This window comes from Erithacus rubecula, assembly GCF_903797595.1.
Source record: "Erithacus rubecula genome assembly, chromosome: 16".
In the NCBI taxonomy this organism is placed as follows: domain Eukaryota; kingdom Metazoa; phylum Chordata; class Aves; order Passeriformes; family Muscicapidae; genus Erithacus; species Erithacus rubecula.
The window spans coordinates 11,540,066-11,661,961 of NC_136668.1; the positions used below are offsets into that span (position 1 = coordinate 11,540,066).

At 55.0% G+C, this 121,896-nt stretch overlaps 10 protein-coding genes across 19 annotated transcripts in view; 5 read left to right on the forward strand and 5 right to left on the reverse strand.

The window, feature by feature from the left end:
- Nucleotides 1-82, reverse strand: part of CD74 (CD74 molecule) — a 4,157-nt gene extending 4,075 nt beyond the window's left edge. For both annotated transcript variants that reach the window (XM_079320085.1, XM_079320084.1), the window contains exon 1: nt 1-82. This exon is cut by the window's left edge and continues 64 nt beyond it. In XM_079320085.1, coding sequence (XP_079176211.1) covers nt 1-7 — 7 coding nt within the window. In that variant the 5' untranslated portion in view covers nt 8-82.
- Nucleotides 83-4,932: 4,850 nt separating this feature from the next.
- On the reverse strand, nt 4,933-6,560 carry RPS14 (ribosomal protein S14). Its single transcript, XM_079320141.1, has 4 exons — nt 6,382-6,560; nt 5,936-6,097; nt 5,677-5,753; nt 4,933-5,041 (listed from the first exon to the last, which is right to left on the reverse strand). Exons 1-4 carry the CDS (start codon nt 6,528-6,530, stop codon nt 4,974-4,976), a joined length of 456 nt encoding a protein of 151 aa, XP_079176267.1. The 5' UTR covers nt 6,531-6,560; the 3' UTR covers nt 4,933-4,973.
- A 6,257-nt stretch (nt 6,561-12,817) lies between these two features.
- On the forward strand, nt 12,818-32,832 carry NDST1 (N-deacetylase and N-sulfotransferase 1). The gene is made up of 15 exons (XM_079319640.1): nt 12,818-12,932; nt 23,909-24,809; nt 25,344-25,826; nt 26,010-26,097; nt 26,309-26,463; nt 27,470-27,655; nt 28,018-28,146; nt 28,305-28,487; nt 28,819-28,915; nt 29,068-29,191; nt 29,350-29,524; nt 29,719-29,889; nt 30,718-30,827; nt 31,565-31,667; nt 31,772-32,832. The coding sequence occupies exons 2-15, from the start codon at nt 24,300-24,302 to the stop codon at nt 31,889-31,891; spliced, it is 2,634 nt and encodes an 877-aa protein (XP_079175766.1). The 5' UTR covers nt 12,818-12,932; nt 23,909-24,299; the 3' UTR covers nt 31,892-32,832.
- Nucleotides 32,833-45,252: 12,420 nt separating this feature from the next.
- On the forward strand, nt 45,253-66,960 carry SYNPO (synaptopodin). Of its 2 annotated transcripts, XM_079319798.1 has the most exons (4): nt 45,253-45,357; nt 52,572-53,317; nt 61,718-63,645; nt 64,892-66,960. In XM_079319798.1, the coding sequence occupies exons 2-4, from the start codon at nt 52,843-52,845 to the stop codon at nt 65,657-65,659; spliced, it is 3,171 nt and encodes a 1,056-aa protein (XP_079175924.1). In that variant the 5' UTR covers nt 45,253-45,357; nt 52,572-52,842; the 3' UTR covers nt 65,660-66,960. The 2 variants fall into 2 exon arrangements, with proteins under 2 accessions (XP_079175924.1, XP_079175925.1); XM_079319799.1 differs by lacking the exons at nt 45,253-45,357; nt 52,572-53,317 and adding an exon at nt 54,903-55,620 and having other exon boundaries at nt 64,892-66,959.
- A 252-nt stretch (nt 66,961-67,212) lies between these two features.
- MYOZ3 (myozenin 3) lies at nt 67,213-74,088 on the forward strand. 3 transcript variants are annotated; one of them, XM_079319584.1, is made up of 7 exons: nt 67,213-67,552; nt 68,437-68,523; nt 68,809-68,972; nt 69,218-69,292; nt 69,394-69,541; nt 69,815-69,986; nt 72,466-74,088. In XM_079319584.1, the coding sequence occupies exons 1-7, from the start codon at nt 67,228-67,230 to the stop codon at nt 72,626-72,628; spliced, it is 1,134 nt and encodes a 377-aa protein (XP_079175710.1). In that variant the 5' UTR covers nt 67,213-67,227; the 3' UTR covers nt 72,629-74,088. The 3 variants fall into 3 exon arrangements, with proteins under 3 accessions (XP_079175710.1, XP_079175711.1, XP_079175712.1); XM_079319585.1 differs by having other exon boundaries at nt 67,213-67,543; XM_079319586.1 differs by having other exon boundaries at nt 67,404-67,543; nt 68,441-68,523.
- A 1,424-nt stretch (nt 74,089-75,512) lies between these two features.
- RBM22 (RNA binding motif protein 22) lies at nt 75,513-82,818 on the reverse strand. The gene is made up of 11 exons (XM_079320117.1): nt 82,685-82,818; nt 81,677-81,730; nt 80,715-80,744; nt 79,571-79,703; nt 79,210-79,310; nt 78,877-79,049; nt 78,145-78,345; nt 77,509-77,673; nt 77,013-77,101; nt 76,368-76,499; nt 75,513-75,690 (listed from the first exon to the last, which is right to left on the reverse strand). The coding sequence occupies exons 1-11, from the start codon at nt 82,736-82,738 to the stop codon at nt 75,560-75,562; spliced, it is 1,263 nt and encodes a 420-aa protein (XP_079176243.1). The 5' UTR covers nt 82,739-82,818; the 3' UTR covers nt 75,513-75,559.
- A 1,183-nt stretch (nt 82,819-84,001) lies between these two features.
- On the reverse strand, nt 84,002-95,154 carry DCTN4 (dynactin subunit 4). The gene is made up of 13 exons (XM_079320116.1): nt 94,944-95,154; nt 93,624-93,694; nt 93,034-93,212; nt 92,038-92,081; nt 91,178-91,285; nt 89,672-89,745; nt 89,238-89,350; nt 87,838-87,947; nt 86,804-86,877; nt 86,400-86,454; nt 85,823-85,930; nt 85,316-85,413; nt 84,002-85,144 (listed from the first exon to the last, which is right to left on the reverse strand). Exons 1-13 carry the CDS (start codon nt 95,076-95,078, stop codon nt 84,931-84,933), a joined length of 1,383 nt encoding a protein of 460 aa, XP_079176242.1. The 5' UTR covers nt 95,079-95,154; the 3' UTR covers nt 84,002-84,930.
- A 2,442-nt stretch (nt 95,155-97,596) lies between these two features.
- Nucleotides 97,597-99,087, forward strand: SMIM3 (small integral membrane protein 3). The gene is given in 2 exon segments (XM_079320142.1): nt 97,597-98,092; nt 98,095-99,087. Coding segments are annotated over 2 exon segments (219 nt in total). The 5' UTR covers nt 97,597-98,061; the 3' UTR covers nt 98,283-99,087.
- Nucleotides 99,088-103,661: 4,574 nt separating this feature from the next.
- Nucleotides 103,662-106,411, forward strand: GPX3 (glutathione peroxidase 3). The gene is made up of 5 exons (XM_079320237.1): nt 103,662-103,847; nt 104,844-104,997; nt 105,208-105,325; nt 105,490-105,589; nt 105,680-106,411. The coding sequence occupies exons 1-5, from the start codon at nt 103,761-103,763 to the stop codon at nt 105,905-105,907; spliced, it is 687 nt and encodes a 228-aa protein (XP_079176363.1). The 5' UTR covers nt 103,662-103,760; the 3' UTR covers nt 105,908-106,411.
- Nucleotides 106,412-107,059: 648 nt separating this feature from the next.
- TNIP1 (TNFAIP3 interacting protein 1) lies at nt 107,060-121,366 on the reverse strand. Of its 6 annotated transcripts, none has more exons than XM_079320234.1 (17): nt 120,658-121,065; nt 114,898-115,068; nt 113,802-113,924; nt 113,412-113,494; nt 111,250-111,441; nt 111,001-111,095; nt 110,837-110,918; nt 110,526-110,618; nt 110,215-110,280; nt 109,932-110,067; nt 109,722-109,846; nt 109,301-109,417; nt 108,883-109,008; nt 108,485-108,565; nt 108,183-108,377; nt 107,858-107,948; nt 107,060-107,543 (listed from the first exon to the last, which is right to left on the reverse strand). In XM_079320234.1, exons 2-17 carry the CDS (start codon nt 115,028-115,030, stop codon nt 107,518-107,520), a joined length of 1,764 nt encoding a protein of 587 aa, XP_079176360.1. In that variant the 5' UTR covers nt 115,031-115,068; nt 120,658-121,065; the 3' UTR covers nt 107,060-107,517. The 6 variants fall into 6 exon arrangements, with proteins under 6 accessions (XP_079176360.1, XP_079176361.1, XP_079176357.1 ...); XM_079320235.1 differs by having other exon boundaries at nt 110,526-110,615; nt 120,658-120,786; XM_079320231.1 differs by lacking the exon at nt 114,898-115,068 and having other exon boundaries at nt 120,658-121,364.
- Between the last annotated feature and the right edge of the window lie 530 nt (nt 121,367-121,896).

Below are 121,896 nucleotides of genomic sequence, written 5' to 3' on the forward strand. Positions count from 1 at the left end.
CAGCCATGGCTCCGCTGGGCTCTCAGAAGGTAATGAGCACCTCGAGTGAAGCTTCTGGAAATACCCTCGGGTCCCCACCCTGCCCTGACCCCCCGGGGGGGGAAGCCAAAAAAAAGTCCCATTGGCTGCTGGCACTTGCATCACTTGTTGTCAGGCAGACCTCTGCTCCAGAGGTCTCCAGTTCAGAAATTATGCTGAACACCGGCATGAGCTCCGTGGCTCAGTGGGGCTTCACTGCCCACTGCCCACCTGCCACGGGCAGGTCACGGTGCCCAGCCTGGTGACACCAGTGCCGTGGGCCCAGAGGCTCCGAGAACACTGGGGGACAGGTGGTGAGAAAAGGGAGGTGGCAATGGGATGGGGGAGCTGAGAGGAAGGAAATGGGGTGCAGAGCTGGGACATGGGGGCTAGACACCATGGGGAGGACCCCCCACACCAAAAGCTGAGCAGGACCTGCTGTGGGGGCACAGTTCCAGGGTAGACCCCTCCTCACTGGCCTCCTCCCCTGCTGTTGGGGAAAAGCTGTCCTTGGGCTCAAGGCCCTCCTCAAAGGTCACTATGGACCCTCCCCATGTGGGGGTTCTCAGCCAACACTTCTCAGGCTGAGGAGGCAATGACTAAAGGATCAAGGGCTTTCAAGCCCTCCTTCCTTGTAGCAGTACTCTCTTTGCTTTACCTGCAGCAGCTTCCAGGGGCTGAACCCCCAAGGCCAAGAGAGGAGAAACAGTCCCTTAAGGTGAGTGACCCCAAAGCACCAGTGGGAGTGGGGCATTGAGCCCCCACACAGCCCTGCAAGTGCTACATGGGCAGGAGCAGCCATCCACCCCACAATGCTGGTTTTTGGTGGTTTTACACTATGTCCCAGAGCAGCCCAGGGGTAACACACCCCAATGCCCACCCTGGGCCAAGGGTCACACTGAGCCCAGCACCACACTGGCTCCAGCTTCAGGACTCGACCATGGCCAGAGTTCAGCCAAAAGTGAAACTGCAAATGTGGAATTAAAAGTCCTACCTAACCCTACCTAACCAGGCACCACTGGTTACTGGCAAGCAGGGACATGTTGTTTCAGTGACTCCATTTCTTTTCCTGATTCAGTCCTGAGCCTCCCAGCTGGCAGGACAGGCCTGGAAAGCAGACAAAGGGCTCATTTCAGAGCACTTACAGGGAGTAGGGCAGGGTCTCCTGGCAGATGCTGTTCCTGGAGGAAATGTGGTGGGATGAAGCTCTTGCTTTCCAGGTGGGAAACTGCAGACCCACACAGGGAAGGGTTTTGGTGCCTGCAGCATGGTCCCAACCCTGTAACCCAGCTGGGAAAGGCCAGGGTGCCCAGGGGCTCACACAGCACTGGCCCAGGAGTGTCCATCAGCCTGACCCCAGGCCTGTAACAAAGCAGCATTTAGAAACCATCAGAAGATTTGAAAAGAAAATAAAAAGGGAGAGGAAATTGAGAGAAAAGGAAAGAAAGAGAAGATTAAACACAGAGAAGAAAAAAAGTGGGGGAAGAGGGGAAGGAAAGAACACAAAAGCCTTCCATACATTTTTTTGTCTCTCCCCTCATGGGCACTGGGACTTTTGGAGGACACATAGGTTATCCTCACAGCCCCAGCCCCCACTCAGCTCCTCATTTTGGGAGGATCCCAAACTCCCTGCCTCTTGGCCATGCTCCTGATGCATTCTGTGACTACCCTCAGCCATAAGGGGAACCAGAGAAAGTCTGAACAGGAACTTCACAGATGAAACCCCAGCGATTCCATGGAGTTGGGCTGACTCTGCAAACCACAAACGTGGGTGATAACCTGGGGGTGGGGAACAGCCCCCTTCCCAGGCAAGCTGAGCCCCTGGAGCCTCCTGGAGGAGCACTGTCAGCTCTAAGTCAGGCCCTGCTCCACACACAGACATTCCCAATCAGCTCTTCAGTGCTTCACACACAGCTTTCTGCTCAGGCCCAGTGTGTTCTTAGTCTGTGAATTGATTTTACAGGGAAGACACAGACACTTTCAGAAATCAGCTTCCATCCTGTCTGACCCTCCTCACTCTCCCATCCCCTGAGGCTGGCAATAAATTGTCACCACCCTGTTCCCCCAAGGATTTGTATTTGGTGCTGCCTATCAAAAACCTTCACAAGTCTTTTTTGAGGAAAAAAAGCCATCTGGAGCAAGGAGTAACTTCAGAACTCTGATAAGGACCAGGCCAGCAGAGCAATTATTTCAGGCAGTGAGGTGGAATAACCCAGCAGGCATACAGGGGAAGCCATTCATCACCAGCTGGGCCTTGTCTCACACCTCTCAGCCCCCAGACCCTGCACAAAGGTTTGGGGAACAGACCCACATTTCCCACTGACCCTGAGATGACACCCTCAACAGCACAGAATCAGCCCTGGGCAAACCTGAGGGGAAAGGCTGAGCCACAGGGCTCACCAGTGACCACTGACTGAGAGATAGAGCACAGCCCTGAACAGCCCTGCCAGGGTGACACAGGGTGGGCAGGCACTGTGTCCCCCGCCCATACAGCCCCAAAGCCATCACCTGGCTACAGCTACAGGGGCTGCAGGTGATTCAGTTCCTCCCTGACTAACTCAAGACAATTGGGTCAGGCCAGGGACTGTCAGGAGCCAGGAGACTGATCCAAGTGACTCTGACAGGAGGGCCTTTCCCTCCAGAAAGCCCCAGGACATGGGCCAGGAAGCTGCCCTGCGCTGGGGCTTTGGTTTCTCTTCCTCAGTCATCATTTCCTCCTTGGAGTTATGCATAAACACAGGAAACTGCTTCAAAGATGTCAGGTCAGCTGAGAAATCAAAGCAATTTCTGCCTTTAATTGTGCAGTGAGCCCAGGCACCAGCGTGCCCATGGCACAGCACTGCCAGGGCAACACGTGGCACAGGCTGGGTGTACAGTGAGTTGACTCAGCCAGCCCTGTGTGCACCTGCATGGCTCCAGCTTCCAAGGATAAAGGGTTAAGAGAGTAAATCCACCTTCCCATGGAGCAGATACCTTCCCCTTTCTACATCTGCTCTATAAACCAGCAGGGCAGAACGTGCCTGGCCCAGGGTGGACAGCAGAGGGAGCGACTGGAAACATCTCCCCCTGCACCGAGACAAGCCGAGGCTGCTGAGCTTTTGCCACAGCAAAGGCCCGGTGTTGATTTTTGCTATAGAGCTCTCCCCAGATGTGCCCCGTGAAGCAGCCAAGGTGATGTCCCCTGGGACAGAGTAACTCACACAGAACACACACAATCAGTGGGTTGGAAGAGATCTTTAACATTCTGCTCCCTGACACCATCTACCAACCCAGGAGGACAGTTGTTTCCGAGGACAAGCTGTCTTCCCACTAAACAAAGAGGTAAAGAAGGCGTTAAGCACTTTCACTTTCTCCTCATCGGCAGTTATTAAGTCCCCGCCCACATCCAGTAGAGAACAAAGGTTGGTCTTGCCCTTCCTTTTGCCGTTAATATATTTGTAAAAACATTTTTTATTGTCCTTCACAAAAGTTGCCAAATTAAGTTTTGGCCTCTGTAATTTTTTTCCTATATGCCCTAGCAACCCCCTCAAGTACTCCCTAAAAAGCCTGACACCAGGCAGCAAACCTCCCTATGGGATGGGTCTGGTCAAGATATGGGGCCTCTGTTCCCCTCAGGAGTCACACACTACTACTCCCCGTCTTTTCTAAATCCAGGGTCTCATACCTATTCTGAACTGGCACCTGGGTAGGTGATGAGGATTGGGAGGAATTGTTATTACCTTCCCAAGCAGGAACCCATTTCCACTCTCCTTCATCTACCAGGTGTCCTCCTATTACCTGACAGTGGGAGGGATGGGAGTCCTCTGACTCCTGGTGGGCATCCCTCAAGGATGGAAGGGAAGAACTCCACCAATCTATTTCCCATTCACTTTCCCTAATACTCTTTAGTCTTTCAACCTAGGCTTGGCACCAGTGGAGATCATTCAGTTGTTCACACCACAGGCAGGCTGCTTCTGCAATGCCCCCTGATACCACAGATAAGCTCAAACACTCCGCTCAGGAAAGGGTCTGGACAGATGCACCCCTTTTTGGAGAGTTCTATTTGGCTACATACACCTTCACTAACTGCAGCTCTTGATCACATAAAAACCATTACTAACAAAAAAAAACCCCAAACCAACCAACAAAGTCGCAACAAACTAAAATCCCACTAGCAGGAGGAAACCTGCAACCCTGTCTGCTTACCCTGCCTCCACAAGCTGCCGTGCCATGCCCTCAGAGACCTGCACACTCCTAATCTCGCTGCTGATGGCAGGAGGAAAACCCCGCCCTGCGCCTGTGTGGCTAACGAGACCAGCAAGAGATTTCACTGTATCCAAAGTGTGTAAAAATCCAGATTGGAGCTGTTGATAACACTGTAACTCTCTGCTCTCCTCTGTCCTCCTTCAGCTCCATGATGGCTGAGCTGCTTCTGGCTCCATGTTTTCAACACCTCCACAGTGCTCAACGAACACTTTAAGTACAGGAAAATAGTGATCCAAACAGTAAATGGTGCACGTTTAAGACAGTAAGGGAAGTTTATTCTAACATTTTCCATGGCCACATATAAAATAACAAAACATACGGCTGTGCCAAGGGAAATGCTGGCTTAGGAACAGAGATGTTCAGGCAGAGAAAGGACTTTTTCCACAAAAAAGGGAAGTGATGCATTAAGCAACATTTTGCAGAAAACCCAGCAGCAGTTGCTCGCTCCCAGCCCAGCTTTCTTTTCCAGGAGATGCAACAAGTCATGACTAATTCTGAAAGCAGCTTTTGCTACATGAAGCCCAAGACCCCTGTGGCTTTGGATCAGCCAGCCTACTTCCCCTCCAAGCCAGAGGCGCCACTCCAGAGCACAAGCCATCTGTGGATGGAATTAAACTGAAGCCCCTTGGCTTCTGAGCACACCCCAGTAAGAAAACACAGAGCTAAACAGAGGTTTAAGAGAGCTTTAATAACAGAAGGTGCTGCACTGGTTACAGACGACGTCCACGGCGACCACCCTTCCTGCGAGTGCTGTCGGAGGGGATGGGGGTGACATCCTCTGCCGGGAGAAAATCCACAACAGTTACCTTCCAGAGGTACCCCCACCTGGGCACAGCCATCACCCTGCACCTCGGCACTCGGGCACCACAGGAGCCACACATGTGCAGAAGGAACTCCCCATGGAGTGAAAGTATGTGAGAACTTGCCACAGGCTGGGTACCCAGGGCTTTTAACGTTTAACAAGCAAAAATTCCCATCTCCCATCCCACTCAAACCAAGCACCCACAGCATTTCAAAAGAAATACAGGATGCTTGAAGGATTTTCAGCACAACCACCACCACTGCATCTTGTAACTTCCCCACAAAGTTCAGGAGTCTCCCTACAACAGCTGGAGAACTCCACTATTACTGAATCACCAAGACCAGCAAGGTAATTTTAAGTGACTGATCATCCACGAGACATCAGAGGAGCAGCAGCATCCTGCTCCAAGCTGGGGTTTGCTCTGCACACAGAAACCTGGGTTCTGAGTACTGCTCTCACCACCTACTGGTCCATTTGTCAATTTAAAAATTTGTTTACATGAAATCCTTTCATTGTTGCCATCTAAGCAGCCATAAATAACATCCCAAAGTTAAAATCAAGATGCCTACAAAGCTCATTTCACTAAATAATCCCTATTTTCCCTCACTCACCAATGCGGCCGATCTTCATTCCAGAGCGGGCCAGAGCTCTCAGGGCTGACTGGGCACCAGGTCCAGGAGTCTTGGTCCTGGAAGAGAGTCAGAACCAACAGCCCCTTTAATGACTCAGAAGCTGAACACAATTTACAAACAGCCAGCAATATGAAAGTCACACTCTCCCCATGCCAAACCACTCTCCTCGTGTTCCACACCCACTCACCACCAGCCCCCACAGCCACGTCCCCATCATGTTCCAGCCCTCCTGCTGTACCTGTTGCCCCCAGTTGCACGCAGCTTGATGTGCAGGGCAGTGATGCCCAGCTCCTTGCACCTCTGGGCAACGTCCTGGGCCGCCAGCATGGCTGCATAGGGAGAGGATTCATCTCTGTCTGCCTTCACCTTCATCCCACCGGTCACACGGCAGATGGTTTCCCTACAGAAGGAAAAGGTGATGTTCAAAAGAAAGCCATTCCTTGTTCTTCCCCCAAACCAGAATCTGGGTACAGTCAGAACCCATTATTTTCAATGTTGCCAGATCACCTGAACACCATCTTGACCAGAAGAGCTCATCAAGCCACACAGTTCATGCATATGCACCATGCATGAAGCTCAGCAGAAACTCAAGGACTTCGGTGGAACCTCTTGCCAAACCCAGTTTCTACTTTCACCCCAAAGGAGCTGGGTACAGCAGCAAGGTGATGCCTGTCCCATACTCACTTGCCAGACAGATCGGTCACATGGACAAAAGTGTCATTGAAGGAGGCAAAGATGTGGCAGACACCAAACACATTCTCTCCTTCAGCAACCTGTGGTCCCAAGCTGATGACCTGCTCTTCCTTCTTCTCCTTGCCCTTACGAGGTGCCATTTCTGAGCAACAAAATAAATGTATGAGTGTGGGTAATTTCTCAGCATTGTTAAAGAATTTTATGAAATTCCTGCTATTTCAACCTTTTACCAAGCAAGAAAAATGAGTTACCAATGGCAAAACACAGTTTCTTACAACCCACAGGATTCCCAGCTTTGCTGTATGCTGGCACACAGGTCATCACCTACACCTGTTTAGTGGAGTCTCTCTTGCTGCACTTCATGGCAGCTGATGTTGTCAGGCCCCACTACAGCAGTGCACAAGGGAGATCCTTTCCTTGATAACCAGCAATGCTGAGCATTTCCCCTCGTTTATGTGGGTTTATGGAAAGAAAACACCAAACCAAACAATTACCCAGCAGTCAGTAAGCCCCGAGTCTGCAGACCTTTTAAATATCTGCCTGGGTTCTTCCATGTAATTGGAAGGGATTAGCCCGGCTAAGTCTCCTGCCCCTGAAGCCCATCCCCAGCGACGGGAGACAGCAGGGGCAGCACTGGGCTGTGCTCGGTATGACGGCCAGGGATCCTGTGCATCCGCTCCCAAGCACAGAAAAATGGTTCCCTATTGCCCTCTCCTGCCAGCCTCCTGCTACAGCCGCTGCCCCGCACAAGGCAGAGGTCCGGCCGCTGCACCGAGGTAACCAACCCCAACACAACCCACCTTCACCCTCAGCGGTGCCCTCCCCACCAACAGCCCAGAGCACTGTAAAACCGATTTACATCAGTGTCTGCGCAGCCACTCCGATAGCACCACATCCCCTTCTGGACACATCCATGGCGCACGGGCTCCACGGACAGCGCCGTCCCCAGCCCAGCGAGGCCGACACGGCACACGCTGTACAGCCGGCATCGAGCTCCGAGCGACGAACGCGCCGCGTTTCACCGCGGCCCCGACCGCTCAGGGTCCGGGAGAGGGCCGGCCCGGGGCCCAGCACCCCCAGCCGGGCGCTCCGCTACTCCAGCCCGCGGCTCTCCCGCGGCCCATGGCCCCGCTCCGCCGAGCGCTGCCTCCCCCGCGCCGAGCGCGCTGCCCGCGCAGCCCCGGCCCCGCCAGGGCGGGCGGCGGGCGCGGAGGCCGCGGTGAGGCGCGGGCGGGCGGATGGCGGCGGATGCGGCGCGGCCCGTACTCACCTGCCCGTCCTCTGCTCCGGCGGCTGCCGCGGAAAGGAAGCGCCGGGGTCAGGGGGCGTGGGTCACCGCCTCACCCGGAAGGGATGGCGGGGGGCGGCGTGTCCGCTGCCGCAGGCGCAGGGCTGTGTCCCGATCCCAATCCCGATCCCTGCGGGCCGGACCAAACCGCGACCTTCCCGAGGCCAAGCGGGGTCGATCTCCCCAGGATAGCGCGGCCGCCTCTCCCCTCACACAACTCTCCTGCCGGCCCGACCTCCCCAAGATGGCGGCGCCCCCCTCCCCTCACACAACTCTCCCGCCGGCCCGACCTCCCCAAGATGGCGGCGCCGCCCTCCCCTCACACAACTCTCCCGCCGGCCCGACCTCCCCAAGATGGCGGCGCCGCCTCTCCCCTCACACAACTCTCCCGCCGGCCCGACCTCTCCAACATGCCGGCGCTCTCCCCCTGCGTCCCTCCCCAAGATGGCGGCGGGCTCCGGTGGGTGTTTGCGCTCCGGACGGAGCTGGCGCCGGAGAGCTTTGGAAACGAAAGGGTTTAAAAAGCAACGGGAGGGAAATGGGCGTAATTCCAGCAAGCATCCTGCTTCCCGCTGCTGCAGTCAGCTCTGCCCCGGCTCAGCTAGAGCCAGGTTGGGGCGCAGGCCTTTCCCCCTCGCGCTGCTGTCAGGGCTGATCGCCGTGAGGGGCCCTGGCGGACTCCGGGCATCCGCTTGTCCCTGCCCCGAGCTCAGGCGGGAGCCCTGACTGCGAGGAGGTGTTTGGGATCCACCTACAATAGAATGTATGTGGTGGTTTGATATGTGCAAGTGACATGTTTTTGTCAAGGAGCTGGTGGCAGAGGTTTCAGTCGTGGTGAATCTCTGAGGAGCTCTGGCAGTTGATGGGAGAAGCAGAGAAGCAACTGTGAGCTGTGAGTGATGGCACAGGAACACCTCCCCGAGCTGCGATCAGGGAGGTTTGTTCCACCTCAACAAGGAGAATGTCAATTTGTAAATTTTTGCATAAAGGTGGTCCAGCAAAGCAATATTTTCTGTTTCCAAGTGATTAAAAAAGTGCTCAGGAAAATAAGAAGAGCACCAAGACCCTTCAGAACAGAGGTGCAATGAAATTGAGTTCATAGCACTGATGAGATGCTTCCCAGGCGTGATCCTGCCCTGCTTCCAGCTGCTCCACCTGGTGCTGAGCTGCCTCTGGGAAACAGAGCTCTGAGCCACACGGGGCTGGGGTGTGAGTGACAGAGCAGGAGCACCCGTGGGTCCCTCCACGGGGACACCGGACAGACCTTCAGATCTGCGCCCAGAACTGTGCTCAGAGCTGGGCAATGGAGGAGAAGCAGCTGGACGAGGGAGGCTCCTTCTAACAGCACAGCTGCGCTGTCCAAAGGCCTGGAAACATCTGCAGGGAGGGTCCAGCACCTCTGCTTGACTGATAGTATTTAGTGCTGGTCAGAAACTTGTGCATCCCATCCCATGTCTATCACCTCTGCAACTGTGGGGTGCTATCTGTTTTTAGGGTAGTGTCCACTCACCCATATTGCCCATCCAGATTTCCCATACCTTTTCCTTTCTCTGGCCAAGCATTCCAGGATGCAAACCTCTGGGCTGCCACCATGGAAAAGAGGTTTGGTCCTTAAGGCTCCCTGTCCCTCTGCACCACCCCCACCAGTGCTGGGATTTTTCTCTGGGGAAGCTTTCTGTGCTCAGGGATGCCACTGTAACCCCCATCTTGACCCTATGGAACACCTTCACTTGGTCCTGTGTTTGATACAGTTTTGCCATTGCATCAAGGATCTTCCTGTTTGAATGTTGAAGGGAGGCTTTTAAAATATACACTGGCAGAGCTGCTGTAATTCCAGCCGGGAGCTCCAGTGACAGCGACTGTGGCCTGATTTGGAGGAAAGGGGAAGGAAAAAGTCAGCAGCAGGGAGTGCTGCAGAGGTCAGCCTGTGTCAGGACATGTGGTGCAGGTGCCCTGTGTGAGGAGAAGCCTGGGGACAGTGAGGGGTGCACAGGCAGCCAGGCAGGATGGGCTTGTCCTCACAGAGCCACACATGCAGCACTGCCTGTGACAATCCTCCAAGAGGACTGAACTAGCCTATGGATACTCCCCTGGAACAGATGCAAGCCAGAGACAAGGAAATGGACAGGCCTCCTTATGGGCAACAGGCTGAAAAAAAACCCATATGAGCTGCTAAAGGAATTAACCCACTGGTTCAAAATCCTGTGCTGCCCTCAGCCCCAAAGTTGTTGGGAGACAGACTACTCCTGATCCCTCCAGCCTCTGAGCAGAATGGAGCTTTCTCCACTCCCTGAGACATATTCTTCCCTTTCACCATGCCTTGCACTAGTTCTGGTCTGCAAGGGAGCTGCCTGCCCTGCAAAATGTTCCTGGGGCTCAAATGCCAGCTCCAGCCAGGCTGTCCTACTGCTGAGGATGGTGCTGAGAGCCTTCCTTGGCTGGAATGAAAAGGGAGACACCCAGCAGGGGCCACAAGGATTGCGTCCTCCAGCCTGGCTGGGAAAGATGCTCAGGCCACTGTGGGGTCAGTGCCAGAGATGATGTGTATTTGCTTTGAGAAATCCCCCAGATTTAGTTCCTTAATGGGTAATTAACATTCCAGCTGCTCCTTGGTAATAGCCTCTCCAGCCCATGGGAAACCCACAGACACGGTGACGCTGCAGGCAGATTTCATAACTCAGCCAATGACTAAACAAAAAAGCCAGGCAAATGGGAATTCTGCTCCTAACATCATCTCCTGCCGGGCTTTGGCCTTGAAGTAAACTGGTTCAGGCTGGGAGGGGTCAGTGGCAAGTGACTGGCCTGACCTGTGAAGGCCCCAGCTCTGGGCTTCCCACAAGAAGGAATTTTTGGTGCTCAAATATCACTGTTTCCATGGCTGTGACTTGTTCCCACAAGCCTTGGACCAGTGGCCTTACTGGTGGCCTTGAAACAGAAACTGGAACTGGAAGAGGCCAAAGTTCCCCCTGCAGCAGGCTGAACCCCAGCTGTCTGCCTGGTATGTATCGGGGTCTGCAGTTGGGGCTGTCTAACAGACCCCTCAAGATGGCATCTCTCCTCTAACAGCCATGGAAAAGAGGCATTCAGGGACCCAAATGCACCATTTACAGGTTCAAAAAAACCAAAAAAACAAAAACCACTAAGTTTTCCATTTGCTTTTAAGGGCATTTTTAGTTTTAAGAAGGGCAGTTGGTGCATGCACACATGCAAAACGATGTGTCAGGAACAGGCGTAAGAAGATTAAAACAGAAATCTCCAACACTGAAGTTAAAGCACTTAAGGAATTGGCAGGGACTTCAAGAGCAAGTTTCTGGTCCTAATGAAGTTGGTGGAAGTGCTGCCATGGACTTCAAGGGGACCATAATGTGGCTGTAACTCAGTAGGGAGCTGGAAGTGTTGATTAATAAATTGGAAACAATGCGGAGGAAAGCTGCTGAACTGCTTTCTGACAGATGTGCTGAAGAAGAGCCTGTAGCTTAAAGCACGCAGGAAAGGAATTGGTTTCCTTTGTGTTTGCAAACAGAAGACAGGGAAGAAAAAAAGCTACCTGATACTCATGTAAAATGGCAGAGCCGGTATTAATAAATCCCAGTGCCTTTCTGAGCAGCTTTCTGTTTCCAGTAAGTAATTTTTTCTTAAAAAAAAAAAAAAAAAAAAAGTATTCATAAATGCCAGACCTAGAATTCAACAAATTCCTTTTTCTCAGAAGAAATTATTCAATGGAAAACTTTACCGGCTGAGATTGTGGATTCTGCAGATTGTTCTTGGAGTTTGGTGCGTGCCTTTGATTACTCATTGCTGGCTTTTTGCTCAATGATTTGTGCATGAATCTCCTCTGGCGGAGGTTAGTATGGCCTCAGAATGCTGTTCTCAGGGGAGATACTTTTTTCAGGCTGAGTTTGCAAATCATTTAAGGCTGGAAAAAAAATAATCCTTTTAATACCCTTTACAGCAGTTCGCAGTTGAAAAAATTGCTGTTTGTCCTTTTTTGTTTTCTGAGCTTTCAAGTAACTTTGGCATTTGCAAAATATTCAGGCATCTTCAGAGAAAAAGCTTGTGAGGGAAGTGAAATGTTTAGGGATAAGAAGTCTTTGACTTCAATGAGCACTTAGAAAATTTGCAGCCATAATAGTCTGCCATTCTTTGTGTCTCTTTCCCTACAATTTCCTTTCTTGTTTTCCTTTTGTTTGTTTATCTGTTTGTTCCATTTGATTGAAATTGCTTCCTCAAATCTTGTTCAGTCGGAAGCTCTCCCAGAGTATAGTGCCTAAACCAAACCCACCAGACCTTCTGCCACATCTGATGCCCGCAGGGTGGACATGAAACTTGTCCCCATGGGCTGGACACGAAACCTGACCGGGTTGTCTTAATACAGCACATCCCTTCTAACACGGGCAGTGAGACAGACCTGGGCGGCTCGGGTGGGTGATTAACTCTGCACCGGAGCTTGTCTCCACATGCCGGCACGGTCTCCAAAAGCCTCCGAGGGCAGGGCAGGAGTGGAGCAGCTCATTTTCCCCCTCTCTGAGGAATGAAGGGAATTTTGTGTGTATGCATGCAGGTTGGGGGCAGCCAGCCAGTAACTTGGATGTGGCCCTTGAGCTTATCTTGAAGTCAGGGAGGAAAAGCTGATTTCAGCACCCTGAAATGACGTTTGGGTTCTGCAGATGGGGAGGAGGCTGGGGATGACCTCAGGTTTGACTGGCTTTAAAAATCTGACACAAAAGGGTGTGTGCACACCGGGGGAAGGATGAAAAGGCTCTGAGTAGGAGCATGACACCCCAGTTACACCAAACACACAGCCTGGGCCGTTCCCTTTGGACACCCCATCGCGCTCATCCCGGGAAACAGTGGGAATGTGGGGGCCGGGTGGAAGCACCGCCGAGCATCATCACAGGCACCCCGGGCGCGGGGATCTGAGCCCTCCCGCCGGGGGATTATCCCCGGCTCACGGTCACGCCGGGGGCCGGACGGAGCGAGGAGCGGGGGGCTGCACTGGGCAGGGCAGTGGGGCAGGGGCAGGGCAGCGGGGCAGGGCAGCCCCGAGCCCCGAGCTGCCCCGGCCCGGCCCCGGCTCCGGCCGAGCCGCGGAGCCCCGCGCGGCCCCGGGGCGGTGCTGGCGGGGGGCGGCGGGGCGGTGCCTGCCCGGGCGGCGGGCGGGACGCGCCGAGCGGGGCCGGGCCGGCGGAGCGGGCGGCGGCGGCGGCCTGGCAGAGCGGAGAGGAGCGGAGCGGAGCGGGCTCGGCGGCGGCAGGTACGGCCCGAGCGGGGCGGCGGCGCAGACAAAGGGCGGGCGGGGGAGCGGCGGGCGGCAGCGCGGGCCGGCGCCGCCGGGCCTCGCACCGCCCCGGATCGGGGGATCGGGCCCGCCGGCTCCTCCCGTCCCCCGGGAGCGGCGGCACCCCTCGCCCGTCCCGGCGCCCTCGGGAGGAGCCCGCCCGGATGGGGAGGGGGTCCGGCGGGCAGCCCCCGCCCCGAGCCGTGCCGCGGCCCCGCCAGGCCCAGGGGGTCTCGGGGCTCGGGGGAGGCGGCGAGGCCGCGCCGTGCCCGGGGCTGCCCTGGCCCCGCCGCTCCGGCCCCGCCGAGGAGCAGCCCAGGCCGAGCGGCAGCGCTGCGACCGGCGCGGGCCTGGGGCTGCCCCGCTCCCCGGGAGTGCGAGGGGGAAACTAACATCGTGCAGGACCGGGGCACCTGGGGGAGCGCACCTTGCGCATGGCACGGCTAGCCCAGCCTGGCTGGCGTTCCTGTTCCACCCCCTCTGGAAGAGGTCCTGGCATTTTCTCCCTCACTGGTGATCTCCTGGGCCTCTCACGCATAGCTGTGTATATTATCTCCCCAAGTCTTTTGGGTTTGCCTCCACCACCGCACAGGCAGGCTTTCTCCCGCAGATAGGGGCAGCCCCTGATGCCTGGCGGCACAGAAGCCACACCAGCTTGGGCGACCTTTGGCATCACCTGGAAGATTTTGCTTCCCATCGAGGCCGGTGCTCCCTCGCAGCACTGCAGTCATATCCCAGCACCCCGACTCTCCCATCTCATGATCCCAGCTAGCTGCTGCCACAGCACACCATGGCGATGGTTGTCTTCCACTAACGGTGCTTGCAGGGCTGGGAAACCGGCGCCTTGCAGTGCCCCTTTGTCACTGGCAGCCTTGGAACAGCAGCTCTTCCTGCAGAAAAGCACCATCTTTGTTACTCACATCTCAAAAGTGGTTTTTACTGGGGCTAGGCTGGTGAAGATGGGGAGGTGAGCAGCCCTGTGGCTGCTCCTCTTGGCTGCACATGAGGACCACAGCTGAGGAAGCTGTCCTTTTCCAAATAAAACAACCAGGACAAATTCAATAGGAAATAAGTTCCTCTCTTCTGAGTGAACTTGCCGTGGGTGGAGAAGAAGGAAATTAAACAATAGAAAAAAGCGTGCGGGGCTTGATATGGCAGGAAAATTAAACCCCAATGCTATTGGCCTCTGGCAGAATGGCCGAGCATCTTCCCTTTGCTTCTGTCAGTGCTCCTTTTGGGCAAGGACAGTGAAGGCAAAGCTCGAGTTTCCCAGTGCCCCTCTGTGTCTGGGGCATCCATGTGTGGGTATGGGGAAGCCAGGACCTCCCTGTGCCACCCATCAAGGTCACCTTGCCCAGCCCTGGTACATGCCATGACACCCCATCAGCTGCAGCCCCCAAATTTGCCCCTTCCAACCTGGAGCTGCTGGCACAGGACACAAATGCTGGTGGGGAAGCTCACACACACAAAGCCCTTCCCGCTTCCTGTGCCTTTGGAAAGCTGGTGGGTCTGGTATGATTTTGTTTGGATGGGGTTGGAAAATCCATCCCACCAATATACAGACTTTTCCTGACAGGTTGTTTCGGATGTTTCCCCCCTTCCTGTGTGTCTCTGTCAGCACTGTAGAACAGAACATATTTAATACGCAGTTGGTGGTAATTTAAACTGAAGGAAGAAGACGTCTCATAAGTCAAACCCCAGGCTGGAATGAAGAGGGAATAATTAATATTTTCTTCAGTAGCATGTCATGGTGAAGTATGGCACAGCCTAGTGTGTCCCTGCTGCAGAGTGTCACCATCAGCACCTGCCCATCTCCTTCCACAGGCTTTTATAAGCAGGTTTGATTTTGGGATCTCTCTGGGTGTCAGGCTGAGGATGGAAGGCTGTGGTCCCAGGTATCCCATCTTGGCCAGCTTCTGACTGCATGCTGGATGTGGAGCTGCTCTCTTGACTCTTTGTACTCCGGGGCAGGGCCATGGAGGATTTTACTCAAAAGGTATTTTTTGTGTTATTTTGCCTTCTAGATGTATCTGTTGAGGTAAAGCTTGCCAGAATAAGATCAGGACTTAAGAGAATCAAGATACTAAGTTCTTTTGTTTTGTGTTTGCTTCATGGCCTCAGAGGACAGGGGCTTTCAGTCTGTCTCACTGATGTTTCCAACCCTCCCAACTTCAGGACCTCATGACAACCCTTGTCTTCCCTGTGTGTTTTGGCTGAGGTGGTGGCATTGCTTTGTGCCATTGTCATGTGTGTGTTGGTGGTATTGGAACTTGACACAGGGGCAGGAGAACCTGGGTGGAGAGAAAATGGGATGCTGCTTTCTTGGAGACCATCCTACAAACCTTGGGGCCTGCAGCCAGTCTGCAGGGTGCCAGTGGGAGATGATGCTGTCTGTGCCCACTCTATGCCTGTCCCCAGGTGTGGAGGAGTGGGACGTCTGGGAGAGCTGGATGAATCACACCCTTTGGACACAGAGAGTTGATGGCCCATAGCTTATGATTCATGTTGTTTTCCTGCAAAAGCCACCAACTGTGATGGCACAGCTTGCAGAAGACTGATCAATATCGAGCTGTAAATCCCACGTGTGACTGCAGCCAGCAGCCAGGGGGCTGGAATTGGGAGCACCTTGGTCCCCATGTCTTCCCCAAAACCAGCAGGACCTTGCCTGCAGCCTTTTGCTCTGGGAAGGGGACAGGATCCTGTGCACTACCTTGGGTGGCACAAGTATTCCTAAAGGGGTTTAGAAGGGTCAAGAGATCCCTAAATGGGAGGGATCCCAAGAGGAGCTGCCCTGGTATTTGTGGTGGGCATGTCTTGAATTCAGCCCTGCCACTGATCTGACCAAAGCTGTGGAAATGGAGATTATCTTGGAGAGATCAAGACTCTCTTCTAGGACCCCTGCCCTGTTGTCCTGCTTCTGCCAGGGAGCCCAAAGTATCTTGGAATTTACATTCACTGATTAAAGCAGGGAAGAAGTGTTTCCTGTCTCTGAGCTTGGGCACACTGAGGTTTGGATGTACAGTGAGGGATAACCAGCTCAGCTCTCTCTGCCACATGGGGAGATGTGTACTCAAAGCTCTGGGTATGCTTAGGAAGGATAACAGCCCTTAGGATGTTGCTGCTCCTCAGGGTAGCCTGCTGCTCTCCTGGCTCTGCTTCCCATGTCTTGGCAAAACCCAGATACCCTCTGGCTACTTGTCAGTGCCCCACCAAGTATTTCCCTTCCTTCCCTACACTGTCTGTATCTTCACAGCCTTGTACAGCCCTGCAGCCCCAAGGCTTGGAGCTTTTAAGGAAAGGAGATGCACTAAATCCTGAAATATAGCTGTGAGTGCTGTCAATGCCTGGACACGTAGCTCAGGCCGTTTTCAGTCTCCTCCATTGGCCTTGATCCATCCCTTGCTGTGCTGGTACACTGCTGGTCCCATGGATTTATGTTGGAGAGTGGGATTGAGGCCAGGAGGGAAGGAGTTGGTGCAGGTGGGGTGTGACAGGTTGGTTCCTTGAGCATTTGCTTGCCTTGGAGCCACTGCTGAGAAGGAGAGGACAGGGCTGCTGCTGGAGCAGGCAAACCAAAGCAGCATACTTCCCCTGGACATGCCATTAGGTTCCTGCAGCCTCAGACCTGGATCTGGGGATAGGGGAGGCGAGAGGCAGCTCAGGTGCCAGCTGTGTTTGTTGGGTGCATGTGTGGCCTTTGCCAGCGCTGTTCTGTGGGGTGAAAACAAAACAAATCTTGCAAGTGTGCTCCGTGCCTGTTCCTGCTGCCTGTGTTTTCCCTGGGCTGCTGAGCCTTGCAGCCTCTGGTACATTTTAAGGGTGACAAAGTTTACATGCAGAGGTAATGTCTTTTATTAGCCTAACTAATTCCTTTAGGAAAAAACAGATGTGCTCTTGGGCCTGAGAAATGCCTGCACGGCCAAAATGTGTCGCTTTTTCCAAGTGTATCCATTGGTCTAATAAAAGATCTGACCTCCAGCCTGTCCCAGCCCTGACCTTGGAGCATGCTGGCCCTGGAAGCATCCTGCCTGTGTGTCAGTGTGTGCTGCCCAGCCCTTCCCAAAGGACCTGCCACCCCGGAGCCATCGCAGGAACACACCCACGGCACGGCAGGGACTGCTCTGACTTTTAACTCAAAGCTGGCTGCCAGCACCTGGCCTGAGGGTGCTCTGGGCCCCTGGCAGTGTCTGTCCTGGCAAGTGGAGGTCAGAGGCAGCTCAGCATAGCACTGGGGCATCAGGCAGGATGGATGTGGTCTGACAGGAGCATCCCGGGGAGCTCCTGGGAGGAGGGAGCAGCTCCATCCTCACGGGGATTTCTCTGCAATGTGGGCACTGGCAGGGGGGTCAGTTGCTCTGTGTGAGCTGGTTCATGATGTGATTTTATGGTTTCTGTTTTGCAAAAGTGGTTTGGGGCTGGGTTAGTGCTCACAGGGCAGCCTGTGCTCCCCAGAACAGCTGGCAGTTCTGTGGCAGGATGGCTCTGCTTTCCTACCAACTTGGGAAGCTGTCAAGAAAAGGAAGCAGCTGGCCCATCCTGTGGGGCTCACAGTGCTGCTGTGGGAGCACAGGGAATCGCTGCTGCCTCGAGGCTCTCTGACATCCAGTGTCACCCTCACACTCCTGGCAGGAGCAGCATCTCTGCAGGGAAAGTCTGGCCAAGCCAAATGTCAGAGGCAACAAAAGGTGGCATCGAGGGGCTTTCAGTGTTTTTTTTGGGTAGGAGTCCTCGTGCCACCTGCTTGTGAGAGGGCTGGCTGCCACGCCAGTGAAATATAAAAATGCATGAGAGATTATTTCCCCCACATCCTTTTTCTTTTTAAAGTGCTCAGAATTCAGACCCTGATTATCCAGAAAGGCTCTTGGGTGCTTGGAAAGCCACAGGAACCGACACGGCACATTTCGAAGCAGGAGAACCCAATTCATTGAGTGGATTTTTTCCCCCGGTGAACCCACTTAAAATTCATGGAGAGTTTTGTCGGTAAGAACCTGTTTCAATTAACAGACAAAAGAAACTCTCCTCGTTAAGCGCCTCTTTCAATTAAGGTTTGGGAGAATTCCCCAAGCTCTGCTCCGAGGCTGTTCCCAAGGATTCAAGGACAAAAAATACCCCTGAGGAGGAGTCACCTGTGAAGGGCTTCAGCTTTTTTGGGGGGCTGCAGTGGCACAACCCAAACCATAATCTGGCTGTGGGGTGTTGGGGTGTTTTGTTGGGATGGTGTTGGGGTTTATCGGTGCTGAGGGATCAGCTGCCCAACCCCATTGTCCCTGGGGCACAGAAAAACTAATGATTGCTACTAATTGCTGCCCTAGTTTGTGGAGGAGAGTGATTTCATGTGGTTATTGGGAGATGGTGAGGTGCTCTTCTAGATCAGGATGCTGAAGACAAGGAGGGTGGGAGCCACTGGTGCCCCAGGATCAGAAATGGGGTGACCTCTGCAGGGAGTTCCTCTGTACAGCCTCACTGATGGGGCTGGGGAACACGGTGGGAGATGGAGATTAGGAGAGACAGAACCTTGGGATGTGGGGTTTGCTAGAATTAGTCTTGGAAACCCACCAGTTGGGCTTGCTAGCTGCTCTGCCATGAAAAGTTTTAATCATGGGCTTCCAGAAACCTCACCCAGTTTTTAGGGATTTAGATGATTTTTTTAGATGTATTCAGGTTTTTTCTCCCCTAGAAATTCAGCATATACATGCCACACACTGAACCTTGCTTTTTCATCCCTCTGCAGGCTGAAGGAGCTGATCTCATGATTGTGTTTTTTAAGAAAACCTGAGAAAAACATTTCTTTTATATTTTGCAGGGAAACTGAAGTGCTAGCAGGGCTTTCTGTGTGAAAAAATGCCTCTTCCAGAGCTGGATACTTTGACTAAAAATAACTTTTTAAAAGTGAAAATTCTTAACCACTTTTAATGGGTTCATTTCTCATACTGGTTTATTTCCCCCAGGAGCAGGGAGGTGGTGGGCAGGCAGAGCCAGAGGTTTATTTCCAGAGGGGAATGGGGTGTCAAGGGAAAACTTGGTTCAGCAATCCAGGTGAATGCTCCAACTGCTCATTTCTGGCCAGGCTCTATAAATCAGATCTTAACAAAAAAGACCTGAGAGAAAGGGAGGATTTTCCTGCTGAAGTCCTCCTGGGGTGGAAATTCTCCAGACCTTATAAATCATGGATGACTTTTCCTGATACTGCCTTGTGTTTGGTCATATCCAGCCTGTGCATGAAGGGTAGAAGCCGAGCCAGGTGGGTTTGCAGTGGGGGCAGCCACCAGTGGCTGCCAGTCACTGCCTGTCTCAAGGTCAGCTGCTGGGGCTGCCAGTGTCCATTTTTAACTTGGCACCTCTTGGGCTCTGGCAGAAGGCTGGTGTCCTCAGGAAAGGAGCATGGGGATTGCCCTTCTCCCAGAGCAGGGTGTTTTTCTCCCTGGTAGGTTATAACTGCTATTTGCAAAGCACTTAAGCAGCCTGTGTAATCTACAACTAAGATGCTCCTTATCTGGCATTACAAAACCTCTGGCAAGTGGGTGACTGGGACAAGCTCCTTTCTGCTCCTCTGTGTCCTTCTCTGTTTTCCCCTCTCTGTCTGTTCTACATCTCTCTCCCCTGCCCAGGCACCCAGGCTTTGCAATTTGGCAAGAGGCAGATGGATGTCTCTACAGCTCATCTCTCTGTCCAGGTCTCTTGGGCCCATCCTAAAGGCTCACCCAGGCTGTCAGGACATGGGGATCACCAGGAGAAATTCTTGGTTTTGCAGTGGCTGAAGTTTTTGTGCTGGGTTTCTCTTCTGGGCTGCTATGGCTTCTTCTCCTGTGGCACAGGGCTCGTGCCCCAGCTCCAGGAGCATCCTGATGGGATCATCACACCACCATGCACCACAGTAAAGGAGATTGTGCCTTCTCTTGGTCAGTGGGTCCAGCTGTGGCTGGGGAGGGAGGAAATGGGGACAGGGACAGGCAGTGGTCCTTCACACCCTGAGATAGCTCTTTTCCCTTGCCAGTGCTTCCAACTGTCTGCAGATATTTCCAGTCATAGCTGGGATCACTGTCATTTTGAGCTGATAAAGGCAGTGGTGCAGAGGTGGGTGTTTAAAGGCCATTTTTTCATGCCAGTTACTTTTTTATTTTCAAAGCAACCTCCCCTGTCTTGAGCTTGCAGTTGTCTTTTGAATAATGTGATGGCATTAATCTCCTCTCTAAGGACGTGCTTAGCTCAGTGGTTTTAGATCTGTAGCCCTCTAAATATTACCAGTGAGTGAAGGGGATTCCCTCTAGGGGGAACTTAAACCTATTAATAATAATTTAGCTGCCTTTTGTGCATCTTTTACAGGTAGTGATTCCCAGGGCTGCAGGGGCACCTCTTGGTGATCACTGGGGATGCTGGTGAGGGTGGGAGAGACAGAAGGTGGGGTTGGATGAGCACTGCCTGCCAGCTGGGGGCCTGAGTCCCAGCCTGGCCAAATTTAAACCTTCCAGTAGCCTTTTTCTTTCAAGTGGGAGATGCAGCAGATGTGTAGGTGGAGCTGATCCAACCACATTCCCTGCAGTGGTCGGAGAGGGGAAGGGAAGTGTTGGAGCGAGCAGGAGTGATTGCAAATTGCTGAGCTGTGCAATGCAATTTAGCATCCTGCCTCTAAATCCTCCTCCATCCATGCTTAACCCTCAGGGCTGGCTTACATGGAGAAGTGAGGCTGGCATGGTGGTGGTGAGGTGATTGCCCAGCAGTGGTGGGTCTCTCCCTGCAGTGATGAGGAGTGAGAAGCAGGAGTGCCCACCCAAAGGGCACCAGCAGGAGAGGAGCAGGGTGACCCGTCTGGCTATGATGTTTAGGATGTGGCTTCATCTCTGTGAGTTGGATGTTGGAGGTTTGGGAGCTACTGGAATTGGGGACTAAGGTTCTTGCACAAAATCTTGGAGTGTCTTCTGCATGACAGTGGATGCCTGCTCCTCCCCTTCCACACTTTCCAAAGTGGTGCAAGGGAAATGTGTGAGCATTTTCTTGCTCTGTCACACCCGTGGTTTTGAGCTCACCTGTCATCTCTGGGCCATGGGCTTGGGACAGTTGATTTATCCAACAGATGTGACTTTTGACTGCCTGATCCTAACTGCTTGCACCTGCAGCCAGATATATTCCACCCCCCAATAAATCAAACCCTGCTGTGGTTGTCTTCTGGGATCACTGACCCTTCCCTCTCCTCTGGATCTGTTTGTACTTCCTTGCATATATTTTATCCTTCCATTGCATCCCTGCAAAATCTCACTGGTATTTAAAGGAAGAGTGCTGTAAGCCACTAATGGAGATGGTTTCATTCCCTCTCATCTCATCCTGTGCCTTTCTGGGGTGTAGTGGTTCCCCAGGCAGTATTAAGTAACTCTGGGCAGGGGGAAACCAAGATCCCCAAACTGTACCGGGGGTGGGTTTTGAAAAGCTTTTTAAACATTTTTCCCTTCCTCCTGCAGCTCTCTTAGATTTGAAGCACTGATAGTGAAGGGCTTCCCTGTCCCCTGGTTGCACTCCCTGCCCATCCTGGGGTCGGATCTGGCTCTGCAGGGTGCTCTGGGCTCCCAGCCACGCTGGGAAGCTGCTTGGATGCTGATTGTGTTTGTCAGGGCAGCCAGATTAAGAGCACAGTGGCTAAGCCTCCTCACTGAGCCTCCTCTCCAGTGGAGTCTGTGCCAGGGCATTGCTCAGAAACCCATGAGAAACGAGCATTTTCCAGGGCTCTTTCTCCCAAGGTCCTTGAGTGTGTGGCTGAGCACCCACCTGATGATGGGAGCCTGCCAGCGCTGATTTTGGGAGCCTGAGGTCTGTGTATGGGACTCAGGCTGACATTTTCACTGGTGCCTTTTAAATAACCACTGTGGTTTTAAAAGGCACCTAAGCAGCATCTAAAAATCAGGTTAAAAGGAAGTTTGACCCCAGCTGTCACCTTGCCAGGTCCTGTGGTTTTTAAATTTTACCATCTTGTTTCCGTTTTTGTTGTAGAAAAGCTGTTGGTCTCAAGGACTTGTTTTGTGCTTTTGGGTATAAACCTGCTTCCTTCTCTGGCAATGAGCTGTCAGTTCTTCCACCACTACCAGAGCTGTGCAGGGGTTTGCTGGGCAGGATGCAGCCAGCACCCACTTGCACGGGGAAAGCCGTGGGCAGGAGCATCCCCACCCTGCAGCATCGCCCCAAAGCCCTTGGCATCCTCCCCATGCAGGGTTTGCTCTGGCAGTGAACTGGCAGAGCAGGATTCCTGCCTGCTTCCTGCCACACTGGCAGGTGTTTGGGGCAGGATGCTGCCAGTCCCTGTCCCAGCTCACACCTGGCTGCTCTGGGGGTTCCCTGATGGGCAGGCTTTGGCATGGCAGCCTGGGGAGACTCAGCCGGCGTCTGGCCAAAGATGTTGTCTCCAAAGCCTGGTCATTAAGTACCAGTAATTAAAAGCTCTTGGGAGGGAATGGACTAATGAAGTGCCCTTGGAAATGGCAGGTGATGTAGGTGCAGAGCCCTCTTCCCTGTTTCATGGAGGGTGGTGGAGGGACACACAGTCCTGTCCATCAGCTGCTGGCTCCAGCAATTGACGCTGCTGCCATTTGCCTGCCTGTCACTGTAGGAATGCAGCTGCCAGCACCCACTGTTCCTGGCAGATAAAGGACATGGAGAGGGAGTGGGGTGGCACAGCCAGGGTTCTGGATAATGCATCCCCAGCTCCCTGCATCCCTAGACAGGGAGATGCAGGGAAACCTGCCTCTGCACAAGCACGTCCCTAAAATCAACAGACCTGGAGAAGTGCCCTGTCCCAAATCCCCAGTGGGGCTGTTGTCTCAGGAATGCTGGAGAGGCAGGAGTGAGGTGGAACAGGCAGGACACACCTCAGGGGAGAAAGTGCATCTCTCTTGGTTATCCCTGGAGATAATTCATGTACACAAAGATAAATTACAAATCAATAAACCCAGGTGTTCCCCTGTGCCCAGCACAGCCAGCAAGGGGAGGTTGCTGGTTTGTCGTGGAGATGGTGAAGGAGGAGACAGTGATGGAGGCTGGAGGGAGACTGGCTGCCAGCAGCACCTATGGGGGCCTGGCTGAAGCAGTGCCATGTTGGCAGGGTTGGGAAGTACTGCCTGGAGCAGGAGTTGCTCCTGGGAAGGGCAGGGATGACAGGATTACCCTGCCAAGCCCCAGCCTGTAATCCACAGTGCCGCTCACCCAGCCACGTTTAATCCTGTTAGCAGGATGGCTGGTGTCAGCAGGGAGGGTGCTCAGCCACGGTGCTGGCAGGGCACAGGGAGCTCTCCCTGGAAGGAGCAGGGACTCCTGTCCTTGTCCCCAACACTGGTACTGCGTTTGGAAACTGTGCTGTGAGTCACTTTTGTTCCTTAAACACATTGGCCTCATCAGTCTGTCCCCCAGTTGGCTTCACCTTCTGGCAAGCAGTGCTCATTGTTTTCCTTTTCTTTTTTCAAATGAGCCTTTCACAGGGAAGACAAAAATATTCCCAAGGTCCCTTTGGCTCCACATGGACATTCCCACATGCCCATCTCAGTGACCTTGGCTGGCAGCTCCTGGCTTGGCCTTGAGCCCCAGCTGGTGGGCTGGGCTCCCCATGTCCCCTCCCGTGTCCCTCCCTGCCAGCCGAGCTGGGCCATGGGGGGCTCACACCACCCCCATTCTCTGCAGCTCCTGCTGGGCACAGGGAGGAACCAGGCTGCTTCTCCAGCTGCTTGAGGTACCAGCGATGCACAGGGGGGTGGGGGCTCCCATCCATAGCACCTGGTGATGCACCTGCACTCCAGGTGCACCACAGCCAGGATCCCATGGCACGGCTGCATCCCTGGCACTGTCAGGAGCTCATGGCATTCTTGTGGCAAGCCCTGGCACGCCAGTGAGCTCGTGAGGACTCTGCTGGGGCAGTCACACTGGCAGAGGAAACAGCAGCATTGTCCTTGGCCTCTTATCCCACCTCTCTGTCTCAGGGTGCCGTGTGGAGCCGGGGAAGCAGGGATCCACCATGCCCACATTGCCACCACGACCCGTGCCAAGGCCACCAGCCACCCCCTCGCCCTGCTGAGGCCATGGAGCTGCTGCAGATGCTGCTGCCATCACCACAGGAATTTTGGCTCGGCAAGGGGACTCTTGGTGCCTCTGCCATGGTGACATGAAGCAGACAGCGAGGGACGCCCGACTGCTGGAGGGGAGAGAGCCTGCACAGGCGGCCTGCTAGTATTTTAATTTATTAGTAGTTTTCAATTTGATTTTAACCTAATTTTTTGTTGGTTGCTTGCTTGCTTCTTCCCCTCCCCGGGGCTCGTGAGGGGAGGGGGCGGGCAGGGGAGAGGGACCCCACCTCGCCCAGCGGATGCAAGGATGACTGTGCTGGCCAGGGCCCGGCGGGGTATCTGGCAGCTCTCTCCACAGGTGGTGCTGCTCCTGCTCTTTGCCTTCTGCCTGCTCAGTGTTTTCGTCTCTGCTTATTATTTATATGGGTGGAAAAGGGGCTTGGAGCCCTCTGGGGACGTGGCGGGGCCGGACTGCGACGAGCCCAAGGTCGCCCCTTCCCGCTTGCTGCCACTGAAGACCCTCAAGGTGGCTGACTCCTCCCGCACAGACCCCTTGGTGCTGGTCTTCGTGGAGAGCCTCTACTCCCAGCTGGGCCAGGAGATTGTGGCCATTTTGGAGTCGAGTCGCTTCAAATACAGGACAGAGATTGCCCCAGGGAAAGGGGACATGCCCACGCTGACCGACAAGGACCGGGGTCGCTTTGCACTCATCATCTACGAGAACATCCTCAAGTATGTCAACCTGGATGCTTGGAACCGGGAGCTGCTGGACAAGTACTGTGTGGAGTATGGCGTGGGCATCATCGGCTTCTTCAAGGTAAGGGGGGCAAAACAAGATCCCAAGGCCAGGACAGATGTGAGCCCTGGTGTCCTGCTGCCCCATAGGGACTTTGCTCTCACCATACTTCTGCAAGCAGCATGAGTTGGTGTGGGGCACAGACTTCTCGCATAGGTCACCATCTTAGCTCTCTCCCTTTGGAAGGGCTGTGTGGCCTTTGGAAATTTTGAGGGGAAAAAACACTTCTGGGATCAGTTCAGTTGCTTTTAGCACTTGTTTTCCAGCAGTCATCCTTGCTGGTGTTTGCTAAAAGCATGAACAGGAATATTTTGCTTAGCAGCCCTTCTGCCCAGGACTCCGAGCCTTGGGGCACTTTGCACATAAGACATGAGCAGGACTGAGTGTGTGAGGGGGATGAGGGCACCCTATGCTCCAGAGAGGAAGGGGGTAACCTAGATCTCTGTCTTGATCTCTAGGGGTAATGAGCTGCTGCCTCTGTTGCCCTGGCTGTTGGTGTTCCTTGTGAGCCCCTGCCAGTGTCCCATCTCCTGCAGCTCCCATTTTCCCATGCAGGCCAACGAGAACAGCCTGCTGAGTGCCCAGCTGAAGGGCTTCCCACTCTTCCTGCACTCCAACCTGGCACTGAAGGACTGCAGCATCAACCCCAAGTCACCCCTGCTGTACATCACACGCCCCAGCGAGGTGGAGAAGGGTGTGCTCCCCGGGGAGGACTGGACTGTCTTCCAGTCCAACCACTCCACCTACGAGCCCGTTCTCCTGGCCAAGACCAAGTCAGCCGAGTCCATCCCGCACATGAGCGTGGACGCTGCTCTGCACACCACTGTGATGCAGGACCTGGGCCTCCACGATGGCATTCAGAGGGTGCTTTTCGGCAACAACCTCAACTTCTGGCTGCACAAGTTGGTCTTTGTGGACTCTGTCTCCTTCCTGACGGGCAAGAGGTTGTCACTGCCCCTTGACCGCTACATCCTGGTGGACATTGATGACATCTTTGTGGGCAAGGAGGGCACACGCATGAAGGTGGAAGATGTCAAGGTGTGTCTGTGCTCTCCTGGCTGGGTGGGCAGGGCTGGACGCTTGTGCTTGCTCAGGGATGCTCCAGAGACAAACTTTCCTGCCCCTCTGAGAGCCTCTCTGTGAAGCACTCAGGGACGTTGGTGCTGGCCCTGATGTGGCAGCTATCCATGAGGACACCTTCTTTCTCTCCCCTTCTCCCAGGCACTGTTTGACACACAGAACGAGCTGCGCACCCACATCCCGAACTTCACCTTCAACCTGGGATACTCAGGGAAATTCTTCCACACAGGTGAGGAGTACAAGGGCACTGCTTCTCCTGTGGGTGCTGTTCAGCTTGTACTGGGGCACCAGTTGGTGCTCAAAGAGGTGGCAGGAGAGTCCTCAGGCATCCCACCCTATTCTTCCATCACCTAGCCACCAAGAGGGGCTGCCCCTCCCTCTGCCCCAGCTGCTCACACAGCTCTCCATGCTCAGTGGTGACAGCAAGTGTCATGCCACAGGTACTGATGCTGAGGACGAAGGCGATGACCTGCTGCTGTCCTACGTGAAGGAGTTCTGGTGGTTCCCCCACATGTGGAGCCACATGCAGCCTCACCTCTTCCACAACCAGTCAGTTCTTGCAGAACAGATGACCTTAAACAAGAAATTCGCTATTGTGAGTAGGATGCTGCTATTGGGGTTGCTTGTGGTGAGGGGAGGATGGTAGAAGAGGAACAAAGGAGATTCCCCAGGGAATGGCCCCTGCATGCTGGAGCAGAGGCACCTGGTGACGCTAAGTCATGTCCCCCATGTTGCAGCTCTGTGGGTAAATCCATTTATACTCTAGTACCTAGAGCTAAAGAATTTATCTGCAACGGCCAACTTGTTGCTGTGGCAGTGAGCTGCCCCAGTGGCCATTCAAGGGGAGACACTGTCTGTGCCCAGCAGCCGTGCCCACCTGGTCTGGCACCATGGGGATGCAGAGGTGCAGCCCAGGGGGATGCTGAGCCTGGCACTGTGTGAATCTCTGCTGGGTGATGGTGTGGGATCCTGGAGCCATGGCTGTGCCTGGAGGCCCTGGCTGATGGAAACTCCCTCTACAGGCTGAAATGTCAGGGACATGTTTGGCTGTAAAGGCAGGCTTTGACCTTCAGCTTGGTCCAGTTCATGCTGTCTTGAATCCAAACTGGTAAAGCCACACCTATTAATAATTGGATCCTATGGCCTAAGAGGGGATCTTCAACCTAACTTTTATTATCTGATAATTGCAGGTGCTTAATTAGAGAGAGACCATACCTTTCACACTTAGGATGGGCAGTATCCAGCTCAAAATCTCTAGGCTGTTTTGTATCTACTGATATAAACCAATCTACAATCCTATATATGTGTATCTCCTCATTCTTCACACAACAGCTTGGCTGTGGCTGTTCTGTGGGTGACAGCAGGAGACAGGGATGAGAATTGTCTGAATGAAGCAGAGGAGTTGATGTCCACCCAGCATGGCTGCTCCTGGGCTCCCTTTTGTGGAGACAGCCAGGCTTAGGAGGGGATGCAGAGGCACAGCCTTGGCCTGCTTGCTCTCCAGAGGCACAACTAGACAGTTTGTAGCTGGGAGTGGAGAGGGATTGGTTTGTGATTTTGGGGTCTCCACAGTCACCCATTCCACACTCTCTTCTCTGCAGGAGCATGGCATCCCCACTGACATGGGCTACGCTGTGGCCCCCCACCACTCGGGCGTGTACCCTGTCCACGTGCAGCTGTACGAGGCGTGGAAGCAGGTTTGGTCCATCAGGGTGACGAGCACCGAGGAGTATCCGCACCTCAAACCCGCGCGCTACCGCCGCGGCTTCATCCACAACGGCATCATGGTGTGTGCTGGCCTCTGTGTCTGCTGCTTCTCTTCTCCTGCCTCCCCACCAAAACCAGAGCCTGGGGAGCTCCAGTTTGAGGGGCTTGTTCCCCCTTGCTCGTCCTACATGGGTGTAGCTTGTGTGAGGACAGTTTTTGGCTTTTCCATCTGTCCACATCCTTCCCTTCTGTGTGTGGATTCAAGTCAAGGGTGGTGAACACAGTGGAATTGGCCGTTGCCTCTGAGGGGTTGAGGTCAGGTTCTTCCTTTTTGTTGGGAAAGGAAGGAGACCCAGCTCTCAAAGCCTGGAGGAGGCCATGTGGCCATTTCACTGTCCTGGCTCTTCCACCTGTTCCATCCGTATCTTTTTTCCTGCCCCAGGTACTCCCCCGACAAACCTGTGGCCTGTTCACACACACCATTTTCTACAATGAATACCCTGGTGGCTCCAATGAGCTGGACAAAATCATCAATGGGGGTGAACTGTTCCTGACTGTCCTCCTGAACCCTGTAAGTGCTGCCCAGGGACACACAGACAGGTGTCTTGCAAACCTATCCTGGCACTGCTGTGGGAGATGTCCCCAGTGTCCTCAGCTGGAGTGGGGCCATTTGTGGGATGGCAGCTGGGTGAGGCTCCACTAACCCCTGCTCTGTCCTCTTGGCTTCAGATCAGCATCTTCATGACCCATCTGTCCAACTACGGCAACGACCGCCTGGGCTTGTACACCTTCAAGCACCTGGTCCGCTTCCTCAACTCCTGGACCAACTTGAAGCTGCAGACATTGCCCCCTGTGCAGCTGGCACAGAAATACTTCCAGATCTTCTCTGAGGAGAAGGACCCACTGTGGCAGGTATTCCTGTGCCTATAATAGGGAGAGTGAGCCTGTTTATTGTGCTGAGAGAGGGTAGTGGGGTATAGCTGGCCCTGCTTTGAGCCTCAGGTAGCTTCCAGCCTGGATTCCCTTTGATTCCCTGGGTAAGCAATGGCCTTTCACCTCTCACTGGTTCTGCAGGCAGTGCCAGAAAGGAGTTTGTCCTGTAGACCTGGAGATAAGCCTGGTCTTTGTCCTGGCTGCTGAGCAGGGTGGCCTCCCTGTGTGTCTGCTCAGGCTGGAGGGGCTGAGCAGTGGTGTGGGTCCCATCCAGGCTGTTCTGTCTCTGATCCTCCACTCTGTGTTTCAGGATCCCTGTGAAGACAAACGTCACAAGGACATTTGGTCCAAAGAAAAGACCTGTGATCGATTCCCAAAGCTTCTCATCATCGGTCCTCAAAAAACAGGTGCTTCCCTTCACATTCAGTGCTGTGAGCATGCTGGGAGGCTTGACAGGACCCCCACACTCCCAAAGAGCCTCTGTCAGCCCTCCTGACCTGAAGCAGAGCTTGGAGGGAAGTTTGGCCTGTGTCAACTCCCTCTTTCTGTCTGTTCAAAGGAACGACTGCCCTTTATCTCTTTCTGGGGATGCACCCGGACCTGAGTAGCAACTACCCCAGCTCAGAGACCTTTGAGGAGATACAGTTCTTCAATGGACACAACTATCACAAGGGCATCGACTGGTGAGTCTGTGCATTGTGGGGACTGTCCCCAGAACTTTGGGAAGGGGAGCAGTGGTGCTGTGGGGTTTCCCTTCTGAGTATCTGAGATGTCACTTGGAGGGCAGTTCTGGGGCCATCTTGTGGTGCCTGTCTGCCATTTCACACTGTGCCTTCCCCAGGTACATGGAATTCTTCCCCATCCCCTCCAACACCACCTCTGACTTCTACTTTGAGAAAAGTGCCAACTACTTTGACTCTGAAGTGGCTCCCCGGCGAGCTGCAGCCCTGCTGTCCAAGGCCAAAATCATCACCATCCTCATCAACCCTGCAGATCGAGCCTACTCCTGGTATCAGGTGAGCCTCTCCCTGGATTGGGCAGTCCTGTGGGACGGTGGGCAAGAGCCTTGGTTTGGGATGTGGGGCTGCAGATGCTATGCATGTTGGCTGAACTTGGTGCACGAGGACACATCGTGGTGGCCTGGGAGCCGCTGCACCTCGTGGTCAGCCCAGGATTTGGGGGACAAACCTGCCTTGCTCCTGTCTGCCAGCACCAGCGAGCTCACGATGACCTGGTTGCCCTGAAGTACACCTTCCACGAGGTGATCACGGCCGGGCCCGAGGCCGCCCCGAAGCTGCGCGCGCTGCAGAGCCGCTGCCTGGTGCCCGGCTGGTACGCCACCCACATCGAGCGCTGGCTCAGCAGCTACCACGCCAACCAGGTAGGGAGGCAGCACCCCTGTCCTGCAGTGAGACACCTGGGGAGAGCTCTCACCCGAGCAGGGACGTGGGGGAAAGAGATCTTGGATCCAAGGTCTGCTGTGGAGATGTTCCTGTGGGAGCTGTTTTTCTTACACCCTACGAACCACGGGGAGAGGAGTAAAAGTACTTGGAGAAGGGGTAGAGGGGAGTTGCTATGCAAGAAGGAAACCCACACAAAGATGTCCTTTCGTGGGTTGTCACAGCAGGTTTGAAAGGGAGTGGGTGCAGAAGGACGTGGGTGGCTGTGTAGGGTCACCCAGCACCACCCTCACTCTTGGCCACCGAGCCCTGGGGCTGCCCTGTCTGGTGTCACCACAGCATCGAACAGGACAAAAATAGCAGGTGAAGCTGCCCATAGTTCAAGCTGTCTGCAGGGAAAATGGGAACTGGATGCCAGCCCTGCTTTGACCACACAGTGCAGCACTGCTGGAGAGTATGGGATCAATCCCTGAATGATTTTTCCACTGTTGATTAACCTTATAAAGTCTTAGGAGTTGCCTGCTGCTAGTGTAATTGCTGTGTTGCAATCCCAGCTGCCTATGAGTTGGGTAGCCCTGTGCAGAATCTCTGATGTTGTCCTGGGTGGGTCCTGGCCCTAGCTTTAGTTGCATTTCATTTTCCAGGTAAGGGAGCACCAGGGCACACTGGTGTTTAGCAGGTTCCTTTGTGCAGGCTGGTGGCAGATTTGGCTCCGAGATGACCAAAGGTGTGGTAAAGGTGTCCTCTTGCCTCAGGAGAGCAGGGCTGGGAGGCAATGGCACCTCACCACTCTGCCTTGCTCCCTGCAGATCCTGGTGCTGGATGGCAAGCTGCTCCGAACAGAACCCGCCAAAGTGATGGAGACAGTCCAGAAATTCCTCGGCGTGACCAACTTCATCGATTATCACAAGACCCTGGCGTGAGTCCTTCCCCCAGCTTCTCCTTCCTTCACCCTGCTGTTGCTCCCATGCAGTGTGTTGCCCTGGGGACACCCAGCAGTGTCCCAGAGCAGCCCCCAGGCCTGGGCCTCTCCACAGAGCTGCTGTTGATTTTGATAAGGCTGAGCTTTTTGCCTGAGACTTATCCGTACACTACAGTGAAGTCACTCCAGGCAACCCAAGAGCAGCCCTGGTTTCCTGGAACAGAATTCAGAAGTGCATTTGTGGCACAGATGATGGTATTGAGCCCTGGCTCTCCATCTCCTCATAAATGCTTGAGAGCAGCTGCTGGCTATGTGGCACCTCTGCAGGTGTCACATTGCTCTTAGCCTTCCATTAAACTCCACTGTGGGAAGCTTCCAGAGTTCCTAGAGAAATAATCTATCTCTGCCAGGACTTGCCTATGTATGTGTCCACCCAGGTGCTGTGGGGCACTTGAGGGCATCCAGGGAAAAAAGTGCCTCAGAAAATGGTAATTAAACCCAGATAGACTCCATGCTCCCTCAACAGGGCAATGAATGAGGCTTGGTGGACTGCTTATTGCACAGCTGCAGGGGGAATCTGTTGTACCAGGGGGTTGATGACAAGATGTTAGCTGGGTTTCAGAGATGGAGAAGTGCCCTGTGCCAGGCTGGACAGCAGTGGGACTTGCTGGACAGGATGTCCATGGAAGGTGTGAGGGAGGTAAGAGGGCTGAGGCAGAGCTCTGACTTCACAGGTTTGATCCAAAGAAAGGATTCTGGTGTCAGCTTTTGGATGGAGGGAAAACAAAATGCTTGGGAAAGAGCAAAGGAAGGAAGTACCCTGAGATGGATTCAGATGTGAGTATGCAGAAATTCTCCTGGGCTGGTCCTGAGCAGGGCTGTGCTGGGGTGGTGGGCTCCAGGCTGGTCCCCTGATGCTCCTCTTTGCTCTCCCATTGCAGTCACGCTCCTTCCTGCGGGACTATTACAGGGACCATAACATAGAGCTCTCCAAGCTCCTGTACAAAATGGGGCAGACCTTGCCCACCTGGCTGCGGGAGGAGCTGCAGAGCACCAGGTAGCTGCTGCTGCCACCCCCAGCAATACCTGAGCGGGGCTGCCCCTGTGCCAGCAGGACCTTCTCAGCAATACCTGGCCTTGGAGGGGACCCCAGGAACGCACAGCATCACTGGAGGCTTGGAGGGGACCCTCAGGAGCGTATGGCTGCACAAGAGGCTTAGAGAGGACCCCCAGGAGCACAGGGCTCCACTGGAGGCTGTCTGAGCAGTGATCCAACTCTGCAATGCCTGTGCTCCCAACTCTCTACCTGCCCCACACCTGTATCTCTTTCATTTTATTTTTTCTTTTTAATTCCTCATCCCTTCCCACCCTGCTCTGGCATGGGGAAGTGGCACAAATTCCCCCTTTCTCTGCTCAAAATGGGTTCCAACTGCCTTGGGCCCGAGGGCAACACCCGAGCTGTCCCTCACTTCCTGGTTTGAGGGCACAGGAGCTGTTCTGGATGCACTGGTGGTGGCTTTGCTGAGCTAGAGCAAAGGGATGGAGCTAGTGGAGACCCAAAGCACAGAGGAACCCAGACCCACTCCTGCTGTCAGCCCCATGGCAGGAAACAGGAGAATTTGCTGGATTCCTCCAGCACCTACCTGGAAAAGCTGAGAACAAGATGGTTCTTTCTTTCAGAGACTGGGGCACAATTTCTTTTGTCATCTCTGTCATCATTTTCAAGCTCCTCAACCTCTGGCTCTCCCTCCATGGGAAGTGTGGTGGGAATGTGGCCTGGCAGGAGAAGGGGCTGGCATGCTGGTCTGGGCATACTGGTCCCCCAAGCCCATCCTGCAATCTTGTACACATGTGGTGTTTCCTGTGGTAAAGCCAAGTGGTGCCCAGCACACCCTGGCATGGAGGAGAGCTCGGGGACTGAGCAGACATTGGGATAATGGCAATCAGAAGAATGCTGAGAACTTCAAACCTCTTGAATATTAAAAACGAAAGTATTTTAATAGTGCTGGGTTTTACGGGGGTGGGGGGGAGGTGTTCATTTGGTTCCCATTTTGCAGGGAGGTGTTTTTTCTTCAGTGCCAGAATTTGTACCTACACCCAGAGGGTTTTATGTGGTCTCTGGTTGTTCGATGTGACATGGACAAAGGTCAGTGGGGAAGTAGGACAGTTTCCCAGTGGGAGACACATCTTTATACTGGTGCTGCAGTAGGAGCTGCAGCCCCTCCCACGCCCTGGGGTTTGTTGGCAGAGCAGACTGAGCCATCATGGGTTTACCAGGATAAGGGCCCACATTTCCCCTTGGATGGAGCAGCATGTGTGATGGCAGTGGTTCTGTGGGGGGGTGCAATGCCCAGGATGCTGCCAGAGTGGGGCAGGGCAGTGGGGTGAGCGTGTTTCACTCCCTACATGCCCACCTGGATGTTTCACAGGAGCCCCTGCAGCCACACGAGGGCCGTGGGGGCTGTGCTGGGAGAGGCTCCCAAGCACTGCTATAAGGTCCTGGTGAACCAACTGCTAAATAAATGGGGGGCTCTGGTTTTACTTGCTGGTTGTTGCCTGTGTCTCTCCTCGCTGGCATGATCCAGTCCTTCCCCTGAGGGTCCTGGCTGCCTTTGGGCCCATCTTTGGGGGAATGTAGGAATTGGGTGTGTAGGAGCAGCTCTCCGTGCACGAGATGGCAGCAGCTCCCTAGTGCTGGATCCATCCACGCTGCACAGCGCCCGCAGCCTCTTCTTCCTGGGACAGCATCCAGCACTGCCTGCATTAGCACCGGGGAGGGATTGGGGGGGCTGGGGGCTCCCTGCTTCCCTTCTCCCCCTGCCCCATTTTCCAGAGCCTGCCTGCCCCAGCCTGCCTGCCCGTCTGCTGCCTCCCCACCGCCTTCCGCTGCAGGAAACCAAGACGGAGCCTAATTAATCCCAGACGGGTTTGTTTGAACCTGTCGGAGTGACAAACGATGTGTGGTGCTGCAGGAGCCGCTGGATGGAGAGAGGGGCTGCAGGGGGAGATCTGGGGGGAATGATGGAGCTGCTTGGCCAGAAGAGGAGGCTGCTAACTCCCAGCTGTGCTGAAGCATGTCCAGGCCATGCACCCAACATGGACCCTTTGTGTCCCCAAGCCCAGGAAGAAGCAGTGTGGGGCTGGCCTCCAGCCCCAGGTGATGTGCAAGGAAACCTCAATCTTAGCCCTGGGCTGCCCCAGGTGGGCCCAGCTGGTGTGCAGCTTAGTTCTGAATTAATTGCTTGTTAGTTAACAGGGTCATAAGCACAGCTCAGCCCCATGCCATGGCCGTGGGGTGCCCAGGAGGATAAGAAGGTCTCTGCCCTCCCACAGCCTCCCTTTGTGAGGGAGGATCTGTTCTCCTTGCTTGTTACTCACCTTGGCACCAGTGCTGTTTTCTGGCTTCTGCCAAAAATGTGCAAAGTTGGCAAAATCCTTTCTGGGCTGGGCAAGGGCCAGGAGCTGGGCAGCTGCAGCCAGCAGGGCCCCAGGAGCAGCAGGACCCCAAAGCATCCCTTCTTGGGGCTCAAACCCTCGCTGCCCCTGGACTGCAGGGGTTGTTGGGGCTGTCCTTGCTGCAGCCTTGTCCTGCAGCCTCCTGCCAGAGACCCCAAGGCAGCCCCTGCCTAACTCTGAGCTCCCATGAGCTGCATGGGGCAGTGGGTAGGAGTCAGCTGCTCCCTGAAGTTCCCAGAGAGGCAGCAGAGGATGCTCCAAGTCCTTGGCACCCCAGGCTGCAGGCAGGACCACAGTGGCCATGGTGAGGGCTGGATTTCCAGCCCACAAACCACTGTGGGGTTGGGTCCATCCCTGATGGCTGCTTTCTGCACCTTGGTTCATCCTGTAGCATGCCCTGACATGTCCTGTATCCTCATCCTGACACATCCCTCCTCCATGCCACAACGTGTCCTGTATCCTTCTGGCTGTTGGGGATGTGCCAGTGAATCCCTGCTGGGAATATCTGCAAGAGGGGTATGGAGGTCAGCTGTGCCTGGGCTGCTCTTCACATGGAGTCAGGCAGTGCTGGTTATGCCACAGCCCATGCAGCTGCCAGGAGGGATGTAGGGAAGGAATGATGCTGGCAGGAGGGTGCAGGGCTCACCTGGCTGGGCACAGGGCTGGAGGCTGCTGGCTGCAGGCAGTGGGGTAACTCAGGGAAGTGCCACGGAATGCAGGCACTGAATAGAGGGGGCTGTGCTCCCCTAACCCTTCCCTTGTCCCCAGCACAGCTGTACAGGCCAGGTCTGGATCTTCCCCCAAGATGCCTCTCTTGATTTGACACCCCCCCAGCCCAGGGCAGGAGGAGGTTTTGCTAGGAAATGAGGTGGCATGTTCAATGAGGGTGCAGGTACACCCCAGGCAGCTCCTCTGCCCTGCTGCCAGCAGTGACTTGGCTCCATGTGATTGTTGGGATGCAAACCCCTGCAGAGGGATATTGTGCCTTCCATCATCTGGTGAGCAGAGTGGGTGGGGGGACAAGGGATGACTTAGAAGTCATCTCCTGTGTTGGCTCCCCGAAGCAGATGGAGGTGGGGGTGCTCAGCAGTTTATGGGTGGGATGGGTTCCTCCTCCAAGCACTCTGTGCTGTCCCCAGCCTTCACAGCCTGCTGAGCCTCGACATTTAAATCAAGCTTTACAATGAGAATCAACAGAAATCAGAACTATTTCAATCAAAAAATGTCAATGCCAGGGATTTAGGTTGAAGGAATCTCACTCCTCCATCTCTGTAATCACCTCCCATCTCTGCTCCTCCAAAGATGCACATGAAAGGGCCAGAGCCCAGCCAGCACTGATGTGTCCAAGACCTTGGCTCTGAAATCCATGGAAGAGTCAGGACACCCCATGGGAACTGTTCTGTCACAGAGAGAAGCAGGCTGTGTTTGCACCCTACAAAAAACAGAAATCCCTCACCATGGAGGAGCCCTCTGCTCTCCTGTGAAAGGTATCCCCAGCCCTGGTGAGAGTAAAAGCAGATTTTGCAAGTATTTCATACTGTGGTAGGACTGTGAAATGGCTTCATCATTCTCCACCAAGGGGGGACCTCCCAGGGGATTTTGTCATGGACAGGGAGGTGACAGAGGTGCTGCTGGTGAGGCTCTGGCTGCAGTCATGCTCCTGCTGGGATGATGGGACCCTCATGGAAGGTCAGATTTGGGGCAGTTGAAAGCCTGTTGGCCCCAGTGGTGTCACACAGTGCTGTGTGCTGGGAGGGGCCCCGCTGGAGAGCTGTGTCCCTTTGTACCCCCCACAGCTGCTGGGATGTGACCTTGGCTCTGCAGCCCTGACACTGCTGCATCTTTGCCATGGCACCTCTGACTGGAGGGGGATGATACCTAGGAGGGGGGGACAGTGCAAGTCAGCTAGTCCTTGAATAAATGCCATGCAAAATATTTCTTCTAATGCCTCTCATGATTTTGAAGTGACATATTTACACTTCATGATAAAACAATACTAAATCCCAGTGTCTGAAAAAAATCAATGTATTTCTGTTACATGTTCATCAACCCTGTGACTACTAAGATGATATAAATGTTTTTGTAGATCTACATTTTTCCTATAAAGATTTATGGTTCTTTTTCAAAGATACAAATGTATAGAATGTCTCCTATACATACAAAGACATTTATATATAAGATATTTACAATGTAAAGACTGTAAACACAAATTGCCCATTTAAATGTCACAGCCCAAATCAGAAAATGCTGGGGATGCAAAATAGACTTGAAATGTCAAAGGACAGATGACGAAAAGATGTTTCTTCCATCTGGGAAAATTCTTATAACCAATTTCCATTAATCCCAGCTTTCCGGTGCCTGCAGTTAACCCCATTCTGTGAGTGCTGTTTTTTCAGAGAGAAGTGGTGATGGGCAGCTGGGCCCCTTCAGCCCTGCAGAGCTCCTGGGCTGGTGCCCCTCATCCCAGCCCTGCAGCCCCCCTGCTTCCCCACCTGCCAGCCCCTCATCCTGCATCCCCCTGCCCCCTGCAAGGCGCCTTTGTCCCTTCCCGCGCCGTTTATTATTGAAACCAGGTGTGGGAGCAGCTCTGAGCCTGGGGGGAGCAGGGGGTCCTTCCCAGGGCTCTGGAGGCAGGGAAGCTGTGGGCTGTCCCCCCCTGAGAGGTTGCAGGGGCACAAGGGGATGAACTGAGGGGCAGCACTGAAGGGGTGTCCCAATGTCCTCTGGCTCCGGATGGAAGTACCGATGGCTGGCAAAGCTGGAACCAGGCAGGTTTTGCATGAGTGGAAAAAGATAAAGGCTGATAAGGAGGATCTGGTTTAATAATGCAGGGGTCAGCTGGGAAGCAGGCTGGGAGGCAGGCTGGGGTGTCCTCTCATGTCAGGAGGCTGAGGATGAGGAAGGGCTGTGAAGGGATGCTGAGCTCTAAAGAAAAGTGAGGAAAGACACTAAACAAGGTTCCAGACTATGAGGGGGGCAAAAGGTGACAAGTTGTGTGTGGTTCTGGCTGTCCTGGAAACTTTTCCTTTAGCAAATCCAGCTTCTGGCCACGTCAATGCAGATGAAACTTGTCTGAGCTCACCGAGAGGCAAATCCCATGCTGGTACCAGGACATTCCCACTGCCAAGGGACTGGCACGCAGTGGGTGTGAAACTCAACTCGCACAATCTGTAGTTTGCAACTGTTCTAATACTTCTTGTCATTTTAAGCCCCGTGGGGATTCGGTGCTGTTTGTTTGCTGGTGTTTTCAGGTTGCTGCCTTCCCCAGTGATCCCGGGGCTGCTCAGAGCTGCTGGAGCATCCCCGGTGGGTCCGTGCCCTTGTTCCTCCCTGGGACAACATCTGCAGCTCCTTTTCAGGGCACACTTGGGGAGTGAGAGAGGAGAAACTCGGGAGCCAGGGCTGTTGGAGGGACTTTCCAGCTCCAGGCACAGAGCGGGGAAATGTTAAAGGGTTCCCGCTGTTGCACATCTGGGTTGAGTTTCATCGCTGGAGCCTCCCCGCACATCATGGGGGTCGCGGCTGCCGGAGCCCCCGGGGCTCGGAGAGCCGTGCCGTGATCCCAGCGCCGGGGCAGGCATGGAATGGTGCAGGGAATGGTGCAGGGAATGGTGCAGGGAAGGGTGCAGGGAATGGTGCAGGGAATGGTGCAGGGAATGGTGCACGGGAGGGTGCAGAGGAGGGTGCAGGGAATGGTGCAGGGAAGGGTGCAGGGAATGGTGCACGGGAGGGTGCAGAGGAGGGTGCAGGGAATGGTGCAGGGAAGGGTGCAGAGGAGGGTGCAGGGAAGGGTGCAGGGAAGGGTGCAGAGGAGGGTGCAGAGGAGGGTGCAGGGAATGGTGCAGGGAAGGGTGCAGGGAATGGTGCAGAGGAGGGTGCAGGGAAGGGTGCAGGGAAGGGTGCAGGGAAGGGTGCAGGGAAGGGTGCAGAGGAGGGTGCAGGGAATGGTGCAGGGAAGGGTGCAGGGAATGGTGCAGAGGAGGGTGCAGGGAAGGGTGCAGGGAAGGGTGCAGGGAAGGGTGCAGAGGAGGGTGCAGGGAATGGTGCAGGGAAGGGTGCAGGGAATGGTGCAGAGGAGGGTGCAGGGAAGGGTGCAGGGAAGGGTGCAGGGAAGGGTGCAGAGGAGGGTGCAGGGAAGGGTGCAGGGAAGGGTGCAGGGAAGGGTCTCCGGGGTGTCGTCTCCCCTCTCACTGGGGGCTCAGCGCGGCACAAAGCCCATCTCAGCTCCCATCTTCCCAGCCCAGCCCTGCCGACCACCCAGCCGTGCTGGGATCGCCGCTGCCACCCCAGCCACCCTCCTCCTCGTCCCTCGCTGCCATCTCCATCCACCTGCCCTCGCCGGGGTTGGCCGGGGTGCTTTCCCCCCACATTCCTTCCCTGCAGGACATCACCTGCACCCTCCCCTGCCCCATGTCCCGCAGGGCTGGAGTTGCTGGGATTGCAGTAGGAGGGAGTGAGGAGCCGCACGGCGAGCTGGACCCTCACTCCTGACTGCCACCAGGGTCTCTTCTCTGGGCCACACACATCCATATGGATATTTATACAGGATGGGAGCGAGCATCCAGCCCTGCACGGCCGCGTGGCTCCCCATGCACAACCCCCCGAGCCGTTTGGACCCAACACGAATCAAACGCCTTGGAATGAGCCAGAATAAATATTTTACGGTAAATTACCAAGGCTAATAATTATAAAAATCTGTTCATATAACCCGGGGAGCCGGGGAAATGTTTCCAAGCAGCTGGTGACCACATGGGTGACAGTCCCCCAGCTCCCCAGCTGGGCTGATAGCCCCCCCACTCGTGGGGAGCAGCCTGGGGGTAGGGATGGGGTGGGTCTGGGGTGGGTGTTCTCCCTGGCTCTGCTGCTGGGGTTGCTGGGGGGCCTGTGAATCCCCATGGAAGGGCTGGAGGCAGAATTTCCTGCACCAGTGATTGCTGCTGGGATTTGAGGAAGGAACAGTGTGGGGAGGGAAGTTACAGCTGCCCATGGGATGGGCTTATTTTACCCATTTAACCACTCAGAGATAACTTTTGGTGTGCAGCCATCCTCCCCAGCCAGCAGGATCCAGATCTGCCCTTGGCCCCCAGCTCTGCTGGGATGGGACTGTCCCTGGAGTTGTCTCAGATTTGGCAGCGTGCTCAGGGCTGGACCAGGCACATGCCGGGCGAGCATCCCCATTCCCGCCCACCGGGAACTGCAGCTCAGGGAGGGGACCTGGCAGAAGGGGTGGAAACCTCTTTCTGTTTCTTTCCTTCCTTCCTCTTCCTCCAAAGATTGGTTGGGATGAGCCCAGTGAAAACATGGACACACATATGCCTGGCATCTCCCAATCCCTTCCTTCTCCTTGCAGACTATCATCTCCTTGTGTCTGTCCCCACTACGACTCTTTGAAGCCTCACTCCATCTCTCTGGCACTGCCTTGGCCCCATGTCTCTCTGGAGCAGTTGGAGAAAGAAAAGATGTGAGCAGCCAAAACACACTCATTGCTCCCCCCTTCCCTTAACCTTTTTCCCTTCCTAACTGCCCTGATTCAGAGAAAAGATTGGGCTGGAATTCAGGTCAGCACCCGGCTCTGCCTTGCTCAGCTCCTGCGGGCTGGTGACTCAGAAAGGAGCAGCAGGATCTGCAGCTCCATCCCAGCCTGGCTCCGCTCCCCCCCAGCACGGCTTCACCAACAATGTGCTGGCCTTGAGCGAGCGGACACGGAGCAGCAGCTCCCTGCACACCCGCCAGCGGGGTCACAGAGCAGGAAGGGAGTGAAGGTGGGGACCCAGCACTCATCCCCACACTGGGGGCTTCAGTGTGACTGGTGAGCACTGAGGGGTGGTTGCTGGGATCGGGTGGACATTCCCAGCCCTGGATCTCCGCAGGTGGGTGAGAGCATCCCACCCACACCCCCTCGGTGTTGAGCAGCCTGAGGAGGAATTCCCAATTTCTCCATGCCCAGGGGTCCCAGAAGGGCTGGGGTTGCTCTGTCCCACCGGAGAGCTTTGATCAGCTCCCAGGGGATACTCCAGCCCCCCAGGACTGTTACCCCATTCCCGAGAGCTCATGAGGTGCCCTGTGCTCAGCCCCTTCCCCTATCTCGCAGCGAGACGTGCGCGGGCGGCGGCAGCCCTTGGCTGAGGGACCTTGGCTCCCAGCGATCAACAGGAAACGGGAGATGGATTTCTCGGCAAACTGGGCTTTCCATAAACAGTCTGAGGGGCCGACCCGCGACGGCGGGAGCAGCACAGAGCCAGGGCTGGGCTTTACAGCTGTTTATCACATTTTTCTGCTCTCGTTTCCTCTCTGGCCCAGCAGCTCAGGGTTCCTCTTCTCTTGCATGCAAATTGGGGTTGAGTTGAGCACTGTTAGATGGGTTGCTGCCATTCCCACCTGGGATGCTCCTGCTGGGGCAGGATCAGGGCAGGCATCATCCCGTGGGTCCTGTGCCCTGCTCAGCCAGGGTGCCAAGTACCAAAATAAGCTCCAACTATTCCCAAACCTAAACCCAGGCCCTGCCAGGTTCACTTTGCTTTGGAGCACACCAGAACCCACTGGCACACAAGCCTCCAATTTATCTGCAATCAGGACTTAAGAAAATACAGGCTGACCCCAAAGGCTGAGAGAGGACGGGGTGGGGGGGGCGATGTTGGGCTCTCCACCTGCTTCTTATTAGCAGCAGCTTGTTCAGCCAGCCCTGCTCCCCATCCCACCCTGGTGAGCTCCACTGTTTCCCAGTGATTTCTGCCTGTCTCAAAAAGCCATGAGATGAGTGCTTTGGCTGTAGAGCATCCCTCCACCCCTCTGTCCATCCCTCCTGGCAGGACAGAGCAGTTCAATACCCTTGCACCCTCTGTGACCCATGTCCATGCCCCTGGGCACTGACCCTGACCTGAGGAGGGGTGTCAGGGGCTGTCCCTGTCCCTGTCCACATGCCTGTCCTGACCCATGGGACAGCAGGGACTGTGTTTTTGGGTGGTGGAGGTCAGTGGGGTCAGCTGGCGCATGGGCCCACTTGCTGAGCTGAACAAAGGGGCTTTTTTCTGGCTGGGGCTTGGGGCGAGCCCGACCCGTCTGGAAGCGAAGCCGCCTGCGTCAGAGGGAGACGGCGGCGGGATGGGGAGTCTTCCAGAGGGCAGGAAAAGCAGCAGCAGTGGAGCTGCCCTGGAGTCCAAGGGGAGCTGCCACTGGGCACTGCAGAGACCTGAGCCTGGCACCCTCATGCCCACACCCCCTGGGTGCCCAGGGTCGGTGCATGGTCATTGTCCTCATCACAAAATGACATCGTGATGCCAGTGGTGCTGCCAGTCTGCCAAGCAACCCCCAGCTTTACAAAATACACGTGGTTTTGCCTCTGAACGGCACAGAAATGCCTCACAGCAAGGCAAGAATGGGCACACAGGCAGATGTCCAAGCAAAGAGTGAGACACCTGGCACCACACCAATTTCAGCAGGTCAGTGTTGATGGCAAGTGCCAACACTGGCTCCTCCCCGCCATTCCAGGCACAGCCAAAACCATCCCACAAAAGCCAACTGCAATCCACCAGCACAGCAGCAGCTCTGTGCAGCCATGCAGGTGCTGCTGGCGCAGCCGGCCGTGCGTGTTCTGGCACCAGAATGCACATCCTACTTCCACGTGATGGATGTGGAAGAAAATGTGTTTGCCTGTGGAGAGGGGATGTGGATGGCGGGATGGGGCTGGGAGTGGGGCTGGCAGGGGAGGCAGGATCCTGGGATATGGGACTGGCCAAGGGGGAATGCTGCCTGGAAACGGGCTCTGCTGGGCCAGGGCTGTGTTTGGGAGAAAAGCTGGTATGTAGGTGTGTTGGTGCATGAGGACGTTGAGCTGGGGAATGTGTTGAAACAGAAGGGTTCAATTTTTTCATTTGAAATGGCATTTCTGCTCTCTTGGAGTATAAAATGAAGCATTACCAAGAAGAGGAAAAAAGAGGGGGGGGGAAAGTCATCAGTAACCATTCCTTCCCACCCTGAAAAATCCCCTTTGCAGTCACATTTTTGCTGCCTTGTTTGGCAGGCTGCAGCCTGGATATGAAGCTGCAGCTCAGAGGCTCACGTGTCTCTGTGCCATGGCTCTGCTGGCTTCAGGCTTCTGGGTGGGATGGCCTTCAGAGAGCCACACTGTGGGGATGCTCCCAGTCAGATGTGGTATGCCAGCAGCTGCATCACCCAGTGTTTGAAGGAAAGAAGAAGCAGGGATACAGCTCAGTGCCCACATGTCATGGGAAGTGCAACCAGGCAGAACCTGATCCTGCAGAGAGGGATGATCATGGTCCCTGTACCTCCAGCTCTGCATCTCAGTCCTCAGCAGGAGCAAGGGCATGGTCAGTAAAGGCCAGGAGGTTTGTTCCGAGCAGCAGCTTGTCCATGGGCCAGCTTTCTTGGGAAGAATTCTTCCAGCCACATGGAGCTCTGGGGCTTCCCCCTGGCCTCCCCATGGGTGCAGGTACAGGCAAGGGGTGCAGGTCCTGGAGGTGCAAAGACATGTGGGGGTCCCTGGCACAGCCCATGCTCCTGCCTGGCCCTGGGAAGCACTCAAGAAGGATTTGGATCCATATATTTTCTCCCATAGAATTTGCACCTCGTATTCTCACTTTTATTCTCTCTGGCAGTATTTGGTTCAATTTATGTTGAAGCCTGCAGGGTGAAATGGCTGGAGCCATCCCAGCCACAGCTACTGCTACCCCACACTGGACACTACATCTGTCTAGGTCTCTCTGGACCCTCCCTAAGTGCAAGGGGATCCAGGGATTCAGATGCTAACTCTTCCCCAGACCTGAGAGGGTGCTGAGAGAGTCTGCTCCAAGCATTGCCTAGTCTCCACAGCTTCTCAGCTCCCTGCCAGCTCTGGGAATGCTCCAAGCCCCAGACCCTGCTGATTAGAGTCATTTAACATTCCTCCCAGTGCCAAAGGGATCTTTTATCAGTGGGCTTTTTTTCCTGCAGACTATTTTCTTTTCATGAAAACATTAAATGGCCTGAGAGATAAGGAACAAATTTATAGCAGTTCACACCGAATCAGCCAAGACACTGGCAAGGAAAAAATGCCTTCCCTCCTGCTACCCGCCTTCCCTTGCACACTCCCCACCCCGGCCGCTTCCTCTCATTCTCTCCAAATTCTACAGACTCCCACGACAAACTTGGCCAGCCCATCCCAGCTCTTCCTGCCCCACGGCAGGGCTTGGTACAAGGTTGCCGTGGGGCAGGGGATTTGGCACAAGGAGGTGCTGGCATTGTCCCATTCATCATCTCCCTGGGGTGCTGCTGAGGGCTGTCTTCATCCCAGAGCCATGCAGCCTTGTGTCCAGCAGCCCTGGACATGAGGATGGGATCCTGGACATTCACTCCCTCCTGGCATGAGGACGGATTCAGCCTTGCTTTAAAACGAGCCAGTCTAAATCTGGGTGGATGTTAACTGTGGGTCTGGGTGAGACCTGTCAGCCTCCCCCCCTTCCCTTCCCCAATAAAGCATCCCTTGTTCCATCCCTGCCACTGGGAGCTGCTCAGCAAACCAGTGCTGGGGCTCACAGAGCTGTAATGTTTAAGTTACCAAAATCTGCAATAAATTTTCCTAGCAGCCCCCAATCATCTGGCCCCCGTCCGCCAGCGCTGCCGGTTTATGAGCTCTGAAGAGCTATAAAGGCCTTTTACTGGCTGAGTTTTTTATTTCAAATTAGAGTGTGACTGGATAAACACTGGACAAAGTAAGGATTTACTGGGCATCCTATATAGTGCAGGGCTGGGGGCTCAGGGACAAGTGGAGCTGTGGCTCCATGGGATGAACAATGTCCCTTCACCCTGGGTGAATGGGCTCATGCCTCCCCTCCCCTGGCTGGCCAAAAACAGAGGGCTGGTGAAGAGGAATCCACTTTGGGGGCCCTCATGGATGCCAGTCAGGGAATGAAAAGCCTCAGTACTGAGGAATCCACCCAACCTGGTGAAAACAGAGCGCACATGTGGCCCCCTCCATCCCATACCATGCTTGGAGTTTTGTCTGTGGATATCCTCTCCTGCCCAGAAGGTCAAAGCCAATATCTCTTCTATGGGAATAAGGGAGGGATGCAGTGCCAGGGACCCTAGATGTCCCTATCCCACACTGAGGTGGCTGGTGGGGGCTGCAGGGGGCAGTGGCAGCCACTGTCTGCACTGAGGACCTGGAGATGTCCCTCCCCTACTCGCAAAGATGGTGTCACCCATTTTACAGGCACCATGGTGTGTGCCCATGAAGGGAGACAGAGGGGACAAAATAGGCAAACAGCATGAGGATAACCCATGAGGATATTTCCCAGCCCTTCCCTATCAGCACCTTGTCTACTTGCTGCTCCAGGGATGCTCCTGTGTCCTTGGGATTTGGCAGGGAGGGGACATGCCTCCAGCACTGCTCAGCCCCTCTTTGCCACTCTTAGTCACAGCCCCATGGAATCTTAGGGCTCTGCCATGTCTCAGGGACAGGAAGGATGTTTGGGGTCCTAGACCCAAGGGGATGATGAGGTTATTTGCCCCCACTTCACAGCACATCCAAAAAACAGGGAAAGGGTCATCCCTTTCTTGGCCTCGAGTTTGGGGGTTTGGTTCTCTTTTGGGGGTGAACCTGAGTGAAACGCAGCAGTTTTCCAGGCTATAATTTAGGGTGTCCCCGCTTCCAGGGAGGGGTGCCAGGGCAGAGAGGCTGCTTGCTGCAGCCTGCAGCCCCCCAGGACAGACACTGTCCCCGAGCTGGGCGCGGGGCTGCGCTCCCAGCCGCCGCCGGCGCTTGAAGAATATAGGTGGTTAATGCCTTCAGCATGTATGAAATATCCCATATGCTGGGAAACAAAAGGGGCTCTGTGCTATTAAAGTTTCATTTCCCCCCTCCCCTCCTCCCTCCCCTCTCCCCGCGTTCTCCCTGCCCTGCGCGCGGCTGGAGCGGAGCAGGCGAGGATCCCGGGCGCTGCCGAGCCCAGCTCCCGGCCGGGACCCGGGCGGGCACGGCGGGGCAGCGGGGACGTGACCTCCTCCGGGCTCAGCCGGAGCACATGGAAAGCAGCCAGCTTTACTTCCCCACGGGAGAAAAGGGGAAGGGAAAGAGGTGAGCGTGGTGAGTGCGAGCATCCCGGGCTCACCGGAGGTGCGCTGTGCTCCGCGGCCATCCCAGCGGGATGCTGGCTGGGCATGGCTCGGGGTGACCATGGGGACACAGCGGTGTCACAGGACACAAACACGTGTGTTTGTGTGGCAGGATGGAGGGGGCTCCCGGCAGAGCCGAGGGTGGAGGTGGGCTTCCCTGGAGTGCTTTCCTCACTTTGGGTATCTCCTGGCTCCTCCGTTCTGCCCAGAATGAGGTGCTCCCGTGCCAACATTCTGTGCTTGGTTGCGTGAGCAGGGCGCTGGGAGTGGGAGCAGCCCTTTTCCCCACGACCCTCCGGAGCTGTTGGAGAAAGGATGAGCTGTGTAGGGGTGAAAGGAGCAGAGGGAAGAAGAGTGGGGGGGGGGGGGGAGAAACAGTCAGGGGACTGACTTGAGGGCAGCAAAACCAGCTCTGTGCTCTGGGGGGACCCTGGAACTTCATTATTGGTGTCTCAGCCCTTCCTCGTGGTCAGGCTCCCGGGGTTTCATGGGGTTTGGCTCCAACAGCTCCTAGGGCTGCCGGCACAGGTCCCCTGGGCTCCTGAAGGGGTTAAGAGAGGAGAGGAAAAGCAGAGAAAGAAAAACAGTGTTGGGAGAGAGCAGCTCGGTCAGGGGCTGTTTGCACTGGCTTGGATGTGTCCTCGGCATGTTTATTCCTACTGCACAAGCAATTCTGCCAGAAGGAGAGCCAGACACACAGAGCCTCATCCCAAAATGCTCGAGGACCCCTGTGAGTAGTGAGGTGGTGGTCGTGTCCTGGCCTCAGGGACCCCTGGAGCCTCGGCAGAGCAGGGCTGCCCTCCTGCCTCGTCTGGACTGGCTAGGCTCTCAGCCTTGGGTGAGCTAGATGGGAAAGGACTTCGTGTCCCAAGGCCACCAGCCTGCTGTGCTGCTGAGGCCAAGGCCTGGGAATGGGCATGTGCTGGGGTTTGGCTGCTTTCCTGGTCTGGAAAGAAAACACTCCCTTCCCCGGGATGCTCTTTGTTTCCCATGGACAGACCCGAGCGCTGCCCGTGGGGCTCAGAGGGGCCAAACCCTGTATTTGTGTGCACTCCATCACTGTGCCATTAAAATGTCCTTTATTCTGGTCCTGGCAGCTCCCAGGCTGTGTGCACTCATCTCTGCTCTCAGTTCCCATCCCCTCCCTGGGTCAGAGCTGGGGGCCAAGACACTGGCCAGGGCTGTAAGTTTGAGAGGCAGCAGGGAGCTGCTCCTTGTTTCTTAGCAGCACAGTTCTGTTCTTCAGAGAGCTTTAGGGCTTCAGGGATGCCTGGAGGTTGTGGTTGTGGGGTCACAGTGGGGAGGACAGAGCTGCTGGGCTCAGCAAACCTTGGCTGAGCTGTCAGGTCTGCTACTGACCTTGGATCTCTGCCCTGGCAGGTCGTGTGCCCTGATCCTGACAGCCCCAGGTCACGGCCCCTCGTTTGTCTGTTCAGGAGGACCTGGGTTGTGACAATGTCAAACAGGGCTGTGAAATCAGCAGTGGCTGTGCCAGTCCCCAGGATTACCTGGGAAGTGTTTCAGCCTGGTTTGAACCCTGAGGAGTTGAGATGCTCCAACTGTCAGTTGTCCCAGCTGGGGCAGCCCTGAATGCTCAGAGGTTGTTTAAACTGGATTTTCGAGCCCCTGTGGGGTTTTCTGATTAGTTGCTGTCTTGTGCTTTATATTTGCTGAGGCTGAGCTCCCTGGGGCCAGCGAGGCTGCAGGATGAGCCATAACTCCACTGCCAGAAAGTTCATCCCACTCATCTCATGGCTGTGGATGAATTCCAGTCCCACTGCAGGGTAAACCCCAAGTCATTGCAGAGGCTGCCCTCTCCTCCCCATCCAACACTGGTTTTGGCACAACCAAGCCACCAACAGGCATCTGATATCCAGGGGTGACCCCATCCCCCTAGTGCTTGCCTCCAGGAGCAGAATTTGGTTTAGTGAGAGTTCCTTCATTCCTCTCCCAGGAAATGTGCATCAGTATTGCTCGGGAAATGCGTGAAGGCGCCACTGTGCCAGCCCGCCCTCCCTTCTCTCCCTCTGGCAGCTGCTGCTGGAGCTCTCAGGGGAAATCTGGGTGTGGGACCTGCTGTGCCTGAGAGCCAGTGGCTGCACAGCCAGGATGTTCCTGCAGGATGGGTGATGAAGGTGAGCTGCCCCGGGCAGACAGGGATGTGTGGAGCCAAAAGCTGACAGAACCTGGCTTGCCAATCCAGTTCACTTTGCAGCCGTGGTGGTGCCAGTCCTGGGGACAGCTGTGCCACACTGACCAGAGCTTGATTTTTCAGTTCATCTTCCCTCTTGAACCTCTCTGTTTTTTGCATTTAATTTGAGCTTTGAAAAGGCTGCAGTTTCATCCCTGGCTTCCTGCAGTGATCTGCTGAGGCTCCAGCTGACCCCCCTGTCCCACAGCAGTGGGAGCCAGAGGTCCCTGAGGATGGCCACCCCCCCGGTGACACTCAGGCTTGCATCAGGCTGAGCTGGTGGGACATGGCAAACCTGGTACTTTGCTCCCCAAAACTGCACTGAGAAAGGCATCAGGCAGCTGTAAGAGCCAGACTGGGGCTGTCCTCATTCCCTGGAATGCAGCAGCTGGAGCTGGGGTCAGGGTTCAAACTGAGCAAAGGCAGGACAGGCTGGGACCTGCCCTGCGTGGGGCTGTCATGCAGCCAGGGCATGGGCAGCTCCCAGGATTGTCTGGTTGGGACCCCCAGGTCAGATGGGCCCCTCAGGGATGACAGGAAGAGGTAGACTCACTTCTGAACCCAGCCAGGAGGGCAGAGCAGGATCAGTGTTGCTTGGCTGGAGCGCAAACATTGATGTTGGATGGATGCAAATCCCTGTGGAGAATCGGGGTTTCTTGGAGCCCCCCAGACTGGGGCTGGAACTGGGCTGAGCAATGGGAGGAGTGGAGTGGGTGTGCTGAGCCCCAAAGCCTGACCAAAACCCCCGTGGGAATGGGGGCAGCAGAGTGGGGCAAACACCCCCTGAGGCTGGGTTGGCATGGCTGTGCCAGGGTACAAAATGCATTTTCCCCTGAGTTCAGCCCGGCCTGCACCATGCTGCCCTCCAAGGGGCCAGCATCACTTTGCTCAGCTCCCCATCCTGCTCTCCAGCCCTTCTCAGTGCCTGGGAGCCCCTGCTCCAGGACAGCTGCCCAGGGAGAGCTCCACTCCTCCCTGAACCCGGAGGGACAAGCCCAGGGCTGGCTTGAGGAGGCATGCAACAGTTCAGAGGGATATGATCAGCCCACATCCAGCCATTCCTTCCAGCGTGGGGTGGAGAGGGAGGGGACACGGTCCAGCTGGCCGGGATGCCACTGTCATCCTCCTCCTCCTCCTCCTCCTCCTCCTCCCTTGCTTCGCTCACTGCTTAATCACCACCTCTCCCCTGGTGCCCTGCATCCCCCGTGCTCATCCCCAGCATTCCTCCCGCTGCCTCTCCCCACCAGCTGCGGGCAGGGAATGAGGGCACAGGGCACCCACCTGCCGGGACCAGCAGCCCGTGTCCCCGCAGGCAGGCTGGGGTGCTGGGACTGCAGGGGTTGCACGGGGACAGGCATTCAGGAATGTTGTTTTTTCCATCCCGGTTTCCGTCAAGGTAGTAAATCAGCGCTGCAAAAGGCTTTTGTTTTCCCCAGCACGCTGCCTGCTGCTGTGGCTGCCAGCCCTGGGCTCGCCTGCAGGAGCCAGGATGCAGCCATCCCTGTCTGGACATTGCCATCCCTGTCTGGACATTGCCATCCCTGTGCACACTCCCAGGTCCTGCTCCTCAGGGAGCAGGCAGCCCTTGTCATGCCAAGGGAAACAATCACATCCATCCCGCTTTCCTTGTGCCCCTTCCCTGAGAATTGGTCCCTGCCAGGGAAGGCTTCCCTCCCTCCATCCTGCACAGCCCAGTTGTGTCCCTGTTGTTTCATTCCCTGCTGGATGTAAGCAGCCTTGCTCTCCCGTGGAAGGATATTGGGGTGGCACAGGAGACACCACACTGTCCCCAGCCATGCAGAGTTTTGGGGTTTAGCAGTGGGGTCCTTGTGTAAGGGACATCACCCCACAGGCAGCTGGGCTGTGCCTCCCCCAGCACACAGCTCAGCTGTCCTGGCCAGGTATCCAGGGAGCTGGGAGAGATATTGGATTGCAGCAGATGGGAGAGTGTCTGCACACAGGGCAGCCAAATGCTGCTGGGTGACACCGAGGTGTCTCCAGTATCGCTGTGAGGGCAGTGCTCCCTCACAGAAGCACAGGGATGTGGGGCTGCCCTTGGGGGATGCAGCCACCCAGTCTCCTTGCCTGTGGTGCCCCTGAGGAAAAGGGCCACGGGAAGAAGGAGCCACGTGGAGAAGGAAGGTGCCCAGCTCCCCTGAGGGGACATTCAGCTGCTGGCACAGGGGAGGTGTAAAGCTCCCCAGATGTATACATTGCGGCTGGGCTATTTTGGAAAGAGACTGGGCCGATCTTGTGACTGGAGCTGGGGACTGCGAGTCTGGGCAGCAGGGTCCTGCCTGAGTGACAGCGACCCGCTGCCTGACCCGGGGAAACCCGAGAGCCCCGCTGTGCTGGGGACAGCTTTCACACCCCTTCCCGGCTCGTTTCATGGTGATGAAAACCCAGCGTGGGGCAGGGATGTGGCTGAGAACAACACGGGAAAGCGGGGACAGAGCCAAAGTTTGGGTGTGAATCTGCCGCACCACTTCATGGCCCTCCCGTGGCTGGGCCACTCGCGGTCCCCAGGGCTCTCCTGGAGGTGTTCCCCCTTTTTTTACAGCTGTGCCACCTCCTGCCCCTGTGGTGTGTCTGGGACAGACCAGCCCAGGCACTGCACACCCCCAGCTGGGTGCTTGGAGCAGATGGAGATGAAGACTTTCTGCAGACCCTGTCTCCCCCGGGCTCAGCAGCCTGAATGCCAGCAACGCCTGCCAAAAATATTTGTGTGGGATGTGGAAAGTTAACTTTAGTTTTCCTTTTTCAATAGCGGGGAGGGGAGGGTGACAGGGTGTGAGAAAGGCAGGTGGGGGGGCTGTGCATCACTCGCCAGCGAGTGGGCAGGAAGAGAAGTTAAGCAAAAGGTCTCCTTGCTGCCAGATTTCAGCACTTTGTGAATTGAAGGATTTTTTATTGTTGTTGTTCCCTCCCCAGCGCCGTTTTGCAGCTTCTCGTAGGGACGTGTTTCCATCAGGAAGCATGAGGAGCCTCTCAGATGGGCACGGTGAGCAGCTGCTCCTTGGGACTGAGCTGGGCACTGGTTCTCTGGAGCTGCACTCCTGAAATGGTGCCCGAAATGATCCTCACCCTCTTTGCAGCCTTTGTTTGCAGATGGGGGCTCTCTCAGCCTGGCTTTGTGGCTCTGGCTGGTGTTGCTGCTTGCCATTGCCAGTGCAGTGATGCACCCGAGGCATATATGCACATCCTACCTGGCTGGTATTCCAACATCCAGGATCAGCCCAGCAGCTTTTGCTAGAGATCCATGGCACTCATAAATATTCCCCTCCTGTGCTGCTGTAGAGCCCGGGAGCTGTGTCCTGGGGGGAAGGAGGCTGCTCTCCACCCTCTGCCACCATTCTCCCACTGCTGTGCTAGGCTCAGACTGGCCCCCAGAGAGGCAGCAGATGCTTGGCTCAGTATTTCAGTGCTGTGGGCGGCCCCATTCCAGCAGTGTGTCCCCAGGGAACACCAGGGTCTCACCAGGGAAGGGTTTGCCTGGGGAGCACCGGGGCGTGGGCGCCACTCCCAGGAGATGCCGGTGTGTGGAAAGCGCTCCCGAATGGGAGGGGGCGGCTCTGGAAGATGGTTTTCAGCGAGGTACCAGCTCCTCCAGCAAACTAAGGCAGCTCTGGGGTAGGATGGACATGAGTTGTGCTGCCCCAGGAGCCTGCTCCCTAGGGATAGGGTGAGGGAGTGGGACTGGGGAGATGCAGATCCACCCTGAGAGATTCTCTGCCGACCCAGGCTGGCCTGGGGCTATTTTTGGCAATGGTCTCTTTGTCCTCTTTTGAGATAAGCCAGTTCCCTCCTTGCCATGTTTCTAAGGAAAGATGTGGGTGGCTTCCTGCAACTGTTGATCCCCCAAATTACGTAAAGATGAGGGTGAAATTTCCTTTTAGAGAAAAAAATCGACATTTTCTCCTCAGGTTCTCTCTGCAAATCTGTGCTGAATAATTACAGCAGAGAGAGGCAGGAGGAAGAATTTCAGAAAGGGCAGAAGATTTCCTTTGGGCGTTCTCCAAAAAATGCAGCCTTGTGTTTGGGAAATGCCCGAGTGCCTGCTTTCTAATCTGCTTTCTTTTCCAAAATAACCTTGCTAAGGACAGGAAAAGTTTTCCAGAGAAGCTGTGTGAGCCTTGAGGAAGCTGCAGGGTGTATTCCTGCCAGAGCTTAACCTGTGATGTTGACCTGGTGCTTTTTCTTATTTCACTGAATAAAAACCTTGCAGTAACTCAGGGAGGGGTTTGGGATGAGCAGAAACCCCTCTTCCTCCTCAGCTGGCTGTTAGGTTGGGAAATCCATCATGGTCCATGTGCTGTGGGTCCCTCAGAAGGAGCTTCCCAGGACCAGCCTTGCTCTGAGCAGGGCTGGGTGATGCTGTGCAAGCGAAGGACTCAGGAATTTCCGTACACTATAACCTATATCCTGTCCTGGGAGTGATGACATCCCCCTCTCCCAGCTGATAACTCGTCTGTGTTGGTGCGTGGGTTTGTCATCCCGACAGGATTTGTGCTTGGCAGGAGGGAAGTGGGTCTGTCTGCGCTTGTCCTGATGCTGCCTGAGTCACTCAATGGTTAAACACAGTTTAGCTGGATGCTGGAAATTTTCCTTTTTTGTTCCTGGTAACTCTGAGCAACATCCTCAGGGATTTGCTTCTTCACTGAACACTCCCAGCTCCAGAGCAGTGGTGCCCCAGCCTCTCCACTAACGGGGGTGCCCACAGCCCCATCTGGGCTGCCAAAGCCAGGGGAGTCAGGCACAGGGCTCTGGCCACGGGTGCTGACTCAGGGTGAGGATGGGTGGACAAGGGTGCTGGGGTGTTGAGCACAGTGTTGGTTTTGGGGCATTCCCAAATGGGTTTTGCACCTCAGGGGGTCCTTCATGGGAAGCAGTGCTGGAGCTGGAGTTCAGGCTGAGCTATGGTCTGTGGCCATAGGGAATCAGTGCAAGCACAAGCATCCTCAATGCTCCTCCTTCCCTTTACACAGGTCACTGGATGCTGGTCCTCTCCCTGGAAAAGAGAAATTCCTGAAAAATCCTCCTTGCTGGCCTGCCTCCCGTGGACACATCCCTCCATCTGAGTCTCCAAAACCTGCCTGCTCCAGTGGCAACGTGCCTGATCTTCCTTCCTGCAAGAGTAGTAAAGCTGAGCTCGTGCCTGGCATGTGGCTGCCCCTGCTGTGAGGGAGGATCCATCCTCCAGGTCATGCAGAGCTGTTTGGAAAGGCCGTGGAGTGTCAGTGAAGAAAATCAGTGAAGATGCTGAGGACAAGGCTCCAGCAGTTCTGCCTCCACCCCCAGGCCAGCTGCCCCATGCCTGGCAAGGCTGAGCAGCCCCCCTGTGTCTGTGGGACAGCCAAGGGGGACACTGAGGGGGACAGAGGCTGCTGGCAGGAGAGGGAGAGCAGAGGGGGGCAGAGCTGCCATCAGCTCTGGGATGCTCCAGCCTCTGAGCCAGGAGAGCAGGAGGCACAGATGGGACTGCTGGGAGGGAAATCAAGTGGCAGCTGCCAGAGGGACCCCAGGGGGCTCAGTGGGGATGCACCACAGCCCCCACTGAATGGCAGCAGCCTGGCCTTGGTGGAGGAGCCTGCAGTCCCCCTCAGGTGCCCTGGTTCTGCCCCTGAGCTGCCCCTCACAGCAGACAGCCCCATGAGCAACCCCAGCCAGGAGTGGAAAGTGGTGAAGATCCAACGGGTCCTCATTGACCCTGACTTTGAGCCAAGGAAAACAGGTAAGAGAAACCCCCTTTGGCCACTGTCCCCCTCAGAAAGGCATTACTGTGCTCCTGGTGAGAACACCCAGCTCTTCCCAGGGCAGGACTTCCCCTGGGTTAGAGGTCCCAGGTTTCCAGCAGAGCTGCTGGGACTAATTTAGCTTGAGATGATCTCTCTGGCCTTAAAAATAAGGAGGAATCTGTGGCTTTTCTCAGGAGGGGGGTGGGAAGGCAGCAGGCGGGTTCCCACTGTCTGCAGGAACTCAACCCATCCCTAAGTGGGGCATGAACAGGACAGACTTCCCAGCCCTCACTCTGGCCATGGGGCTTGGTGGGATCCTGCCCAGGAGTGAGCAGGACTGGCTCCTGTGGCACTGTCTGGGACAGGGACACCTCTCCTCCATTGGTTGGGGATGGCTAAGAATCCCTCACATGGCTTTGGGCCATTTTTGTCAGTCCCTGGTTTAAAAACTAAGCTCTTTATTTCAGGCTGGTTGGTTTGTACAATGCTCTGCCATCGCCTCACTTCACAGCCCCGTGCCACAGCTATTCCTCTCTGCCCACAGCTGTCCCTTCAGCCACAGAGACACAAATACGGGTTCATATCTAGGGTTACTGGGGCTGCTGCCATGCCTGGACTGCCCCACCTTCCTGTGGGAGATGCCCCCACAGAACCCCTCCTCTTACAGGCATTGGACCCATCTTTAAACCCCACTTCCACCCTTCTTTCTATTTAGCTCCTGCCCAGCTGTTATCTCAGCTGCCCCCAGTGCCAAGGCAGGTGTGTCCCTGTCCCCACAGGATGGTGTTATTGGATGCTGCTGCTCTGTTCAGAGCCTGGTTTTCCCAAGGCAGCCCCCAGGACTGGGTGGGATGGGGTGGGACTGACTGGGATGTTTGACATGAACCCGGTGTCCAGAATCCACTCCTTGCCTTTTTGCAGTGTCAGGCATCCTCAAAACCAGCAGCTCCTGGATGGGACACAGGGTGGGAAGCTCAGCCAAGCCCTTTGGCTCACAGCTGCCCCAGCAGCATCGTGTTTCAGGGCTCAGCACACAAACCAGATGGACCCAAATAGTCTTCCCATTTCTCACTGCTCTGGGATGGCAGATCTGTGGTGGGGAAAGGTCAGGCCTGACTCTGTCCAGGCTCAGCATTTTCCTAATCCCCTCCACCATCCAGCACTTTTGCTGCCAGGCTGGAATTTTAAAGTAACTCAACAGGTTTGTTGGAAAGAGTTTGTCTGTCCCGTTTCCTCCCCCTCCAAGTGAGATCACCACCAGCCACTGCCTGCAGGACCCGTCAGACTTTCCAGAGCCTCCAGGCAGGATGTCACTGAGGGTCCTGAGAGCTGGGAGCAGCTCTGGACCTTGCAAAAGGCCTGCAGGTTTGGGAAAGAGAGGTTTGGTTCAGCACAGGTGAGAGGAAAGGGCAGGTGTCCTCACAAGTGGCACTAGGGCTGTTCCTGTTTGCAGGAGCATTCCTGGGAGATGTCAGGGATTTGCTCCTCTTCTCTTCAGCTATCTAGGGGTGCAGGAACCCCCACCTCTTCCAGCTCCTTCAGGAGGAGAGGGTGCATCCATCCACACCCAGAGTGGTGCAGGGCTAGCCCTGGGAGCCGGGAGCCCAACGGGTGCCCCACCTTGAGCTGTGTGGACCCACCCGGGCGGGTCCCAGGTGGCCCTTTGGTCGCCATCCAGCAGCCCAAGGCCAGGCTGGCTGCTCTCAAACATCCGGCAGGGCGGCCCCGGCTGGCTGGCACCTCTCAGGGCAGGCGGGGGAGCGCAGCAGCCCCGGGTAGAGGCAGCGGCTGGGAGATGCAGGAGGCAGGACTGGTTTCTCTGTCTGGTGTGCAAATAAATGAAAGGTTTCGCTCCCTGGGGGCTGCAGAGCCAGCGCCAGGCTCCCTCAAAAAACCAGGAAAGCACAAAAAAGTACGGAGGGGCAGGAAGAAAGGAAATTAGAAAGGCAAAAAAATCAAGCCAAGAGCTCATCCTGAGGTGTGGACAGGCACGGGAAACGGGAGAGGCCGGTCTCAGCTGCAGCCAGGGAGCTCGGCAGCACCAGCGGGGTGGTGAGGTGGGAGGTGATGCTGCCTCCCCAGGGATCATCTTGCTCTGGACTGTGGCTCCCTTGTGACTGGGAGCAGACCACCCCTGGCAGAGGGGATTCAGTGCTGTCTCCTGGAGGTTCCCAGAGCAGTGACACCGGTGCTGGATTTTTGTCTCTGGATGTTGCCTTCTTCCAAGAGCCTCAATACTTTAGGCACGGGGGAAACCTGAGGAAAGGGAAGGCCCCACACCCCCAGCAGCGTCTGAAACGTAAGGTGCTGCGGGGGGGAGGAGGGGAAAAGGGTGAAGGGCTGAGTAAGGGGGTGTCCCCGGACGGGTAAGAGGATGCTCAGGACTGTTAAGGGGAACGTGCACGGCTGGAAGAGAGGGAAGCCCCAGAACGGGAAAAGGGGATGCCCCGCACCGGGAAGGGGATGAGGGGAGCTGGGTAAGGGGAAGCTCCGGGCTGAGTAAGGGGATGTCCAAGTTTCTCCCCCCCTGCAGCGGTCTAGGGGCAAACCCAGCCAGGACGAGAAGCAGTGGAGCAGAAACACCGGGAGCGACGGGGCGGCTGCCAGAGTGGCCGGGCGGGGGGGACCCGTCCCGTCCGGTTTGTCGGTCTGTCGGGGGGACTGGAGCTGGGGCAGGGGCAGTGCCGGCGGGACCCGCCACCCCCCGGCCCCGGCCCCCGCCCGCCGCCCCCCCGGGCCCGCTCCGAGGGCGGAGCTGCCGCAACTTTCCTGCCCGCCGCCTCCTCCCCGGTGCAGTCGGGCTGCGCGGGGAGGCGGCACCGGCACCCGGCACCGCGGGTACGGCCGGGCTGGAGGGGTAGGGGGGCAGGGAGCGGGGGGTCCGGGCGGGGCCGGGGGGTGCCATTGCAGAAGTGCCGGGGGAATGAGGGTGTGTGGGCACGCGGAGGGGCGTGCAGAGGGGGTGTTGGGGTCTGGGGGTGTCCGGGTGCCGGGGATGGCAGCGCGCAGGGGATACGCAACGGTCCGGGAGTGCATGCCCAGAAATCCCGTGGGTGCGATGGTGGGCGAAGGGTGGGCGATGGGGCGCCCACAGCCGGGGCTGAGCGGGGTTTGTCTCCAGGAATGAGCGGGGCAGGTGTCGGTTCCCTGTGCCGGCACCCGGCTCCGATGTGGGTCGCGGGACGCACAGAGAGGAGACGGTGGGGATGTGGAGGGACGGAGGATCCTTCTCGGGGCTCGCAGGGTCGCACCTCTCAGCTCCCAGGCGATGTCCCCTGTCCCCTGTCCCCTGCGTCGGGGACGTGACCTCCCCTGGCGATGCCACCCATGCTGGGACACGCGGTCTGCGCCTCGGCTTGGCAGCCAGCGGGATGGATCCTTTACGGATTGTGCAAGGGATAGGCAAAGGCTCCGTTTCGTTCCGCTGCCCTCCCCGCTCTGCCCACCCCACAGGGACACTCCGAGCCGTTTGACCTTCTGCGGCCAGGCCAGCGCCGCTGGCTCGGGGCACCAGCCCGGCGGGGCTGCCCCCGGGACCTTGCGGCCCAGGACGGGTCGCAGCGAGTTCCAGCAGCTTTGGGCACAGTGGGGTGGGACGCACTGTCCAGGCAGGATGGAGTCCCCGTGGTACCCGGCTTGGGACGGGCTGGCTCTGCTGTGAGCGGGGTGGATGAATGCAGGGCTGTTTGGGGTAGGACTGCCCTACTCCACCCACCTTTTCCGAAGATAAAGCTTGATTTTAGCCAGCTGGGGAAGGTGCTGCCTCCACCTGTGTGGTGACAACAGCTTCTTCTTCCCCAGAGCAGACACATGTGGGTCTGGGGCTGCTTCTGCACTCCCCCTGGGAACTGGGGATGGACAGGGGCAGACAGCCCCCGTTTGAACTTAATCCCCACCAACCCCTTTTCCTCCCCCTGAGTGGGAATTGGGTGCCCCAGGACTTGCTGCTTGGAGACTGTGGGGCCATTTCAGCACAATTTGGGTGCTGAGTACCGGGAGGAGCGTGGGGAGGCAAACAGCTCCAAATCCAGCAAAGCCCCTGTGAACAGAGCTCAGGGAAAACTTGCAAGCGCAACGAATTTTCTCGCTGTGCCACATTTTATCACTGGCAAAGGCGCCCGTGTGGAGAGGCCCAGCACAGAGCGTCTGCCAGGCAGGCAAGGTTGATCCTACCACAGCAGCCACCACTTGAGCCAGGTCTTTTTGGGGCTGCAGGGCCAGCACAGATAAGAACTTCATGGAGTTTTGTAACTGGGGCATAGGAGGGTTGGAAGCTGGGAATGAGGCAGAAAATTATCATCTTTCTATCCATATGTTTGAATCATATCCGTTTCTAGCTAGCTCAGTTGCCTGTCTGTGCTACCCTCTGTGTTTTCCTAGCTGCAGATTATTTGGGATAACTGGGAGCTGGAGAAAAATGTGTGCACTGATTTAAATGTGTGTGAGTTGGTACGCATTGCAAAAATCCTGCACAGCTGTAGCTGGGGCAAGGGGCCAGCTTGCTGCTCTGCCAAAAAACCTGCTTACATTTCCTCAGTGTCCAAAGTCCTCAATGTTTGGGTGAAAACGCTGGATCTCCTCTCCCCAGCATTGCCTGCCTGTGTATGTGCACCAGGGTTCGTGTCAGGTGTCCCTCTGGAAACGGGGTTTGTCTTGGTTTCACTCTTGGTTTTGCCAATGGGATTTTCCCAGCAAGAGGCACCATTTGGATTGACTAAAGAAGTCCGAGAAATACTTGGAAATGGGGAAAAGTGCCTGCTGGTTCTGGGTGGTAAGTGCTCTGTTGGGGGGTGGTCTGGTAGGACTCCCTGAGCATGGCCAAGCTGTGCTGCAGCATTGGGATAACTGAGCATCCAGACCTGGAGCAGGCCAGGGACAGAGCCCAAACTGAAGGCTTTGGAGTCACCTGCCAGCTCTGACTCCAAGATTTCACATGACCTGCTGCATCCTGCAGGTCCCGTTAAGACTTGGGTACCTCTTCTCCTCTGCATACAAGGATTTCTCACCAGGAACAGCTTCCAAGTTACTGTTTTCCTTCCTGTGGCATCCCTGCCATGTCAAGACCAGCAACTTTCACTGAATTTGTCAGTTCAGCAAACTGCAATTTAAGGCCAAATCTTCATCCTATTTCAGCTCTCAGAGTCCATCTTAGGACAGGATGGGTCACAAGCCATGACTGATACATTCTTCACCTTTATTTGGGGTCAGATGGTGATTCCAGCCTTTCCTGGCTGGACTTCCAACATCCTGTTTTAGCACCCTTCAGGGGGATCCATCCTTTGCATGGAAAGCTGAGATGGAAGGAATTTTTTTCTCCCATCTGTCCAGGAAGTGAGAGCACCAAAAATGCCTTTCATCACCTTCGTCATCCTCGCTCTGGAGGAGAGAGCACTGTACAGGCTGTGGGAAGGATGACTGACAGCTTGGCAAGAAGCTGTTAAGCCCTGCACTTGGGGGATGTTCAGGAAGTCACCCCTGGAGCAGCGGAATTCCTACAGAGCAACTGCCTATATAAATATATAGATAGAGATCTATAGGCTTCTGTGGGCAGAGCTGAAATGTGTTAAACCAAAACAGCATTTGGAGCTGCTCGTGTGTGTCAGCACTCTGGGAGCTCCATGGGGCACAGGATGACAGGGAGCACCTCCTTCTCCAGCACCCCTGGACCACAGGGGCCACAGGGTGGGCCCAGTGAGGGCACATGGCAGTGAAGAGGGCTGGTGGGACTCGTTGTCCTGGAAAAAGATGGGATATTTGGAGAGGGGAGATATTTCAAGGAAGGAAGGAAGGAAGGAGAGAGAGAGAAAAGGTGTCACCCATTGGATTTTGGACTGGGCTCACGGCAGTGGGTGGAAACCAGCTCCCAGTGCCCTTGGATAGGTTTTCTTTCACCTCCTCCTTGCACTGCTTTACCTGCCCTCAGCCCCACATCCCTTTTCTTTCTCCCCAGCACCTGGACATTCTAAGTGCATTCAACTTCCTCCTGCCTGACTGGGGCTGGGGAAAAGGACCAAGCAGAGCCCACCCGGAGCTGCCAGCTGGCAGGAGATGGCAGGGAAGAATGATGGAATGGGCTGGGAGGGGAGTAGGTGGTGCAGAAACTGCCCCAGGTGGCAGACTCCCTTCAGACACTATGGCAGATGGATAAAGGCTCTTGCACCCGGTGAATAACCTCATCCCATGGCTCAGGCTGCAGCAATTTCCTCTGGACTGCCAGAGGCTTCAGTTCTCTTCATCTGTGTCATAAAAATTGAATGTGAAGAGCAATTCATACCCTCAGCACCCCAAGCAGTACCCTGAGGAATTCATTTCCAGTGGATCAGCCCAGGAATGGGGGGGGTGCTGGGCGGGCAGGGGCAGAGGGGCTGCTGGGACCTGGAGGGGATGGATATGGATGGAAATGGATTCCAGGTAGGGGAGTTTAGGTGGGGGAGTCCACCCTGCAGCACACCATGGCCTGAAGTGATGCCCATGCAGCAGCAAAGGACGGAGAGACCCAGGGGCAAAACCCCGGTGGGCAAATCCTAGTATTGGTCCCGGCTACGCGGGAGCGTATCTGGCGGCTAGTCCAAGCAGGAACGGGCTGGCCAAGAGCTGAGTCATCCCTCCAGCGCGGAGGAGATCCCCCAGGGCCCCTCTCTTGCTGTTAAAAGGCAGTAGCAAGAGCAAGAGGCTGCGAAATGGCTCCGCCGAGAGCTCGGCTTCTTAGGCAGCCCGGCCTCCGAGGAAGCGGGGATGCTCCGCTCGGAGCACGAAACCCGCAGACATCTGGAGCCTGTGGCTTGTTTCTCAACGGCTCCTTGGCCGTGTTTCTGCTCCGTTTCGGAGATAAAGGCGGCGAGGGTGACCCCGCGGAGCGGGAGCCGCGGTGCTGGCCGCCCTCCAGCCAGCCCGGCCGGAGGAAGCAGCGGCCCCGCTCTGAGGCGCCGCCAAAGCAAATAGAAATGGGGCGTAAAACAATGCTGGGCGCGAACCGGGGGGGACTCGCCGCCGGCGTCGCCGCTGCCGAAGGGCTCCTCGTCTCCAGGAGAGTTTGCACTGGCATCTCTGCCTCCTCTGCCCCCTGCCCAGACAGAACCCTCCTGTCGGGCAGCCTGACTTCATCCCGGGCATCCTGCTCGCCTCGGCTGTGTTCAAGGACTTGCTGGGTGCTGAGGGAGGCAGGAGGGATGAAGGGTGAGGAAGAGGAGTTGCCCAGCTTCCAGCAGCCCTCCTGCTTACCGTGGGCTTGCTGGAAGGATTTGGCTTAGTCATTCATCCCTTTCACTCGCTGGTAGGCTGAGCCATTGCTGAAAATATCCTGGAAGACTCCCAAGCAGCACAGAAGGCAAGAAAATGAGGAACACATGAAGGAAGGGAAGACGGGAAGGGATGGGATGGGAAGGAAAGAGCAACAGGGCTGGGAGCGGGCGGTTTTGGCCACCCACCTCCCTGCTGGGGCCAGAGCAGAGACGCTCATCAGAGCAGCCCCGGCAGTGCCATCGGAGAGGGGCTGCTCCCTTGCTGGGTGCGGGGCTGACGCTGATGGTCGACTGGTGTGTGTGCCCAGCAGTGGTCTCGGCAGGGTGGGGGACTCTGCCCTTCCCACGGGTGCTTTCGGTAGGGGCAAGCTCATAGGAAATTGCTCACTCTGAGAAAATGCATTCCCGGCAGCTCCACATCCTTTCGGTTTTAGGGAAGGGCTGGTGCCCTGACCTTTGTTTGGCAGGAGAAGCCCAGCGGCACTGGGTCCCTCGCCGCGGGGCTCTCGCCAGGCTTTTAGCACATTGCTTTTAGCGCTTGTGTTCTGTCCCGAGGCGTGAGGGTGCCTCTCGCTGTGTCCGTGTCTGTGTCCAGCTGGGCAGGAGCTGCACAGCTCCTGTCGGCTGCTGCCATCTCGTGTTGTTCCATACATGAGTTCCCCAATAGGGCTGCTCACCGGCCTTGCTGTGAGATCTCCCGGCTGTCCCGGGTTTATGTCCTGCTCGCTCGGGGCTGAGCGTGCCGGGATTCGGGGCGAGGGCCTGGGGGATACACGCTGGCCTCTTCCCTGCCGCTGCCTCTTGGAGCTGGGGGCCGAAGCCATGTGAGCTGCAACTGGAGACCCGCTCGGAAAAATTCCTTTCCCATATGGTCAGCGCGGTGGGTGCTCAAAACCCAGCCGAAATACGGGGTGGGATGGTGGAAACGTCCTGAGTGTCACTGGGTGTCCCCTGGGCTTTCTCATCTGTCCCAGCATCTTCGTGATGGCTCTGCTGGGTCCCTGTTGCCCCTGGATCGTGTACCCCACTCCCGGTGCATCTCTCCTACCTTCTCCCACCTGCCAGGGAAAGAGGAAGGGCTGTCATCCTGGGCGGGGAGGACTGACACCGCACATTCCCACTGAGAGCCCTAATCCCTCTCTCCCCTCTGCCCAGGTCTCTCCCGCAGCGCCAGCCTCTCGGAGAAGGAGCTGAAGGAGGCGAAGGCGCGGAGCCAGAGGATCGCGGCTCAGCTCACCACGGCGCCCGGCCCCAGCTCCAAGGGAGTCCTGCTGTTCCACCGGCGCAGGCAGCGCGTGGAGGGGCTGACGGGGGCCGGGCATGGCGGGGGGCTGCCGCTGAGCCCCGCGCCCCAGCCTCGCCCGGGGGCCATGGAGGAGAGCCAGCGGCAGGGCGTGAAGCCGGAGCCTGAGCAGCCTGGCAATCCAGGAGAAGGGATGCTGGCAAACGCCTCCCCGTGCCAGGAGCTTCCTGCTGAAGCCCAGCAGGTCCCACTCAGCGTTTACCTGAAGGAGAACATGGCATCGGCCGCCACTAACGGCATCGGAGTGCAGGAGCAAGCGGCCAGCGGGGTGGAGAGAAGGATGGAGGGGCTCGGAACTGCAGGAGCCCCTGCGGGACCGAGCACGGCAGCTCTTGTCCTGCCACAGAGCCCCGAGGAGGGGAAGAACGTCCAAGTGCCCAGCGAGGTGCCCGGTGAGGTGCCTAGCGAGGTGCCCAGCGCACCAGCGGGGACAGCCACAGGGATGGCATCCCCAGCCGGGCAGCAGCAGAACGGCACACAGAGCCGGCAGTACTACGAGGTGCATCTCACCCTGGCCAAGCCCAAGCCCGTGAAGAACCGCACGGCCAGACCCTTCGGCACCCAGGCATCCCCCGCCAGTGCCCAGCCGGCTGAGGAACACCCTGCCCCCGAGCTGCCCCCACCGCCAACCTACGCAGAGACCCTCAGCAGCCCCCCACCCCTCACCCGTGTCCGCTCCCCCCCTGCCTACTCGGCCCTATACCCCGCCCAGGAGCAGAAGATGCTGCCAGATCCGCTCCTGGGCTGTGGGGTGAGCGGACCAAACCCCTTGCCCAAAACAGGGATCCTGGAGGAGTCAGCTGCCCGGAGAGCCAGCAGAAAGTCGATGTTCACCTTCGTGGAGAAGCCGAAGCTGGGCCCCAACCCCGACCTGCTGGACCTGGTTCAGAGTGCAGACAGCAGGAAGAAGCAGAAGGAGCAGGGGGAGCCCAGCGCCGACGACGAGCCCTTTGCCCTCGGGGCTGAAGCTTCGAACTTTGTCCCCAACAGCGCAGGCAGGGGTGTGCAGCACCTCCCCCCGGCTGAGGATGCTCCGGCGTGGTCCTCCTGCCTCAAGTCTCCCACTATCCAGCCCAAGAAGAAGCCACAGCCCAGCCACATCCTCACTGAAGCGAGAGGGAAGGGGGCTGAGCTCTTTGCCCGCCGACAATCCAGGATGGAGAAGTTCATCATTGAAGCCCCCTCCCAGCCTGAGCTGCTGCGGTCCCCATCGCCCACCATGTCCCTGCCTCCCTCCTGGAAGTATGACAACAATGCTTACCTGTCACCCATGGTCTCCAGACGCCCCTCCAAGAGTCCCTGCAGGCCCTCCAAAACCCCTCCTGCATCGCTGTATGGCAGCAACCTAATGGAGAACGAGGTGTCCCAGAAGGAGCTGGAGATCTCCAAGCACCAGCCTTACCAGCTCCAGTCTTCTCTCTTTATCCTCTCCCCATCCAAAGGGCCAGCAAGGTCCATGCCCCAGGATGTACCTCCACCCAGACCCTCTCTTCCCGACTCCTACCCCTATCCCCAGCAAACCTCCTGCCCGACCTCTCCGTTGCCTCCCTCCCCAGTCTGGCATCCCTCTGGGGTGCCCAGTGCCGGCCAGACCACTGCCAGCCCCTTCCCCGGTGCCGCTGGGGCTCTGCCCTTGCCCCACGAGAGCCGTGCCAGTCCCGGAGCCCCGGCTGAGGTGCTGCTGGCCTCCCCGTGCCGCCTGCTGCCCCCCCGGGCGAGGGCGGGCTTCCAGGCACCCCGGCCCTCCTACTCCACCAGGAATGCCGGCATCGAGCCGCAGGTGTGGAAACCTTCTTTTTACTACAAGTAGTGGTGGCAGAGAGAAAAACACAGGGGTGCTAGGCTGAGTCCTCCCTAACGGCTCATGGGAGTGCCAAAAGCCAAACCAACCACGAAAAAAAAGCAGGGGGAAGAAAAGAAAATAGAAAAAAGAAGTGGTTGTGAGGTTGCAGCGCTGGGACAGTGGGTGACAGGCGCTGCTGAGCCCCCAGTGCAACAGGAGGTGTAGAGTCCCAGGAGGCAGTAGGAACTGGGCACAGAGCTTGCAGGATTCCCAGATTCAGCAGGAGCCTTCCTGTCCCACAGGACTGCTCTTACTCTTCTCTCACCTGGGAACTGTATGGAGCATCGCACCTCTGGCTCCCTCCTTTCCTCGCCTCCAGCTTTTTCAGCTCTCAGAGCTCTCCTGCTCCTGCTCCTCCACAACCCTTCTATCCTGTGGCTCTTCTCAGCTCCTACCAAAGCAAACCTGGAGGGGACGCTGCCTTTCTGCCTCACTGTGCCTGCTCCTGATTCTTCTGTTGCTCCTTCAGGATCTGTCCTCGTTTGCTTCCTCACTGTGGAGGAAGAACAGCATCCCTCGGGGAATGGCAGAGGCCAGTGGTGTTGGGCCCAGGGACACTGGGGGTCCCTGTCCCTGCCTGTGCTCAGTGCTGGAGCTGGGGTGGGCAGTGCTGTGCACGGCTGGGAGCAGGGGATGTGCTGGAATGAGGGCAGGGCTGCTGGGTGAAGCTCAGCCCAAGGCTCGTCATCCAGCTGTGCCTCTGCCCACACCCTCTTGCCACTTTCCCCATGGTGCCAAGTTGCCTTTTGACTGTGCTTTATTTCTCCTGCGTTTTTCTTTTTCCCCTTCTTTCTGAATACACTCTCTGCGCTGTCACACATGGCTCTTCTCTTTCCTGCCGTCTGGGGAGCAGCGCTGGGTGATGGATCCTGGGGCAGTGCAAGGCGGGCTCCGAGCAACCCCCAGAGGGAGACTTTAGGAAGCTGCAGGTAGTGAAAGGTCCTGGGACTTATTTTGGGCAAGGATGATTAACGGCAGGCTCAGCCTGCTCCGATCTCATTGGCGGTGAGGGGTTGCAAGGTAAATGCATTTCTGGGGTGTAATGCACGAGGAGACATTCGCAGCTCCCGTGGGGCTGTGTCAGCATGACTCTTATCATGGCACCTTCCTGCAGCTGTACCCCTGCTCTGTCCCTTCGTTCCCCCGAGTGGGGGTCACTAACCCGCTCTCTGTCCCTCTCCAGGACAGGCGTTCGTCCCTCCCTGCGTCGCCCACCTGGACGCCCCGGCTGGCGCGGCGCCCGGGCAGCCTGGACGGCTGGGCCAGCCCGGCCTCGGTGCCCGAGCTGGATGAGGGGCCCCCCCGGTCCCCCCCGTGGAGCGAGAGGTCCCTGTCCCCGCTGCGGCAGGACGCGGACCCCCGCGCCAGCCGGCAGATGCAAGCGCGGCTCGCCAGGAACATCATCAACGCCGCCCGCAGGAAGAGCTCCTCTCCCAAAGCCGTGGGGCTGGAGAGCTCCCGGCCCTTCACCCCCAACTCTGCCGGGCCCCCCAGCCTGCCCCAGTCGCCCCGGCTGGGGCCGAGAGCGCCGGCGCTGCAGGCTGCCAGCAGCGTGCTGGGAAGCCTGGGCAGCCCCCCGCCCACCCACAAAAGCCCCCTGCGATCGCCCCGGGCAGGCAGCCCGCAGTTCTGTGCCTCCCCCGGGATGCCCCGATCCACCTGGGCAGAGGGTCGCCGGCTCCTGCTGCCATCCAGCGCGCCTTGCTGCCCCGTGCCCAGGCTGTCCCCCCTCCCCAAGAGCCCCCTGCCATCCCCCGTGGTGGGTGGGCGCTCAGCAGCCAAGCGCTGCACCTCCCGGTCCCCGACGGACTCGGACGTCTCCCTCGACTCCGAAGACTCGGGGACCAAGAGCCCGGGAATCCACAGCTTCAACCTCTGTCCCCGGGGCTGGACCAGCAGCCTGCGGCTGAAGACGGGGAGTCTGCCCTCAGGGGCTCCCTGCACCTCCTAGATAAGCCAGCCCCAGCCAAAAAACCCTCTCCCTCCACCTGTCAGCCCAGATGGTGCCACCCGCTCACTCCCCACAGGGAATACACCGACCCCCGCGGTTGAGGTCCCCAAAAAAATTGTCCCTTCGGAGCTGCCATGGCCCCTCTGTGTGCCAGAGGGGTCAGGTGCCTCCTGCCCGTCCGCTGTCCCATGGCCCCGCTCTATTTTTACCAGCCTAACCTTTCGGGGCAGGACTGCGTGGTCAGCAGGCAGGAGCAGGCAGAGAGGGGGAGCCGGCCCCCACAGCCCCTCCCTCGGCAGTCCCTGCCTGCCAGCCGGCCCCATCCGCACAGCCGGGATGGGATGGGCTTGGTGGCCCCCGTGAGCCCTTGTCCCCAGCTCCCAGGTGTAATCCCGGGATGTCACTGAATTTCTGCTTCCCTGGGGTGGCACATCTGCTGCAAGTAGGCTGCATGACCAGGCTCCCTCTCCCAGCTTCTCCCAGGATCTAGATTTGCCTGGTGTCAACTGAAACCAGATTTTGGAGAGGAAAATTGAATTCTTAATTCCAGGCCCCTAGTTCTTAGCTGCTTTTTTTTATTTTTAATTTTTATTTTAAACTTTTGACCCCTTCTCAAAGAAATTCTCCCAAATCCTTCTTTTCCTGGAGACCAAAAAGAGCCAAAGTTATTTATTGCCATGTTAAGGGGACTGTTTACAGATGCCCTCCCACTCTTCCCAGACCAAGAGGGACACCCCCACCTTGTACCTGTCACTGTCCCCACACCCAAGTTCACCACGTCCCCATCCCCACTCCAGTGGGATGGAGGTCCACACAGGAACCAGTGGTGCTGTGACAGCCAGGTCAAGTGGGGAACTGTAGGGGCTGAAGGAAAAGGTAGAAGTTGCAGAGGGTTTGAAGGAGGTGTTGGCACAGAAGGCTATTCTGAGAATGTTGGTGTCCCCACACCTTGGGGCCAGTGAGACCAGCACTGGAAAAGAGGCTGCATTTGTGCTGCCAGGGCTCTAGCATATTCCCATTCATGGAGCCCATCATCCCTTCCCTTTCCCCAGGACATGCTGTTGAAGCCAACCTGACCCTGGTCCTTGGAGTTCCTCCACACTGCAGGCTGCCTCTCCTGGAACACAGCCCCCCATTCCCAGGACACATCTCCCACCCTCACTCCAGCAGCCACCACAACCTGCCTTCACCACACCACTGTATACCCAGTTACAAAATAAACTGCCATTATTCCACCCAGACTGGCTCTGATCTGTCCCCAAGGTGGCCTGGGCACACATGCCACATGGTCACCTCCTGCTGCTGCTACATCACCACAGAGGTCAGCCCTCCTCCATGCTGGGCACCCTGGTCCCCAGGGGTCAGAGCTCTGCTCCATGCTGGGATTATGGCACCCTGGTCCCCAGGGGTCAGAGCCCTGCTCCATGCCAGGATTATGGCACCCTGGTCCCCAGGGGTCAGAGCCCTGCTCCATGCCAGGATTATGGCACCCTGGTCCCCAGGGGTCAGAGCCCTGCTCCATGCTGGGATTATGGCACCCTGGTCCCCAGGGGTCAGAGCCCTGCTCCATGCCAGGATTATGGCATCCTCATCCCTGTGAGTCAGACCTGTTCTGTGCTGGGGTGACGGCATCCCAGTCCCCAAGGGTCACAGCCCTGCTCCGCCCCCTTTCTCAGCCAGAAATAACTTCTGTCCCGTGGCTGGACCTTGACATCTGGGCTGGAGCCCAGGACGGGTTGGGGCAAGCAGCAGGAGCCCAAGGGTGCCGTGAAGGGCCAGCAGAGGCCACCGAGTGCTGGTGGCTGCAGCTTGGCTTCGACCTCATCCCCAGCACAGCAGGAGAAGCATCTTCAGTTCCCAGCATCTGGGGTATCCCCTGGCCAGGTAGGGAAGGTGAGGGCCCACGTGGGGGTCAGCAGGTGGATGGGTGCACAGGGCTTGGGGATGTCCTTGGGGATGGAAAAGGGGACACCACCACTGTGGGGGTCAGGGTGCAGTCTCCCCAGAGTGGGGCAGAGGGGAGGATGGGGTGCAGGTCCCTGGCTCATTGTGTGGATGGTTAATGCTGAACTCAGAGCTGGCAGGGAGCTGTGTGCAAGGTACCCCAGCCCCATGGGAGCCCCAGCACTGCAGGGCCTTTAGGGGAAGCTCCCCAGCATCAGCCTGAGCTGAGGGATGGCAGATGCACCAAACAGGGTGGAACAGCACTTGAGGAGCCAAGTGTCCTGGCAGCACAGGAGGGCTCTGCTGCAGGTGGGCAGCTCAGGGGGCTCACACTGGGGCTGGTTTCCAGCCACCACTCCACAATGGAGCAACCCAGCTGAGTGGTCCCATGGCTGTTCTTGCTGCTGGCAGGGCTCGCAACCTCCCTGCAGGTTCAGGGCTGCAGCTCCTGCACCCTTGGAGCCAGCAGCTGAAAATAGCTCTGCTGAGGCGGAGGTGCTGGGGGGAGCAGCCAGGGCCCCTGCTCAGCCAGCAGCTGCTGTTCTGTGGGAGCTTGGGGCACAAGGACAGCAGCTCACTGTGGGCAAAGACAGAGGTGAGGACAGTTTCTGTCCTAAAGAAAGGCAGAGAGGGAGAATGACAGGCAGGGGCTGAGGGGCAGCCTGATTTGAACATTCCCTGTTGACCGGGACAAAGAGTGGTGCAAGGAGATGCTTAGGGATGATGCTGAACAGAGGAGATGCTCAGCTGAATTCTACTGTCTCTCTGGGGCATGCCTAGGGCTGGCGTGTTCCCATGTTTGGTGTCACTCCTGGAGTGCCTCTCTCTTCCAGCCAGACAGGATCCATCTGCCTCCAACAGAGCTGCCCCAGGAGCACAGCAGCAAGTGATGGCCATCATGAGACCGGGCCCTGAAGATGGTAAGGGGGTGCAGGTGTGTCACCAGCCTCAGGACAATGCTGCCCTCCCTCCTCTGGTTGAGGCCAGAGCCTTGCTTGCCCTGCTATTGCTGGAACAGTCAATTCACAGGGTGGGAGAGGCTGCTTGAACCTCTGGAGCTCCCTGACAACTCCTCACAGAGGAAACACCAGTCCCTGGCATGGGCAAATGACCCAGCCACAAAACAGAGACCCCAGTGAGGGGACACACGGCTTGTGCTGCCTTGGGGGTCTCCAGCACCCTCAACTGTAGCTGTGCTCTCCCAGCCTCCTCAGAGCCCCAGCTGGACCTGGGGAAGAAGATGAGCACAACACACGAGCTGATGATCGAGGAGCTCTCCCTGCCGAACAACCGCGGCTCCCGGCTCTTCCAGCAGCGCCAGAAGCGGGTGCAGCGCTTTGTCTTTGAGCATCCTGGTGGCTCCAGGCAGGTGGGTCTGAGCACAGCCCTTCCCTGCCTCTTGCAGCCTTCCCAGGGAAGGAATTCCTGGCAGGACCAGTGGTCTCTCTGCAGGGTAGCCATGGTTGGCTGACTGCTATGCAGAGGTGAAAGGAGAGGAGAGATGTCTTGGTGGGCTGGGCATGGAGATGGGCAAACATCTCATGGGTTCAGTATCTACCAAAGAGGAAGGGATGGTGCTGATCCCACTCTGCACCCACTCATTGTCTCCTGCAGCTCCCAGGGCAAGGGGCAGGTGGCTCACACCACACTGGGAAAGGTGATTCAGAAGGAACAGTGAATGAACAGATGGTGAGTAGATGGAGGAAGCTCTGACGTGTTTTTAACCATCCTTGAGTCCCAAATGAGGCCGGGGGACCTTGCCCTGTGCCTGTTAACTCTCCCTTCCACAGGCAGGGGAGAATGCTGGGGGCCAAGAGAATTATCACTCTGAGCTCCATGTAGCAGCATCACCCCAAGGTGGCCCCCCAGAAGTACCCAAGAAGTCAGAGAAGGTCTTGCACATGAGCAAAGTCCTGAATCCCAGTGCCCTAGCCCCAGGTAAGTCAATGCTTCCTGCACCTGAACCCAACACTGCTGTGATCTCAGCAACACAGGGCTGGAGGCAGTGAGCTGCTGCTTGCTGAGGGGTCTGCCCAACCCTTCCCCAGAGGGGAATATCTGTACAAATATCTCTATTTATAGATATATTATAGATACACACTGATGACCCAGTAACTGGCCTTCCATGGCCATGCAGAGGCCAGGCTGTTCCCACTCCCTGCCTAGGCTGGCTGTGGCTCCAGCAGCCCACACTATCTCTTCCCTGCACAGGGTACTCAAGCCCCCTCAAAGAAATCCCCCACGAGAAGTTCAATGTCACTGCCATCCCCAAGGGCTACCGGTCCCCATGGCAGGAGCTCTTTGGTGACAGCAATGGTGCCGTGCATGGCAAGAACCCGCCGCCCATGAGACCCCCCACGTGGGACTTCAGGAGCTTCAACAGGTAACAGGGGCAGACATCACCAGCCACACCAGCCTTGGCCAAGCCCTTCAGCATTGAGGAGCACTCACCACTCTGCCAGGGAAACACAACCATTCATACCAGCCCCACAGGAGGGCTCAGGATGCTCTTTTCCTACTCAGGAGCTCCTCTGTGGCTCCCTACAAAGGTTCCTGCCTCCAGCAACTCTCCTGGATCTCCTCTCAGCTCTGCTACTGGGCTCACACAGCCTTAAGCAGCTTGATCTCACTGGGTAACCTCAGGGATGAAAATTGGGGGGACCAATTCTTACACACATGGTCCTGGAGAAGGAATCACTCCTGTTCACAGCCGGGCTCAGCTGGGTGGAGGAAAGACCCAGTGCCAAGTCTCTTTCCTAATTTCCTTAAGGTATTCAAGCAGCTGCTGGAAGCAGTGGGGGTATAAGGTTAATCTTCCCACAGAGTGCTAAGAGGTCACTAAATTCCTTCCAAACACCTGCTCAAGCTCAAAGCCTCCAGGCCAGGGGGTTTCTGGTGGCTCAGCCTGGCAAACTCTGTGCCCTGTGGCTGCTTCTGATGGAGCACGGCTGGAGCCTCCTCACACCTCCAAATTACACTGGGGCCAAAGGTGGGACCCTGCAGCAAAGACTGCCAAGACAGATCTCCTTTCTGGAAAGGTGATGGTGGGGATCCAGGAGATGGAGATGTGGTAGTAGCAAAGCACCAGTTTTCTATTCCACATGGCAGAATAATAAGAACTGAACTGTTAAACTGAATATCATCCCAGGAAATCAGCAAAAGGAGTCCTGTCTTACTCCTTCCTGAAAGCCTCTGTCATGAGAATGGAATTCTATTGGCTTTGGTGGCCTGGCCAAAGTCACCTTCCAGCAGGCGAGTTCCCACTGGAGTCTCCCCCTGGCATACAGCACTGCTGCTCCCCAGCAGCCCATGTGCCAACAGCAGCTCCCCTGCACCCACCCAGGGCTGGATTTGAGGCACGACTGCTGTGCTTTCAACACTTGGCAGAAGGGCAGCACCACCCCTCCTTGTGGAAAAAGCCTAAAGGGCAGAGATGAGCCTGGTCACCACCGTGCCTTTGCTGCCCTTCTCCCCTTCAGCCCTGGGGCTTTGCCATGTGCCTCTTCTTGAGGAGTTAGAGCCAAGGAGGTGCTGCAGGGGGAGAAGAAGGAGCTGCTGCAGACATTTGGCTCTTTTCTTTCAACATTTAGCCATGTTCCTGCCTCAGAATTTATTTATGGAGAGGGACTGAAGCAAGGGCATGTTTCTGGATAATACTCTACCCTGTACCATTTCTCCCCTCTCACACGCTGCCTTTCTATTTAAAGTCCTCAACTGTAATTTAATACAGATGGATGCTAATTTAACTCCAAGCCTCTTACCACCTCCTCTAATTCTTCAGTGAGGCAGAAAGATTCAGAAAGCCAATCTTCTTTTAACTGGGCTTTTCACAATCTTCCAAGCTGTTGGCTTTTAAATCACTTCTCAGTTCAAATACCAAACCACAGAAAAACAAACTTTTTGGAACAAACTGACTATCGAAAAGCCAGTGGTCTTGCCTAAGGCTAGCTGAATCCAAGCACAGCTCTCATGGGTCGCAGAGCAAGGGCAAGTCCACCACCTCCACAGCAACTGTGTTAAAGCAGGCTGATTTAACAACAATTTTAAACATTCAGACTGTGATGCAAAAACCTGGGCCTCCTTGCTAAGGTGTGCTGCCTTAAGAGAGAGTGAAAACCAAGCTTTGACAAAGACTCTCTTCTCCCTAAAGAAAGTTCCTAGAACAAAGTTCTCTCATTTGCCTTTACCCCTCTTATTTCTTCTCTGTTGCAAAACAGTGCCACATTATTCATGTTCTAGCAGTGCTTCCCAAAGCAAACAGTCCCAGTTTTGCCTCACTGATAGCTCAGCCCACATGTGCTGCTCCAAAACCAACATTCTTGGCTTTTTGGGGGTTGGCACACTCTTCCCCAGTCCCTTTCCACATTTCTCCAAAAAGAGATGACAGCTCTTGCCCCCACACTGCTCCTCCTGTTAGTCATTGTTCATGAGGAGCCGTCTCAAAAGGCAGGATGGAGGCAGGGCCAATAGAGCTGCATGTGCTAATGATCCAGAGCAGCCTCAGCCCTCTGCAGGACACAGGAGCTGCTCAGGAGGTGCTCTCAAGACCAGGGGTTTGTCAGTCACTAGTCTCTGAATCTAAGCCCTTCCATGTGCAGAACACTTCCACCAACACCCAGGCACCAAACCCTGCTCTCCAGGCTTGGCAAAGCTTGAGTTGAAGTGGGCTCTGTACTAGAGAACCACCTTGCTGGGCTGGCAGGGCTCTCACAGTGTCCTGGGGAGGAAGAGGAGGGTTGTCATTTCTAACAGGCATTGTTGCAATGCACTGGACTCAGCAAATCCAGATTTATTTTTTCTAACACCTTTACAACATGCCTAGCCTCTCCTTGTGACTAAGTGTGCTTCTTTTCATGCTGCAGGACTCCAGCCCCGTTTGACAGGGCACTGGTTGGTGAGCTGTTTTCCCTGCCCACGGTAGAGCTGGATAACCTGAGTGTGCTGGAGGTGATTTCCCACAGGCCCAACTTCAACAGGGTGGCCCAAGGCTGGGTGCGGATCCTGCCGGAGAGTGAAGAGCTGTAGGACACGCACTCCCTTCCCCACAGCCACGGATGGTTCCCTCACTGGACTCGATGTGCTCACAGGGGAGGGGAGAGGAGGGGAGGGGGGCAGGTATCCTTCATGAAAGCTCAGCTGGTGGGCTCGGGTTGTCATCTTTGAGTGAGGTTTGAACGAGCTCGAGTGTGGGACCATTCTGAACTCCCCTTGCAGTCAGTGCCAAGCCAACAGCCAAGTCCCCACTGTTAATCCAGCAGATCCCCGCAAGCTCCCATACAAAGCATCCCACATCCCATACAGCCTGTCCTCCTCCCTGCCTCATGGAAAACAGCAGCACTGCCAGCTGCAACACACCAAGCTGCCTCACTGCATCCTCACTGACACACGAGACCTGCTTGGACAGCTGGTGCTTTTGCAGAGAAATTCCATCTTCAGGACAAGTCTGCAACTGTCATTCCAGTCAGGACGCAGAGAGGAGGGGATAAGGGGAGAACAGTAGCAAAACAAGTTACTTGAGGCATTGGCATGTTGAAAGCAGCTACCTTGAGCTTGGCTGGACAACAAAAGCAAATGGAGTGGGAATCTACTTGTTTACCAACACAGCACAGCCACAATAGAGAGGAGAGGAACGCTGGGAGTTGGAAACTTGTGCCCTGTTTTCCACAGGCTACTGGCTAGCACTTGGCAGCTATTTTCACCTACCTACTGCTCTTTGCATGTCTTGCTTGAACACCTAATCTAGGCTCTTTGAGTGACAGATTTGCTTCATGTAGTTGGTCAAGGATCAGATCCTGCCTGGACCCACTGCCCTGCAGAACCACACCAGTGTGAGGATGCTGCCAGGGTGTTCTGGTAACTTCAACACCAGTGGGAAGGAAAAGCAGCAAAGCTGTGCCTCCAGAGTAAGCACAAGCTTCCCTGGGAACATGAAAATCAACAGTGAGGATCCAACTACACCAACATTTTTAGCAGTGACACACAGTGGGACACGCAGCTAACAGCCTACAATTACCAGAACATCTGGGGAACCCCACTCACAACAATCTCTGACTCAACACAGGTTTCTTTCAATGGCTTTTGTCAGGTTCTTAATGTTACCCTTTCTTATACTCCCAAAAGCACCAGGATAAAAGTTCCTTTTTGCACCACTGTGGTTAAATGGGGAAACTAAGTGTTGTGGTAAAAATGCAGTTAGCAGCTGTCTCATTTGTGAAGTGTGAAATGCTCTGCAGAGCAAACCCCATGCAGGGATTCTGCTGCCACAATGTATCATTCAGGTGGGAAGCTTTCATTACTCTGTTTCCCACAGAAGCAGGAGGGGGGCAAGCAAACAGAAAGAAAAATGGTTTGTTCCTTAGAAACAATAAATCTATGATGCTTAACTGGTGCCCTGTTCCATTTCCCTCCTCTTTGTCCATCATCTGCAGAACCTAGGCACCCTAGGTAACTGGCTGGAAATAATAAATAAATTTGAATGATGTGAAGCCTCCTGCATTCCAAATCTGACGCAGCCCTCACAGGTCCTGGCTATGGACACTCTGGGCCAGTGCAGTGGCAAATGCCACAGCCCTCTCCCATCCACCAGCAGCCTCTGCTGTCCAACACCATCCTGGGACAGCTTTCCCCTGACAGAAGCTGAACTCACATCCAAAGCCCAGCTCTTTCTCCAGAGAAAGCCAGCCTGTGGTGCCACAAGTGCTACACCACCCCTGATAGCCTGGCAGGGCTGGCACCATGATGGGATCCAGTGGCACTGTACAGGACAGCACATGAAACTAAAAGTGGACGTGCCTCTTCTTGCCCATGTAGGATCTTGCCTGTGGCAGCAGACACATAAAAATCAGAGCAGGTCCTCAGACACTGCACTCCAGGAAGCTGGGTCAAAGCACGGTGTTGAAAAATTCAAATATTTTTATGTACTTTTTAAAAAACAAGCAAATGAAGCTTCATAACAGGCCTCATCCTGTTGTGAAGACATCCACAGATCCATTGCATGAAAGCTAATATGGAGATAAACCTAAAATCCTCCAGCCACATGTACACAGACCTCACTCAGCTGAAGACTCCAAGCAGAACACAGTGAGGCCACCACTACACTTGGAGCACAGACAGAAAAGTTTCACATATTACTGAACCAAGATGAAGTGGGACCCATGTCACAGCTTAAGGGGATGCTGTTTCACAGCCCTCGAGAGCCCCAAATCTCCCCAAGAGCAGTTGCAGCTGCAGGCACACAAGCCCAGGCTGTGGGGCTGAGGGGGCTGTCACCTGGCTCAATGAGAACTGCTGACCTGTCACTCAGCATCATGCCCACACTGCCTGGGGACTGCTCACTTGATCCAGAACTTGTCTTGCTCAGGATGTGCAGGATTAGAAGTGATGCACTTAAAAAGGTTTTGCTTTCTTGTCTTTTTTTAAATCAAGAAGTCAGGAAAAAGGAGGGAGGAAAATTCTGTGTAGTGGTAAAGCCAAGCCATGAGTTTGGCAGGTGTGATGAACTCGTTTTTCAGCTCTTATTCAGTCCTGGTTTAATACCTCATTAGAATAATACATCATTACTTACCTGACAAAGAAGAGTCTCTGGTTACATCTTAACACTTTATAATGTTCCAACTGAGAATATCAAATGGGCTTGAAAAGGGTTTGGTTTTGTTTTTCCAGAAGTTTATTTCAAAAGTGTGCCAATGGGATACACAGATAGCACTGTAATTCTGGTACCCCAGACCCACAGACCCCTGACAGCCCTTCTGTCTGTCCCCCACCCACCCCCCACACTAATAGAAAGACCTGGGACGTATCAAGAACCCGATTATAAGTGGAGACATGGAGCTCAGCTTGCCCTGTGGCTGCAAGCAGCGAGATAAGGCGTCTTAGCTCACCCACAGCTCAACATATGGTGCTACCATGGTAACTAGAAAATAACATTTACTTCAAGGATGAGGGTGGCAGGACGTGCTAGGGGCTGCTGTGCTTTCCTGCGTGGGCACCCATCCTCTGGGGATCCTGGGATGGGTAATGGATGGGGCCTGGGGCTCTCATGAAGGGAGGTGGGGGCCCCATGGCATGGAACATGTGTGGTCCGAAACCTGCAGAAACAAAAGTTGGCAGCTTCAGGCACAGCACCAGAAAACCTGATGTGTATGTACTGCTGCTTCAAAGTACTGACACCACAGCTGGCTGACAGCTGTGCCTCACAAATGTGCACATCTCCCATCTCCCCAAACTCCTCTTTTCAGTATCAGGGCCAATTCCTACCCAACACACATCCTTACAAGTAAAAGCTGGGGTGGAGGATCAGGCAGGTGTCTGTAATACCCATCTAAACGTTTTCTACTCAACCATAGGGCAGAGCAAATACATCTACAGGAGTCCAAAGTTCCATTAAAAAATAAAAGCATCTCTGGATAGATATACAGAGAGCCAAGGAAATGCTGGCATTCAACCAGCTGCAAAATTACCCTTTGAAGTTTGGGTTATTGTGGCATTTACACAGCCAGCAAAAGCACTGAGTAGGTCTCAGTACCAGTAACAGGGATCTCCAACATGCCTGGGAATTTGCAAGCAAATACCAACCACAACAGGCAGCTCAGTTTAATTAAACTGTGCTGACAGCTCAGTTTAGATCATCCTTTTACACTATGTGATCAGGGATGAGGAAAATCTGCTCAGGGCATGCATCAGTGCTGCAGCATAGCCTGGCAAGGAGGAAGAGACAGTCTAACACAGAATTTCCCACCCCCACTTGAGAGGCAAACACAGGTACCTGGAGGTGGTGGTGGAGCAATGCCAGGAGGTGGTGGCAGGGCAATGTTCACCACAGCTGAAGGGCCACTTGGAGGTAGATTGAAATAATTTGCAGAAGCCTCCTCTTCTGCAGCTGGAGGAGGGGGGAGGGCTGCAGAAAAAGTACACATGGTTAAGGAAAATCTCTCAGGCAAGATAAGCAGGGGTGTCTGCCTTCAGAGATGGAGCACAACCCATGCTTTCACAAGGGCAAACTGTTGCTACTATTGCATGTATGAACTGCACTGAGTAGCAGAACTGCCCTGAAACCCCAGTCAACAATTTCCTTTATCTGAAACTAGCTTTGCTTTGTCCATCATACAACACTCGGTGAACTAAGAAAACATTAAAAGCATGGGTTGCCAGTATCTCTGACCTAAGTAAGGTGAATTCAGCTTTAACTTTTCACTCATCACATAAAGAACTGTCTTTTCATCAAGGATTTGCTCCTAGACAAAGCTCATCTCCCATCCAGCTGAATCTGTTGCAAGCCTACTATAACTGCTCTGGGCTCACCACTGCCTCTACCATCCTGAACTGCCACTACTCCCAGAAGTTTAACAGCAGCCTGCTCATGAAAGTGGGTAAGCATTCAGTGTTTCAGAGATGAATACAACTCCCTCACCTCCAGGAAGTCCTGGAACTGGCTCCAGCTTTATCCCTGATTCTGTAGTGCCTTCCTTGTCCTTTTCTTTTCCTCTTGCTGCCTGGGACCTGAAAAACAGACAGAAGTTTGAGAACAAGGATAAGGAAAGCAGAAAAGGAGATATTTACACCACAGTAACTTCACATTATCTATTCCACATCCATTTATTCAGGCCAAAGACGAAAAACCCACAGAACATTAGGCAGATGGTACCAAGTTTGCAAACAATGGAGAGACGGACTAGGAGCAAATCTTCTGAAACTCATCCATAATCCTCAACCAAGAAATCCCTTATGCTACTTGTGTCATCTCCAAGCCAGATCCCACTGGTAAAAAGAAAACCAAAATGCAAGAGGACCCCAACTATTTACCAAAAAAGTATCTACTTCTGCATAATACCCAATCCTGCTGATCAAGACTGCAAACTGAGAGAAGAACCTTGTAGATCCTCCAGACCTCCTCCCCCCACACTTACCTTCCCCATTTGACATTGAGCCTGCGGCCGTTGACTATGAGTTTGTTGAAGGATTTCTCAGCAGCCACCTCTGCAGCCTGCCTGGTGGCAAACTGGATGAAAGCACATTGCTGCCTCTGCACCACTGTTATCGTCCGGATCTCCCCAAACTGGTAGAAGTGATTTCTGTATGGGATAAAAAAAATTATTATGATACCCCACTCCTCCTAGTCACAGGGTATAGGGCAGGTGAAATAGGTATGCTCAGAAATTTTCTCTTATCCATCAACTGTTCACACTAATCATTAGAAATCAATAATGAATTAGTTAATCACAATTAGCCCTCCATGCAATCACGGAGCAATAGAAGCTCTGCAGCAGCCTCTCTCAGTAGCTAGCTAGTACTTTCTTGTAAAATGGGTTACACAGTATCCCCAACAGCTCAAAGGGATGAGTCATCTCTAAAGAGATACATTTTAATCAAAGCATTTGAAATGTGCCTGTTTGTTCTTCAACAAGCTGGTACTCCTCTGCACTTACCCACCAACCAGTTCCCCATTAAAAAAGAAACCCAGATTTATTTCTGTTCCTCATTTGAAGAGCCATTATCAAAGTGTCAAACAAAAAGGCAAGGGCAATACAAATTCACCAACACACCTGAGATCTGATTCAGTGATGGTATCTCCAAGCCCTCCAACATACAGTGTAGTAATAGTCTTGTCTTCAGGAGGATCTAGACGAGGCATGGTTGATGCTCGTTTCAGAAGTTTGTCAGCCACAGGATCATTAATTCCATAGTAACGATCTTTGATGTTCTGGTCAGCCAGAGGATCATCTGGATCTGTAGGTTTCTCATGTCTAAGGTTCAGCAAACAAAGCATTTTATAACTGAGATAAGGGATGACTGAATGGATTAAAATTACTGTAGCTGACAGTTTCCCAAGCCCTCAGGTCAATTATATCCTTAACCCTGTCCACATGAACACGCCAAAATGGAACAAAGCCCTGAAATCTTCAACAGCAGCCAGGACTGCGTCAAGCTCTGAATGAATGGCTCTTCTGAGAGCTCAACATTCAGCACTACAAAACACAAGAGCTGGGTTTGAAACAGCCTCTTGTTCAAATACAAAGACCTCTGCTTGAAGGGACTGATGCCACAAAGGGGAAAAATTGACTACACAAGAGGACAGCTGCAGTCAGTGCTTTGGCAAAGGACATGGCCAACTTCTCACAAACCAATTTGCCACCACTGAGATTCATTTGCTGGCACTGGATGCAAGCTTTGCCCTGACCCAAATCACTGTAGCATCTCCTGCCCACTGCAGCATCTCCAAGAAAAGCTGCATCAGACCATGGTGAACAGATGGACTGTTCAAGCTGTGTCTGTACCTGTAGGGACACTCCTCTCCTCTCTTGCACTCTCCTTTTACCCAGAAGGAACAGATGTGAGGACGGTTGCGTTTGTAGTACGGAGTGGTTCGGGCCAGCTTCAGCAGCATGTCACTGGTAGAAGTAGCTTTTCCTAGTGCACCAACTGGTCTAGTGCCATCAGAATTGGCTATCTAAAAGTAGTTAGAACACAAATAATTATGTGTATATCAGCACTGAACACTAACACAGAATCAGAGCAAGCAAGTGGTTTAAGAGAAGCTAGAGGTAATTTCTCCCCTTTCCTCCCCACACAGCCACACAAAAAGCATGATCATGGCTGGCTGCACTGACCTCTCGCTCCATGTTCTGGGTGTAGTATTCTTTATTGACATCAGATTTAGGCATTTCATCCTTAAGGGAGAGTCCTGCATCCCGGACTTGGATAGGTAAACCTGAAATTAAACAAAAAAAACCCCAACCAATCCATATGAAGAACAAGAAGAAAAAGTGATTTCTGCAACCTGCAGTGACCAGAAGTAAATCATCTGCTGCTCAGGGAAACCACTCTGCCCTCGAACCTCTGGAGAGACATGACCACCAAGACCTATTTTTCTCCGTCCAGTGCCCATTACACGCACACATTTAAAGTGATTTCACCAACTCCCATTTCAGAGGGCAGCTCCTGGTCTTAGATCAGTTTTTGGGTACACACCATACTCCAGGTCGAGCAGGCAGGTCTGACAGACATTCTTCAGCTTGCTGCAGGTCTGGCACACTTCAGTCTTCTTGAAGCGCATCCGCACCCCGGGGCACCAGCGGAACACCGTGAACGGCCTGGCACAGATCTGGGACAGAAAGTGGCACTTGGCTCACTCTGCACAGAGCTGCCATTCTGCTTCTTGCAAGGAAACAAACTCCAAACTCATCTAGCATCTTCAAATATAAACACATAAATACCATAAAGCCAAAACTCAGAGCTCAGGAAATACCTGTTTCTATTTGGTGCTTTATTTTGACAGAAGGGAGTGTTTAGGGAAGTTTTGTTTTTGTTGTTTTTATTTATTGCAATAAGCCAAGTGCAGATCTACTCAAAGATATATAAATTCTCTTTGATTCCAGGTGATGTCAGTGTGGAGCTTCTAGAGATGAATTACAGTGATGGGTACATCAGGCACTAGCACAGCAGTAACCCAGGAGAGGTTATGAGAGCTCTGATGTAGAAAAGTGATGCTCCCTCTTGTCTCATGGAATGATGCATTTACTTCCTCTGCATGTACAATTTGAGTACATAACACAATCTCAATTTGTACAGACTCCAAATTATACCTTTTCTCTACCTCAGATGAAAAGTGATAAAAGGGCAAAAACCTCCTTTAATTTCCCTCAGTCCAGGCAACACTGAGTATTTCTTGCTCTGGTAAAAATTGGGACTTATTTCTTAGCCAACACAAATCACCCAATAGCCATGAATAATATACACAGTAAAATACAAACTTCAGCTATTTTGCACTTCTCAGAAAAAACAACAACATGCAGAAGAAAGCATGGACCACTTAAAGTGTTGCAATAACTTCAAATACACTACAACAGTATTTACAAAACCACATTCTGATAAACATGAAGATTTTTTTAGACACACTTAGGATTTACACAATAATTTTACTATTTTAGGACCAACTGACTTTGTCTAACAAGCACAGTAGAGTGACCTAAAAAATTTAGGCATAGTTACATAAACATTTTAAGTTAACCCAGATAAGTACTCTTCTGAAGCTGACAGGTTTTTAATAATTAAAATGTATTATACCCAGATCTGCACCTATTTTGACATATTTCTTCAAAACACACAAACATACCTTGCATTCTTTTCCGTATTTTTCTTTGGTCTGAAATATAAAAAAAATTAAAATGAAAACATGAAGTATCACCAATGCAACATAAACCATATAACTGATGTCATAACAAAGTAGGTTTTTTCATAATTATGCTGCATTTAGACTCATTCATCCCTGTGTATTTGGCTTACACCTTGGAAAGTCAACAGGATAAAAAATAGAAATCCTAAATACCCTCAATACACTTTTGGTTTAGAAACTGTCATTAAAAAGAAAGTACTTTAAATCCCACCTCCTGTACATATGAAAGGTGAGAATTAAAAGGAGCATTAACAGTTCTTTTTAAGGAAAGATAATGTTACATGAAATAAGCTCATGGAAACAAACAGGTTTTGAAATAACCCCTACAGTAGCATCAGGGTTATGTTTCATAAGAACAACCCAGTCTCTCAGCAGACTTTGGGGAACACAAATGTGAAGGAGATAATGTCAGTGTAGGTCATAGGCAACCAGGCTGGCAGAGAAAAGCAACATAACATGGACTGACTCCCCCTGCACAGAACAAAGCAAAGAAAACAATCAGGAACCTAAACTACCTCCACCAATCACCTTTAACTTTAGAGATGCATGTCCCTCACATTGTAGAAATTGCACTAATTAAAATTTATGCAGCTCACAGTTCTCCATGCTGGAGTTTGCCAGTACTAAAACTTCATTTTCTACTATTTCCTGCACTCCAGACCCTGGACTGTGTCATTTTCCTCTCCTTTTGGATTGATTTGCTCTAAAATCACATCCCTAACTATGATATTACACACCAACAATAGCTCAGAGTAGATCCTGTTGTGCAGAACCAGCTGTTGAGGAGTGTGTGCTCACTTCAGAATCTCCTACTGCACCCAGTGCTATTTTAGCCCCCAAACCCACAGTTTTAAGGCCAACACAGAGAGAGGGAAGGACTGCAGGGTCCAACAGGCACATACCATCCGAATATAGGGATTTTCTCCAAGACATGTCTGGCACAGGATAGGGAAGTCCTGAATCGAGCAGGAAGAAAAAAAACCAGGAATTTATAACAAGCTCTGCCATCACAACAACATTCAAGTCACAATCTGAAAAACGATGTAGTTTAACTCATCAACCAGATTAAAATATGCAAATGGATTCACAGACACCGGGAGAGCTGCAAGAGATGACCCAGACCGAAATTATTCCAGAATGATTATCTAGTAGCTACTATAGCTTGGAGTAAAACTCAGAATAACCAAATAAAAAGCGTATTCTTGAGATCTGAACCTGTCAGTGCCTGGACTGCAGCAGGTGACGCCGGCCGCGTTATCTCTCAGCAGAGACTGTCTGTGCTGGGCGCACTGGGGGCTCCAGCTGGAAGGGACGCGGCCCCGGGCGCACGGGGGGCCCCGCTGAGCGCCCGCAGCGCCGGGAGCGGCTGCAGCTGCCGCAGCCCCCGAACCGCGGCGCGGGGGAAGGAGCGGGGGCAGCTCCATCCCTCTGCGCCGCAACGGGGGCCGGGGAACTGCGGCAGAGCCTCCCCGGCGGCTCAGTCCCACGGGGCGGGTCCCCACGGAGGGTGCCGGGTCCCCACGGAGGGTGCCGGGTCCCCACGGAGGGTGCCGGGTCCCCACGGAGGGTGGCGGGTCCCCACGGAGGATGCCGGGTCCCCACGGAGGGTGGCGGGTCCCCACGGAGGGTGCCGGGTCCCCACGGAGGGTGGCGGGTCCCCACGGAGGATGCCGGGTCCCCACGGAGGGTGGCGGGTCCCCACGGAGGATGCCGGGTCCCCACGGAGGGTGGCGGGTCCCCACGGAGGGTGCCGGGTCCCCAGGGAAGGTCCCAGCCGCGGGGCCGCCTCCCCGCTCTCCGCCCGCCTCGCGGCCTTGCCGCCCCACACGCTCCCGCGGCACAGCAGGGCCCCGCCGGGCCAGGCCCGCTGTTCCCGGCCGTCCCGGCCCCTCGCGGCCGCTCCCGCTCACCGCATCCTCCCAGTTCTGCCGGTTGTAGGTGTTGGACCCCAGCGATGTGGACATGGCGGCTCCGCTCCGCTGCCGGCAGGCGGCGGCCGGAAGTGACGCCACTTCCACTAGCGCCGTGAAGGAAAAGGCGGGCTGCGGGAACAGTGACGTCACAGCGGCCGGCTGCAGAGGGCGCTGCAGGCACAGCTCAACGGGCGAGACCACGGGAAACGGGGGGGACGAGACCACTGGGAAGAGACGGGGGAGCTCCGCCTTTTGTTTTCTTTAAATAATGATTGCTTTGGAATAAGAGCCAGCGCAATGAATCCGAGCCACGTGTGTTTTATTGAAGGTCACTACACGACGTCAAGCATAAGGCACCAGGTGCCTTTCGGGGAGCGGGGACAGAGGCAGGGACACGCCAATAACTTTCCTATCGCCTACAGCACCTGCAGGGAGGGCAGAAAACAGCTCGCCGAGCTCATCAGAGCGCTCAGAACGCCACAGCCCAATGCATCTTTTGTATTTAGTGAGAAGGGTGCAGGTCATGTTGCCTGCAGCAAACCCCAGCCGCAGGCACAGCTCAAGGCTTGGGTCCTGGAAGGTATTTCTGTGGTCGTGTTGCAAGTGCTGCAGCTATTGTGGCTACTAAACAAGAGAAGTTGTGGCCAGAGGTGAAGTCTTTGTTATCTGGACAGGGACAGCTGCAGCAGGCACTAGCACTACACTTTAACTACTAACTACAAGTCTCAAACTCATGCTGTACATCTGTGTGTCACCTACACAGAGTTGTAAACGTGATGCCTCACTGCTTTGAGACCTGCTGCAGGACCAGGGCTGTGAGGTGAGAGCCCCTCCAGCACACCATGGCAGGTTCCTTGCACTAAGGGAGATGTTTTGGGATGCTGCACCGCACCCACAGAGAGCAGGCAGCCTCATCCTGCCCCTCCATGCAGAGAATTCACAGATCCAGGCTGGCAGAGCCATGGCATAAGCATCTGGAGTGATATGGCTGTGGCTGGCTGGTATTCAAGCCTTTCCCAGCAGAGCAGCATGCCAAAGCCTGTCAGAAACGCTCAACAAAGGTCAAGGTCTGAAATGGGAATGCTCTGCAGGACGAGCCATCTCACCTGCCTAGAACAGCCATGCACTTATTGGTAATTCAGTCTCCTGGATACACAGCTCCTAATCACCCATTTTAGCTTGGACTGCAGCCAAATTACACCCCGGCTAAATGACCTTCTGCTACAGTGTGTGGAGTCAGCAAATAATGAGTTTCCGCCTTTACACCTCCCTCCCACCCACCCTAACTGGGAAAACAAAGATTATGAACTCAAATCACTGCTGTAGCTTTGTAATTATCAGAACTAACCTTAATGCTCCAGGTTTCATAGCCTCATTGCTACAACCCCTAGCAACACAGCATTTATTGAGCTGAAGTCTGCCAGGGAGCCTCTCTGGAGCAACCCTGCCTCTCCAGAGCATTCCTGCCTCAGTCAAGAGCTGCAGCAGAACATGAATTCCCAGCTTGCAGCACATTCTGCTGCTACATCCAGCTGAGATGCAGCAGGCTGATGGCAGGCTTGGTTACCATTTAGATCAATAAACACTACAGTACACTATGGTTAAAGTTTAAAGGCCAACTGATCAATTCCTTTGTGAACTGCCACCTCAGCTAAGCAAGCTACATATGCCAGAGGGGTAGGGCTCTGCAGCCCAGCCCCCACAGTTGAGGTATCCTATGAGAAAGCAGAAAACCAAAAGAAAAGATCGTGCTGCTGGCAGTAACTTGCCAGAATGCAGAAGACAGGGACACTCCTTAAAATGTTTGTATGGGAAGGAAATTGCTCTGGGTGAAAGAGAAGTTGTTCATCATTGGGTAAGGAACACCAGGTTTGTGGGCCAAAATGGAGAAAAAACCAGTATGACTTCTTTTCTGCTGATAAATCCAAATTCAGCCCTAATTATCTGTTAATAAAGCCAAATTCAGTGCAAACCTGGAAGGAGGTCTTTCTCTGTGCTCTAACACATGCTGCAAGTTACTCTAGCCTGTGGCAGTGAGGGGAAGTGGAGTGGTGGTTAGTGGGCACTACAACAAGGGGAGAGAGAACAAACCAACCCAAACCACGGCAGCCTCAGCCCCTCCTGGCGGCCAGCCAGGCCCGTGGCACACCCACACACACAAAGGAGCTCTGGCAGAACCTTCCAGCAGGTGCTTTGTCAGGGTGCCAGTCCATCCAGCCGTCAGGAACAAGCGCTGGGCGCCGCTACGGGAGCACAGGGCCCAGGCTGAGCTCCACGTGATGGGTGAGCCAGATCACCTCAGAGGTGTGGTCACCCTCCTCGTTGGGCCGGATGGGAGCAGTGAGGTTTTTGAACTCGTGCTTCATCTTGAAACTCACGGTCACTTCGCCCTCTTCTTTCTGTGGAGTGACCTTGATGAAGACTCCCACCTTGTTGGCTTTTCTAAAGGCAATAACGCTGCAAGGCAGAACACACAGGAACACTGGGTCAGCCAAGTTCTCAAAGCATTGTTACAAGCAGAACAATGTTCTCAGAGGAACTCAAAACCACACTGAAGACAGTCAGGAGGAGAACAAGTTACTCAGTGAGCCAAGTTTTTAAGGGAGAGGATCCCCACAGGACACTCACTCCGGGTCATCCTGGAAGTCTTGAGGCTCTGCCAGCTCATCATACTCTGCTGCAGCATCCTTGCCAGCCAGAATAAGCTCCTTGGAAGGAACTGCCACCTGAAACAGAGCACAAAGGCAAAGAAGCCTTTCAGCACTGATCACCAGCTACACTGCAAGCAGGAGAGGGCTCTCCTCTTTTGAAGTCTGCTTCCCTGCAGTTTAACAGAAAAGTGATTCATCCTGAGCTTTTCTCTGCTCCAGGACCACCTGAATACCACCCTGGCTGGGAAATAATACATTTCTCCCTTGGGTTTTGGATATCAATGAATAGACACAATTTCAAAGTACTTCATAAGCTGCTGTTTACATTTGTAATAGTAATTTAAGCTCCAAAGAGGAGAAATGCAGTCCAGTTGGCAGGGGTTGAAGGACATATGTAAAGTGTGGCTTGTGGATTTACCACAAATGGGAGTGGTAAATGTGGGAAGAGGCTTGGGCTTACACAGTAGGAGGGTACAATCAATACCTTGGCAGTGCTGTTGATGTTATCAGGGTCTCCCTCCTCACACTCCAGCAATGTCACATGTGTGACGCTCTCCACAGGATTAGTCAGAGTCAGAAGCACTTGGCTCTCCTGGGGAGATTCAGGAATCACAGTTCAAGAAGCAATTGTGCTAAAATTAATTGTTACTGTAAGCACCTCCATCTTCTCCAACTGATCAACACATTCAAAAATTGCATCACATCCTCTCAATGGATGGACAGCGACCATCCCCCATCCATAAGAAAGGCACCAATGCCATGCAAAACTCTTAATGTAAGAAATACTTATTTTGGGAGTCTAGCTGAGACCTCAATTCCACACCTTTTATTCTTCAGACATGGCAAGCACTTGTGATGCCACATGTCACATTGCACAGCAATCTCCTGCTGCAGTGACAAGTACATGCAGTAGCCACTCCCTTAAACCCTGCATCCCCTGAACAAAGTAAGAGGAGCCCTCAGAGAACACCCATCACACCATGTCATCTTCCAAAAACATCCCACATTCACAGCTCCTGGCTATGTGTCTCAGCCTAAGACATTCTGGAAAAGCTACTGACCTTCATGTAGCGCAGGTTGGGAATAGACATGATTCTCACTTCAGGGATGTAGTTACTACAAAATAACAGAGCAAATGACTGTGAGGGACTGTGCTGCTGTCTGAAAAGCTATTAGAGTTTTCCTAAAAGGAAAAATGAAGTGTTCTTTTGCTGTATAACCCTAATCTTACAAACACCTGCTACAGTCTGGGGCTGGCACAGCAGGCAGTGTTTTTGTCCAACTGCTGAAACCTTTAGTAGATCAGCAAGCAAACCTATTACACATAAGCTAAATATATAAAAAGGTGATTACACCATCCTAAGGGATGACACAATCCCACAGGAGATCAAAGGAAATTAAAACAGAAGGCATTAACTAAGCATGAACAGGGAGTCGTTGTCTCCAGTCCCCATTTCTTACTTACACAGCAACCAGCTGGATCTTGAATTTGATAGATGTTGGATTGAATTCTGGTTTGCTCAGGTTATGTTCACATTTCTAGAGAGAAAGGTATTTAAGTCAGCACCAAAAGTCACACACTGAAGAACCAGAGCCACAAGTGTTGCATCACCAGCCATGAATTACAGCCTCCAGCACAGCACATAAAAACTATCTGGGATGCATGTAGCCAGCAATGTTCAGCTATTGATACTCCAAAATGCCATACCCAGCACTGCCAGTGCAACCTCAGAAACACAAGACTTGGAATCAGTCTTGAAAACACCTGGACACTGACTGCAGCACAAATAACTGTAAGCCCTCTGATCTATGCTCCAGAATCCATTAAAAAACTGAAGCAGCTGAAGTCCTGATCTCCTCATAGGCTACTCTTCCAATAAAGGATCAACCTGACGTGACTTATTTCTGAGAAAATATTCTGCATTTGCAAAGCATTCTGCATATTGCTCTATTACTTTAGCAACTAGATAAATAAATATCCTTGTATGACCGAGAAAACAAATCATGTAGTAAAGGCCATGTAGAAAGCCAAGAACAGAACTTGGATTTAACTCTTGCCTGTCTTCACTTCCCAGATCTCTGCTTTGCTTCTCTGAAATACTCTCTTCCTGCCATCACTCTAGTAACATCCTCAGTATTCTGTACTGTCTCTCCCTAATATTTTGTTTGTTGACTTTTGTCTTTAGTAACATCAACAATTTTTTATTTCAACTGCACCAACAGTCTTCTTTGACTCCTTGGTTAGCAGGGCACTAGCACAAACCCCCTTTGTATCTTTGTGCATCTTTGACAGTGTTGTCCCCATTCACAAATGTCATCACACCAGAGATGCCACAGCCTCCCTCATCCCCCCTTTACTGCTGTTACCACTAACCTGGCTGAGAACTTTCAACAACCAGAAGCATTTGAGCCATTTCTTTTAAAAGAGGAACACCCAGCCCATTTCCCAGCCCCCAAGTGGTCAGTGGAAAAGGCAGGTCTCTGGACTGAGCTCCCTACCCGGCAGCGCAGCGAGCGTTTGATCAGGAGGTGCTTGTGACGTGGGTAGAGCTGGGAAGCGCAGATGGGCTGGAAGTCAGGCTGCAGCAGGCGCTGGCGCAGAGTCGTCACTGGGAGCACAGCAGAAAGCAAGACAAAGAAATGTCTCAGGAACTGAAACTTGAGCTGGATTCTACATATGCACCTTGCACTGTGTGGAGACCCCCCACCATCTCTAAGACACCTAATTTGACATGCACCCTGTAATTCAGAAGTCACTGGCAATTATCACATTTCTAGAAATAAACTGACAGGCAAAAGCTGAATAAAGGGCTGCCCTGACTAGGCACAATACCATGAGAGCAACACCAGTGCTAGCCCAGGAGAAATAAAGGACTCACATCTCTCTTCAGAGCTGAGCTGGGATGGAAACAAGAGTTTTGGAATCATCTACAACACAGTTCTTTCCCTCACCACAGCAAAGGAGTTTCACAGTTTTGTCACCCTCACAGCTGGGTGCTGCACGAGTACAATACACTCTTAGCAAGGAGTTTGCATAACCCAGACTCACATGGAGAATGAGAGAAAACAGTTCCCAAAGTAAGAAAATCCCAGCAGCCAAAACTTCTCATGGATTTCTCCCAAAATGCAGGCTCCTCATTGTTCCAGTGCCCAAGAGGCAAGTGAGCCACCTGGCAGCCTTTCCCTCACTGTGGGGAACCAGGAAAATTGTCTTCTTCACAAGCATCAAACTCACAATGCCAACAGCTTCATGAGAAAAGGAGACCAAGAAGATCTACCCATTTCCATACACCTTTCATGAATTAATTGATAGTGGCAGACTTTGTAGACCTGCAGAGCAACTAACATCTGTTCCACTTGGAGCCACCTCAGCTGGAAACCCACATCACTCCTGTACCTCTGATCAACTATCCTGTTCACACCAAGTCTTACTGATCAATTTACAGGATTTGTGGGTTAAATTTATGAGTCAGCTAAAGACCTGGCAAATGTACCAGGCTGTTCCAAGCTGATGTCAAAGCAATGCACAATTGTTACTCAACAGCCCCTTTTGGTTCCAGCTCCCCAGCAGCTGCTATTTCCTTATTTCCTGCTGTTATTTGAAAAAGGACATCAGCTTTTTTCTCCATCTAAAAGCTGATGCTTCACATACACAGAAATTAAGGCCAGCAAGGAAATAAATAACCCTTCAGGCCTTCTGGCTCTGAGCTTTCTTGTACAACATGAAGCTGATCTTGCATTCAAAGTTAGCATTTAAAGAGCCTTTATGTATTTTCCAGTATTTCAATCCCACTAAAAAATAACCAGAAACTTGGGTCATGAAGAATGTCACAAGCTTGTAGGCAATCCCCATGTTACAAAACGTAAGACCAAAAAGTGACAAAATACTAAGGTTTCACCTTCTGTCAGATTGATTGGTCTTGTGTAGTAATCCTCAGGAAGAGGCTCCACTTCTTCCACTGCATCAGCTGGCTCAATCTTGATCTCCTTCTGGTCTTCTCCTTCTTTCAGGCTAAAGCAAAATAAGGGGCAACTCAGTCATGAAATAGGGCACACGTGTTCTGGCAGCAACAGCAGTAACTGCATGACAGCACAGAAGGCAGCCAGAGCTGAGATTGCACAACAAGAAGTGCAACAAGGGTGTGAGCAGTCACTTGTTCCTCTTGGGAGAAAGCAGAACATCTGGAGCTGCTGCAGAGACATGCCCAAGTTTCAAAAGGAGAATCTCCTCTCACTACTATCTGCTAATTGTCTAGCATCTTTCCTGCTTTACTCCTCTCTTGCCTACACCTCCAATCTTCCCCCCAAAGGTAACCCCAACCCTGAGACTCACGAGAGTCCAGCGAGGGCACTGATGGGAGCTCCGGGCCTCTGGCGCTGAAGCCTTGTTCCAAGGCCATATTTGTCCTACAAGGAAAAAAGGAACTGTCACCCTCAGGTCTGCTTCTTGATGGGACAAAAAGACCTGCTGCAAACTCATCCTTTGAGCTGCATGACAAGCATGGGGGTACAAGCAAAGGAAAGCAAAAAGTAAAAGGTATTCAACGCCTCCTAAGATAAATTTTTCTGCTTAAACTGTTGGCAAGGAGAAAACAATTCCCACTGCACTGCAGATGGGGGAAGAGAGATGTGTGTGGCTACTGCTTATAAAGCTTTTTGCTCCTTCCTCAAATCACCAGCCTGCACTATTAAGACATTTCCCCTGTATATTCTCTTCAGAGCTACTCCATGTCAAGTAGTGTAGAATGAGAGCTCAGCTGCCAAAAAAAGTGGTTTGATGTGGTTATGCATCCACCTGACAGGCTCTGTAGCACTACCTGAAGCAGTTGGAAGGTTCAATCTCCTATAAACATCGTTACCTACAAGTCTCTCTCACCAGAAATAGCTGAGCTACTCCTCATCTTTCTACAACTGATTTGTACCCAGGGTGCTTGGAGGCAGACATCTTCCTTCTGGGCTGGGCTGAAAACCTGAATTCTCACCAAATGAGAAAAGTGAGCATCAGCCTAGTGTGGTGATTTTTCAAGGATGAGGTGATTAATGTTAGTGGCACTTGCCTTGGCCAAGCAGACAGCTGTGTCTCAGCCAAGCTTGGTGAAGGACTGCTGTTCAGGTGTACATTACTTACTCAAAGACACTGACCTGTTACAAAAAGGTTTTTGTAACAAATGTTACCCTCTGAAGAGTTAGGCTTCACCTGTGTTTTTTTAAGGCACACCTAAGCCAGAGGCCCTGAGCCAAGGTGTAGGATCTGTTACTCCCCTTCACTTGGTACCATGAGAGCAGAAACTGTGAAAAGACTTACCACTACATGTATAGTGTGTTGCTGTGGAGAGCCCCCAAAATAGCAGCAGGTAGCAACGGAGACAAAAAATGCAGCCATAAGACACAAGCAAGGGCACAGAGCAAGCAATTCATTGAAGTAGCAAGCATATGCAGTCACCCAGCTAAACAAAGTGAGCATTTACCTGTCAGGTACAATAAACAAGTCATTCAGGCCACAACCAACTCTTAAGGTTAATTTCAGTAGAGATTTCATGCAAAGAAATGTCAGGCAATGTTGATCTATCTGTCACTGAGCTGTGGGATGAACTGTCCTGGGAAAGAGCTGCTGGAGAACATACTCCTTGTCATGGCAAGTATAAACTCTTCTGGTACTGCTGGGGAGGACTATCAGAGAAAGTGGCAATGTAACAGTAATGAGTATAAAAGTATTCCTCCCTAAAGAAAGCCTCCTTTTCTTGGGCAGCCCTATTGTGCTACCAGCTATTAAATTTCCCAGGCTGAGGCTGCTGTGGATCCCTTTTCCTGCTCTGAGAGGATGGCACAGCCAGCTCACCGAGAAGGCCAGCGGGACGTAGTTGCGGCGTCGCACCAGCTTCTTCCTGTCCCGCTCGATCTTCTCCTTCTGAGCCAGCTGCTGGTAGTACTCCACCAGTTTGTTAATCTGGAGGAGGAAAAGGAACAGGGAGTGCTGTCACTCAGCTGCAGCATTTGCTTGTGAACTAGCTGTGGTTCCTGCTACTTGTTTCACTCTGCTCCTAGCACCAGCTGTATTGTGCAGGATGTGCTTCAAGAAGCCTGAGTACCTTAACATGTCTTAACCCACACTGGGGGTGACAAACTGACCCTCGCTTGGGAATGATGTGTGTTGGAGGGCAGAGTCCAATTCTCACTTTGCAACTCAGCAACTGAGACTTTGTTCACGAATTTGCCATGACTGCAGAGAGTAATGTCATGTAGCCAAATCTGAGTAATCTGGATTGGCAGAGCAAACAGCATCTTCAGCATCTTTTCCCCCCCTCCCCGAGGCTGGTCACATGTAGACTGGAGCCCTAATGGGCAACAGGGAAGGGTGTTAAAGGTGCAGTTGTGTTTTCCAGATCCTAGACACACTTTTGATTGGAAAACAGCTTTTTTTCACATACATACGCAGCACATTCACCTTAACAGCACCATTAGATAGGCTGGTTTCAACTGAGCTTCTTCTCAAAAGGAGATTTTATACTGCGATATCCTCAGGGGAGCCTCTAAGAGGCCTTCCCTCCACTGAATTCAGTCAAGGTGCAGATTAGGAGCTGGAACTGGTATCTGAAGGATTATATAGATGCAGAAAAAGTGATTGAGAGGGCCTGACACTCTAACAGCTCTTTCTGGCTGATGCATTTCAGCCCAAGCACAGCTTTCCTGCTCACTCACCCTCTGCGTGTGAGGATTCTCCGGCTCCTGCCAGCCACCACTCGCTGCACAAGAGAAGAGAAAAAGCAAAGTCCATAGGAGATTTCCAGATGCCACACAGAAATCACACCCAACACTCAACTATCTTGGTGTTATCTATAAAATAGAGCATTCCCTATTTTTGCTACACCTACTATTGCACTTGTTTAAGCTCATGTCTGTACAAATATACACCTCTGAAAGACTTGCACAGGCAGCTTTGGAATGAAGGAGCTTTTATACTGTGTTTTTAAACAAATGTTGTTTGAGAGATATGCAGGACAGCCCCCAGGAGTCACTTCAGCAGCAGGTATATGTGTTTTTACGTGTGCCTCTTACTACTGGCTCCTGCTGTCTCTGCATCCTCAGCTGCATTTTCAGTCACATCAATACTGGAAGTTAGAGGATCTGCTTGGCCTACTCAACCCCATTTCTGGAGCTTGACAGGTATTTTATGTACATCTCACATACAAAAAAATAGATTAAAGCTTTGTATTTTTTGTATATTTTCTGTACATCTCACATACCAAAAAAACAGATGAAAGCTTTGTTCTAGTGCTCTTGTGAAGAGAAAAGCCAAGTTCAAACAATGACTAGCAGCTCTGGAATAAGTGTACAAAAGTGATGGAAAATAAATTAGATGTTTATGCTGTCAGACTGAGCAGCTTCAAAGACTGTCAAAGCACACAAACAAGATCTCAGCTGTGGGGAGAGTGCAATGACTAAAACAGTTTGACAGTTTTCTCACTAGTCAGGTAACACAGGCATGGAAGAAGTGGGTCACATATTCCACTAACTCAACTCAGCTCTCCAGATGAATCTTCAGCAACAAAGAGTTTTCCTGTGAATTTTCAACTCTAACTCCAATCCTAGACAGACATTAAGTCTATAGTACAATCAGGAATTTATCGGTTACCTTCAAAACACAAACTGGGCTCGTGCTGCAGCTCAGTTTCCTGCCTTTTAACTGTCCCTTACCCACAGACTTGTCTGCCATGCCCACGTCGCGGGAGGTCCAGCGGCAGAAGCCACAGGCCAGGTAATAGGCTTTCTTCATGGTGGTCTTGGCAGGGTCGTCGGGCAGCGGCGCAGGCACGCTCGTGGCCCGTGTGGAAAGGGTGTGCATGCAGCAGGGGCAGTCAAAGCAGTTGGCACACCTGCAAACAACAAGGCAGGGCTCTGAGAAGGGTCTGAGGCTGAGAGGAATGCGCCCAACAGCCACAGCAGTATTAAAACTACAGATTATTAACTCCTAGGAAACAGCACTAGGGATAAAGGGAAGCAGAGCCCTCACAGGAACTTGGGGGGGTTCAGTGTCAGCGTAAGAGCAGCAGCAGTGAGAAACATAATGTGATACAAAAAAACCCTCTGTATTATGAGCCCAGGACATTAAAAAAATCCTCCAAAAGTCATGAACTGCACATAATACATACAATACAACACTTATTTCCCCAAACAAAATAAGCAGCCATGTAATTTTTGAAGAGTTTCAGACAAGCATGGGGACTGTTTCAAATAGGGAGTCTTGATGAAAAAAAAAAAAAACAAAAACCCCAAAGCAACGTCACCTGTTCTTTTTCAACTTGGCTTCAGCTGAAGGCATGTTTTCCAGGCAGCTGGGGCAGTAGTGAGAATCCACCTGAAGGAGACACAGTCACATCACACACGTTACCTGGCACACCTTTGTCCAAAAAACTCCAAACTGCCACACGATCCAACACGGATTCATGTCTTGCAACAGCATGCTGAAGCCAGGGAAGGCTTAAGACATTTTTTGGTATGCTAAACCTTAGCCCATCTCAGGCAGATTGTGATCTTTAATAACATAAATTATAAGATTTCTTAAGTTAGAATGGATTAAACTACTTCACCTTGTAAATGGGAAAAGATCACTTGAGTGCTGACCTTTAGCAGTCACCAGAATCTCATTTTTCAGCTTGAACAACATCTTTAACATTTTGTTTTCTAGTCACACCTAAATTTATTCTGTCCTCGCAGTTACACTGGTCAGATATGTACATTTTTCACAAGACTCTTTGTATCGCTCTGCTGTCACAGCAGATTTTATCTATTAAAACAACAGCAGCAAGACTGGGGGCCTCTTGAAGAGGAATTCAAACTGATTGTTAAGCGTGGCCACGCACAATGACTACACTGCTCACACCGCAGTGAATTGGTGACGGATACAGCCAGCCCACAAATCCACTCCCTTCACATCTCCTCAAACATGCCTCCTCTGACATCTGGGCTGCACAGTCATTCTTTCAAGGCTTTCCAAATCGATCACAATTCCTTAACTCAACCAGTTTTCCACAAAACCGGTCTCAGCCGTTTTAATAGACAATTTACGAAGCCAACCCCGCCCAAGGAAAAATCGTAGCGTATAACTGGGAGGGGTGTGTGTCTGGGGGGGTCCTTGTCCCTCCACGGCCGGGCCCGATGGGGAGGGTGTGTGTGGGGGGAGTCTTGACCCAACGATCGGGTCCTGTCGGAGGGTGAGTGGCCCCCGCTGCCCCGGTCGGGCCCCACCGAGGTTTGGGGGTCCCCGCTGCCCCGGCCGGGGCGGTTCAGGGGGGCACGTCCACCATGAGGGGAAGCCGCCCCTCAGCGCTCGCCCCAGCCAATCACAACCCGAGAGGCGCCGACGGACAGGCGCGCACAGCCAATCGAAGGCGCAGCCCCGCCCCATCCGCCACCCGCGGCCAATCCCCGCACCACGAACCGCGCTGCACCCGCCCACCAGCCGCGACAACAACCAATAGCAAAGCAGAACGAGAGTGAGTGGCGGCAGAGCGACCCAATCGCTGCGTGTAGAGAGAGCACTATCCCGCCCGGTCCCGCCCGGTCCCGCCCGGTGTGCGGCTGCGGCGCGGTCGCTCCGCCGTTACCTCGTGCGAGACGCACTCGAGCGAGCGGAGCTCGCTGCAGTAGCGGCAGAAGTACAGCTGCGGCAGCGGCGCCCTCAGCTCCTTCTCGCCGCGCACCAGGTACAGCACCCGCTCCGATTGCAGCAGCGACGCCATCTTGCAAGCGGGCGGGCTCCGCCGCCGCCGCCTGACGTCACCGCGCCGCCGTCTGACGTCACCACACCGGCCTTACCACGTGACCCGTGGGGCATGGCGGGCGGCCGGCGGAGCCTCAGCCGCGCCCGGTGCCGCCCCTGCTGTGGGCGTGGGCGCTCTCCGTGCATTCCGGAGCCCGGGGCCGTCCAGCCTGCCCTTGGACACTGCCCGGCGTGGGGCAGCCGCAGCTGTGCACTGTGCCAGTGGCTGACTACCCCCAATTCTTCCCAATATCCCATCTATCCCTGCCCTCTGGCAGTGAGAAGCAGTTCCATCTTACCCTGTCACTCCGAGCCCTTGTCCTAAGTCCCTCTGCAGCTTTCTCAGAGCCCCTTTAGGCACTGGAAGGGGCTCTGAGGTCTCCTGGGCCCTTGCCTTCTCCAGGTGCACATCCCCAGTTTTCCCAGCCTGGCTCCAGAGCAGAGGGCTCAGCCCTTGGAACATCTCCATGGCCTCCTCTGGAGTCACCCCTGCACTTCCATGTCCTTCTTACGCTGGGAGCCCAGAGCTGGACACGGCTCCAGGTGGGTCTCATTAGAGCAGAGCAGCAGGGGTGATCCTTTCACAGCCCAGAGTGGATTCTCTTCAGTCTCATGTGCACTAAGAGGATCCTGACAAGAATGAACATTCCCATGGGTGGCATCAGTAGGAAAGTACGAGGTCTGTGGATGCTCTGCTGTGTGCACAGAGGGCAGAACTCGAATCCTCAAACCACCCCTAGTTTGCTGCTGGATACCCCAAACAAGCACGGCTGCCAGCCGGGCCTGTGGCACCGATTGTCCATGCTCACCCCGTTATCCATCCCCACACGGTGCCTGGAGTCAGTCCCTGCCCTCTGCCCGCTGCTTGCAGCTCCACAGGAAAGCCCTGCCCATGAGGATCTGCTGCTGCCAGCGATAAAAACCCCACATGGTTTTTATCCGCCTGCAGCAGCTGGAGGGGAGCGCTGCTGGCAGGGAGGGGAGGAGGCTGCCTGTGCAGTGCTCCCGGCAGAGCTGTGTGTCCAGGGGGGACCTGGAGCCCAGAGGTTTCTTGAGAGAGTGTGGTAGGGCTTTCCACCACCAGAAATCCAACAGTTTTCCCTGGGAAAAGGCAGAAGGGAAAGGTGCAGTGTGTGGCTCCCACTGTGAGTGACACTGAGCTTGTGTCCCAGTAGGAAACTCAGAGCATCCCACCTTGCTTTTGCCATTCAGCATCACCCATGGAGTGGAATATTCCCCTGGGTAGCAGAAGCACCGTTCCCAGCCAGCAGGCTGAAGACTGTGCCCTCCCTGGCCATGCTTTCTGCCCCTGTCTCTGTTAATCACCCTGCCTGAATCCCTGGAGAGTGCGGGCACCTCGCTGCGGGTGGCTATGGAGGCTCTGGGCGGTCTTGCCCTGGGCCTCGGGGGCAGGTGGGTGCCCGTGAGCCCTGCTGAGGCAAGAGGGGACGAGCTAGAGAGGTCCCTTTGTTAAGGACTATGAAGTGAAATGTCACCATTTGTCCCCATCAGGCTCAGATCCGGAGGGTCACCCCCCGTGGAACCCCATTCTGAGTGGGTTGAGATGGAGTGTGTTCTTATTTTATTCTGGTGTAGAAAAAACGGCTTGCTGTGCCTTGCCTTTCCCTCCTTCCCCTTCATTCTATCCCCTTCTTCTTCCCCTCCCCTGCCGTCCTCCGCGGGCCGGGCCGGGCCGGGCGGAGCCAGGCGGAGTCTTTCTCTCCCGGCGGGATCTGCCGCTGCTGTCGCTCCTCGCAGGAGCAGGAGCGGGAGCGGGAGCGGGAGCTGGATTCGGAGTGGGTGCTGGAGCCTGGCAGCGCCGTAGGTAAGGGGATGCGAGAGGACGGGAAGGGCACGGGCAGGGCAGCCAGGGCACGGGCAGGGCACGGGCAGGGAGGACACGGGCAGGGGAAGCAGGACGGGCAGAGCAGGCAAGGCAAAGACGGGGCAGAGATGCGGCACGGCAAGGCAAAGAGGGGGCACGGACAGGGCAGGCAGGGAACAGGGAGGGCACAGACGGGGCATGGGCAGGGCACCGACAGGGTGCAGGCAGGGCACACGGAGGGCATGGACGAGGCAAGGACAGGGCACGTTCAGGGCACAGACGGGGCACAAGCGGGGTATGGGCAGGGTAGGGCAGGACAGGCAAGGCAAAGACGAGAACGAGACAGAGACGGGGCACAGGCAGGGCACAGGCAGGGCAAGACGAAGACGGGGCAGAGACAGGGCACGGGCAGGCACAGGCAGGACAGGGATAAGGCAGGGCACAGGCAGGGCACAGACAAGGCAAGCTCAGGGCACAGGGAGGGCACGGTCAGGGCATAGGCAGGGCAGGGACAAGGCAGGGCACAGACAAGGCAGGCTCAAGGCACAGGGAGGGCACGGTCAGGGCATAGGCAGGGCATAGGCAAGGCAGGCTCAGGGCACAGGCAGGGCACGGGCAGGGCACAGGGAGGGCATGGTCAGGGCATAGGCAGCTGCTGCCTCTCCACCACAGCAGTGTGTCCTCCACCCCCGAGATGCAGGGCAGGACGGGGGCAGAGCCATGGTCCCTGTGGAGGCGGTCCCTGCTCCCCAGCCCCTCCGAGCCCTTCAGTTGATGGATAATTCCGTGACTCAGCACGAGGTGTGGCTGGGGGGGACACGCATGAGGCTCCCCAGAAACGAGGGACCTCCTGACTGACCTGATCCCACCGTTTCCCCACGTGATGATACAGCCCTGAGTGGCCAGTGGGACACCCGGTTGTGGTTTTCCTTTATCAGCTCCTGTAACAAACAGGAGCAATTAATAGGGAAGTTTTTCCCTGGGCTTTTATCCAGTGCCTTGAAAGCATGCTGTAAATCCTGCGGATAATTGAAGGAGCCTTTAGCAAAGTCTCTTGAAGGAGCCCAAGGTGAAAGCTGGTCCTGGCCACAGGGGTGTCCCTAGAGAGAGCAGCGGGGGACTGGATGGAACTCTGGCTATGGGAAGGATGGAGAAGGCTGCCCCACCACCCCTCTGCCTTTCCCTTGCAGGATGGATCTCGGTCCTACCGACCTCCCCAAGCACATCCTGGATATCTGGGTCATCGTCTTGATCATCCTGGCCACCATAGTCATCATGACAGCGCTGCTGCTGTGCCCAGCCACTGCCGTCATCATCTACCGAGTACGAACACACCCCACGCGCAACGGCATCGTCTGAGCCACGGGCTGGGGGCTGCAGCCATGGCACCCCATGCCAGGGACCCCCATGGGGCACCCTGACAGCTGGAGCCTGGGCAGGAGCTGGGGTGGGCCAGCACCCAGACCTGCTCCTGCACCTGGCTCTCACTGCGTACCCACTGCTCATTTTGCCACCGAGCTCATGAGGACAAAAGGGGAAACGACAGCATGGGCAGCAGTGGGGAGAGGTGTGACTTTGGGGACATGTCTCAGCTGGAAATAACTCAATCCCATGAGCGAGGCAGGCTGGTCTCACCTTCACTGGTGACACTGTGTTCTCCCAAGCAAGCAGCAGGAGTGGAAATGCCTGACAAAGTTATTTCTTTTTTGGAGTCCCAGCTGTCAAGGTGGTTGGGGAAAATAGGAGTCAAAGCAAGATGGATGTGGCTTCTGGTTGTGCATTTAGTGCTTGGCTAAAAGCATCCATGACAGAGCTTGTGCTTGCTGCACAGCAGACGTGCAGGTGGCACTGGCTTCCCCTCTATCCATCATCTGCTGCAATGGTAGGACAATTCTATAGGCTCTTGGTTCCTCTGGGTCTTGTGGGGCAGAGAATTGTGTGCAGTTCCTGCCAGCTCTCCTGTCTGCATGCTGGCAGCATTCCCCACTCCTGATAGTGAGAGCTCCCTGTGTTTGCCCAGCACACCAGCCCTGCTGGGGAGCCTGTGCATGCCTCACCTGGGCAGGTAAAGCGGGAGGAGTGGGTTTGTGCCCAGCCAGTGGCAAGGGATCATGTAAGCTCTTGTATTGTATTCTTTATTATTAAATAAATGGACTTTATGTGAGTGTGTCATGCAGATCTGTCCACGCTACAGGTGGTGTCCGGCTCTGCAGGATCTGGGGTACTTTGCAGCCTCTCCTCCCTGCTCTGATCGCCTGCACTGCCTTGCCTAAAGGTCCCTTGGGGGACCTTGGAGCCCAGCAGGAAGCTCACTGCCAGCCCAGCCCTATGCTCCAAGAGGGCATATTTCAGTCTGGACACAGTGGGTAGGAAGGATCCCTCAGGACTTTCTGACAGTAGTTGTGGCTGTTTTTCTCCCACTCGGGTGACCAGCACCGCTTTCCTCACACCAGCCTCGTGCTGGGTGAGTGTGGCAGGAGCCCTGGGGCTGAAACGGCATCCTGGTGACTCACAGCAAGGAAGGTTACAAAGTTGACAGGATGAATCAGGAAAGGATGTGGGGAAACACTACGGCAACACTGGTGGAAATTATTTAAATCCTATTTTCTGTGCTGAAAAGAGCAATCAGTCCTGCACTGTGTTGCCATCCCTGTGTGGCATGATCCACAATAGTCAGGTTTGGGTTTGCATTGGGTGATGAAGCCAGAGGGGCAGGAGGTTCCCAGAGAAGTAAGACCTTGGCCAAACATCTCCTACCTTGGGGAGGGAGCCTAGCACGGGGATGCAGACCCTGGGGAACAGAAGTGCCTGCACTGGGGCCCCTGGCTGTGATTGTGCTGGGAGGAAGCAGACACTTATTCCTTGCCCAGCCAAAAAACATATTTCTGTGTTGAGCTGTGAACTCTCTCTTCACCTCTCAAGTTGCAGTTTGAGGCAAACAACCACTTATTTTCCTGTTTTTCTTCCTCTCTCCCTCCCTTGCTGGCATGGTGCAGCAGCAGCTGGAGAACATTACAGATGTGCAGGGTGGGAGCAGCCCTGGCTCTGCTCTCCCCCAGACTCCACCCCAGCATTGCTTCCCTGGGGACACTGTGGAGATGGCCAGCAGCACCAGGAATAAGAGCTGAGCAGCTTTGCTATGAGAGGAATAGGGGAGAAGCCACAAACATTAGAGTGATTTGGGAAGGATGCCTGGTTTGAAGCAAAACACAAGGAAAAGCATGGAACACCTCCCCCCACTCCAAACTACCATTCGTGAAGGCTGTTCCCACCTCTGCATTCCCCTGGTCAAGAGCAGCAGAGGGGAGTGAGAGACTTCCTTTCTTGGTATGAATTTTCTGGGAAGTTTTAAACTCGTGGCAAACATTTCCAGGAAAGGCCTTGGGAAGACAGGTTTGCTCATAACAATAAACATGGAGCTAAATGGGAGCAGAGGTAAAGCAGGGAGAAGCCGTGACATTTTTTAAAGCATTAAGATGGTGGAGAATGGATTTGAACTGGATTTCCAACACTGTCACATTGGAAATTCCTCCTCCAGGATGGAGAGAGATAACCAAATTCCCCTGTGTCCCTGGCTTTAGTGCCTGAACAATACTGGAGCTTGATTGAAGGCACTGTTTGCATGTAGTTTTGCCAAGGAAAAATGCCTTTCTGTTGAGAAGCAGGTCCTGCTCCGGTGACGCTGTAGCAGGCAGAGTGATGCAGGCTCTGAAGTGATTCAGCATCCACTGGGATGCTTCCCTGGAGGTGCTGGCATGTGGCAGGAGCTGGCAGCTGGCCCGTGGGGCTGCTGCTGGGGGAGGCAGACAGGGCAGTCCCAGCAGGGAGAAGGGAACAAAGGATGCTAGCCCTCACCTTGCCTCTGGGCAGCCTCCCTTTGCAGGGGGAAGTGGGGACAATGGGCCAGAGGAGTTTATACAAGGAGCAAATCTTCCCCTGGAGAAGGAAGGGATGGTAATGTTGGAGGGGGCAGAGCACATAGCCTGGGGGCTGTGGGGGCATTTGGGAAGAGGGACCCCTACTCCAAAGGCTGCTGGGCACTCTGCCCAGCAGGGAGGCAGAACCAGGGCAGTGTGTGGGAGCTCACGGGCTGGGGCAGAGCAGTGAGGGTTGGCTGAGCTGCAGGCTGGCAGCCTGGAGAAGCCCAGTGCTCAAAGAGCTGGGGCCTCTCACCTGGCAGAGCTTGCTTTGCTTTGCTTCCTGTTGCGCACTTAGAACAGGTTGCCCTGGGAGTGAAGCCAGGCCAGCAGCCAGAGGGAAGCTGCACTGCTGCTAGCCAGGGCAATGCTGCCTGCTGCTGTCCTGCCACGCTGCTGACACCATCCCTGTCCCTCTGCAGGAAAATACTCCTCGGTCAGCTCTGGGATAAGCCCAGCAGGCAGCACTAGATGGTCCCCACTGCTGCTTTCATGTTTCCTTAGCTCAGCAGGGCCCTGCAGCCTGGCACAAGGTCTCTGCAGCCCCGGCACGTGGCTCAGGGGCAGCAGGGGAGGCGGGTGGCAGCGGCAGCATGGCGGCCGGAGAGCTGCAGGCGCCTGGCCTCCCGCCCCGGACTCCTGCCAAACATCTGCAGCAGGCGGGGGCTGGCTCCCCTCCGGCTCTGGTGGAAAAACAACACGGCAGGAAGGTTCGTGTGAGGGTCAGCCTGCCCTGCACGGGTGCTTTTTGGGGTGGGGGGACCCCAGTCCTGCAGGGTGGAGCAGCACAGTTTGGGGCTCTCACATGCAGCCTCCAGCACGGCATGGCACAGCGTGTTGGGGACACTGGGTGACATGCCAAGGGTGCCGTGCAAGCTCAGGGGCAGAGAGGGTGTCCATCAGCTGGGTCTCATTAACTTCTTCCCCATTCCCAAACTCCACCAAGGCTGATTTGGCATTGGGACCCAAGGAGATGGGACTTGGATAAACGGGTCCCTTGTTTTTATTTTGGTTTTAGGAAAACTGAGTTCAGGAGTGACTCAGACTTTCACTGCTCTTGGCAGGGATCAGGGACATGTGGAAGGGACGCAACCATACTGTGCCACACAGCACTATACCTAGATGTGGTGACTGTTCCTCTGGTGGGAAATAGGGGGGCAGGGAGCAGAGCCCTGAGCAGCTCCACAGGTCTGTCCCAGCTCCTTTGCAGGAGGTGACTCAAGCCCTGGTCAGGGTCAGAAGTGTGAGCTGTGCTGGGGAGCACAGCAGTGGACACACACTGGCCTCTGTTGGCTGCAGGATGCAGAGATGGGCAGGCAGCATGCAGGCCAGAAGCTGCAGCCCTGTGGCCTCAAATCTCCCTGGAGCCTAGGAGAGGTGGAGAGGTCAAACCATAGATATTGGCTCCTACAGCTTTTGGCAAGGACCCACCTTGCTCCATTCACAGCCGAATTTGTGAGTCAGCCAGAGCACTCCTGTGGCTGGGTGGCTCTTGGCATGTTGTGATGGGCTCTGTGCAGTCCCCAGTCAGTGGGTGAGCACCCTGAGGGTTTGTCTGGACCCAGAGGAACACCCCACACTGTTTGGAGTCCAGGCAGGGCAGGACTAAGCCATTCCCCCAGCAGCAGAGCAGGTTTAAAGCTTTGGCAAATGCTGCCAATGACAGAGACCCACAGCTTCCCTGCTCCATGGTTTCTCTGTGTGCTTGGGAGATGTACCCAACCCCCAGCCCTCCCACGCCAGCTGAGGCTGCACTTGGAGCCTCACAACATCAGCCTTTCCCAGGACATGGTGTTCCTTCTGCTGAAGAACACAGATTGGAATATTGCTCCCAGCTTCCTCTTAACCCATGGACACACTCCCCTTCTTTGGGGGCATCTCCAGCATCTGGCTCAGTGACAGCATCGTGGCCTGACCCTGCTTTCTAGTAAAGCCAAACCTCATGCTGGCAGTCATGGTCCCCCCAGGGCTCACCCACTGCCACCCCATACTGTTCTCCACCCCAGATCAGCCTCCCCCAAAACCACAACTCCCACAGCTCTCCTCCAGCCAGTTAATTCTCCCATTGAATAATTTCTGGGGGGATTTCAGGGAATTTAGACCTCACCACCAATGTTTTCCTTGGAGAAAGCCCAGGGTAAATGTTCACATTCCTTGGCTAAGCAAACAGGACCTTGGAAACTCCTGTCTCTGGGGACACCAAGGGTTAAGGGACAGCAGTGCCCTGCCCTTGACCCCAGCAGGGTCACCATGGAGCCACAGTCCATGAGCTGCAGAACAGCCCCTGGCAGGAGGGATTCTCCTCCAGAGCTGCCTCTAGCAGCACCTTCATTTACCGGGCACAAAGGAGAGGAGCGGGATCAACCTTCCCCAGCCCGAGCAGCCACTGGGGGGGCACCCACCGAACCCAGCCCCGCCTCCCTGGGGCTGCTGCTGGGGGAGTTTGATCCCTGCTCCTCGGGTGCCAACACCCCCCTGGGCGGCCTGCGCAGGATGGGGCACCTCTGCCCCGCGACACCTCTGTCCCCCGTCCCCTCTCCCACCCTCTTCATCCTCCGTCACTTCTTTCCCTCCTTCCCCCCGATATTTCTCCCTCCACCTTGCGGGTTTAATGCCGGCTCGGGTAACACATTGCATAAACCCCGGGCACATGCCGCTGCCCCGTGTCCCCGAGGGTGCCCCGGGTCACCGCCAGGCCTTGGTGCCACCCCCGGGCGGTGTCCGTCCGTGTGTCCGTCCCAGAGCCCACATGGTTAACGCGGTCGGCCCGGCCCCCCCGGCCATTGGCTCCCCCCTCGCAGCCCCGCAGCTATTTCTTGGCCGCCGGGCTCGGAGGTGACAGCAGGCGACAGCGGCGCGCGTCCCCGCTGCTCGCCCCGGGCTGTCAGGGGGTGCCGGCACCCCCACCCCGCGCCCAGCCATGGGGGGCTGCTCCCGCAGCAACTGGATTTTGCCCCTATTTTTGGCTGGGCTCGTCCAGCTGGGGCGAAGTGAGGAGAGAGAGAAGGTAAGAGGAGGGGACACCCCCACGGGGAGTTCAGGGGGGTTTAGGGGCTGTGTGTCACCCTGGGGCGCGCCTGTTCCCAAGGCTCTCTGCAGGACTCTGCGGGGCAGGGATGGAGTACGGTAGCCCCGTGAACCCCCTTTCTTTTCCCTACAATCCCGGTGCCTGGATCACGGGGAGATTTTCTGAGTAAGTTCTTGCAAAGGGCCAAGAATCGTTGTCCTTGGGTTAGGGACAAAGGGGGACAGAGCCATGTATCCCCCAGGTGACTTCCTCAGTGGCGGAACACAGGGACTTTTTTCCGTGCAATGTCCGGGAGGGTCCCCCCATGTTTGGAAGCTGTGAAATCCACCGTGTCCCCACAGCCCAGCGGGAAGGGGCACTGTCACCCCCCCCCAACCAGGCTCTCCACTTTGCCACCGGGACCAAACAATCCCGCGGAGCCTCCACTCCTCGAGAGCAGCCCCTGTGACTTCACCTCTTGCCAGCTCCCAAAATAGCCCCTCTGTGGCAGAGCCTGTGTACTCTGGTGGAGACAGGACACGGACTCCTCTGGGTTTAACCCCTGTGGCCCAGGATGAAGGGGCCGCTCCAGCCCAACCTCCGTCCCATACGGAAACCCCTGCACTGTCCCTGTCCCCCAGGGCTTCCAGGGATGGTGGATCCTACTCACTGCCCATAACCTCGGGATTCTGGTGCTATCCTCACCCTGTGCTCCGGCTGTTTTCAGCCACTCGCTTTCCTGCTGCTCCCTGTTCGGTGAACATTCCCCAGCTGCAGCCAGACCCATGTGCATCCGCACACCCCACCCAGCCTGTCCCACCGCAGCGACCTTGGCTTGCCGGGGCGTGGCTGCTGCCCGCGGCATTCAGGGCAGGGGACAATGCTGGCAGCCGTCCCCGCAGGCAGCAGCAGGGCCGCCTCATTGCTCTGCTGGCCGTGGGGATGGGGAGCGGGGTGGCTGGCAGCTGCTGCCACGGGATGCTGCTCGCCCCACAGGTGGACTGCTACCCCACGGTGACGGGCACCATCTACAACTACGGGGCCCTGCCCCTCGATGGAGACGAGTACATCCCCTTTGAGAGATACAAGGGGAAGACGGTGCTCTTTGTCAACGTAGCCACATACTGAGGCCTGACCCTACAGTATGTTGGTAAGAGTCCTGTGGAACATGGGCACTTTGGGGTCAGGGCAGGGCCCAGGAGCACAGCCTTTGGCACATCCCCATGGTTCTTTCTCCTTTGGGGAGCTGGGGAAAGGGTTAATGCCTGCTCCCCAGGGCTCAGCCTGTCTGGGGGTAAGTGCAGGTGTGGAGCTGTGCCCAGTCCTCTGCTAACCCACTTCTGGCTCTCCATGCATGCAGAACTGAATGCACTACAAGATGAGCTGAGAAACCAAGGGCTCGTGGTCCTTGGCTTCCCCTCCAACCAGTTTGGGAAGCAAGAACCCGGCCAGAACTCAGAGATCCTCCCAGCACTTAAGTGAGTACTGTGGTGGGGGCTGTGAGATACCTCACTCCTCCGCCTCTGCTGGGGTCCCAGCCAGGGGTTTGAGCATAGGCTGCAGCTGCTGCTGGCTGTGGCCCACAAACAGGGGTTTGGGGTCCTGTCACCACCCCTGTGCATCCTGCCTCCCCCTCTTTTAGGTATGTCCGGCCAGGAAATGGCTTTGTTCCCAACTTCCAGCTGTTCCAGAAAGGGGATGTGAATGGAGACAAGGAGCAGAAGATCTTCACCTTTCTGAAGGTGGGTTCTGTGGCAAGGGGAGATGAGAGGGACACACCCAGCTTGCTTTTTGGAGTGGCAAGGCAGTGATGCACTGGCTCCCCATTGCAGAATGCCTGTCCACCAGTGGCAGAGGAGTTTGGGAACCCCAACAAGCTCTTCTGGGAGCCTCTGCGGAACCACGACATCAAGTGGAACTTTGAGAAGTTCCTGGTGAGCCCTGAGGGCGTGCCCATCATGCGCTGGTACCATCGCACCAACATCGCCACCGTGAAGAGAGACATCATGAGCTACCTGAGGACACGGCAGCAGTACCATGAGGAACAGCAGGAGCAGTAGAGCCTCAGGCTGCTGGTGTGAGGGCCAGCATCCCCCCAGCTGCTTCCATTCCATTCCCTCTGCAGATGTTCCCCAGCAGCAGGAATCATGTACTGTCCCCTCCATTGCTCCTGTCTCTGGCACCCCCCAGTCAGGATGCTGGGCTGGGCAAGCTCGTGGCAGAGACCTCAGCGATGGCAGTGGGATAATTCCAGTGTCCCACCTCCACCCCTGGTGACATCTCCAGGCCTCCCGCTTGCCCCCTCTGCTCCACCACCCTAGGCAGTGGGAGGATGGAGGAGCCAGCTGTCCCTGGAGCAGGACACCACTTCTCTATGAAGGCTCAGCCCGAAAGCCCACACCTGGGGCGGGCCTGGCCTGATCGTGCCGAGCACGGAGCAGCTCTTCAGTGCATTCAGGCTGCCCGTGGTCCTGGCACACAGATGTGCTGCTCTCCTGCTCAGGGGTGGCTGGCCCCTCCCCACCCACCACAGAAACACCAAATAAAGGCTTTGCAAATGTGCAGCCCTGCTTGTTAGTCAGGAGTAAGGGGGGTAGAGTGGGGGCATAGTGACCAGCCCAGAGGTAGCAGCACTTGACTGCAGAGACTCCATTTTTTCCACAGTAACTGCAAACATGGACTTAGCATCACAGTCCAGCATTTGGGGACAGGCTGAGGAGTGAATGAAGAGGATAGGTAGGCAAAAGGGGCTGGAGGCAGGAGCAGGGACAAGAGAAGTCCTGTGCCTCCTGCTGTCATAACCTGTGACAGCCATGCTTAAAGAAACTGGGTTGTGTTGGTTTTTTCCCTCCAGACCTATTTTGTGGAGCAAGATTTGCTGTGTGCAATGTCAAAAACTGTCCCCAAGGCCACTGCTGCATGGAAAGGAAGGGGGGCTGCAGGGGCTTCCCTGCCCTGGTAGAGGTGGGGGGCACAAGAGAGGAGGGTGAGGGGCCAGGCTCAGCACACAGACAGAGGTGGGGGGCACACACTTGGGGCAACAGATCCTGGGTGCCCAAGCAAGGGTTGGGGTCCCCTTGCATTCAGTCTGTCTCTATGGCTATACCCAAGTATATGGAGACCAATGGTCCTGGTATCCTTCCCTCTCCCCCTCCCCACGCAGAGGCTGCTGACAGGAAGCAGCTTTCAGGACAAAACCAGAGAGACTCAGCCACACTTCAGTCCTTAAATAAATACAAAGACACCAACCACCCTCAGGCCAGGCCATGGCTGCGGCCAGCACCTGCCTGCGAGTGTGGGGTCTCCCACCACCGGGAGAATCCCCGCTGTTACCCGCTCCTCCAGGGGCTCTGGACTGGGGCAGCTCCTGGGAAACACTGGCTCCTCTTCCCTGAAGACCTGGCTCGGGTCAAAAGCAACGCCAGGCCGGGCTCCTCGTGGGGAAGGGGATGGCCACAGGGGACTGAGCCCATGCTGGCTGCCACCACGATGGCACCTTTAGTCCCTCCTTCATGATTTCCTTGGGGGAAGGCGCTGCTGAGCCCCTCACGTGCAGCACATGTCCATACAGGTGTTGGCAGCTGGAGGAAGCTCCTGGACACACACACACGGGCACACACACACCCCTACTCCTCTTCCACTGGTGTCGGAGTGTGGCCGGTCCTTGGCGTTAGGGCAATCCGGGACCTGCCTGTTCTGAGACACAGCAGAGGGAGGGGCACAGAGTAAGCACAGTTCTTCATTCTCCCACAAGCCCCCACTGAGCTCCAACAGCCATAATTCCATGAGCTGTTTGGGCTCAGCCTGATTTTAGGTGCTGTGAGGCAGGGATACAGCAGGGACCAAGCCCACAGCAAAATCATCCCCTCAGCTGATGGGAGGTGGGGGCTAAGGGAAAATGGCCACTGCCTGGAAAGTTGTGCTGCCATCCCTCCCCCATGTGCTTAGCCAAGTGCTCCAGTCTCAGGGCGAAGGACGGGCACCCCTGTCAGGGAGGGTCTGAGCCTTACCCAAGTCCTTGGGGACTGGTTTCACCCCGGCCACTGGTTGGGCGTTCTGGCTGTGAGCCATGGCACAGGGAGGACGCCAGGGGTACTCGGGCTGCGGGAGGAGATGGAACAGAGACAGGCAATTACCTGGGATGTGAATCATGAGGCTGCACTCTGTGATTGTGAGGAGGAGGAGGGGAGGAAAGGGAATGAGCAGTCACATGCTGTTAGGACACGTGCTGAGCTCCCTGCTCTGGGACTCGGTGGCCCTGGAGGGCAGCGAATCCCAGACCCACCCACATGCCACCCTCTGCTGCCCCTCCTGCTGGCACAGCTGGAGCCTCACCGGGGGGAAATGGTGGAAGTTCTGTCCTTGCGTGTGCTCGCCCGGCACGGCTGGCGGGTACCGGATCTGCTGCCACTCGTCGTAGCCGTGGTACATGGGGTGAGCCATGGGGGGGCTGTACTGGTACTGGTACATGGGGCAGGCTGGGCCCAGCGGCCCTGGCCCTGGCTCGGGGTGCAGCCTCTCTCCAGAAGCCTGAAAGGAGCCAGCACAGATGCTGGAGAGATCCCAAGGGCAGCCCATCACCCATCCATCGACTCCCCCAGCCCCTCTGCCCAGGGAGGGTTACCTCCCACCCCTACCTGTTTGTGCTGTTTCAGCAGCTTCTTCAGCTTCTCCTTCTCCTCCTTCTCCCTCTGGCAGTCATCTTTGGAGGCCCGCAGCTGGGAGGAAGAGGGGTTAGTGCAGAGCCCACCCTGCCACCCCCCCCATCTTCATGGGTTAGGGTTGCTGAGGGAATGCCTGCACCAGTCTTCCAATCAGACCCCCAGGAAAGGTGTAGAAAGAGGAGATGAATGAAAGGAGATGCTCTGGCAGTTACAAGCAGCAGAAAAAACACACCTCTGGCCTTCCAGTCCTCCTTCAGCCCATACTCTTAGGCATGTACAGGGACTGTGACACTGGGGCCAAGCATTTCTGATACATATGGGGATGACATGGGGTTCCCAAAGTGCTGCTAGTAGCACCCAGCGCTGCTCACCTGGTTGTTGGAGAGGACCAACTGCTTCTGCAGCTTTTCTAGCTGTTGCTTCAGCTCTTCCTTCTCCTCATTCATCCTCTCCCTGTCACTCCTTTCCCGTTGGAAGTCTTCCTCAAAAATTTTTACCTGGCAGAAAGGAAGAATGTGAGTGCACTTGGCAGAGGGCAGACATCTCCCCTAAGCAACCCCATCACTGCACTGCCATCCTTGACTCCACCAGCCATGCGGGCTGGCTTGATGGCCCATGGCTGTGGTCCTTCAAGATGAATGCCTGGAGGATACTGAGTTGGGTCCCCAACCCCCACCATCCCAGCTCTGACACCTGCCCAGCTGCTGCTGGCACACAGGGCTCTTTGTTGTGCAGATTCAGTCCATGTATTTCCTTCCCTGTCCCCAGTGCCTCTGTGTCCTGCTCTACCTGCTGCTTGAGTAGCTCATTCTGGGTCAGCAGCTCCTGTTGTGGCAGCTTCCCTGCTGGCTCCATGGCAAAGATGGGTGGAGGAGAGGCTTGGACGTTCAAGGCCTCTTCTAATGCCTAGAGAAGAGGAGGGAGCAGGGTCAGAGCAAGTTCAGTACCCAAGATGTCACTGGAAGACCCTGGGCATGTGTCCAGTGTGGGAAGTGGGTATAACTGGGCATGGGCATTTGTCCTAACAAACCCTCATTGAACCCCCCTTCCTCAGAGGGATGTGGTGGGTCTAATACAAGTGGTGAGCCTGACACAAGTCTCTGCCTGGGCAAGAGTGGATTATCAGGGTCAGTTTTGGATTTGAGAGAGGTAAAGAGACTGGAAGACATTAAAGACATTTTGCAGTGAGGGGTTGTGCCCTGGGCCCCACCTTGTTCAACCTCTGGATCTCCTTTTCCTGGTATTCCCGCTGCCTGGTGACTGGAGCCAGCTGCTCCTGCAGGAACCGCATCCTCTGCTGCAGGTCCCTCACCTCCATGGCCAGCCTCTCCTTCTCTGCCTGCAGGACCCAGGGTGGGGGGAAGATCAGCCAGGGCAGGGCAACAGGGCTGGCAGCTCCCTGTCACCCTTCCCAAGGGACTCGCCTCCTCCGTTTCGATCCGGGACTTGGCCAGGAGCAGCTTGCGGTCAAAATCCCGTTGCTTTTGCTCCCGCTCTGACTCCAGCTCGGTCACTGCCCTGCGAGCCTCAGCCAGCTCCTGGTGTAGGTCCGTGACCTGCCAGGAGGGAGTGGGGGCGTTGGCCTGCAAGGACCCACACGGGGGAAAGCAGCTACAGGCAGCCCCCAAACCTCCCTATGTTGTTTCCTCAGTCCCCACAGCCAGCATCCAGTACAAATGTCCCCCCCGGGCACCCAGCCCTACCTTCTGCTCATATTTCTGCTTCATGGAGCGGAAATGCTGATCCCACTGTTTGTTCACCTCCAGCAGCTGCAGGGAGAGAGGGATGGCTGAACAGGAGTCCAAACCCTGCTACGAACCAGCTGTGGTGGTCCCCAGCAGAATCCTGTCATGAAAGCACTTTGGGGACCAGCTGGATGGAGATCCCAGCTCCAGCAGTGCTTCCCTGCAGCTCTGAAGCCCTGCCCCAGTCTCTCAGTCCCATTCCAGCCCTGTGCCACCTCTGCCCACTCCCCGCCTCCTCAGTGGTGCCTCCCTCCCAGCCTGGTCCTCACCTCCCTGCGCTGGTGCTCCAGGATCTTCACCTTCTTTTCCTTGGCCTCCAGCTCTTCTCTGCCCGGCGCCTTCTCCACCATGGCACCGCTCTGCTGGACGCGCACGGGGGGGACCCTCAGGGCTTTTGTGGAGGCTGTGCCCAAGGCCGGCTGAACTCAAGCCAGTTTCCCTCCCACTGCCTCCCCCATCCCCTTGAAAAGTCCTGCTGGTCATACTGGGGGCTCAATTAAAATGAGACCATCTTTGCTGATGTGTCAGCGGGCTCCCTGCCTCCTTCCCAGCCCTCTCCAAGGAGATGCTGCCTCCTCACCTGCTGCTGCTCAGCAGCTTCTCTCTTCCCACTGTCCTGGCTGCTCAGTGTCACCATCCTCCGGAGCTCCTGGTTCTCACACCTGTGGAAACACAGGAAGAGATGGGTCAGCAGGAAGAAGCTTCCAGAGCAGCTCTGTTCCCAGCCCCATAGCCCATCCTCACCTGAGCTTCTCCAGAGCCTGGTTTCTCTGCTCCAGGTCATGCTCCAGCTTGGTGCGCAGCTCCTTGTTCTCATTGTGCAGCGTCTCACACAGCGTCTGGAGGGTGAACACTGTCAACGTGAGGACTGCAGCCAGCCCTGGGCCACCCACACCTCCCACCAGGTCTCGCTAAGGAGGTGGATGTACACCTCAGGAGGGGTTTGCTGGCAAAAAAAAATCTCCATGAAGTGCCAGGCCTGCCCTCGCTCACCTGCAGGAAGGACGTTCTCTGCTCGTTCTTGTGCACCTTGGAGGCCAAGCGCTTGAGCTCGGAGGCCATGTAGCCCATGCGCACAAAGACCTGGTCCTTGCTGGCCTCCTTGGCACAGCCACTCAGCGTGTTCTCCAGCTGCTGCAGCTGAGGCAGCAGGTTGGCATCCTCGTTCGGTGGCTGCTCCAAGTCCTGGGAAGGGGGACAGGATCAGGTGTGATCAGACCAGTTCAAGTAGCGTTGCAAAGTTCCTCTTGGGGCAGATCAACTTCATGTGCCACCCAGGGCTGTGGTGGGGAGCTGGGCCAGCACCAACCCACTGTGCAGCTCCACTCAGTACTCAAAAACTCATCATCTTTGTAAAGGTCTGATTCCCAGCTGCTGGGAACAACGAGTCCCCAGGTGGAGGAGGAGACGGCAACAGCCCATGGACTCCCTGTGCCCCTTGGCAGCCTGAGCAGAACACACTCTCAAATCACTGACAGCAATGGAGGCATCTCCACCCTTGGTCTCTTCTCCTCCTGAGCTCTTCCCATCTACCCCAAGACTAAAAATCCCAGCTCCTGACACTGTACTCTCTATGGACACTCTGCTCTATACTGGAAGGGGTGGTGGTCTTACCCCAATTCCCATGTCCTCCTTCCACCTGTCCTACTTCTGTGCTTCCTGCTGCTGTGGCACGCCAAACACCAGGAAACCAAGCCCTTTGGCAGGTGACAACCAAGTGCACAGAATTTAAACAGCAGCCTGGAAAACCCAGGTCAGGGCACACCCATCAGTGTCAGGGTGTACCCTGCCCATAGGGAGAGTCCCCAGGAGGTTTATGCTCCTCTGGTATGGTTGGTTAACTCCTCCATTGCCTAGGAGGTGCCACTGGAACAACAGCTGGCACATGTGGCACTGCTGGGAGGAGCTGGGGACGTGCTGGAACACCTACACTTGCTCCACTCCCAGCCACGCTGACTCACCTGCTGCCAGTGGGAATGCCCCAGATTGCACCACAGGGCAGCCCAGTGCGTCCTCAGCACCTGACCCTGAAGTTTATAGCCCCAAACCTGCTGTGGGAGGGTGTGTGTGGGACACAGCACAGCCAGCTCCTCCCACCCATGTCCTGTCCCACCCTGCTGGCAAGGGAGGCAGTGAGGACTCAAGCTGGGAGGATCCGGGTGCGTGCACAGGACTTGGACTCAGCTCAGGCATCAGCAGCTGGTGGCCAAGCAGATCCCATTCTGTTCCCCATCACCTAACAGCTGAACCCCAGGAGCATCCAGTAAGACTGAACCCCTCCAAGAGCCTCTCTGGCCAACGCAAATAGGGATGTGCAAGGAGGGCATGTCCTCTTACTGGTACCTTGTGGTGCCAGCTGATGTTCATTCCCCTTGGATCCCCTCCACTCCAGCACACAAAAAATCAGAGCAGGACAGGCTGGGACAATGACAGTCAGGAGGACATTCATGTGGTATCAAATAGAGCACATAGAGGTGTTTTGGCTAGGGCAGACCCTCTCAGCAATGGACCAGGCTTGAAGGCCTGGTCTTCCCACCCAGTGTGGGCACCAGATGAACATCAGAGTGCCATCGATAGCCACTTGCATTGTCACAGCTCCTCCTGTCACTCTCCTATGGCATCAGCAGACATTGGTGACCCCATCTGGCTGAGCCTGCTTCACTGGCCCCTCACCCAGGCCCAGCCAGGCCACTTGTGTTTGGGGAAGGACCTTGCCCAGTTTATCCCTCCTCTGTGGTTTGCCCAAGGGTCAGCCAGCCCTGTTGGTACTTGCTTGGGCGCAGAACTACAGCCCTGCACACCCCTAAACCTCTGACACTGACGTGACTCCCCACCTAACAAATTCCACAGGCACCAGGGCCACTCACTGCTCTCCTGGGGAAATCCCTGTGCTTCCATGGCAACGATCTCAATCTCTGAGGAGGATTCCTGCAAGGGGGGACAGCCAGGTGAGAACTGCCCAGGGAATGGCAGCCCAAGATGCCAACAACACAAAGAGAGGGACCACCAGGAGCACAGCAAGGGAGCTGACCCCTCCTTTCAGGTTCATCCTTGTTTCTAGAGACTAAAGGCTGCCTTACTTTTTGCTTTAATTAGATACACAGTGCCTCCCTCTCCAGCCATGGCAGCACCAGCTCCACATCCAGCAGACTCACACTGGGAGGTGATTTCCGTGCTTCCAGGTCCGGCTGGGCGCTGCCTGGGGCTGCCCGTGCAAAGCTAGGATCAGGGCCGACGGCTGTGGAGAGGGGAAAGGATGCAGCCATGAGCCTTTGGGAGAGCAGGGCCTCTCTCCACCTGGCACAGGGATGCAGACAGCAGACCCCTGCAAGGTCAGGCACTGATGGATGACTTCTACCCCACTGATGGGGATGGGACAGAAACCTCCTTTTAGAAGGGAGGATGGCAGTAGTTTGATATACTCTAGAGATGACACGGCTATAAGGGTCCTTCATTAAAGTCTCTTGCACAGTCTTTTCCTTCCCCCAAGATCAGGATTCCAAGCCATCAGGTTATTCCTCCCCCATAAGCCTCACATCTCCTACCTCCAGTTTCCACCAAGTTCTCCAAGGAAGATGATCCAATCAGCATTTTGTTGTCTTTCACGAGGTCCTCTGCCTTCTGCCGCAGCTTGGATGCCTCCACCTGGGACTCCTCCAGAAGCTCTCCTGTTGTGGGCAATAGAAGGATGCTCAGCCTCTTTCCCTGAGGGCCTGTCCTGCAGTGGCCCCATCCACCAGCACCAAAAACCCTGTCTGGCTGGAGCAGTGCCCACAATAGTCCTTCTTCATCTGGAAACTATTCTGGGATAAATCCAACGGCAAAGCTGGATCAGCAGCTCGCTGGTTTCAGAGATCCTCATGGTGACACACAGAGGACTGGTTACAGGAGGCAGAAGGCATCACTGTGGCTCTCAGAGGTCTCCTCTGCTTCTCAGACGAGACAAATTTAAGCCTGGGTGATGACTTACAGGTCAAACTTCCCCACTCTGGGGGCTACTGTCTCACCAGTGAGTCCCTGTCCCAGGTAAGGGCATGGTGACACAACAGGAATCACGAGGCAGGTGGAAATTCGGCTGCAGAAGCCGAGGACTCAAAGGAGGAAGCTGGCTCACAAGACAGAAAGCAAAACTGGGGGTGGCAGCGGGGGAAGGCTGACAAGGAGAAGAAAGAAGGTGGCACAACTCAGCTGGAACATTTCAACACTGGCATGTTCCTGCAGCCGCAGGGAGCAATCAACAGCAGGTTCCTTGAGAAACACCTGGGAAAAGCCCTCGGCCCAACAGGGCTTGCAAGAGGTGGGGATTTTCATCAAAAGCAGAACTGCTCCCAGCACCCATAAACTCCAAAAGAGCTGTCCTTGTTTCAGCACTTGTCTTTTCTTTCCAGCCATTTATTCCACCACCAAACATCCCAGAAGTAGAGCAAAATTCTTGCTCCCTCTGCATCACCATGTGAAAAAGCTGACATCCTGCTCAACCCTCCAGGACCAGGACAGAGAGAGCTTTGCTGCTGCCCCAGTGCCAAGACCCCCAGCTTCTACCAGCACCCTTCCTCAACCAAGCAAGAAACCCCTGGCTTTGTGGGCACAGGGTGGGCTGCCCCAAAGACAAATCTCATCCCCCTGGCACGCAGCAGTTACCGATAGACTTGATCCCTTGCATCTTCTCCTTCAGCCGGGCGTTCTCCTCCACCAGCCGCTCCAAGGCCGTGGATCCATTCTCCTCTGAGCCCCCACCAGGGTCATAGATATGATAGGGTCCTGTGCCCTCCATGCCTGCTGTTCAGTCGCCTACCTCCCAGCCAGGCATCCCTGCAAGGCAATGGAGCACAGTGTCACCTTCCTCTGGCTCCAGGTGGTGCCACGGTCCCCTGGTCCCAGCCGTATGGGGGTCTCGGGTGCTGTGCTGGTGCCCAACTGCTCTCCAGCCAGACAACAAGTGACCCAGGTGGAGGCACTTCCCCTCCAGCCCTGCTTGGGGCGAACATGTCAGGGTGACTCACAGCCATGAGAACTGTCACACGAGGAGGCATCACCAGCAGGCCCACTTGGGGCATGGTCTCACCCATGAAGGGTGCTGGAGTCACAGAGAAGGCTGCAACCCCTGGTTGCTGCATCCCAGGAGAGATGGAGACACAGGCCAGGAGCATTCACCCACAGCAGAGCAAACCTGGGCACTGTCACCAGGGCTTCCTGCCCAATATATGGGATTTCTGGGGTGCATAAAGGCTTGTGAGGGGCTGTTTGGTGAGGGGCAGTATCTACAACTCCAAAAGCCTTAACCAGAAGCTGGGGGATATTTGGGCTGTATTGGGGGATGAGCCCCAGGAGCCAGGCAGGGACTCACTCTGTCTTCCTCCTCAGCCAGAAAAACTGACTGTCAGCAGCATGACTTCCTGAATTGGGCACAGGAAACATCTGGGCATGTGCTGGGCTGGGAGCAAAGCCCAAGGATACAAAACACCCATGAGCAGTAGGTGATTTGCTTTTCCAATTCCTTGCACTTGTGGGTGGCCTAAGGCCTCCCCCTTGCTGAAGTCTGGCCTGAGGACAGCTGGGGCAGGATCTTGGCTCCAGGTCCCACCCAGCTCCTGGGTGAATAAAGCAGCTGCCGTGAATCACAGCACAAATTATCAGAACTATTCCCCTGATGCCAGCCTGTTAGGACAAGGAGCAGAGCAGAGCAGCAGCTGAGAAGGTGCTGGTGCCATCTGAAGCTGGGATGTTGCCTGGGGACACAATAGGAGTACCTCAAAATGCTCTTCTCCCAGCCAAGACAGCTGGTAAGAAGGAGGGGGCTGAGAGGAGGCATTTAGAAAGGGGAAGGGGGTAGCCCGTACCTGAAACTGTCTCAGCCTCAGACTAATGCTCATGCCATGAGTGATCCAGGCTGATCTCCAGTTTGGATGACCTGCCTGCCAGGGAGCAGCAGGGACTTTCCAGATGACAACTGCCACCTGGCAGCATCCACAATTGGAGCAGCAATTAACGCCTGCCTCAGCAACAGGGAATTGGGCCTGCCCTCAGCAGCACTCTGCTTCTGGGAGGTGCATCCGTGTGTCTCATCATCCATATGCTCCTGCCAAACTTCCCATTGTCTCTGGCCCCTTTATGGGGAGCCAGTGACCTTGTCCCAAGCAGCTGGAACTGCCCAACTGTGGTGGTGTGGGGTGAGCTGAGGAGAGGCTATTCCTGGAGCCCAGAGCAGCTGACAGGAAGCTGTGGAAGAACCAGGGCCATTTTCGAGCTGTGGGTCCCAGAGATGTCAGCACTGTCACACCCAGTCTTAAATAGAGAGCAGGTTTGGATTAGGTATTAGGGATTCTTTACTGCAAGGGGGTGGGGCACCAGAACAGGCTGCCCAGAGCAGCTGTGGGTGCCCCATCCCTGGAAGTGATCAAGGCCAGGTTGGATGAGCACAGCACATAGCCCAGTGGGACCCTTGTGGCATGGCCCTGTGGCCATGCTACCTGCCTGGCCAGCCTGGCAGGGGATGGGGATGGTGTCACAGGCTGGCTGGGGACCTGAGCTTGCTTCTCACTGCTGTCCAATCACCACATGCTGCTCCAGACCTGGGGCTCTGGGAGGAGCTGGGTATCAAACCCACCCTGCAGTGACCATCCTGTGGGGTATCTGCATCCTGCACTGGAATGAGCCCAGGTATGTGTCAGGGAAGGTAGAGAGAGGAAGAAGAAGAGGGAAGAGCTGCCCTCTCCTGTGGTACTATCTCCCCATGTGACTTGAAAGCAGCCTGAAATACCAGTTCTCATTCTCTAAATGCCAGACCCCAAACCTGGAGGTTTATTGCCTTGTCCCATACCATATGGGAGGTACCTGCCCCCTGTGCACCCCTGCAGAAATCCCTCAGAGTCCAGCTGCACTGACCACCCAGCCAAATAGCTGAGCTCACACACAGTAATCCTGTATTCTCCCAGATGGATGGAGCCTCAGATATTCCCTATTCTCACGATTCTATCAGTAACTTTTCTACTCAAGGTCTGTATGCTATCAGGGAGATTGTAGCAAAGAGACCACAGGAGCTGTTTTCAAACAAGAGCTGCAGAGAGGAGCTGGACTATCTCCAGCTGAGCAGAGCACAGACCAGCCACAAATTCACCAGCAAACAATAGCCAGCTAGAGGGAGGGGTTTCCACAGCACTGCAAGCCACCATTGGGACAGGGTGGATTCCCCTAGAGTGGAGGCACAGCCCAATTTCTGCAAGGAGCTGCTGGAACAGAGAGGTCTCCCTGGGGACCAGAGACCAAGTCACTGATCCCAGTCTTGGGTTGTTGTGGTTTTTTTTTTCCCTTAGGAGTTCTGACAGGTGAGATTTACAGTGAAAAATCTAATTTCAATAAAAACATGAGGGGAGGTGAGAGGGGGCCATATACCAGTACCTAACAGTGATTAGATCACAAAGAAAACACAACTATCACAAACTCAAGCAGAAACCACCAAACCACCAGAAAACACTTCCCTCTTTGCTAATCAACAGTTCTGAAGGTGATCTGACAGAATTTCACAGCCCTGGGGCCTGAGGGCCAGGCTCAGACCATGGCTGCCTGGCTGCAGTCACTGGCTCCATGCCCAGCCACTGTCAGAGATTGCCAGAGGGGCACCTGTGGGCATTGCTGGCTCCATGTAGGACACCAAGACCCTTAGGTAGCAAATTTTTATGGCAACTCAACAAAAGTAGAGAATGAGAGTGTGAGTGGGCAGGGGAGACTCATGGGCAAAGATGAAAGCAGAGTGGCATTTAAATAGCTGTGAAGTGGCTTGGGAGTGAGCTGGAGCTGTCACTGCTGTCACCCAGAACAACATGCACTACTGACCCAGCCATGCAGAAGTGACAGAAGGATGTGATTCCTACTTCAAAATTACTGAACACTGCAGATACCAAGGCTTAGGATGTGAAGCCTGTGCAGGAGGGGCTAGCACTGCTGGGGGTTTGCTTTGGGCAGTGACCCCAGGGTGAGGAGAACCCTCCCAGAGCTGTAGGCTTGGCAGCCCTTCAACTCCCATCCTGTGATGGCCCAGCCCTCAGGAGAAGGGGTTTTCCTTATTTCAGTGCACAACATTCACAGGAAGCCTCCTCCGCACCAAGATCACAGAAGGTGAAAGCAAATCCCTGCAGGCTGCCAGAATAATTTTCCCATGACTGGGGCTGCTGGGTCCCCAGCATGCCTCCTCAGAGGGAAAGCAAAAGCCACTCAGACTGACACCACAGAAAGACTTTTTTTGTTTGTTTGATCATTTTACTGGAAAACACTGTAGCCCCCAGACTGGTTTTCTTCTAGAGGTCTCCAGCAGCTTCCCAGACAAGGAAAAACCATTCCTGGACTGGTCTCATTTGCAGGAAAAAGTAAAGTTGGCTTTAGGAGGTAGCAATAATGAGACTTTTTGGGCAGTGCAGTCCACTGGGCTGGAAGCAATAAAAGAGGAAAGCAGGCATTGCAAAGCTCAGGTCTCAAAGGGAAAGGTCTGAACCTCCACTTGCAGTGTGTTCCTTTCCAGTCAGTTTAGCCACAAAGAGAGGGTGGGAAAGGCAAGAGCCCTACCCAAAACACAGCAGATATTAAAGATGTTCCCCCAGCCAGAAATCCCACTCTTCTCTCAAAAACCCACCTCTAGAAGAGGCTTCATGAAATAACCTGCTTCTGATGACACTGCTCACAAAGAAAATAAAGCATTTCCCTGGGTCTGCCAGGTTTACAAACACAGGTAACCACACACAGCTGCAGAGCTTCAATGCAGGCAGGACACACAGCCAGGCATGGTGGTGGTGCTCTCCTGGCAGCATGGGAGGGGGATTTATGCAAGACCCTGTCTTCTGCTGCAAAGACATCTGGCTCATTCTGCCTGCTCCAGTTCTCCCTGCCGAGCTCAGCAGCATCATGGCTGCTTGTCACAGCACTCCAAAGCAGAACAGCCACCTTTTTCCTTGTAGTCTTTTCCCTGCTTCCAAGCTACTCCTGTTCAACTTGCTGTGCTTCAGCTGACAACAAGCAAGCTGGCAGCAGATAGTGGCACCACCAGTGAAGTGCCACCCAAAGTGTAAGAACTGCTGCTTTAAAACAAAACCTGCAATGCCATAAGAGTAGATAGTTGGGTTTCCTCCACCCACCAGAGTTTTGTACCAGCTGCTGGCAAGCAACAACCCACGGCCTTGTGCTAAATAGGTCTGCCTGGCGTAGGTCGGGCGAAAGGGCGTCGTGGGATTTCTTTCAGAACCAGGAACGATGCCAAAGGCAGCAAAAAGCCTCTCCTGTTTTCTTGCTGCTTACTTCACCTCACCACAGAGACAGCTCTCAAGGACGTGCCTGTTTGGAGCCTTCCTGTCTCCAAAATTCATCCCAGTGCCCAAAGCCCAGTCTCTGGAACGCTTCAGCTGACAGTGCTCTCCATGAAATGTGCACTCCAAAATAGCTTGTGGCAGCACAACAGCTCCCGTTTCCCCAAGTGATGGGAATAACCCATCCAAGAGATGGGAATAACCAGCTCAAGGGAAAAGACTGCATTTGACTTCTTGATATAGGGGGCAACCTGTGTGCAAGGGACACAGGAACAGTACAGCAAGAGCTCTGAGAGGATGCACATCCCCATGAGTCCCACCTGGAGCTATTCTCACCTAAAAGCAGCAGTGACAGACAGCATCTTTTGTATATTTTTCTCTCTGTCCTCCGTAAGGTTCTTAGCATGGAACTGAGGGAGGAGAAATGGGGAAGACAAGCTGTGCCTCCCTCCCAAAAGAGGAGGATGCTGCCATCCCTGCTCCAGCTATTCCAGCCTCTGGATCAGCATCCGATGCGGACACACACGGCTGGACCAGAGGGAAACACTCAAAGGGAAAGGAAATCAGCATGGACAGGAGGGTCCTTGAGGCCATGGCCGCCCCAGCCCCTGGGGGGGATCGCAAGTCACGGACAGTCGGGAGGCAGACGCGGGGCCCGGGAGACGCCGGGGTTGTGCAAGGCGGGGCGAGGGAGGAGCGGGGCCGCCCCGGGGCACCGGCACCGCCCTGGGGCTGCGGGACCCCCACCCGCACCCCGCCGAGCCTCCTCTTCCCCCCGGGAACTCACCGGGGACGGGCCCCCCGGCCTCGCCGGGAGAGGGGAAACTGAGGCACGGCACGATTACCGCCACAGCCCGCGACACCGGGCGGCCCCGGGGCAAATCCCCAGGGACGGCGCGGCCGCGGCCCCGCCGGGGTCTCACCCCGACCGGCCGAGCGGCCCGGGAACCGGCCAGATACGGACAACGCGCAGCCCCGATCCCGGCAGATCCTTCCGGCACGGCCCCTTCGCTGCGGGAGCGCGACCCCCCTGCCCCGTAAGACCCCGGTGCCCCGGGCAGGGCTCCTGTCTGCGAGGGCGCGGGGCCCCGCAGCGCTCCGAGCTCACCTGCCGTGCGTCCCACGGCGGGGCCGCCGCCGGGATCGGGGCCGGGATCGGGGTCTCGCTCCGGGTCCCTCCGCTCCGCCACCAGCACCGCCACAGCTGGTTCCGCCCCCGGGAAATTCCCAGCCTGACTGACAGGCGGCGCAGCCAATCGGCGCGCGGCGGGGGCTATAAAGGCGAGGGCAGGGCGGTGGTGGAGACGGTGCCCGTCATGGCGGAGCCGTTGTCCGTGTTTCTGTCTCCTGTGGGTTCCTTGGGGCTGCACTGCGGTCCCGCCCGGCTTAGTGGGATTTTGAGGGGCGGCATCAGCCAGCCTGCGACTTCTTGCGGGGGATTGCGCTCGTAGGGGATCGGCGAGGCCGAGCCCTGCAGCGGCTCCCCCGGCTTGTGCAGACACAAAATGGCGGGGCCGAGGGGGCTCCCCGTGTCCCCCGGCGTGGAGGAGCAGTGGCTGAGGGGAGGCTGTGCTGAAGCGCTCTGGTGGCCCCGGCCCCGGGAAGGAGGAGGGTGGTGCTGCCGGCCGGCTTGGGCTGACATTTCTTTGAGGCACGCAGAATTCCCCACCGAGCCTCCAAGTTAATGTTAAGTGAGGAAATTCCATCCTCTAACCGAAGCGTGTATTCCAGGGATCCTTTTCCTCTGTGCTGCTGCTGGAATTGTGCTGTGGTGAACCACTGAAATCAGCCAGAGGAGCACCAAGCACAGGGAACACCTGGCTTCACTCTGCTCTTCAGGACTCGCTCAACAGCTACCTGATTTACTTTCTTCTGTTGGTGTTGCCACAGAGAGAAGGTGGTAGGTTTTTATTAAATAATACACGTGTCAATAAAAACAATGAACCAGGAGTGAAGAAATCCTGCTGTAAGCAGCTGTGCTGCTCTTTGCCTGTACTCCAGACACGTCCTCCTTAGGTGACCTGGTGCTGGGTTCATCAAGGATCTTCACTGGAGATCAAGCTGTTTCCAGCTGCCCCAGTCCCGGCTTCTTACTCAGCTGCATTCACACAGCTCCACCACTCCTTGGGAATTGGGTCATAAAAATTAAAACCCCAGAAACTCCTTTTCCTGACTGCCCTTCTCCCCAGCAGCCTGCCTGGGTTTTGAGAGCTCAGCACTGATGGGACCCTGATGTGCTCTTTGTGCTCATGTCTAAAGTCTCAGCTGGGGATGAGAGAGAAGGAAGGACCCCACGAGTGCCCAACATCTTCCCCTTTGTTTCCCAAAAGTCTTGTTTTACTCCAAC

Excerpts from the sequence above, each read along its gene's own strand:
- SYNPO (XM_079319798.1), top strand. The coding sequence starts at position 52,843 with ATGCTGAGGACAAGGCTCCAGCAGTTCTGCCTCCACCCCCAGGCCAGC. Across the intron at positions 53,318-61,717 it reads CTTTGAGCCAAGGAAAACAG|GTCTCTCCCGCAGCGCCAGC; the intron begins GTAAGAGAAACC and ends CCCTCTGCCCAG. Across the intron at positions 63,646-64,891 it reads ATGCCGGCATCGAGCCGCAG|GACAGGCGTTCGTCCCTCCC; the intron begins GTGTGGAAACCT and ends GTCCCTCTCCAG.
- DCTN4 (XM_079320116.1), bottom strand. The coding sequence starts at position 95,078 with ATGGCGTCGCTGCTGCAATCGGAGCGGGTGCTGTACCTGGTGCGCGGC. Across the intron at positions 93,213-93,623 it reads GCCAAGTTGAAAAAGAACAG|GTGTGCCAACTGCTTTGACT; the intron begins GTGACGTTGCTT and ends TGTTGTTTGCAG. Across the intron at positions 92,082-93,033 it reads CATGGCAGACAAGTCTGTGG|CGAGTGGTGGCTGGCAGGAG; the intron begins GTAAGGGACAGT and ends TCTCTTGTGCAG.
- TNIP1 (XM_079320231.1), bottom strand. The coding sequence starts at position 121,255 with ATGGAATTTCCTCACTTAACATTAACTTGGAGGCTCGGTGGGGAATTC. Across the intron at positions 113,495-113,801 it reads GAACTTGGTGGAAACTGGAG|CCGTCGGCCCTGATCCTAGC; the intron begins GTAGGAGATGTG and ends CCCTCTCCACAG. Across the intron at positions 110,281-110,525 it reads TGGAGCACCAGCGCAGGGAG|CTGCTGGAGGTGAACAAACA; the intron begins GTGAGGACCAGG and ends CTCTCCCTGCAG.
- RBM22 (XM_079320117.1), bottom strand. The coding sequence starts at position 82,738 with ATGTCCACATCGCTGGGGTCCAACACCTACAACCGGCAGAACTGGGAG. Across the intron at positions 78,346-78,876 it reads GGAGAGGAGTGTCCCTACAG|ACATGAGAAACCTACAGATC; the intron begins GTACAGACACAG and ends GCTGAACCTTAG. Across the intron at positions 75,691-76,367 it reads TGCTCCACCACCACCTCCAG|GTTTCGGACCACACATGTTC; the intron begins GTACCTGTGTTT and ends TTGTTTCTGCAG.
- NDST1 (XM_079319640.1), top strand. The coding sequence starts at position 24,300 with ATGACTGTGCTGGCCAGGGCCCGGCGGGGTATCTGGCAGCTCTCTCCA. Across the intron at positions 29,525-29,718 it reads GAGCCTACTCCTGGTATCAG|CACCAGCGAGCTCACGATGA; the intron begins GTGAGCCTCTCC and ends CCTGTCTGCCAG. Across the intron at positions 29,890-30,717 it reads GCAGCTACCACGCCAACCAG|ATCCTGGTGCTGGATGGCAA; the intron begins GTAGGGAGGCAG and ends TGCTCCCTGCAG.
- MYOZ3 (XM_079319584.1), top strand. The coding sequence starts at position 67,228 with ATGCCAGGATTATGGCATCCTCATCCCTGTGAGTCAGACCTGTTCTGT. Across the intron at positions 68,524-68,808 it reads GAGACCGGGCCCTGAAGATG|CCTCCTCAGAGCCCCAGCTG; the intron begins GTAAGGGGGTGC and ends GTGCTCTCCCAG. Across the intron at positions 69,293-69,393 it reads GAACAGTGAATGAACAGATG|GCAGGGGAGAATGCTGGGGG; the intron begins GTGAGTAGATGG and ends TCCCTTCCACAG.
- RPS14 (XM_079320141.1), bottom strand. The coding sequence starts at position 6,530 with ATGGCACCTCGTAAGGGCAAGGAGAAGAAGGAAGAGCAGGTCATCAGC. Across the intron at positions 5,754-5,935 it reads CGTGCAACTGGGGGCAACAG|GACCAAGACTCCTGGACCTG; the intron begins GTACAGCAGGAG and ends ACTCTCTTCCAG. Across the intron at positions 5,042-5,676 it reads AATGAAGATCGGCCGCATTG|AGGATGTCACCCCCATCCCC; the intron begins GTGAGTGAGGGA and ends TTCTCCCGGCAG.